The sequence below is a fragment of the Hemitrygon akajei genome, chromosome 16 (assembly GCF_048418815.1).
Source record: "Hemitrygon akajei chromosome 16, sHemAka1.3, whole genome shotgun sequence".
Taxonomy (NCBI): Eukaryota; Metazoa; Chordata; class Chondrichthyes; order Myliobatiformes; family Dasyatidae; genus Hemitrygon; species Hemitrygon akajei.
In genome coordinates this window covers 6071198-6215376 of record NC_133139.1, presented here as the reverse complement: position 1 = coordinate 6215376, position 144179 = coordinate 6071198, and the positions used below count along the sequence as shown (strand labels likewise).

The 144179-nt window shown below is 43.4% G+C and overlaps 2 protein-coding genes across 5 annotated transcripts; both read right to left on the bottom strand.

Annotated features, from left to right (window-relative positions):
• Positions 1-32173: 32173 nt before the first annotated feature.
• Positions 32174-59465, bottom strand: mob3a (MOB kinase activator 3A). Of its 3 annotated transcripts, none has more exons than XM_073068147.1 (4): positions 59334-59465; positions 39657-40199; positions 35700-35902; positions 32174-33166 (listed from the first exon to the last, which is right to left on the bottom strand). In XM_073068147.1, exons 2-4 carry the CDS (start codon positions 40072-40074, stop codon positions 33137-33139), a joined length of 651 nt encoding a protein of 216 aa, XP_072924248.1. In that variant the 5' UTR covers positions 40075-40199; positions 59334-59465; the 3' UTR covers positions 32174-33136. The 3 variants fall into 3 exon arrangements, with proteins under 3 accessions (XP_072924248.1, XP_072924249.1, XP_072924250.1); XM_073068148.1 differs by lacking the exon at positions 59334-59465 and adding an exon at positions 59218-59321; XM_073068149.1 differs by lacking the exon at positions 59334-59465 and adding an exon at positions 44641-44785.
• A 13811-nt stretch (positions 59466-73276) lies between these two features.
• On the bottom strand, positions 73277-134143 carry fzr1a (fizzy/cell division cycle 20 related 1a). 2 transcript variants are annotated; one of them, XM_073068146.1, is made up of 14 exons: positions 133992-134143; positions 127703-127815; positions 123882-124007; positions 119553-119616; positions 118110-118237; positions 117521-117603; positions 112545-112728; positions 110338-110403; positions 109762-109864; positions 104033-104217; positions 102960-103193; positions 98518-98622; positions 95073-95165; positions 73277-73755 (listed from the first exon to the last, which is right to left on the bottom strand). In XM_073068146.1, exons 2-14 carry the CDS (start codon positions 127769-127771, stop codon positions 73738-73740), a joined length of 1458 nt encoding a protein of 485 aa, XP_072924247.1. In that variant the 5' UTR covers positions 127772-127815; positions 133992-134143; the 3' UTR covers positions 73277-73737. The 2 variants fall into 2 exon arrangements, with proteins under 2 accessions (XP_072924247.1, XP_072924246.1); XM_073068145.1 differs by lacking the exon at positions 73277-73755 and adding an exon at positions 88092-89016 and having other exon boundaries at positions 133992-134141.
• Between the last annotated feature and the right edge of the window lie 10036 nt (positions 134144-144179).

Here is a 144179-nt window from a genome sequence, read left to right as displayed (position 1 = left end):
CTGGTATTAGGAGAAAGATATCAACTGTCAAGGTCTCTAATAATTTTATAAAATTATATCAGGATTTCTCTCAGCCTCTGACACTCCAGAGAAAACAACTCTGGTTTGTCCAAGCTCTGCTAATAGCTCACACTCTCGAATCCTGGCAGCATCCTGGTGAACCTCTTCTGCAAAGCTCCCATGCCCATCGTGTAATGTGTCAACCAGAACTGAATCCAATGCTCCAAATGAATTTCATCATTGTCATTTAAAACATCCTCCAAGACGACCACAACCTTGTCATTGGGTTTGGAGGCTTGTGTTCCTCAAAGGCCTGGAGATCTACGTTGGCTGGAGTCAGGGCTTTATGCTTTGGCTCTTGGTTGGGTCAGCCATGCCAAGTAGGTCAAAGGGTAGAGGTCAGACTAAGAGTAGTCCACCGGTCCTCTGGGTTTGGGGGTTCAGCTCAGGGCTAACAACCCAGACTGGTTAAACAAAGTGACTACAGAAACAGCAATGAAGAATCCTCAAATAAAAAAACACAAAATGCTGGCAGAACTCAGCAGGCCAGACAGCATCTATGGGAGGAGGTAGTGACAATGTTTCGGGCCGAAACCCTTCATCAGGAGTCATGAAGACCCTTTATGAAGAATCCTCCTATGTCAGAGTGTGATGGTATTCCTGAGTCTCCATCTGGAAGGTGAGCATCCTCCCTGAAGAAGCTGGCAGAGTTTGTCATCAAAATGTCAGTTACAATCAATGCTTGTATCTGGCTGGAAGCCCAAGAAGAGTTTATTCATCATACGTGCCGGGAAGGCACTAGATCTTGTTTCATTGTTGGTGATTGCTCATCGTGTCTATCAATGACAGGAAACCTGCGTGAGAGAGTTTTTAAAGTGAAAAGCCTTTGCACTGACGCAGTTTCACTGCCTCGATCTCAGATGTCCAGGTGCAGTGGTACAAATAAGCATCACAAACTGGGGTCTTCCTCAGTTGCTTTGAATAACCATGAAATTTTCTGTGCCTTGTCATATATAAGTTGATTGTATGTCCATAAAGTGACGTGAGGCTATGCATAGGTGACTGACGGGAAATAATAAAATACTGGGTGGAGGTGTTGATCAGCCAAACTGCTTGGGGAAAGTAACTGTTTTTGAGTCTGGTGGTCCTGGTGTGGATGCTACGTAGCCTCCTCCCTGATGGGAGTGGGACAAACAGTCTGTGAACAGGGTGGGTGGAATCCTTCATGATATACTGGCCCTTTTCCGGCACCTTTCTGTATATATAGTCTTACTGGCCTCAAAAATTTGCAAATGAAGTAGTGGAGTTTCACCTGCAGATACTAAAGGGTAGCGGAGCAATTAATGCATCGCTAGTACTGCTCAGGATTTTGGAGTTCAATTCCGGTGCCATTCTGTAAGGAGTCTCTGTACGTCCTCCCCGTGGAATGTGTAGGTTTTCTCCTGGTTCTCCGGTTTCCCCCCTCGATCCAAAGACACACTGGGTAGGTTATTGTAAATTGTCCTATGATTAGGTTAGGGTTAATCCGTTTTGTTGGGGGTTGCTGGGGTGACATGGCTCAAAGGGCCAGGAGAGCCTATTCCGCACTGTATCGCTAAATAAAGAAATAAATAAGTTGTTACGAGAGATGTTTTTAAACTTCTCTTTCTTTTCTCTTTTCCTTAATCCATTCATTTCCCTTCTCCCTTTACTCTTTCAAATGTGACTCATTCACTGTTTCAGTGTTCTTGCTTTACATTAACTGGCTGTGAGTTTCGACCAAGTGACTCATTGTTTGCAAAGTCCCAGAAGCCTCAGTGTTCAAGGATCAGCTGTTTCACTGTACACGGTTACACGTATCAGGGTTTTGCAGGTGGTGTACTGGTTAGGGCGGGGCATGTACAAAAAATAACACACAATTACAAAAAATAAATAATTACGTGTCAGAATCAGGGTCAGATCTAATGTCACTGGCATATGCCTTGAAGGGTCCCAGCTGACTGTTTATTTATTTCCAAAGATGCTGAGTTCCTCCAGCAACACAGTGTGCGATTGGCTCTGTGAGCCACACTGCCTCAGCAACCTTCGACAAACCTGATCACAGGACAATTTACAATGACCAATTAACCTAGCCGGTTAGTCTTTGGACAGTGGGAGAAAACCAGAGCACCTGGGGAAAAGCCATGCATTCCACGGGGAGGATGCACGGAGACTCCTTTCAGAATGGTGCCTGAGTTGAGATCTGAACGCTGGAATGCACCGGATCTGTAATAGCATCGCGCTAACTGCTGTGGCACCGGGGCACTCCATTTTGTGTGCGTGTTGTTGTGAAATTTGTTATTCTGCAACAGCAGTACATTGCAATGCATTGTAACTAAAAAACTACAAATTACTACAAGAAAATATGTATATACACTCCATATAAACATTTATGTTAAATGAGAAGTGTAAAAAGGGAGCATGAAAGAAGTTTTTTAAACATTGAGGCAGTGTACATGGGTTCATTGTCCATTCAGAAATCTGATGGTGGTGGGGAAGAAGCTGTTCCTAAAACATTGAGTGTGTGTCTCCAGGCTCCTGTACCTCCCTCCTGATGGTAGCAATGAGAAGAGGGCACGTCCTGGGTGATGGGAATAAAATTACGAGAATGGATATGGAATCAAATGTGCATCAATACACAAACACCGGCATATAAACACGCTTATAAAAAAGTGGTTGAAGTGTTTACCGATCAATAGTTACTGGTGTAATAGATGGAGGGAGTGGGGGCGGGGGGGGGCGTGGGGGGTGGCTAACTAGAATGGTTGGTCAGATTGACTGCCTGGGAGAAGAATTTTTTAAGATGACATGATTGTGCCAAGATGAGGCCACCCTCAGCATGGAGGAGCAACGTTTTATATTCCGTCTGCGTAGCCTCCAACCTGATGGCATGAATATCGATTTCTCCTTCCAGTAAAAAATGTTTCCCTTCCCCTCCCCTCTTCTTCTATTCCTCATTCTGGCCTCTTACCTTTTCTCACTTTCCTGCCTATCACTTCCCCCAGGTCCCCTTTCCTTCCCTTTCTCCTATGGTCCACTCGGATTCCTTCCTCCCGGCCCTTTACCTTTCCCTCCCACCTTGCTTCATCCATCACCTTCCAGCTATCCTCCTTCCCCTCCTCCCACCTTTTCATTCTGGCATCTTCCCCCTTCCTTTCCAGTCCTGAAAGAAAAGTCTCGGCCCAAAACGTTAATTGTTTAGTCATTTCCATGGATGCTGCCTAACCCGCTCAGTTCCTCCAGCATTTTGTGTGTGTTGCTCTGGATTTCCAGCAACCTCTCATGTTTACGATGGTGTGAAGTTTTTGTTTTAATAGCCCTACAACACTTTTCAGATGTGATCTACACTGGTCTCAATTTATACTTCCAGCAACTGGAAATTTTAAAAAAAACTATGGAATTAAAGGGTGGGGTGAAAACGAACCCCAGTTCACAGCACACACTGTGGGACACCACACACCAGCACGATCAATATCAGGTCTGACTCTTTGTCCTTTAGTTTATTGTCCAAAATGGTTCAGCCGCTTACAGATCCATTCTCCTTGCAAGTACTTTAAAACTTAAAAAGCAAAAATAAATAACGGCCAATATATATATGTCCATAATGAACTATGTCTGGATAGTTCCAAATAATGGGAAGTGTTTCATGATGACATTAGAAACAGGATGATCCAACTCACTTCTCTTGCTGTATCTTGGCACATCGTCTGTACTGACGAGACAGATGATGAAATATTGATTTAACCCTGCAGTGCAAACATTGCACATAGAAGGAACTTGAAAGGTTTATAAACAGAGAATTAAAGCAGACTCACTTTACTGGAATGATTGTTGGTGTCAGATGGGGTGGTTTGAGTATCTCTGAAACTGCTGATCTCCTGGGATTTTCATACACAACAGTCTCTAGAGTTTACAGCGAATGGTGCGAAAAACAAACAAAAAAATCCGGTGAGTGGCAGTTCTGTAGGTGAAAATGCCCTGTTAATGAACGAGAGCAGAGGGGAATGGTTCAAACGGGTGTGTAGAAGAGCATCTCTGGCAATAGGGCAGCAATGAAAGTCCTCCATCTCGGTCTGTCCATACCATCACACACAGATGTAGAAGGACTCTTCATTGCTGTTCCTGTAACAACTTTTTTTGACCAGTCAGGGTTGTTAGCCCTGAGCTGAAGCCCCGAACCGGGAGGACTGGTGGACCACTCTTGTTCTGAACTCTAACCTTTCACCTGTTTGGCATGGGTGAACCTACCAGGAGTCAAAGCATAAAGCCTTGACTTCAGCCAGCGTAGCTGTCTGGATCACTGAGGCACACAAGCCTCCAAACCCCACAACAAGGTTGTGGTCCTCTTGGAGGTACTGTGCACTCAGTGGCCACTTTATTAGGTACCTGCTGCAGCTAACAAAGTGGCCGCTCAGTGTGTGTCTGTGGTATTCTGTCGCTGTACCCCATCCACTTCAAGGTTCGATGTGTTGTGCATTCAGCGGAACTCGTTTCCACACCACTGTTTGACCCAGCCTGGCCATTTTCCTCTGACCACTCCCATTCACAAGGCGTTTTAGCTTACAGAAAGGCAGCTCACTGGAGGCTTTTTTTTTAATTTTTGCACCATTCGCTGTAAACTCTATAGACAGTTGTGTGTGAAAATCCCAGGCAATCAGCAATGTCTGAGATACTCAAACCACCCCATCTGGCACCAACAATCATTCCACAGTCAAAGTCACTGAGATCACATCTCTTCCCCATTCTGTTATTTGGTCTGAACCACAACTGTGCCTCTTGATCATGTCTGCATGCTTTTACATATTGAGTTGCTGGTTTGATATTTACATTAATGAGCAGGTGTACCTAATAAAGTGGCCACGGAGTTACAATCCAAAGTTCATGCACCTTCATTTTGATGTTGTCACTGGCTCACTGCACTGAATTCCGAACCCCCTCCTTCAAATCTACTGTTCTCAACCCCTAAGAAAATAAAACGTCACCCCTCCATCCTCAGAAACCAATGCCCCATCACCAACCTCCCTTTTCTCTTCTTTCCTTTGGTGTATTGTGGGCCCCAGATCTTAGAAAAGATTACCTAGCATTGTAGAGGGTCCAGAAGAGGTTTTCAAGAATGCTCCTGGAAAATGAGAGGGTTACTGTATTATGAGTGTGTTTTGGTTCTGGGCCTGTATTCATGGGAGTTTAGAAGAATGAGAGGAGATCTCACTGAAACCTACTAAATATTGAAAGGCCCAGATCGAGTGGACATGGAGAGGATGTTTCCTGTAGTGGGGCAGTCTAGGACCAGATGGCACAGACCCAGAAAACAAGATTAAACACAAGAGATTCTGCAGATGCTGGAAATCCAGAGCAACACACACAAAATGCTGGAGGAAGTCAGCAGATCAGGCACGTACAGTATGGAGAGCAATAAAGAGCTAACGTTTTGGTCTTAGACCCTTCATCAGGACCTTGGTCCAAAATATTGGCTTTTTAATTCCTCTCCATAGATGCTGCCTGACCTGCTGAATTCCTCCAGCATTTTGTGTGTTGCTCGGAACACAAGGACGTCCCTTTAGAACAGAGGTGGGGAATTTCTTTAGCCAGAGCGTGGAGAATCCGTGGAATTCATTGTCAGAAACAACTGTGGAGGCTGTGACTGCAGCAATGAGGGATTGAAGATGTCCTGAAACACTGCAGACAGCTGGTTGGCAAAGTTTCAGAGGCTTTCCAGAAACCCCGTTGGGGCCTAATGCCTTGTGAGGGCTTCCCCTCTTCAAAGATATTAGAAACTAAGTCAAATGTGCAACAGAAACATTTGCTACTCAACCTTTGTCGCTGTGTATGTTCATTTTTAATGGCTGGGCTGAGTTGTTCTCCGATCTTGGCAATCCATTTGCAAACGGTTCGTCACCATACGAGGAGACTTCATCGGTGAGCTGTTCGTTGCGGTGTGTCCTCTGAATGCTTATATACTTACCAACCAGCTGATTTGCTGTCGTTATGGAAACTCACCTGTGACGTAGGGAGGGGATCTCATCACTGATTGGCTGCCTGGTGAACTCTATCCACAAGGATCCATGAACATCAACTGGCCGTGATGCGACATGACCAACTCTCCCTGGTCACCACCCACGAAGATCAAGAGGGGCATCAGCAAATATGGAGAAGTCCTAGAAGCATGGTTTTCTGCAAACAATTCCATAAACAGACATCTAGACCTCGATACCATTTATAAGGAATTATGGGCAGAAGTTCCAGATCATAATGCTCAGAATTCACCCTGCAACCAGTGACGAGACTCATGAGGTTGGAGAAGAACTAAACCCAATCTTCAACCACCTGAGCTCCACACCTGCTGAGTTATTCATTTTTAAACCCCTGAAAAACGAGAAGTAACCGGCGTCACCAGGCAACACGCACACAAAGTGCTGGAGAAACTCAGCAGGTCAGTCAGCATCTATGGAGAGGAGTAAACGGTCGACGTTTTAGGCCCTCACCAGGCATTATGTATTTGCAGATTCTAACACTTAGTAGACCTCTGACTCATAGTAGGGAGTGTAGTGAAAGGGATTCAAATCCCAACATGCCTGAGAGTCAGGGAGACAGAAACCAATGTGCCACACTCACAAAACCAGAAAGACGAAAGGGGTGGTTCATTCAGTAACAGAGGTTCTGGAAATTTCCATCCAATTCCAGAACAAAAGGTAGCACATTGCTATCTTTGCTCACACATCAGATAATTTGCGGTTCATTTACTGTTTCACCTCTCTACACCATCATACTTGTTTCAGCTCATGGGAATTACAGAAACCAACCTACCTTCTTCACTTCCTCACAGGAAAACTCCCTGCCCACTCACTGGCTTAGTGTGCAAATCATTTCCTGGACCAGCGTAACCTTTAAGCAACTCATAGACCCACAAGCTAACTACTGTGCAGTGGCTTCCTGTAGCTTTTAGATTGAGTTGAAAGTTATCTTGCTTTTTTTTATATAAGCTCCTAATAGTCTAGGACCAGAGTACATCACAGAATCATTTTTGTTTTACAATCCTGCTCAAACTCTCAGGTCTTCTTCCTACAGTCTTTTAAATTTAAACAATCTCCTTCAAAAGACAATTAGCAGGTTAATTTTTTGGAACTGTGCTCTTAAACTGTGGAATTCAATACCTAAAACTACAAGGGATACAGACTCAGTTGATACTTTTAAACATCAGATCAAAACCTACTTATTTAACTTTGCTTTTAACTAACGTCTTTTTGTCTTTTATTTTCATGTCTGCACTTTATCCCATTATAAAGCACTTTGAACTGCATTGTCAGCTCGGGGTGTCGGAGTTCAGAGTTCAGTGCTGGCGTCCTCTGTAAGCAGGTTTGTACGTGTGTGTGTGTGTGTGTGTGTTTGTGTGTGTGTGTGTGTGTGTGTGTGTGTGTGTGTGTGTGTGTGTGTGTGTGTGTGTGTGTGTGTGTGTGTGTGTGTGTGTGTGGGTTTCCTCTCACAGTTCAAAGATGTACCAGCTGGTAGGTTAATTCTTCATTATAAATTTTCCTAGGTTTAAATTTGGGGGTTGCTGGCTGGTGTCGCTCAAAGGGCCGGAAGGGCTTGATCTGCGTAAATCTCTAAATTTTTAAAAATGTATTATTATTAATCTATAGAAGCATGTTCTTCTTACTGCAAACACTCACCAGGTCAGGCAGCATCTGTGGAAGGAGAAAAAGAGTTAACATTTTGCCAGAACTTAAAGATAACGAAGATTAAGTTCAAGTTTCTTGTAATGAGCACACAAACCCAGGGTGTCATGAAAAATAGCTTCTTGCAGCAGCAGCAGGACGGAGTATGACAACCCTACATTACATGAGCACAAACTAAGAGAAATTACTCATAATATACCTGGTAGAATGAACCAAATACACATAATGCCATTAGTGCAAGTTGTGGGAAACAGGGAGCACGGTAAAATTTGAGCTTATCAACCCAGTTCAGGAACGTGATGGCAGTGGGGGAGAAGCTGTTGTTGAACCTTGAGGTGAAGGTCTTCAGGCTCCTGTACCTCCTGCCTATTGAGCAGAGGGGATGGCCGGGATGGTGAGAATCCCTGGTGATAGATGGCACCTTCCAGGGTAATTCCTCTTGTAGATGCCCTCGATGGTGGGGGAGAGCTCTACCCGTGATGGAACTCATCCACTCCACCATTCTCTGCGGTCTCTTGCCGTCCTGTTCACTGGGATTTCCAGGTCATAATGTAAACGGTGAGAATGCTAAAAACCAGAACAGGTTTGCTCAAGTCTTCAATGACATGCCGAATCCCCTTAACCTTCTCTGAAAGTAGAAACACTGGTACATCATCTTCATGATGGCATCGTACCAATGACTTTATAAGGCATTGGTTAGGCCGCACTTGGAGTATTGTGAGCAGTTTTGGGCCCCTTATCTAAGAAAAGTTGTGCTGATATTGGGGAGGGTTCAGAGGAGGGTCATGAGAATGATGCCAGAAATGGAAGGTTAATTCATGAGAAGCGTTTGATAACTCTGAGCCTGTACTCGCTAGAGTTTAGAAGAACGAGGTGGAATCTCATTGAAATCTATCGATATTGAAAGTGGATGTGGAGAGAATGGGGGAAGTCTAAGGCCACAGAGCACAGCCACAGTAGAGGGATGCCCATTGATTACAGCCAACCCTAACCCTAACCCTAACCCTAAGCCATAGAAAGCTGCAGCATAGAAACAGGCTCGTTGGCCCATGTAATCCATGATGACCCATTGAATCTGCCAAGAACAGAGATGAGGAGGAATTTCTTTAGCCAGTGAGTAGTGACTTTGTGGAATTCATTGCCACAGACAACTGTGGAGGCCGGGTCATTGGGTAAATTTAAAGCGGAGGGTGATAGGTTCTTGATTAGTAAGCAGAAGAATGGGATTTGGAAGGATAATAAATCAGCCATGATGGAATGGCACATCAGACTTGATGGGCTGAATGGCCTAATTCTGTTTCTAAGTCCTGTGGTCTTATGGTCTTTAACATGTGCACATTCTGGGTTAGACCCTCCGAGATGCTGACCCATGGAAATTGGAGCTGCAGACCTGTACCACACAGACCCATCAACGTTGACTGGTGTGTGTGCCTCGATGCCTTTCCCTTCCTATTGTCCACAGTCTGTTCCTTGGAAGGCCTAGATAGAGTGGACGTGGAGCGGATGTTTCCTGTAGCGGGAGAGGTTAGAACCAGAGGCCACAGCCTCAAGATAGAGGGGTGTCCCTTCAGATCAGAGAAGAGGAGGAATGAGAGATGAGGTGGTGAATCACTCAGGCTGTGGAGGCCAAAGCAGAGGGGTGAGGATGTCAAAGGTTATGGAGAGATGGTCAGAGAATCGGGTTGAGATGGAAAAATAAACTTTCCATGATCAAAATGCAGAGCAAACTCGATGATTGAACTGCCTAATTCTGAAGCTATGTCAGTATCAGAGTCTAAATCAGGTTTTTATTACTGACATATGTCGTGAATCTTTTCATTTTGCAGCAGCAGTGTAGTGCAATACATTAAAATATGCTGTAAGTTACAATAAGTAATATTTAAAAAAAATAAATAGCCAGTGCAAAAAGAGCAAAATAAGGAGGTATGGTTCATGGGTGAGAAGTTCAGAAATCTGATGGCAGTGGGGAAAAATGTTGAGTGTTTGTTTTCAGGCTCCTGTACCTCCTCCTTGATAGTAGAAATGAGAAGAGGGCACGTTCTGGGGGATGAGGGGCCATAGTGATGGATGCTGCCTTCTTGAGGCATCTCATTTCAAAGAGATCTCTGATGGTTTGGAGCTGGTTGAGTCTTCAGTCCTCTGCAGTGAGAGTGTGACCAGTTAGTGAGAGTGTGGCTAGTTAGTGAGAGTGTGACCAGTTAGTGAGAGTGTGACTAGTTAGTGAGAGTGTGGCCAGTTAGTGAGAGTGTGGCTAGTTAGTGAGAGTGTGACCAGTTAGTGAGAGTGTGGCTAGTTAGTGAGAGTGTGACCAGTTAGTGAGAGTGTGACTAGTTAGTGAGAGTGTGGCCAGTTAGTGAGAGTGTGACTAGTTAGTGAGAGTGTGACCAGTTATTGAGAGTGTGGCCAGTTAGTGAGAGTGTGACTAGTTAGTGAGAGTGTGACCAGTTAGTGAGAGTGTGACTAGTTAGTGAGAGTGTGGCCAGTTAGTGAGAGTGTGACCAGTTAGTGAGAGTGTGGCCAGTTAGTGAGAGTGTGACTAGTTAGTGAGAGTGTGGCCAGTTAGTGAGAGTGTGACCAGTTATTGAGAGTGTGACTAGTTAGTGAGAGTGTGACCAGTTATTGAGAGTGTGGCTAGTTAGTGAGAGTGTGACCAGTTAGTGAGAGTGTGGCTAGTTAGTGAGAGTGTGACCAGTTAGTGAGAGTGTGACCAGTTAGTGAGAGTGTGGCCAGTTAGTGAGAGTGTGGCTAGTTAGTGAGAGTGTGACCAGTTAGTGAGAGTGTGACTAGTTAGTGAGAGTGTGGCCAGTTAGTGAGAGTGTGACTAGTTAGTGAGAGTGTGACCAGTTAGTGAGAGTGTGGCCAGTTAGTGAGAGTGTGACTAGTTAGTGAGAGTGTGGCCAGTTAGTGAGAGTGTGACTAGTTAGTGAGAGTGTGACCAGTTAGTGAGAGTGTGGCCAGTTAGTGAGAGTGTGACCAGTTAGTGAGAGTGTGACTAGTTAGTGAGAGTGTGGCCAGTTAGTGAGAGTGTGACCAGTTAGTGAGAGTGTGGCCAGTTAGTGAGAGTGTGACTAGTTAGTGAGAGTGTGACCAGTTATTGAGAGTGTGACTAGTTAGTGAGAGTGTGACCAGTTATTGAGAGTGTGGCTAGTTAGTGAGAGTGTGACCAGTTAGTGAGAGTGTGACTAGTTAGCAGCCAGTTGATCAGAAGTTGACTGAGGATAAATGATCAGATGGTCAACAGAAAAAAAAAAGAGACTTAAAGATCCTCTTCAAATGTTCCTGAAGCTTTTTAAAACTGACATTCCCAGCCTAGTGGGAACGAAGAGCATTGGATCATCCTGTTTGGCGCAGCCATGTGAAAAGCAGAACCTTCGTGTGTGAGGAAACTAAAACTGAGTAAGCAAAGAAGAAAAGAGAACGTTGAAGAAGCATTGACATTACAACATCCCCACAACTCTGTCCCCTGTGTGAAAGGCAGTCTGAGCAACGGCATCACTGTCTGGTACGGGAATTCCAAGGCGCCTGATCGCAAGTCCCTAAAAAGATTGTGAGAACTGCTGAGAGGATCATCGGGGTCTCTCTTTCACTCGTCCCAGATAACACCAGTGAGCACACCTATACGGAGCGTTGTCGCAGGAAAGCAGCATCCATCATCAGACCGCACCCCCCCCACCACCACCAATGTAATGCTTCCTTCTTGCTGCTGCACAGGAGCTTCAGGAATAGCTATTACACCTCAAATATCAGGCTTTCGAACCAGAGGGGATAGCTTTGCTCACTCCAATGCTGAATCGTTCCCATATCCTATGAGCTCATTTTCAAGGACTCTTTACCTCATGTTTTCGATAACTATTGCTTGTTTATATGCATAAATGTGTGTGTGTGTGTGTGTGTGTGTGTGTGTGTGTGTGTGTGTGTGTGTGTGTGTGTGTGTGTGTGTGTGTGTGTGTGCGTGTGCGTGTGTGTGCGTGCGTGTGCGTGCGTGTGTGTACTTTGATAATAAATTTACTTTGAACTTTGTGCTGTGATTTCTCAGGAGCATTGCGTACACAGGGCCCTTGGTGATGAAACACATCAACTCCTGCCCAGATGTAACTTGAATCCACTCCAATTTGCCTACCAGCTCAACAGGTCCACAGCAGATGCCACTTCATTGGTTCTTCACTCAACGCTGGAACATCTGGTTGGGTAAGATGCATACATCAGGATGCTCTTTATCGATTATAAATTGGCATTCAATACCATCATCCCCTCAAAACTAATCAAAAAGCTTCAAGCCCTTGATCTCAGTACTTCCTTGTACAACTGGATCCTCAATTTCCTCACTTGCTGGTCCCAGTCAGTTCGGATTAACAACAACATTTGCTCCATGATCTTCAGCACAGATGCAACGCAGTAGGGCCCTGCTCTGCTTGCTTTATACTTGTGACTGTGAGGCTAAGCACAGCTCAAATGTCATATTTAAGCTTCTGACAACACCACTATCGCTGGCCGAAAATCACAGGTGGTGACAAATAGGAGGGAGATTGAAAATCTGGCCTAGGGTGCAACAACAACATCTCTCTCAACGTCAGGAAGACCAGGGAGATGATTATTGACTTCAGGAGGAGGAAACTGAAGGTCTATGAGATACTCCTCATTGGGGGATCAAAGGCAGAGAGAGTCAGTAACTTCAAATTCCTCATTTATCCTTTCAGAGGATCTCTCCTGGGTCCAGCACTTAAGTACAATTACGAAGAAAGCCTTACCATCAGCATTCTCCTCCCTATATCACTGGTGCCAATGTATACCAAGACTCCTGACTGCTCACCTTCCCCTTTTAGAATGTCGTGGACCTGATCCAAGATGTCTCTGACCCTGGCACCTGGGAGGCAACACACCACCTGGGTATCTCTATAGCGTCAACAGGATCTCATGTCTACTCCTGTAACTATGGAATCCCCTATTGCTACTGTGGTCCTCTTCTCCCCACTTCCCTTCTGATCCACAGCACCAGACTTAGAGCCAGAGGCTTACCTTCTGCCACTGCCCCCTGGTAGGTCAACCCTTAAACAGTATGGAAAGCAGTATATTTATTATGAGCGGAAAAGCCACGGGGGTACTCTGCACTGGCTAGCTGTCCCCATTCCCTCTTGTGACAGTCACCCAGGTACCACAGGGGTGACTATCTTCCTGTAGCTCCTTTCTGTCACCTCCTCAGTTTCCTATATTAGCTGAAGGTCGGTGCACTGCAGCTCCAGTTCTTTAACACATTCTCCGAGGAGCTGCAGCTTGGTGTTTATCTGGGAGAATGGACGTCTCCCAGAATTCCCACATCGCACACAAAGAACAGAGCGTGGCCCCTGGAGCTGCTCTCTCTGCACTAACTGGCAAAGAACGAAGAAGAAACCTACCTCGCCTAAGCCTGTTGAGCCAAGCCCTCCCCACTCCAACAATGGTCACACTGCTTGACCCTACCTTATTTTTAATTTACCCTTTCTAATGTATCATGATTCGATTGGGCCACCGGAAAAAGCCGAAAGCCTGCGAATGGTCCTTTTTAAATTTCTCGCCTCGACCTGTGTTCAGCCTCCTCTCTTGATTTGATTGGGCAGCCAGAAAAAGACAAACCTTGGCATTAGGACAAGAACCGTTAGGATGGTAAACAGGCGGTGAGATTACTGAACTCCCTGTAAGCACCCGGGTCTCGAGGAATATTGTCTCATTTGGTGGTATACATGTGTATGGTTAAATGACAATAATCTTGAACTTCAGCTCTTGAGCCTAATTGTCCAGTTCTGGACATGTTGCAACATTATAAACTAGATGAACACCCACAAAATGCTGGAGAAACTCAGCAGGTCAGGTAGCATCTCTGGAGAGAAATAAATTCAGTCAAAATTTCAGGCTGAGACCCTTCATCGGTACTGGAAAGCAAGGGGGAAGGAGCCAGAGTAAGAAGGTGGGGGAAGTGAGGCAGGAGATGAGGTGAGAAGCTGGGAGGTGATAGGTGAGACCAGCTGAGGAGGAAGGTGGGTGGGGGAGGGGGATGAAGTGAGACACTGGGAGGTGAGAGGTGAGACCAGGTGAGGGAGGAGGTGGGTGGGTGGGGAGGGATATATTTTTATAAAATTTCAGGCTGAGACCCTTCATCGGTACTGGAAAGCAAGGGGGAAGGAGCCAGAGTAAGAAGGTGGGGGAAGTGAGGCAGGAGATGAGGTGAGAAGCTGGGAGGTGATAGGTGAGACCAGCTGAGGAGGAAGGTGGGTGGGGGAGGGGGATGAAGTGAGACACTGGGAGGTGAGAGGTGAGACCAGATGAGGGAGGAGGTGGGTGGGTGGGGAGGGATATACTTTTATAAAATTTCAGGCTGAGACCCTTCATCGGTACTGGAAAGGAAGGTGACAGAAGCCAGAGTAAGAAGTGGTGTGAGGATGAGGAGTACAAGGTGGAAAGTGATATGTGAGACTGGGTGAGGAGGAAGTTGGGTGCGGGGGGGAGGGTGATGTAAGAAGCTGGGAGGTGATAGGTGGAAGAGGTAAAGGGCTGAAGATGAAGGAATCTGATAGGAGAGGAACGTGGACCATGGGAGAAAGAGAATGTGGAGGGGCACCAGAGAAAGATGATAGGTAGATGAGGAGTAGAGAAGCAGTAAGAGGGGAGTCAGAAGAGGGAATGGAAAAAGAGAGAAGGTGGAGGGGAAACAAGTTGGAGAGATCATTGTTCATGCTGTCCTGTTTGAGGCTACCCAGATAGAATATGAGGTGCTGCTCTTCCAGCCTGCATGTGGCCTGATCATGGGAGCCTTGGGCCGACATGCTGGAGTGGGAACGGGGACCAGAATTGAAATAGGAGGTCACAGTGGGGAAACCTGCCTGTTGTGGCAGGTGGAGTGAAGGTGCTCCACCATAAACTAGATGCTGTGACAAACAGCAAGTCTGCCAAATGACAGCGCAGCTGATCCTTTCCTGCTGTTTAAAGTTTACACTTCAAATCCCATGTGCAAATACATCAGTAACCCTGAATCAATATTTTGCGGAGTCTGAATAGGATGCAAATGCATCAAAACGTCAAATGTCTACACGTCTCGACTTGTCCACAAAATCTATTTTGAAAAGTCTCGCAACTGGGAAGGAAAGTATGACAAGGTTAGGAAGAAAGTGGATCGGTTGAAAAACTGGTGTCAGTATACAATGGGAAGAACACTTGCACAATTCTGTACAGGTTAAAGGAAATTCACTGTTTGTCAAAGAACAGAGTTGCTTCCGAGGGTTGTGTGTGCCCATTTCCTTCACATGTCTGAACATGGGAGATCTGTAATTAATCTGGTGATTAGAAATATTATTATAGGAAATCGGGAGAGCACACACTAGTTCTCATCGAGGGGTCGTCAGTAGAAAGTGAGCAGCTTCAAGTTGCTGGGTGTCAACATCTCTGAAGATCTATCCTGGGCCTAATTAATGTTTTGGTGTGACATGGTAGCCTGGCAGTTAGTATAATGCGGTTCAGATTTCATTTGCGAGGAGTTAGTATGTTCTCCCTGCGATCGCATGGGTTTCCTCTGGGTGCTCCAAAGGTGTACAGGTTAGTAAGTTACTTGGCCACATGGGTGCAGTTGGGTGACGTGGGCTGATAGACCATTCACAGATGGAGGAGGGCAAGAAGCTGTTCCTAAACCATTGAGCATGCATTTTCAACTCCTGTACCTCCTCCCTCTTGGTGGCAATGAGAAGATACCATGTCCTGGACGGTGAGGGTCCTTCAAGATGGATGCTGCCTCCTTGAGATACTGCCTTTTGAAGATGTCCTCGATGGTTCAAATAGTTCCATTTAATATTAGAGAACGTAGACTATCTGAAATTCTTGCTCTTCACAGACATCCACAAAATCAGAAGAGTACCCCAAAGAATAATTTACAGTAAAAACATCGGAACCCCAAAGCCCCCTCCCCCACTTGTTTTGGCAAAAGGCATCAGCAGCCACCACCCACCCAGCAAGCCCCAAAGAGAGACCATGATCTGCAGTCCAACAAAAACTAATCATTCACCCCGACATGCCTCAGACTCTCTCTTTCTGCCACACAGAGGGCAGAGAGGTGGCACACAGCGAGAGGGGGACGAATAAGACAAAGAAACAGTTCGCTGATTGCAATGTTAAAGTCTGCTGTGTTGCTTGTTTTCCCAAGTTCTCCAACTCGAGATTCAGCAACAAACTCTCCCCCACCACTGAGAGAGAGCGATCTGAATACACAGGCCTCTGACAGCAAAGTTCTGTTTTCTCCCGCGATACTTCACTCAGCTTGGAATCAGCTCACCCACAGGGCCTCAGGGCCTCAGAACCTTGAAGGTGTGCACGTCCATGGGAATTGAAACAACGGCTGGCCGGTGAGCCCTGGGAGTGGGAACCATCGCCGTAAAGAACCACAGTTTGAGTGCAGCTGTGGATCAAGGACCCTGACAGAACCCCATCCACCTTGAAAAGGAAGAAAAGAGACATTAAAGGAAGAAATTAAACTGTTTTTGCAGATGAGATTGAAGAAGCTGCCCTCTGGTGCCATCTTAACTCCACCCACCAACGTTTCTAACGTTGTTAACAGAATGGGACATCTAGTTAAAGATCACTTGCTCCCGTATATTTCATCCACCCCAAAGTCGGATATCCGGGTTTTGTTTCTAAGTTCAAGTTGAAGTTTAATTGTCATTCAATCACACACATGAATACAGCCAAACGAAACAGCATTTCTTCGGGGCCAAGGTGCAAAACACAGAATCAACAGTCACACACAGCGCACAGCTCATAGAACAGCAGCAAAACATACGATTACAAAAAATATATAGCTCATGGCCTGTGGACTGACGGTCCTTGGACATTGGCCTGAAATCGTGTTTCAGAGGAACAAGTCGGCAGCAGTTCCTCAAGTGGTAAAATACAGCTGCAGATAAAAGCAACCCAGCTTGTCTTTCACTGGAGGGCAGCCCCCAACCCAGCACCGAATCCAACTCTGGCATCTCCTTCCCTGGCAGCTGCAACAGGTGAGCCCAAGGCATGAGGGCCTGTTCTATGCAACATCTTGAATTCTTAAATGATGTCCTTATCTCCAGCATTTCATCGGGACGTCACTGCTTATATTGATAACAGTATGTTAACAGAAACATTACGTGTGAAAGATAATTTCTTAATGTCAGTCCCACGGTTTTGAACCTGAATCTCTCTCTCCTGCTTGTGTGATTTGGAGTGTTACCGAGTCACCTCCTCCTCCTCACTGAACTCCCCAGTGTCAGCTCACTGTGCAAGGATTGAAAGCCTGTTTCAGTCTCTCCTCGTAAACTGGGCACCACAGAGTAAGCAGTTGGTGACGTAATTACAGCTTGAGGCACTGGAGTTCAGAGTCAATCCCGGCATCCCCTGTGAAGTTTGTATGTCCTCCCTGTGAAATGCATGGCTTTCCTCCAGGTCGTCTGGCTTCCTCCCACAGTCCAGAGACATGTTAACTGGTCATTGTAAATGATCCTGTGATTTGGTTAGGGTTAAATACTGATTGGTAAAGATCAAAGGGCCGGAGGGGCCTTTTCCGCACTGTATCTTTAAATAACTAACTCTGGCACGTTGAATATAAGAACCAGAAAGATCTTACGCTCAGGATATCAGAGGGTGGAAACGGCTGTTGGGATAGACTGAATAATTGTTATTTTTTCTGCTATTTAACAATTTATGCCTGGTTGTATTTTACATAACTACCTATATACTGTTTAGTATGTTTCCTAGTGGTCACAGTTTGTATTTGCAATGTTCAGTGTATCCCCTAGTGGTTACAATTTACAGTTCTGTCTCTTTCTGGAAGCTTCTTGGTACCATACTATTTGAATAAGGGCTATCTGGTCGGCTGACTCTTATCTACCAATTTGAATGGAATGCCCCTTATCTGTGGGGTATAAAAAGGGCAGAACTCGTCGGTACATCATCTTTGCTTCTTCTTTCCATTCCCTCTCTGCCTCGCCCCGTTTCCATTTCTCTTTGTTTTATTAACACTTAGTAAAACCACCATGAAACAACAAGTTTCATGCCTCTTTTCTGACTTGCAAAAAATAAAACTTGGATTAAAGAGATCAGAATCCAATAATGGCTAATAAAAGGTCATTGGGAGAAAGCCTATGTCAGTGGTAGGTTTATTTACACAGAGAATGATGGGTGCACGGAATATGCTGCCAGGGGTGGTGGTACAGGCAGATACCTAGCAAATTTCATGACATTTGCCAGTGATAATAAAACTAATTCTGTTTCTGAGATAGGGGCATTTAAGAGACTCTTAGGTAGACACATGAGGATAGAAAAATGGAGGTCTTTGAGGGAGAGAAGGGTTATATTGATCTTGGGATATGTTAAAAGATTAGCACAACATTGTGAGCCTGCCCTGTATTGAGACCAAGCACTCATTCATACCTTGGGGTTGCCTGTTGTGGGTGTCGAGGAAGGGGACCCCGGACAGAGCTGGCTATGTACCACTGGACTCTGTGCTGGCTTGGGGGCTGCCCCTCCCATTGGTGCTGCCCTCTAGTGTTCACTCGGTGGAAGAAAGCTGAATTGCTTTTGTCTGCTGCTGCACTGCATGATATGAAGAACTGCTATGGGCTTCTTCTTGCAGAAACGTGGCTTCAGGACAACATCCCATACACCATCAACCTACAAGCCATGACAATCAGGGACCTGGACTACTCATTACTTTTTAACTATATTCTTTGTAACTGTACGTTTTTCTGCTATTATAGCTATGTGTGCTGTGTGAGACTGTTTGTTCTGTGTTTTGCACCTTGGCCCCTGAGGAACAGTGTTTTATTTGGATGCATTCATGACTATGGGTGAATGACAATTAACTTGAATTTGAACTGTACTGTACTCAATGTTCCATCCAAAATTTTATACAGCTGTGCAGACCAACCATTGCTCTCAGCAACAAATCTTTACACACCCTGAAAAATGCATTGTACTTTAAATGTTTTTTTTGTAATATGCACATCAAACAAACAGAAACCACAACCCACTACACAAATAAACGTTGTCAGGCAGCTAAGACAACTGACAGGTACAATGGCAAAAGTAAAATGTTTTGACTAGAAGGCATTGGCATTCAGTGGGCCTGCAGTTTATTTACAATGAGCTACCAATTTCCACTCTGTGTTTATTGTTACAATTTATAACAGTGTGGTAACTTGAAGTTCTAAAATGTTCAAAGTAAAGGTAATGATACATCTATTATTTAGAAAAGTTATGTATTACATTTATTAACACATAATTAATTACAGGGATTATCACAATTACATTAACATAGATTTCAAAATTATATTAACCATATAACCATATAACAATCACAGCCTGGAAACAGGCCATTCCGGCCCTCCTAGTCCGTGCCGAACTCTTAATCTCACCTAGTCCCACCTACCCGCACTCAGCCCATAACCCTCCACTCCTTTCCTGTCCATATACCTATCAATTTTACCTTAAATGACACAACTGAACTGGCCTCTACTACTTCTACAGGAAGCTCATTCCACACAGCTATCACTCTCTGAGTAAAGAAATACCCCCTCGTGTTTACCTTAAACTTTTGCCCCCTAACTCTCAAATCATGTCCTCTCGTTTGAATCTCCCCTACTCTCAATGGAAACAGCCTATTCACGTCAACTCTATCTATCCCCTCAAAATTTTAAATACCTCGATCAAATCCCCCCTCAACCTTCTACGCTCCAATGAATAGAGACCTAACTTGTTCAACCTTTCTCTGTAACTTAAGTGCTGAAACCCAGGTAACATCCTAGTAAATCGTCTCTGCACTCTCTCTAATTTATTGATATCTTTCCTATAATTCGGTGACCAGTTAACATTGTATGAAAGAAAATGGCAGCAGCACAGCGACGATGACTATGTGCGTGTGAGTGTCTCAGTTACTGTGCGGCCACACACCCACACAATGGGAATGGTGACTGCAGTGTTCCATCTTTTCCTTACAGAATTCCTTCCATGATCTCAGACCTCCCATCACTGAAACGTCCTGAAAGCAGCGCTGGGCTGAATCAATGTGGCCTTTTTGCCAATACATTTAGTAGAGTGGTCTCTTCAGAAGTGCTGTGGATCGGTTGTGTCAACTGGGGAGTGAAGATGTGGCATTGGTGTAGTATTTTAGCTGAGAATCAATTATCTTTTGGCACCCCTGCTAAAAAAAAATCCGCAGATGCTGCAAATCTGAAATAAAGAAGAGAGTGCCTGGGATGCAGTATTGAATTCAACTATTTCAGCTAACCAGCTTGGTAACACATTTTACCACATGTTCGTGTGATAGGTAAATGAATTTGAAAACTGAACATAAATCTGCATCTCTGAAGATATGTTGTGGAGAGTAGACCCATGCAAGGAACTAGCTGGAGTGAGTTTTAGGGTATGTGCAGATTCATTTCTCCATCGTAGCAGAAACATCTCACAAAAATAAGCTCATATTTATAACACCTTTTTGTTTTATTTTGAGGCTGCTGCCATGGCATGGTAGACATGATAACTGCAGGAATATCCGTATAAATAAATGCACAGGTTCCGATCAGCAATGGATGACGTAAACTTGTTCAGCCATTAACACCTGACGACTTATCAGCTGTACTCCTGATACAAGAGGCAACTGTGTCTCGTCGAACACAAAGGAAACCCGTCGTGCTACTCACAGGGATTCTGTGTTAGAATCATAGGAAAGTACAGCACAGAAACAGACCATAACAAACGATTTAAACTGGCTACTGCCAATGACCTGCACCTGGACCGTAGCCCTCCATATCCCTACCATCCACATACCTGTCCAAACTTCTCTTAAGCGTTGAAATCAAGCTCACATGCACCACTTGCACTGGCAGCTCGTTCCACACTTTCATGGCTCTCTGACTGAAGTTTTCCCTCAATTTTCTCCTTAAGTTTTCAACATGTCACCCTTAACCCATGACCTCTAGTCCTAGTCTCACCCAACCTCATTGGAAAAAGCCTGCTTACATTTACCCTGTCTATACCTCTTATAATTTTATATACTGTACCTCTATCAAATCTCCTCTCAATCTTCTATGTTCTAAGGAATCAAGGCCTAACCCATTCAATCTTACCTTATAACTCAGCTCCTCCAGACCCGGCAACATCCTCGTAAATTTTCTCTGTGCTCTTTCAACCTTATTGACATCTTTCCTGTAGGTAGGAGACCGGAACTGCATACAACACTCCAAATTAGACTTCACCAATGTCTTATACAATTACAACATAACATCCCATGTCCTGTACTCAAAATTTCTGATTTCTGAAGGCCAATGTGCCAAAAGCTTTCCTTACACCCCCATCTACCTGTGATGCCACATTTTTACACCACAGTGAAGTCCTCTGCCTGTCTATCAGATGATCCACTTAAAGGCAATCCTAAGATTGTAACCTTAGCAAAGTTGACCTATTATTTATTTCACAGTCTCTAAAGACTAGACCCAAATGACTTGCACAATTTGTTCTCTTATTTTGTGCATTGGATATTTGATGTTCTCTCTGAACGGGCTCCATGGTGTTCCTTTGTTTCATGACTATCTGGTGATGGAGAATCTCAGGACTGTATACTGCATACATACTTTGATAATAAACGTACTTTGATTCTTTGAATCTCCTCAGCCATCTTGTGGCAATGAATTCCACGGATTCACTACCATCTGGCTCAAGAGATCCCTCCTCATCTCTGTTCTAAAGAGACACACTTCTATTCTGAGGTTGAACCCTCTGGTTCTAGACTCTTACATTACTGAAAACATCCTCTCTATGTTAACTCTACCCAGGACTTTCAATATTTAATGGTTTTAATAAGCTCCCTCCTCATTTTTCTAAACTCCAGCAGGCCCAGAGTCTGTAAGAATATTTACAGCACAGAAAAATCAGACCGTTCACTTAAAGGCAATATGGAAACTGTAAACTTAGCAAAACTGACCTACTATTCTCATCAGACAGACAGACATACTTTCAATCAGACCATAAGACACCAGTTCCATTAAAGATACCACTTATAATACCTCCATATCATGCTGTGATGCCACAGTAACAGTGAGGCTAACAATGTTCCCTACTGTTAGGTTGAAATGTGACAGAAACGACAATGCAGCTGAGATGACAGGTTGATCACAAAGTCACAGGAAATGTCGCCTTAGAACAGAGCACGTGGCCCTTCAGCTCATGATGTAGCGCCAATCTTTTAACTTACTATAAGATCAATTTAACTCTTCCCTCCTATATAGGTCTCTATTTTTCTTTTTTCCGTTGCTTATCTCTTAAAGGTTTCTAATGTATCCGCCTCTACCACCATCCCTGGTGCACAAACCCACCTGTACCTCCGACCACCTTAACAGTATGCCCTCTTGCAATAGCCATTTCCATCCTGGGAAAATGTCTCTGGCTGTCCAATTGATCCATGCCTCTTACCATCTTGTACACCTTTATCAAGTCACCTGTCATCCTCCTCCTCTCCAAAGAAAGACACCCTAACTCTCTCAACCAAACCTCGTAAATCATTCTCTCTAATCCAGGCAGCATCCTGGTAAATCCCCTGTGCAGCCCCTCTAAAGCTTCCACATTCTTCCCATAATGAGGTGATCAGCACTCAACACAATACACCAAGGATGGTCCGTTAGAGCTGCCTTATCTCTGCAATTGCAAAATCATCACAGGCTCTTGGGCGTTTCATTGCAATTAATTGAATTGTGCGAGGATTCTGATGTATGTGGGAACTGAGGACAGAAAATACAGGTCTCAGATCTTTTATGTGTATCGCTTACACATAACTTACATGTTTGTTGGACAAGTTTTTACACATTTACAGGAGGTGAGCACCAGTGACAGGCCAAGGTTGGTGAACTATCCCGGTTATCCCTGATCCCCCAATGTACTGGCTTTGCCTAACTCTGAAAGTCAACTATTACAGGAGCTTCAATCCCTTACATTTTAATTGTTTGTACTTGTTCTTTTGGTTCCTTAAAGTTGTCATAGCCGAGTGGGGGTGGGGCAGAGGTAGTAGGGATAAGCTCCATCTATCTATTAAATGCTCTCAATGGTTTAAATGGAAGCCATAGAAAGGGTGCAGAGGAGATTTACAAGGATGTTGCCTGGATTGGAGAGCATGCCTTATGAGAATAGGTTGAGTGAACTTGGCCTTTTCTCCTTGGAGCGAAGGAGAATGAGAGGTGACCTGATAGAGGTGTACAAGATGATGAGAGGCATTGATCGTGTGGATAGTCAGAGGCTTTTTCCCAGGGCTGAAATGGTTGCTACAAGAGGACACAGGTTTAAGGTGCTGGGGAGTAGGTACAGAGGAGATGTCAGGGGTAAATTTTTCACTCAGAGAGTGGTGAGTGCGTGGAATGGGCTGCAGGCAATGGTAGTGGAGGCGGATACGATAGGGTCTTTTAAGAGGCTTTTAGATAGGTACATGGAGCTTAGAAAAATAGAGGGCTATAGGTAAGCCTAGTAATTTCTGAAGTAGGGACATGGTCGGTACAGCTTTGTGGGCCGAAGGGCCTGTATTGTGCTGTAGGTTTTCTATGTTTCTATGGTTTTCATCTTAAATTGCCTCTGACAACCAAGTTCAGCTCCTGGCCTTCACGTGTGGCTTAGCTACTAAGTCCAGCAGAACCATTTCCACTGACAGGAGAAGGAGCAAAAGGGGATCTTAAAACCAGTCACTTCCGGCAGATGTGGATCATCAGTTGTGGTTGGCAGCTCACCTAGGAGAAGGAAAACTCTGATCTCAAACCTCCGCTGCCTTGTGGCTACGCCCACTCATGGGAAAGGCTTTGGGAGTAAACCCTGAGGGAAAATCCGGAGCTAGTGTCCCTACGGCAGTCTTACGTCGAGTTCATGCTAATTGGCAACTCCTACAATGCTGCGGGTGCCAAACTGTATCAGTCTCTGCTTTTCCTTTGGATTCATCAGCTACGTGTAGAGGGGGAGCTCGTTACATGGGTAACAGCTTGTTCTCCATATCCTACTGCTCTGGCTTGTGTATCACATAGACAGCTGGGACGTAACATCCCTGGACAACCCCGATCAACAGAGGGACTTATTAACTTGTTCTTTTATTTCTTGTAATTCATTCCCTCTTTCACTCTCTGCTTACAGGTTAACATAGAACACAGCACTGGGACAGGCCAGTCAGCCTACACAATGATAATATCCCTCTGTTCTCTGCACATTCATTTTCCCATCTAAGAGGCTTTTAAAAGCCTCTATCATATTTGCTTTGTTGAAACTCTCTGGTCTGGAATCCTGTGTTCCAGCAATTCTTATGGTCTGGTGTGGTTTTTTTCTCCAGTACAGATCTGTATTCATTAACTAATTCCAATTAAAATCTAAAATTAACTGTGATCTGCACTAATCTGTAAATAATTAAGCTATCAGTACAACTTTTGCTGCCTCAGCTAGCGGTGTTTCTGACTGATATAAACTTCAGGTCACAAACAGTCCTTGGAAAGTTTATGAAGGGAGTAACACTTCAAAGATCTGTCCGTAATCCAAAGTTTTTCTAAAAGGGAATAGATCTTCTTCTGGTAGGAAGATAATAAGAAGCTATTTCCATAGACATAAGACAGATGAGCAGAATTAGGCCATTCAGCCCATTGAGTTAACTCCACCATTCCATCATGGCTGATTTATTATCCCTCTCAATCCCATTCTGCCACTTCTCCCTGTAACCTCTGAAGCCCTGACCAATGAAGAACCTATCAACTTCCGCTTTAAATATACTCAATAACTTGGTTGCCACAGACGTCTGTGGCAATGAATTCCACAAGTTCACCACCCTCTGGCTAAAGAAATTCCTCCTCATCTCCGTTCTAAACGAACATCCCTCTATTCTGAACCTGTGCCCTCTGGTCACAGACTCTCCCACTAATGGGATTATGGGATGAATGGGATTAGTGTAGGATTAGGGAAAAAGGAGAGTTGATTTTTATTTATTTATTTAGAGATTCCCCACACTGCCCAGATTTAACCCTAACTAACCTAGTCACAGGACAATTGACAATGACCAATTAACCTACCCGATATATCTGTGGGCTGTGGGAGGAGACCAGAGGACCTGGAGTAAACCTGTGCAATTCCATGAGGAGGATGTACAGAAACCCCTTATAGAGGACGAGAAGATTGAACTCTGACAGCCGGAACTGTAACATCATTGCGCCCGATGGTTGGCATGGACTCGATGGACTGTGACCATCCTTGCACTCTTTTAAAAAAATAATACTCTTCATTGTTCGGTGAACAACTAACATTGGCCCGAATTGAAAAGTGGAGTCAGTAAACTCAGCTCTGTTTTTGTAACCTTGTGGGTGTTGAAATAGGTTAATACTGTGGTGAGCAAAATCAGGTCAGTTGTTGGGCTTTGGATCTTGCAACGCCTTCATCGAGCAGGCGTCATGTGCCACCTGCTGGGAGGAACTCCCGACACAAACACAAGAAATTCAGCAGACACTGGAAATCAAGAGAAACACGCATAAGATGCTGGAGGAACTCAGCAGTTCAGGTAATGTCTATGGAGAGGAATAAACAGTCGACATTTTGGGCCGAGACCCTTCATCAGGACTGGAGACCCCGGTGTAGTTTCATCAATCCTACTACTGCCATGGGCCAATGGTTTAAATTGAGGATTCCCATTATATCAATGCGGCTTCTCTCTGAGTGTGACCTACCAATGAGTTACAGAACCTCCATAACTCACAAGCTCCACTTGGGCTCCTGAGACCCATACAGGAATTAACCCCCTCCTCACTTACACTCATTCTGCTGAGGAGCACAGCATGTCCCCACCACTCCCTTCCAGTAATCTGCTTTCTGTTCCAGTCCTGGTGAAGGGTCTTGGCCCCTATTCTCCTCTATAGATGCTGAGCTCCTCCAGCATTTTGTGTGTGCTCCTCAAATGAACACCACATTTGCTAAGCTAGCAGAGGCTGGGGAGAGACCTGACTGAGGTTTGTAAGGTTATGAGAGGCATAGATAGAGTAGGCATGCAATATTTTTTCCCCAGGGTTGAAATGTCTAATACCTGAGAGCATGCATTAAAGGAGAGAGAGGGTAATTTCAAGGGAGATGTGAGGAGAGAGGTTTTTTTCTTAGACAGAGGGGCGGGTCCCTGGAATGTGTTGACTGGAGTGGTGGTGGAGGCAGAAACATTTGGGATTTTTAAGAGACAAGAAACAAAAGACATAGAACATAGAAATCTACAGCACATTACAGGTTCTTTGGCCATGGTTGTGCTCACTATGTAACCTACTCTAGAGACTGCCTAGAATTTCCCCAGTGCATAGTCCTCTATTTTTCTAAGTTCCATGTACCTATCTAAGAGGCTCTTAAAAGATCTTATTATATCCACTTCCACCATCGCCGCTGGCAGTCCATTCCACGCACCCACACTCTGTGTGAAAAACTTACCACTGATATCACCTTGATATCTATTTCTAAGCTGCTTAAAACTATGCCCCCTAGTGTTAGGCATTTCAGCCCTGGGAAAAAAACCTCTGTACTCTCATAAGGAAGGCCCTCCAATCCAGGCATCATCCTTGTAAATCTCCTCTGCTCTCTCTCTATAGTATCCACATCCATCCTGTAGTGAGGTGACCAGAACTGAGCACAGTACTCCAAGTGGGGTCTGACCAAGGTCTTATACAGCTGTAACATTACCTCACGGCTCTTGAACTCAATCGCATGGTTGATGAATGCTAACACATCATACGTTTTAACAAAACTGTCAACCTGTGCAGCAACTTTCAGTGTCCTATCGACACAGACCTCAAGATCTCTCAGATCCTCCACACTGCCAAGAGCTATCACTTATATTCTGTCTTCAAATTGGACCTACCAAAACAAACCACTTCACACTTACCTGGGTTGAACTCCAATGGCCATTTCTCAGCTCAGTTCTGCATCCTATCAATGTCCTGCTGTAACCTCTGACAACCCTCCAGACTAACCACAACACCCCCAACCTTTGTATCATCAGCAAACTTACTAACCCACCCTTCTACTTCCTCATCCAGGTCATTTATAAAAATCATAAAGAGATTTTTATCCAGAACAGATCCCTGCAGAACATCAGTGGTCATCGACCTCCCATGCAGAATATGAACCATCTACAACCACCCTTTGCCTTCTAAAGGCAGGCCAATTCTGGATCCACAAAGCAAGGTCTCCTTGGATCCCATGCCTCCTTACTTTCTGAAGGAGCCTTGCATAGGGAAACTTATCAAATGCCTTACTGAAATCCATATACACTACATCCACTGCTCTACCTTCATCAATGTGTTTTGTTACATCCTCAAAGAATTCAATCAGACTCGTAAGGCATGACCTGCCCTTGACAAAGCCATGCTGACTATCCCTAATCAGATTATATCTCTCCAAATGCTCATAAATCCTACCTCTTCTCCAACAACTTGCCCACCACTGAAGTCAGACTCACTGGTCTATAATTTCCTGGGTTATCCCTGCTTCCTGTCTTGTACAAGGGAACACCATTTGCAACCTTCCAATTCTCCGTTTCTTCTCCCGCCCTTATTGATCGCTTGAGGCTCAGCAATCTCCTTCCTCACTTCCCACAGTAACCTTGGGTACATCTTGTCCAGTCCCGGTCACTTATCTAACTTAATGCTTTTCAAAAGCTCCAGCACATCCTCTTTCTTAATGTCTATATGCTCAAGCATTTCAGTCACTGTAAATCATCCCCACAATTGCCAAGGTCTTTTTCCCTGGTGAATACTGAAGCAAAGTATTCGTTCAGTACCTCCACTACCTCCTCCGGCTCCATGCACACTTTGCCACTTTTGCACCTGATTGGTCCTAATCTCACACGGCTCATCCTCTTGCTGTTCACATACTTGTAGAATGCCTTGGGGTTTACCTTAATCCTGCTCACCAAAGCCTTGTCATGGCCCCTTCTGGATCTTCTAAATCCATTCTTAAACTCCTTCCTAGCAACCTTGTAATTTTCTAGAGCTCTAACAGTCCCTAGTTTCTTGAACCTTTCATAAGTTTTTCTTTTCTTCTTAACTAGATTTTCTACATACTTTGTACACCATGGTTCTTTAACTCTAGCATCCTTTCTCTGCCTAAATGGGACATACCTATGCAAAACTCTACCAAGGAACATTTCTGCCGTGCATTTCCCTGAGAACATCAGCTCCCAAATTCCTGCCTAATAGCATCCTATTTCCCCCTATCCCAATTAAATGTTTTCCCAAATTGTCTGTTCCTATCCCTCTCCAGTGCTGTGGTGAAGGAGAAAGAGTTGTGGTCACAACCTCCAAAATGCTCTCCCACCAACAAATCTGAAACCTGACCAGGTTCATTTCCCAATACCAGATCAAGTACAGCCTTTCCTCTAGTTGGCTTATCTACATATTGCGTCAGGAAACCTTCCTGAACACACCAAACTCTACCCCTTCTAAATCCCTTGCGCTAAGGAGATGCCAATCAATATAAGGAAAGTGAAAATCACCCATCACAATAACCCTATTATTATTGCACCCTTCCTGTTTCTAACTTCCAACCACACTGACTCAGTAGACAATCCCTCCACGACTTCCTCCTTTTCTGCAGCCATGATGCTATCTCTAATCAGCAATGCCACACCCCACCTCTTTTGTCTCGCTCTCTGTTCTTTTTGAAATATAGAACATGAAACTTAGGAGCAAAATTAGGCCATTCAGCCTATTGTATCTGCGTTATCATTCCATTATGGCTGATTTATTACCTCTCTAAACCTGGTAACCTTTAATGTCCTGACTAATCAAGAAACTTAAAGTATTACAAATAACTTGGCCTCCACAGGCTGATGGTTTAGATGGGCACGTGAATATGAATGATAATGGAAGAATGTGGACATTGTGCAAGCAGGCGAGATTACACTGTACACCTCAGACTTTCAGTACAAATCTGAGTCCTCTCACTTGCAAAAGTTCTCTGCGGTGGTTCGATGTATTGGAGACGGGCAGGAATCGGAGTACAGAGGACCGGTGGACAAGTTTGTGGACTGGTGCGGGAGGAATCACCTGCTCCTGAATGTAGCCAACACCAGGGAGATGGTGATTGATTTTAGGAGGAAGAGGACTGTGACAAGCTCTGTATACATTCTGGGTGAAGAAGTTGTGCTGGTAGAAGAGTACGAATACTTGGGTGTTCACCTCAACAACAGACTTGACTGGAAAACCAAAACAAAGGCTGTTTACAAGAAGGGGATGAGCAGACTCTATTTTCTAAGGAAGCTGAGATCCTTCAATGTGTGCGGCAGGATGTTGGAGATTTTTTACCAGTGTGTTGTAGCGAGTGCAGTCTTCTTTGCAGCTTTATGTTGGGGGAGCAGGGTCGGTGCTGGTGATGCAAAAAGACTAAATAGACTCATCAAAAGGGCCGGATCGTCCTTGGCTGCAATCCCGACTCTTGAGTTAGTGGTGGAGAGGAGGTCACTAAACAAACCGTTATCTATTATGGACAATCTGGCACATCCTGTTCATGACCTACTCAATAAGCAGTAGAGCACTCTTTCAAACAGCTCCACTGTCACAGGGATCATTACAGAAAATCTTTCTTACCAAATGCAATAAGCATATACAACAGTTCGTCTACGTGACAGGAGAACACACATCGGTGTACAATAGTCTGTTTTATTATTTTGTACATTATTGCTGCACGTTGGTAAATTCTGTACTTATTATTAGTTAACACTATATATATTATTGCTGTGTGTTTTTAAATGTTGCTACTGTAACAAAATAATTTCCCACTCAAGGTCGATAAAGTACTCATTATTAGTTTAGTTTGCCATTTGATTACTGATTTATTTGGATCTGGGTCTGTTCGTGTGCAGCATTATAATGTTCTATTAAATTTTAAACAATACTCTATGTAAATATTAATTGCTTTGGCCTTCAGTCTGCCTGATGAAAGCACATCGTTGACAATCCCCTCCAAGGGTCTAGAGAACAAAATGCATCCTTGTAGATCAAGAGTTCCCAACCTTTATGTCCTGGACCAATACCATTAAGCAAGGGCTCTGTGGACCTGGGTTGGGAAGCCCTGTGTAAACGAAAATACATACAGAAAGGTACTATGGTTGGCAGATAGTACAGCCCAGTACAGAGTGATACTGACAATTGAGTGAAATCTTGGAAACTGTGGTACACTGTTCTCTCTAAGTTGCATTGGTGCACCGCCACAGGGTAACTGAAATGCTCCCATGTTGTCACACAGCTGGAATAAAGACAGAACATTTATGAAATGTGAAAGATTTTCTTTGTTGCACTGTATTTCCCTACCTTCAATCTCTCTCGTCACCTTTTCATGTTGGTAAGGCATGACCGACCAGCCCTGCATGAAGCTATGCTGGCTCTCCCTAATTAGGCCATGGGTTTCCAAATGATTGTATATCCTATTGTATACCCGAAGAATTTTCTCCATCAGGTTTCCTACAATTGACACGAGACTCACCGGTCTATGGATTTTCCCTTGTTAAATAGAGGTACAACATTAACCACTTGCCAGTCCTCCGGGGCCTTGCCTGTGGCTAGAGAGGACATGAAAATACTGGTCAAGGTCCCAGCAATCTCATCTATTGCCTCCTTCAGTAATCTGAGGTAAATTGTGACTTATCAACCTTAATCCTCATTAGGAGGCCCAACATTTCCTCCTCCTCGACTCCTAAATGCCCTATCGTATTTATACACTCAGCACTGATCTCCTGGTCCTCCACACCCTTTTCCTTGGCAAGTACTGAAGTAAAATGTTCCTTAACTACCTCACTCACATTCCCCACATCCATGCAAATGTCCCTCTCTTTATCCTTGAGTGGTCCCACCCTCTCCCTTGCTCTTGATGTATATATAGAATGCCTTGGGATTCACCTTAATCCTTCTTGCCAAGTGCTTTTCATGGCCTCTCCTGGCTTTCCTTGTTCCCTTCTTTAGTTCTTTTCTGGCTTCTTTATAATGCTCATGTGCTCTGTTTGGTCTCAACTTCTGAAGCTTCACATACTTTTCCTTTTTCCCTCTTGATTAAATTCATCACCTCTCTGGACATACAGAGTTCTCTTAGCTTCCTTCTAACAGGAACATACCTTTCCTGTACTCTTTAACTACCCTCCACATGTTTGATGTGTATTTGCCAGAGGAAAGGAGTCCCAATTAACTCTTCTTAGTTCCTGCCTAATGTCCTCGTAATTTGCCCTACTCCAATTTAAAACTCCTGTGCAAGGACTGTAGCTATTCTGAAAGTTAAGACGTGGTCACTGTTCCCTAACGGCTCACCCACTGAAAGGTCAGTCACCTGGCCAGGCTCTTCACCCAACACCAGGTCCAATACAGCCCCTCCTCTTGTTGGACTGTCCCCATATGGATTTAAGAAACCATCCTGAATATACTGTCCCATCTAAATTCCTTGCACTACAGTGGTCTAAATTTATATTAGAGAAGTTGAAATCCCCGACAACAATCCTAGTACTTTTGCACATTCCTTAATCTGATTAAATACCTGTTCCTCAATGTTCTGGTGGCTACTGGGGGGTGTGCGTCTGTAGTACAATCCCATCAGTGTGATTGCACTCTTCCTATTCCAAATGGACTCAGTGTCTGACCCCTCCATTATGTCTCCTGGGTGCAGCTGTGATATCATTCCCCACCCCCACCTTTTACTTCTTTATCTTTTCTAAAACTTTGAAAACCTGCTACAGTCCATTAATCACCCATTCCTGTCCCTCTCTCAAACAAGTTTCAGTAATGGCTACAACATAGTAGTTCCACATACTGATCCATGCTCTTAAGTTCATCACCCTTACCCATAATATTCCTGGTATTAAAATAACACTTCAAATTACCCAAGCCATCATACCCATTATTTTGATTTTGCCTTTCAATACTGACATCTACACCTACCTTCTGGTCTGATCCTTCCAGGGAAGTGCAGTGCAGTTTCCTGCTCATAGCAATTGGTTAGTCTGCACAGAAATATATATAAAAAAGAGGGAAATGGTGTTGTAGACCTAAGTGACTTTCTCTGTCCAAGTCCATTTTACAATAAATATTAGGAGTTACACACAACCCTACAATCTCTTCTCTCCTCCCCCCTACAAAAGAACCATAGATTAACTTTATTTGTCATACGTACATTTAAACATACAGTGAAATGCTGCAATTGGATCAAATCAAATCAGTGAGGACTTTGCAGGGAGCCAGCAAGTGTCACCACACCTCCTGCACCAGCCCACAACTCACTAGCCCTAACTGTACATCTTTGGAATGTGGGTGGAAGCTGGAACACCCAGAGGAAACTGACTCAGTGACAGGGAGAACATACAAACTCCAGACAGGCAGTGACAGGAACCAAACCTTGATCTTGCAGCTGGCTGCTGTAGGGGACTGCACTAATAGTCACTGTGATTAGTAACTTTTCAACACATATGAAGCAGCAAAAAATAGAGAACAAAACTTATAATGTTTTAATAACATTATACTTTAATCTGAAGCAGAAATTTTCATCACAGAATCAAAAGCAAAAATAACAAATTTCAGACAGTCAGATATCAGAGCACATGATATAACAAAGAAAAATATGATATAAATTTTAAAAAGAACTTGTTTTTACCACAGATGTCCCCCTTGAACTGCAAAACTATACTGTATCATTCATTAACAGTAAGATTTTAAAGAAATATAGTAAAAAAGTATATCGTTCTTTTTTAAATATTTAAAAAAAGTCTGAAAACTTTTCTTTCCTTTGGAACAAATATTCTATGTACCGTTCAGGACAATTTATTTTCTAAAGACTGTGCCATATGGAGCACTGTACCATTACAGGAAATATATTTTGAAAAGAATGCTTGGTATTCCTGTTAAAGAAAGACAACTGAATTAAATATGACAGGAATGTTGCAATCTGTTTTTACAGAGGTTTTTGGCACCAGCCAAACCCTGTAGTATAGCTATAGTTACCGTGCAAGTAAACGAAATAGATGAACTATTCTGTTTTTCTGGTGGTTGAATGGTGCTTTATCAAATTTACCAGAAACATTCAGAAGCGCTTCACATACAATAAAATGCATAAAATTTCCACAGATTTTATATCAAGCAGGATATTTATCATCAAAATGCTTTGTTGTTTGCACCATTGTAGCTGCAGAATCGTGTTATTGTAATGAAACAATTAACTATCCCAGGAAGATGCTTCAGTGGCGAATAGAATTTTCTGTAATCATTGCAGTTGCCGACAGCAACAGAAAATTCCCCATCAGTTGTTTTAACCTTTCATGTTTCAATGTCAATGATCATTTGAAATAGGACCAACATTTTTCTTTCAAAATTTCTTTTCTGCTCAGATAATCCATTTCAATAATGATGTGGATGGTACAGCTTCTTGTGTGATTGATGAGTTGATGCTTTTCAATGGCACATTCTCATGGTCATCTCCTTCTGTGGAAGGAAAGGAAACTGTTACTAGCAGACGTAAAAGCCCTGAAAATGTTCTTGCAGACTGCTGGTGGCAAAGTGAAATGCTGAGGCAAATACTGCAGCTTTTAAGGGGGAGAAAAAAAGAGTTGAAAAGCAAGGAAAATATCAAAAAAGGAATTGTGAGAATACATAGTGGCCACTTTATTAGGTACACCTGCGCATTAATGCAAATATCTAATCAGCCAATCATATGGCAGCAACTCAATGCATAAAAGCATGCAGACAGGTTCAGTTGTTCTTTAGACCAAACATCAGAATGTGGAATAAATGTGATCTAAGTGTCTCAGAAGTACCATACAGGGTGGTTTAGGTATCTCAAAAGTTGCTGATCTCCTAGAAATTGTGGATGCATTGGTAATCATTTTTCAATGTTCCTTAGATTCAGGATCAGTTCCTGAGGATTGGAGAATGGCTAATGTTATCCCACTTTTTAAGAAAGGAGGGAGGGAGAAAACAGAGAACTATCAACCTGTCAGCCTGACATCGGTGGTGGGAAAGATACTAGAGTCCATTATTAAGGATGAAATAGTGGCATATCTAGATAGCAGTGATAGGATTGGGCCGAGCCAGCATGGATTTACCAAGGGTAAGTCATGCTTGACTAATCTGTTGGAGTTTTTCGAGGATGTAACCAGGAAGTTAGTTAGACGGGGGAGATCCAGTGGATGTAGTGTACCTCAATTTTCAGAAGGCATTTGATAAGGTCCCACATAGAAGATTGGTGGGTAAAATCAAAGCTCAGGGAATCGGGGGGAAGGCATCGACATGGATAGAAAACTGGTTGGCAGATAGAAAGCAAAGGGTAGCGGTGAATGGGTGTTTCTCGGAATGGCAGGTGGTGACTAGTGGGGTGCCACAGGGCTCGGTATTGGGACCACAGCTGTTTACCATTTACGTTAACGATTTGGATGAAGGCATAGAAAATAACATCAGCAAATTTGCTGATGATACTAAGCTGGGTGGCAGTGTGACATGTGATGAGGATGTTAGGAGAATTCAGGGTGACTTGGATAGGCTGGGTGAGTGGGCAGATACTTGGCAGATGGCGTTTAATGTGAATAAGTGTGAGGTTATCCACTTTGGGAGTAAGAACAGGAAGGCAGATTATTATCTGAACGGTGTAGAGTTGGGTAAGGGAGTAATACAAAGAGATCTCGGAGTCCTTGTTCATCAGTCACTGAAGGTGAATGAGCAAGTGCAGCAGGCAGTGAAGAAGGCTAATGGAATGTTGGCCTTTATTACAAAGGGAATTGAGTACAAGAGTAAGGAAATCCTCTTGCATTTGTACAGAGCCCTGGTGAGACCACACCTGGAGTACTGTGTACAATTTTGGTCTCCAGGGTTAAGGAAGGACATCCTGGCTGTAGAGGAAGTGCAGCGTAGATTCACGAGGTTAATTCCTGGGATGTCTGGACTGTCTTACGCAGAGAGGTTAGAGAGACTGGGCTTGTACACGCTGGAATTAAGGAGATTGAGAGGGGATCTGATTGCAACATATAAGATTATTAAGGGATTGGACAAGATAGAGGCAGGAAATATGTTCCAGATGCTGGGAGAGTCCAGTACCAGAGGGCATGGTTTGAGAATAAGGGGTAGGTCATTTAGGACAGAGTTAAGGAAAAACTTCTTCTCCCAGAGAGTTGTGGGGGTCTGGAATGCACTGCCTCGGAAGGTAGTGGAGGCCAATTCTCCGGATGCTTTCAAGAAGGAGCTAGATAGGTATCTTATGGATAGGGGAATCAAGGGATATGGGGACAAGGCAGGAACCGGGTATTGATAGGAATTGATCAGCCATGATCTCAAAATGGCGGTGCAGGCTCGAAGGGCCGAATGGTCTACTTCTGCACCTATTGTCTATTGTCTATAACAGTCTCAAGAGCTTACAGAGAATGGCAGTTCTGTGAATGAAAACGCTCTGTTAATGAGAAAGGTCAGAGAATGGCCAGACTGGTTGAAGCTGACAGGAAGATGACAGTAACTCAAATAACCTCACATTATAACAATGAGCAGAAGAGCATCTCTGAACGTTGAATCTTCAAAATGGATGGGCTACATCAACAGACCACAGCGCGTTCCACTCCTGTACCTAATAAAGATTTAAACACCCTGTGGCCCTATCAGGGGGAGAACATACAAACTCCTTACAGGGGATGCCGGAATTGAACTCAAATGTCCAGAACTGCAATAGCGTCATGCAGGGTATGAAAGGGACCTCAATGTGTATTGAGGGGTAATGTGTGAACGGACCCCAACATGTTTAAAACTTAGAAACAGACCACTGATGGCAAATCACCAGGATTTCACATCAACAGGGTAGTGGAGTATCAGGTTTACAGTACATTGAAAAAGATCCTCCCTAACACACTGTATTAATCTCCACTTTCTCTGCACGTCACTAAGTTATTATTGTGCCTTTTAAAAAAATATTACAGACCATTCACTAAAGGTATTAAAATCTACCAAGTTTCCTTATGGTAAACTTAAAGTTACATACCAGGGGTACTAATTCTTTGTCGTCTATAAGATTGAATTCCTTAACAAAGTAGTAAAAATGTTTGTAACAAGTATTAACGTGGGCCTCTGCTCCCATGAAGCCAATTCGATCGAAGTGGTGGATGTACACATGGACAAAAACACGGAAAAGCCGAGAAAGGATCTTCTTGCAAACTTGCTGGAAGTTCTTGGGGAACGGGGTTCCTGAGGAGGAATGAAAAATACACGGTTTAATTATCTAAACACAAGAGATTCTGCAATGCTGGAAATCCAGAGCAACACACACAAAGTGCTGGAGGAACTCAGCAGGTCAAGCAGCATCTATGGAGAGGAATTAACAGTCAAAGTTTCAAGCTGAGTTCTGATAAGGGTTTCAGCCCAAAATGTTGACTGTTTATTCCTCACCATAGATGCTGCCTAACCTGCTGAATTCTACCAGTGCTGTGTGTGTGTTGTTCTGGTTTAATTCACTTGCTGATCTGAATGTTGACAACCATTCAATATTTCTATGCAGTGGAGATAGCAGTAACTCAAAGTTCTGGAGGAATTCAGCAGGTCAGGCAGCATCTATGGAAAGGAATAAAGAGCCAAACTTTTGGGCTGAGAGACTTCATCAGGACTTGTAAGGAAGTGGGAGAAAGCCAGAATAAAGTAGGTGGAGGTGAAGGAGTACAGTCGGAAAACTGAAAGCTGCTGAGGGGCAAGGCGGGTGTGTGGGGGAGGTGGTAATGAAGTGAAAGGCTGGGAAGTGATAGGTGGAAAAGGTAACGGGCCACAGGAGGCAAGTGATGGACAGGTGAGGAGAAGCGAAGGGATGAGAGGAGAGTCATAATGAGAAATGGAGAAAGACAGGAGAAGGAAGGGGCAAGAAGTTACATAAATCGATGTTTATGCCTTCAGGTTGGAGGCTATCCACATGGAATATGAGGTGTTGCTCCTCCGACCTGAGAGTGGCCTCATCGTGGCAGTGGAGTAGTGGGGATCAAAGCTTTCCTTTCGATCTGAAACCATCTCCTTGATAAATAATGACTGAAGTAAAATATGAAGGGTGCACAGGGCAAGTGAATAACGTTGAATGACAATAGAAATCGGTTGAGTGTACTGAAACTGTCAAACTGAATTAAGTTTTTATGGATAATTTCTTTACAGGTTAGTAGATCGATATGTTAATCAATACTTTTAAAATATCTTCTATTTCTGAGGGATTTGGTGTCTACAAATAAAATTAATTCAAGATTCAGCTTATTTATCACATGTACAGTGAACATACAGTGAAATTCGTTAATAACCAAAACACCCAAGGGTGTCCTGGGGACATGCAAGGACCACCACATATTTTGGCGCCAGTGTGACATCCCTCAATACTTGGCAGAACAACACAGAACACAACATGCAATGAGACAACACCAGCAAAACAAGCCCCATTCCTCCTCCCGCATCCCTGTGCTTACACACAGACACACACACACAGTTCCCGAACCCCAGGGCAGAGTCTTTGGCAGCGGACTTGGACACATAGATATCAGGCCTTCAACTACTACAGTGGATTTACTGAGATTGACACACCTGGGTTTAAATTAGATTTTCAGCCAGCAGTGGTTATGTCATTAAAAATCAGTTATAGCTCTTTTAGCATGTTCCAACACCTCAGTAATTTTGAGAGAGAAAATAGCGTGAAATTACTGAGTGATCATGCATAAGTCTCAGTGTGTAGACTGTGGAAGGGCAGGACATCACTGGAAACAACTGCTAGTCACCTAAACTTTCAGTGTGGGTGCCAGAAGCTAAGTCTAAGCCATAAGATACAAGAGCAGAATTAGGCAATTCGGCCCATCGAATCTGCTCTGCCATTCAATCATGGCTTTTTTTTCCAGCCTTATACTCCTATTTTCTTCCCAGTAACCCTTTATCAAGCAAGAACCTATCTCTAGCTTAAATACACCCAATGACATTACCTCCACATCGATCTGTGGTAACAAATTCCAGAAATTCATCAACAGTGGTTGAAGAGATTCTCTGGGTACCACAGTAGTATAGCAGTTAGCAAGACACTATTACAGCTTGGGGAATTGGAGGTTGGAGTTCAATTCCGTTGGGAGTCTCTGTAGGTCCTCCCTGTGGAATGCCTGTCTGCACCACCCTCCCCGCCCCCCCCCCCCCGGTTTCCTCATGCAGTCCAAAGACGCATTGGGTAGGTTAATTGGTCATTGTAAATTGTCCCATGATTAGGTTAGGATTAAATCGGGGTTGCTGGGGCAGTGTGGATCGATGAGCCAGAAGGACCTATTGTATCCTTAAATAAATAAACAGTTTATTTAGAGATACAGTGCAGAACAGAATGTTCCAGCCTAACAAGCTGCACTAGCCAGCAACACACCTATTTAACCCTAGCCTAGGATAGTTTATACTGACCAATTAACCTGTCTCTCTGGTGCTTCCCACTCTCAGTCCACAATAGAGACCCATATCGGAATCAGATTTATCATCACTCCCGTCATGAAATTCGTTGGGGTTTTTTTGCAGCAGTTCAGAGCAATACATGAAATTACTACAATACTGTGCAATATATCCTAGCTACATATATGTGCCTAAGACTGGTATTGCAGATGACTCTCTATTCTGAGGCTATGCCCTCTGAACCTAGACTTCCCCACTATTGAAAACATCTCCACATCCACTGTAGACCTATGAATATCTGATAGGTTTCATTGAGATCCCTCCTCATTCTCTAAACTCCAGCAAACACATCGTAGGTGCGTAGTCGGTAACTTAGACAGCCCCTCCTTTACCTGAACGTCCATTTATATTTGAATAAAGACACTAACTAGCATGAAGTCACATTGGCAGCTCTTCAGTCATTCAGAAAGTTTACACAAACATTTTTATTTGCTGTTTTTGTTTAAACTGGATGTGAATGACATTGAGATTCACAGTGAAAAAGTTATCAGAGCTGCCGCCTCTCAGCGTCAGAAACCACGTGCAATTGTAACCTCGGTTACTGACTGTGGAATGTGCACATTTTCCCTGCGACCACAAGGGATTTCCCACCCCACCCGGGGGCTTTGGTTTTCCCCCAGGTTGCAAAGACATGTAGGTTGGTGAATGAACGGGCCTCTTTGGACCATGGCCTGTGTGTAGGTGAGTGACAGGATCCGATGAGGGAAGTTGATGGGAGTGTGGAGAGAATACATTGCAGCAGGATTAGTGTAAACAGGTGTTTGTGGTCAGCAGACACAACTGACCAAAGGCCCAGTTGCTGTATCTATCAATGAGTACAACATTTTCTCAGAGAAAATAGGGAACTTACAGGAAAAGACATAAGACAGAGGAGGAGAATTAGGCCATCATTGTTTTGAAAAATAAATCAGCCATGACTGAATGTGTTTCGCCATTCCATCATGGCCGATTTATTCTCCCTCTCAACTCCATTCTCCTGGCTTCTCCCCGTAACCTTCAATGACCTGACTAATCAAGAACTTATCAATCTCCACTTTAAATATACTCAATGACTTGGCCTCCACAGGCATCTGTGGCAATGAATTGCACAGATTCAATGCCCTCTGATCCTAGACTCCCCCAATATAGGAAACATCCTCTCCATATCCACTCTATTTAGGCCTTTCAATATTCCATAGGTTTCAATGAGATCTCCCCTGATTCTTCTAAACCTCAGCGAGTACAGATCCAGAGCCATCAAACACTCCTCATACATCAACCCATTCATTCCCAAGATCATTCTTGTGAAACTCCTCTGTACACTCTCCAACACTAGGACATCCTTTTTGGATCTGGAACCCAAAACTTCACACAATACTACAGATATTGTCTGACCAGTACCTTATAAAGCCTCAGCATTACATCCTTGGCTTTATATTCTAGTCCTCTCAAAATGAATGCTAACATTGCATGTACCTTCCTTACTACCTGCAAAGACAAGACGACAATTGTTCTAACTCACCAACATTGGTTGGGAATATGCTCTCATTGTTGACTTGGGTTTCAATCCAGTCCATAAGCAGACTCATGTATTGTGGTGCTGAGAGGGCAGTGGGCTTCCTGTACTTATTTTCATCTTGCCACCTGTATTCATACCGAGGTCCTCCAGACATGACAGGGCAGGTGGCGTCAGTGCAGAACTCCGATACAGTTCCATAAATCAGATTGATACGGTTGAAGAAATCCACCACGTGGACAGCTACCCAGTCATTGAGATCCTCGTTTGAGGGAAGCTGAACTGCCACTTTCAGATCCAGACCAGCATTCAGCGATGCTTGTGCCCTCTTGTGCAATTCGAACCTCTGCGTACCTGGCTCAAACTTGCGCTTGGGACGAAAAGTCTTATCCTTATTAAACACTTGTTTCAAGGCCACGGCCATGTTAAACTCTTGGTGGCAGTCTGCAAAGAGGTGGACTGGGAATTCTTTGAGATAAAGAGGGCTACTTGAGACAAGCTACTCTGCTTGTGCACCTCAAAAAGTTCCTTTTACTCAATTCTTCAGTTCTGTGAAAAACAGAAAACAAAAATTAAATCATATTGTACTTCATAACTATATCATACTTCTGGTTGTTCTTTAGAAATTACACCTGTCCCAGTCATAAACTTAAGAGGATAAATGTAGAATTATGCAAAGTAAATTTTCATGTAATAATTAGTGCCAAAATTACTCCTAAGCACATAGATTGCTTTTTATTTCACTCAGGTCTAAATTGAATAAAAGCAGTCAGTTGGAAAACAAACACAAGATTCTGCAGATGTTGGAAATGCAGAAAGACAAAAACACACATAAAATGCTGGAGAACTCAGCAGATCAGGCAGCAACAATGGAGAGGAATAAATAGTTGACATTTTGGGCCGAGACCCTTCATTAGATCTGTTCATCCAATGGCGACAGTTTATTTATTTCCATAGATGCTGCCTGACCTGTTGAATTCTTCCAGCACGTGTGTGTGTCGATTTGGAAAACAATATGGCTTCTTCACTGGTGGTGTAGTGGCATCAGCGCTGGACTTCGGAGCGAAGGGTCCCGAGTTTGAATCCAGCCGGCTCCCTTGCTAGCAACTAAGCCTCGTAAAAACAAGAAAGCCTGCTAAAAAAACACCGTCACGACGGCGTCCCGATGACTCCACTCAGAGTTAAGGGCTCTCTTCTCTTTGTCTTCAGAAGGAATTAAATAGCATTCTTGCACCTTACACCCTACGTAAATACCGGTGATTGAAGAAGTACATTACTGCAATGAAGTTTATTATATCAGTGGTTAATTCCCCTCCTACTTCCTCTGGTTAATGAATCACACAGGGTTAGAGCACCACAGGCAAGTAGAGGCAGTGGTTTGGATAGAGTATGAGTTTGCACACAGTCCTGAGCGAACAGGTAGACCAATTCTGTAACACACGCCATGGCTCTGTAGAAAGCTAGTGGTTTAGTTGCTTTAGTCAGAAAACAGATGATTCACATCATGCATCAAGGAACTTCTAAAGCCATTTGTTTTAAGTTTTGAAATAATTTTTAAAAAGTACTATTTGAGCCATTTCTCTGAGATGGGGTAGTTTGTGCTATGTAGATATTAAGCCTCTGACCTGGATTAAGTTATTTTAAATGCTTTCTTGAGATGCCACATTCAGGCTTAAATGTAGACACGGTACTTCACTCCTACAGCTTCATGCTCCAACATGATAGTTTCTTCGTGTTAAAGAAATTACGTACAGCAACTTTTCTTATAACTCTGCCATGAACGGTTTCAAGCTTGGTTGTGAAAGAAGGGTTGGGCATGGGTCTAGCAATCCCATCCTGTTAAAAACCCAGAAAGAGAAAGAGCAACTAAAGCTCAAAAGACCTTATCTCTGAAACATACCCTATACCCCAGCAGGAATGATAGGCTTAACTATATTTCTACATGTGAATGGAGCCTCTGATGGACCAACAGATTTATTTACAATCAGACAGAATTGGAATACAAGAGAGATTCTTCTATCTGACCTGTGCCAATTACTACAGGCATTTTGATTCTAACCAGTTATCCTCTGGTTGGATCAATCCTGCTCCCGATTCCACACAACACAGATATTTCCCCTGCATCACAGTGAAAACAAGCTAGCACAAAAGCAGTCACAGTCATGAACCTTCCATTTATTCTGTTACAGTGTGTTGTGGCAGTGCCACAGCAACTGACTCATATGAACATTAATCATATAAGAGGAGATTCTTCAGGAACTTGCATTTCTCAGCTGTGCAAAAGCACACGTAAACTTTGACCATAAGACATGGGAGCAGAATTAGACCATTCAGTCCATTACAGCTGATTTATTATTGTTCTCAACCCCATTCTTCTGCCTTCTACCTGTAACTTTTGATGCCCTTACCAATCAGGAGCCTATCTACCTCCTTTTTAAATATACCCAATGACTTGGCCTCCACAGTCACCTGTGACAACAAATTCCCCAGATTCAGTACCCTCTGGTTAAAGAAATTCCTCCTCATCTGTCTTAAATGGATGTCCCTTGACATAAAGTAATAAATGTGTATGTGTAGATCCATAAACTGTTATTTGATGAAGACTGAATATTTGACACAAACGCAGGCTGACTTAAAGTACACTTATTATCAAAGTATGTGTAATAGTTTCTTTGTAATGTTTCACTGCTAATGTAATGGCTTCTCTGTAATGTTCACTGCTGAGATAGCGGTTTCTCTGTAGCAGCAATGTTTGGGTTATGGCTTGGAGATAACGGGGTTGGTAGGCAGGGGTTAGCCAATGAGAACATGTTGTTCATTCTTGTGTGTCTGGGAGCTGGGTTTTCACGGTCTTTTGTCGAGGAGAGATGAAGAGGGAAGACGCGAGTGGAGGGAGCTGGTAGAACGCCAGACGGAGTGGACTGGGATCTTGAGGGTACAAAGGTCGGCGACGTTCGGAGGAGATCGATGGTGAAAGCATGACTACTGAGTGAACTCGAACTTGGGCCCACTTTTTTGTTTTGTTTATTTTCATTACTAACCCTATATTCAGATTAAGATTCATAAAGTCTATCATTTAATTGCATATGGTGTACTGTCTGCTATTTTGCGTTGTGGGTTTGTAACTGGGGGTACATTACACAGCATCCACACAAACGTGATTACTCAGTTTGGCAGGGCCGAAGGTTGATTTTTCTAGACGAACGCCTGAGGGTTACACATGTATACAGTATATAACCCTGAGATTCATCTCCCCAGACAGGCGCGAAACAAAGAAACACCATGGAACCTCTTCAAAGAAAAACATCAACCCCTTTTTCCCAAGTGAAGAAAAAGCAAATTGCACAAAAGGGTAACAAAAAAAAACAAGCGAAAAACAGAATATATAACAAAATCGAAGGAGTCCAGACGTATTCAGTCAGTGTTCAGTCAGTGTTCGTTATCCGCAGATTGCCTCAATTCAAAGTCACCCAAAATAGCAACCAAAAAAAAGCACCTAAAAATCAGAAATGCATCATAACATGAACTGTACAGTCCAATCCTCCATGACAACAGTAATTGACAGAACACAGAACATGAAATACATAATGTTATAAATTCAATATAAAATCAGAAAATAATAAATATGGACTTAATGATCCCAAATTAACAAGATTCAAAAAGAGAAGCCAGAATGGTCTTTCAACTTCTTGCCTATTGAAAATTCAACATCTCAGGACAAGACCAGCCTGACACACATCAAATCTCAGATGCTCTTGGTTTGTACACTGGAAAACTCAATGAGTGTTTCATCCTCTCGAAATATCTTACATAAATGTATGGAAAATGAACAAATATGGGCAATTGGAAATGTACAAATTGCATAATTGCTCAAATTATTGAATTTAGGTACTTATTGATATGTTGATCCTCATTATTTCAGAACACTCCCTTCCTATAACAACCACAATATACTGTTTAAATACAGAGCAATTGCATACATCAGCTATATTAAAGATGAATAAAAATGCGCAAAAATACAGTACTCTGAAAGTAGAGCTAGGGTGCCTCAGACTACTGCATACTACTGTATTTGTCAATGTGGAACAGTGAGTGAATTTGTAAATCTGGCAGGAGCAAAGGATATTGGGAATGGTGAGGGTGTCACACACAGTGCAGGAGGGGTCTGGGATAGGTGGCTGAGAAGGAGTGCCAGGGGCAGGGGGTGGTGTGGTGCAGACACACCCAGATCTGAGACTTCAGGCAAGGTCATTTGATTCCAAACAACTGGACTATTGACCATTACAGAATGTCTCTCTTGTGTTTCCTGCTCCCTCCCCCTTTCCACTCTCAATCCACAATAGAGACTCATATCAGAATCAGGTTTATCATCACTCACATATGCCATTAAATTTGTTTTTTTTGGGGAAGCAGGACAGTGCAATACATAAACTTACTACAGTACTGTGCAAAAGGACATTAGCTATTTATATGTGCCTAAGACTTTTGCATAGTACGGTACTACAATTATAATAAGGACCTTACTCTTATTCTGGCTTCTGCCCCCTTCCTTTCCAGTCCCAAAACTGTTTATTCCCATCCTTTAGATACTGACTGACCTGCTGAATTCCTCCAGCATTTGTGTGTTGCTGAAGATTTCCAGCATCTGTAGAATCTCATGTTTATATTAAGGGCTTTTTCTATAATGTTCTTTTACCTTTTACATAAGGAACTCTTCCGAGTGTGATTCATTCAGCAGCAATTTGCATGCATCTGGTTCTTCCACTTTCAGAGCATTAATCTCCAAATCAATTTTTTAAAAATAGCAAACCTTAGAGACTGATGAGAATTATGAAATTTGAAAGCCAAAATACACCCCAAACATTACAGTATTTAAAAAAAAATTCATGTTGCCTCTCTGTAAAAGAATGCTTTGTTTTACTGGTACGTTCAAGTCTTTTTGCAGGCAACAAAATGTTTCCCCTACCTTCAAAATGATGCATTCACTTACCTTTCTACACAAATAAATCTCTGACCATCGCTGGATTAAGAGTATAGGTTTAAACACGAAAATAACTTATCCTTGGTCACTATTTTCCTGAAAATGTGATTTTACAGTTTGAATATAAACATTAAACCAACAACAACTGAGCAAAATGTCTATGCACTACATGACTGGCTTCGTTCATTTATAATGCTCAGATTCTCTCAAGCAACTCTACTGGAATGTACCATGGCAGATAAAGGCACGGGGAAATCCAGCAACAATATAATACTTGGGGAACTTCCCAGGAGAGTCATTTCCTGTGTGCTTTTTTAAATTATTACATGAAATGCCCAACCACTAACAAGAAATCTGGAGATGTGTGGGGTGTGCAGGGCGGGTAGCACTGGTGAAGGAGCTTATTGTGTCCATTCCCGGGCAGCTCACTCAGCTTTAGGCCCCACTGGACATTCACTCTCACCTGTGGCTCCAGTAGCTGTTTGCATGTGACAGCGGCCTCACCCCAGTAGACTGCTTTGACAGGTGGGCTAAACCAGGTGAGGGTAGCAAGCGGGATTCATACCCCAGTGATGTCTGTCCTAGCACGTGAAGTCCGTTCCAGCATACTGGACAGATGAGATCTACAGTGAGATCCAATGGCCAGGAAGGTGGTTCTAAAATGCTCCATGAAGAGTGAAGGGCACAACAAGGCATAGAAGTAGTCATGGTCCTCTACTGCAACCAAGGAAGAGCCCAGTTTGTGATGAATACTGGACTCAGATCTCTGAGGTCAAGAGAGTGGAACTGCCCCAGTGCAAGGGCTTTTCCACTTTGAAAACTCTCCCACAGAGGTTTCCTGTCATCATTGGATATGGCATGGAAACCACCAAAAAGCAATTCATTCAAATAACTGACTGTTCAGATTCTGTGAATAGTTCTGGAGTCGAGTTTCCCAAAAGAATTACGTAAAAGCTTAGGCAAATAACATTTTTTGTCATCTTGCAAAAAAAAAGTGGCTTGGGTACACAACTGACCTGTCCTAGAACCTCAGATGTTTGCTTGGACTAGCTTGAGGAGAAACAAGACCATAAGATATAGGAGCAAAATTAGGCCATTTGGTCCATCATTTCATCATGGCTTATCAATTTTCCTCCCAGCCCCAATCTTCTGCCTTCTCCCAGTATCCCTAATCAAGAACCTATCAACCTTTGCCTTAAATATACATAAAGATGGCCTCCACAGCTACCAGTGGCAAAGAATTCCACATATTCACCTCTGTCTGGCTAAAGAAATTCCTCATCTTTGTTCCAAAATGATGTCCCTCTATTCTAATGCTGTATCATCTGGTCTTACACCCCCCCCCCCCCCCACCAAACATAGAAACCACCCTTTCCACATCCATTCTATCAAGGCCTTTCACCCCTCATTCTTCTGAATTCCAGTGAATCAGGCCCACGGCTATCAAATGCTCTTCATATGTTAAGTGGTTCCAACCTAGAATTATTTTCATGAATCTCCTTTGAACCCTCTCCAATATCAACACATCCTTTCAGAGATATGGTGCCCAAAACTGCTTGCAATATTCCAAGTGAGGCCTCCCCAGTGCTTTATAAAGTCTCAGCATTACATCCTTGCTTTTATATTCCAGTCCTCTTGAAATGAATGCTAACATCGCATTTGCCTTCCTCACCACAGACTCAACCTGCAAAGTAACCTTTAGGGAATCCTGCTCACAGACTCCCAAGTCCCTTTGTGCCTCAGTTTTTTTTTGTATTTTCTCTCCATTTAGAAAGTATTAAACCCTTTCATTTTTTAAATTAAGTGCATGACCATACACTTCTCGACACTATATTCCATCTGCCACTTTATCACCCATTCTCCAAATCTAAATTTTATAGCCTCTCTACTTCCTCAAACTACCTGTTCCTCTATATTGTCTGCAAACTTTACAACAAAGCCATCAATTCCGTCATCCAAATCATTGACATTTAAAATAAAAATAATTAGTTCCAACATTGACACTTGTGGAATACCACGAGTCACCGGCAGTCAGGCAGAAAAGGCTCCATTTATTCCCACTCTTTGCCTCCTGCCAATCTGCCACTGGTTTATCCATGCTAGAATCTTTCCTTTAATACCATGGGTTCGTAGCTTGTTAAGTAGCCTCATGTATGGCACCTTGTCAAAGACCTTCTGAAAATCCGAGTACGTATCAACCAATTATTTGTCTATCTTGCTTGTTATTTCTTCAAAAAGGTCCAACAGATTTGTTAGGCAAGATTTTATCATGAGGAAACTATGCTGATTACAAGCTATTTTATCATGTGCCTCCAAGTACCCGAAGGTCTCATCTTTAATAATCAACTCTCAACATCTTCCCAGCCACTGAGGTCACATTAATTGGCCTCTAGTTTCCTTTCTTCTGCCTCTCTCCCTCTTGAAGAGTGGAGTGACATTTGCAATTTTCCTGACTTCCAAAACCATTCTAGAATCTAGTATTTCTTGAAAGATCATTACTAATGCTTCTACAATCTCTTCAGCCACCTGTTTCAGACCCTGATGTGTACACCATCTGGTCCAGGTGACTTTATCTACCTTCAGACCTCTCAGTTTCCTTTTTGTTTTTTTTTGTAATTTTTTTTTTATTGAAGTTCATCATCAAACATTTCCATAAGATGTATTTCAGACATTGTACATATATATCATATAAATCACAAATCTACACAAAGTATTTATCTGAGGTACACACTCATAGAAAAGAGTGGGAAGAAAAAAACAAGCAAAAGGAAAGAACTATGTACAAGTAGGGAGTGATCTTTTTTTTTACAACAGATTCATTGATTTGTGAGAATAAAATCAGGCCTATGAGGCATTATGTAGTTAAACCATTTTTCCCAGTATGAATCAAATTGTTCCAAATTGGATAAAATTCTCCTACGTTTGATTGGATTTAATAGCCCATTGACATTAAAAGAAATGAATTTTACCTTGTCCTTAGCCATCTGTATTTATCTGTCAATGTACCATTGAAATTAGAATGAAATTGATCTACTCCCCGAACAAATAAGAACCAAGAAACGCAAATAACAACAAAAATGGCAATGAACGTGTGATCCCAAGGCTGAGGTCTCTAGTAGATGACCCTGCGTTGAGCTAGAGGAAATGTCTAGTTGTAGGGGATAACCCCTCCTACTTGTGAGTTGAGGGCCCCCAATGCAGTATTCATAAAGGTCAGTGAACAAATCCATTACACAGAAAAGATTTCCCTGTGTACTACTCCTATATATATTATGCACACATACTTATATAGACACATTACATACACATATATATTCTCATTTTGGTGGGGAAAAAGGAGTAAGTGAGAGAATAAAAAATAACAACGAAGTAATTATAAAATCCACATTATAATGTATTTCTCGAGATAGGTATATCACCGTGTACTTTTGCTTCCATTTAGCTTCTCAACATTTTTAAAGTTAGCCAAACCTTATGGCTCTTCTGAAGGGGGTGAGGACTGTCTTTGGGAAACTCCCGGTCTCTTCCTGATATATTTCTCTCGGCCTCCTCCCGTCTCCTGCCTTCTCGATTCTCGCACTATTTCCCAAGCGGAGCCGGATAATTCCTCAGTCAGGCTTTCCCTCGTTTTGGTGACGCTAACGGGCAACCCTCTGGCCTTCATGTCTGTAGTCGCCTCTTCCACCGTCTGGTATGGTACAACCACGTCCCGTTGTCATAAAACACTCGAAGTTTAGCAAGGTATGGAGTTTGAAATCTAATCTTGTTTTGCTTTAGTACTCGCTTTACTTCAGAGTATTCTTTGCGTTTCTGCAGGATCACGGGGGGGGGGGGGGTAATCTTGGTCGAAATATATTAATTTATCGTTGTAAAACACTCTCTTCTTTCCCCAGGCCCTTTGTAGAATCTGCGCCTTGGTGCTGTACTGCAGGAATTTAATTATAATTGAGCGTGGCTTTCTATCCTGGGTAGGTTTCGGAACGAACATGCAGTGGGCTCTCTCGACTTCCAACTCCATAACCGAGGGAAGATCCAGCTCGTCCCGCAGTAACTTTTCGACAAACTCCGTCATAGACGAGCCCTCTGCTCCTTCGGGAACGTTGTAGATTCTGATATTTTTCTGCTGTGATCTTCGCTCCAGGTCAAACAGTTTACCTTCTTGGTGATGTATTATTTTTATTGTCTTGCTCAGTATCTGTTCCACGTTTTGAACGCAATCTTCCACCTTCTCAATTCGAGTCTCTGCCACCGCTATTTTTTGATTAACGCTGGCGAGCTCTGCCTTAATATCACGGAGCTGCTGCTTTATATCTTTCTGGACCTCCATTATTTCTTTTAGGATTTTGAAGATATTCGCCACTTCGCCTGAACGAGGCCCAGCAGCCGCCTCACTCACACGCGGTCAGGTAGGAGAGCCGCTCGCTGCACTCCTCTCGGACGCAGGCTCCGCAGTGTTGCTTTTTTTTATTTCCATTTCTTCTCCCCACTCTTGCCCCTCTTTTCAGTTCAAATATTTTTCAAAAAATATTATGTTTGATGGGCTAACGGGGCTTAATACGCGTTTTTCCGGAGGAGCTTGTGACTTAAGCTGCTATTCTCGACGATGACGTCACCGGAACCTCAGACCTTTCAGAACCTTCTTCCCAGTAACAGTAACTTTATACACCTCATGACCCCCGACACTTGGAATTTCCACCATATAGTTCGTGTCTTCCATAGTGAAGAGTGATGCAAAATACTTATTCAGTTATCTGCCATTTCCTTGTCCCCCATTACCTCTCCAGTAATGCTTTCCAGTGGTCCGATATCCACTCTCGCCTCTCTTTTATACACATGTATCTTAAGAAACTTTTGGTATCCTCTTTAATATTATTGGCTAGCTTACTTTTGTATCCCATCTTTACCTTCTTAATGACTTTTTATTTGCCTTCTGTTTAGTTACTACTGTCTGGCATCAAGGGGCTACTGCATAGGACTGAAAGAAGCTGCAGAAGGTTATAAATCTAGTCAGCTCCATCTTGGGTACTAGCCTACAAAGTACCCAGGACATCATCAGGGAGTGGAGTCTCAGAAAGGTTGTGTCCATTCTTGAGGACCTCCAGCACCCAGGGCATGCCCTTTTCTCACTGTTACCATCAGGTAGGAGGTACAGAAGCCTGAAGGCACACACTCAGTGATTCAGGAACAGCTTCTTCCCCTCTGCCATCTGATTCCTAAAGGGACATTGAATCTTTGGACACTACCCCACTTTTTTAAAAAAACAGTATTTTTGTTTTTGCACATTTCAAAAAAATCTATTCAATATATGTAATTGATTTACTTGTTAATTGATTATTATTTTTATTTTATTTATTTTTTTTCTCTCTGCTAGATTATGTATAGCTGCTAAGTTAACAAATTTCACGTCACATGCTGGTGATAATAAACCTGACTCTGATTCTGTTGGTTGTTAAAATCTTCCCAATCCTCTAACTTCCCAGTAATCTTTGCTCTATTATATGCCCTCCCTCTGGCTTTGCCTTCTCTTTTTAGCCACAGGTGAGTGTTCTTGACTTTGGTATACTTCTCTTTGGGATGTACACAACCTGTGCCTTCCAAATTGCTTCCAGAAATTCCAGCCATTGCTGCTCTGCCATCATCCCTGCCAGTGTTCTTTTCCAGTCAATTCTGACCAACTCCCCTCTCATGCTTCTGTAATTCCCTTTACTCCACTGTAATACTAATACAATAGACTTTAACACCTTCTCAAATTTTAGGGTGAATTCAATGATATTATAATCACATCATAAGTTATTGTACTGTGGTTTGGAGAAACATCGTGTTTCTATATGCATTATATGGTTATATACATGTTTATAGTTAAATGACAATAAACTGGCCTTGACTTGCCTCTTAAGCTTTATCTTAAGCTTTCTAATCAAATCTGGTTCATTGCACAACACCAAATCCAGAATAGCTGAACCCCTAGTGGGCTCAACCACAAACTGTTCCAAAAAGCCATCTCATAGACAGACGAGAAATTCCCTCTCTTGGAATGCAGCATCAACCTGATTTTCTTAATCTACCTACATATTGAAATCCCCATGACTATTGAACATTGCCCTTTGGGCATGCATTTTCTATTCCCCATTGTAATTGGTAGACCACATCCTCACTACTGTTTGGGGGTTTGTATACAACTCCCATCAGGGTCTTTTTACCTTTGCACTTACTTAGCTCTAACCTCAATGATCCAACACCTTCCAATCATGTCACCTTTTTCTAATGATTTAATTTACTTTTTTTAACCAAAACAATGCCACCCCCTCTGCCTTCCTGGCTATTCTTTCAATACAATGTGTATCCTTTGACATTAAGCTCCCAGCTATAATCATCTTTCAGCCGTGATTCAGAATTGCCTACAACGTCATACATGCCAATCTGTAACTGTGCTACAAGTTCATCTACCTTATTCTATATAGTGCACACATTCAAATATAGCACCGTCAGTCCTGTATTCACCCTTCTGATTTTGTCCACCTTTTACGGTGCAACAATTATGCCCTATCAGCCTCTTCTTGCTAGGAGTCTCATTACACACTGTCCTCCTTTAGGGAATAATTCCTGCACAATTCCACATGGAACTACGGAATTACATGGAGCATTGTTGCAGCAAAATAGCATCCATCATCAGGGGCCTCCAGCACCCAGCTCATGCTCTCTTCCTGCTGCTGCCATCAGGAAGGAGGTACAAAAGCATTGCGCCTCTCACCACCAGGTTCAGGAACAGTTATTACCCCTCAACCATCAGGCTCCTAAACCAGAGGGGATAACCTCACTCAGCCATCACTGAAAAGTCCCCACAACCCCTGGGCTCACTTTGGAGGACTCTTCATTCCATGTTCTCAATATTTATTTATTTATTTTCTTTTTTGCACACTGGTTGTCCACCGCACTGGGTGTGGTATTTTATTGATTCTATTACGGTTATTGGATTTACTGAATATGCCTGTAAGAAAATGAGTCACAGGGTTGTATATGGTGACATATACACACTTTGACAATCAATTTACTTTGAACTTTAAACTGTAAAAAAAAATCAGCTTGCCAGGAACTAGACTGGAGAAACAGTACAAATCATGTGTACTTTACAATAAATCGATCTACACCCAAGAGCACAGTAACATTTTCAGTTCTACAATTCTAGTACCTTTTGGGAATTCACGGGCAATTTCTTCAACCACTTACTTGTACATTGTATTCTGACGAATTGCTACTCTACCAAATGGGTCAAGTGGCCTAATTCGGCAACATCTTATGATCTAACAATCTCTTTGAACCCCGACCATCAGACGGGGTACCACAGCATTAGGACAAGAACTATTAAGATGGGAAACAGCTTCCTCCCCCAGGCTGTGAGACTACTGAACGCCCTGCCACCAGCTAGGTCTTATCACATATGAAGCACCAGTAGTGATATACTGTATACAATCTCATTCCAGGTAGTCCCCAATTTACGGACAACTCGGACTTACAAACCGAGGAAGGAGAACGCCGTCTGCCATTTTAAGTCATTGCCGTTGACACTGTGTTCAGTGTGTAACTTTGTATTTCGCTTAAATCTTTCTTAGCAAGAGTCACCCTGAACCTCCACCCCACCGTTCCGGTCAGCTGGTGGCGCAGTGAAATCAGCACCGGGCTCGAGACAGACAGCTCCCACCTTAGTGTGCCGGGTTGATGTCGAGCTCACTACTCGACCGCGTAAAAAAAAAGCACTGCCATCTCCAGTTTAAATTCCCACACGGAATATTGTGGAGGATCAAATACCCAAACCCAGCACAGCCCCCACTTGTCCCATTTAACCTGAGTCAGAACAATGGTCCTTAGGACCCGGGGAATTCAGTGCAGTGGTCCTTAGAACCCAGCGGACCTTGGGAGCCGGCGCAGGTCGGGACCCACTCCCCGCAGTGTTTCTGTTCCATTGATGGGAAGTGATCGCGATTGAAAATAAAGTGGAAATAATAAAGAGTTTGGAAAGAGGTGAAACGCCATCAGTCACTGGAAAAGCATTAGGCTACAGTCGGTCAACGATTAGAACAATTTTAAAGGATAAAAGATAAAGTGAGAGTAATGGAGCATGTGAAAGGCCCTCCCCCGATGAAAGCTACAATTATTACTAAGCAATGCAGTGGTTTAATTATTGGAATACATACATTTCTGAAGTGCTTTATATACATAGAAAGGTCAAATATATACTATATACCCAAGACAAACGTTTGACTAAATGACGCTAAATAATACCGGCTGTACTTGTTCCGACTTACGTACAAATCTGACTTAAAGACGGACTCAGGAACGGAACTCGTATGTAACCCAGGGACTGCCTGTATATTTTTTTTCTTTTTTGCTTTACTTATTTTATATGTTTATATGTATACATGTTTATATTTATTATTGTAATTTATATTATTTATTTCATTATTGCAATTTTTGCTGCCCCAAAAATATTTTGTGGAATATGCCAGAGCTATTAACCCCGATTCTGAAATCTGTGTATATTAAATAACACTGGGAACTGTGGTGCCTGGACAGTCGCATATTGGGGTTTTCTTCAAATACTAAGAAACTTTGTGTGACTCAGAAATGACCTGAGAATTCCCCACCACTCGTATGTCAATTCATTACAGCACTGTAGGATCACATTGGTTGCATTTCTCTCCACGATCAGCTCAAACAGATACTAGAAAAAAAAACAAAGTTTGTTTTGTTTTTGTGGCTGTAGCATAGCAACCAGTCGTTAAAAATGCAGCTATTGCAGGAAGAAGATATTTTAAGATTTAAGGTGGGGAGAAATGAACAATACTGCACCTACAAGATCTACAGTCAGTGGCCACTTTATTTGGTACAACTGCTCATTAATCTAAATGTCTAATCAGCCAATAGTGTGGCAGCAACTCAATGAATAAAAGCATGAAGACACAATCAAGGGGTTCAGTTTTTGTTCCAACCACGGTATAATTGTTGGTTTCAGACGGGGTGGCTTGAGTACCAGCATCTCAAACTGCTCATTTCCTGGGCTTTTCACACACAACTGCCTCATTACAGAGAATGGTACAAAAAACAAACAAAAAAAATCATCCAGTATGCGTCAGTTCTGTCAGCTAAAATGCAATGTTAATGAGAGAGGCCATACAGGTTCAACTGACAGGGAATCAGAATCAGGTTTATTATTACCAGCATGTGTCTGAAATTTGTTAACTTAGCAGCAGCAGTTCAATGCAGTACAAAATGTAGAACAAAATAAACAAATAATAAATCAATTATAGCATATGTATATTGAATAGATTAAAAATCGTGCAAAAACAGTAATAATATATCTTTAAAACGTGAGGTAGTGCTTAAGCATTCAATGTCCATTTAGGAATCAGATGGCAGAAGGGAAGAAGCTGTTCCTGTGTGCGTTCAGGCTTCTGTACCTCCTACCTGATGGTAACAGTCAGAAAAGGGCATGTCCTGGGTGCTGGAGGTCCTTAATAGTGGACGCTGCCTTTCAGAGACACCACTCCTTCATGGAGTGCAGAAGAGTGTCTCTGAATGCACAACACATTGAACCTTGAAATTGATAGGCCACAGCAGAAGATCACACAGGGTTCCACTCCTGTATCTAATAAAGTGGCCACTGAGCAAATAACTATTGTAAAAACTTAAACATTGATTTGCTCAGCATTTTCAAATAGGTTAAATAGGGGAAATAAATATATACTTGGGTTATATTTTTAGCTCTTCCTTTTAGTAAACCAGTGTCATGAGAGAAAGCAGATATAACCGAAAATGTACCTCTCCAGTGTTTTAAAGTTTAAAGTAAGATTTACTATCCAAGTATGCAAATATTACCACATACAACCCTGAGATTCTTTTTCCTGCAGGTATACTTAGCTAATCCATAGAATAATAACTGTAACCAGGATCAATGAAAACCAAACTGTGCAAATGCAAATATAAATAGCTACAAATAAAAAGCATGATACTACATTGATGGAAACATTTGCAGTATTCTGGGCCGTATTTGAGTATTGTGCGCAGTTCTTTACAAGGAAGTTTACAAAGATATTGCTAGGACTTGAGGACCTGAGTTATAGGGATAGCTGAAGAGGTTACGACTTTATTCCCGGAGCATAAGAGATTGAGAGGAGATTTGATAGAGGTATACAAAATTATAAGGCTTTTTTCCACTGAAATTGAGTGAGACTAGAGCTAGAGGTCGGGGTTAAGAATGGAAGGTGAAATATTTAAGGGGAATATGAGAGGGAACTTCTCCACTCAGAGGGTGGTGAGAATATGGAATGAGCTACTAATGCTGGATGTGGGTTTAATTTCAATATTTAACAGAACTTTTACAGGTTCATAGATGGGAGGGGTATGGTCCAGGTGCAGGTTGATGAGAAAAGGCAGAATGAAAATTCTGCAATGAATAGATGGGCCAAAGGGATTCATTAGTACTATCCTGGCTTGCATATCGACTTAAACGGCTAGGATGCAACATCCGTGGCCTCCATTAGTTGGGGTTTGACAAAGATGAAATGATGAAGGAGAGGATTTTCACAGCGACAAACTGCTATACCTACCCATTGACCTCCTCCCTCACCTCCAGTCAGGGCCCCAAACAGTCCTTCCACTTGTGAATCTGTTGGGGTTGTCTATTTTATCCAGTGCTCCCAATATGGCCTCCACTAGATTGGTGAAACCTGTCATAAACTGGGGGACAACTTTGTCCCCCATTTCATTCCATCCACCAAGAGTGAATTTCCCAGTGGCCAGCCACTTTAATTCCTATCCCCATTCTAACATGTTGGCACATGGCCACCTCTTATACCACGATAAGGCCACTCTCAAGGTGGAGGAGCAACACCTCATATTCCATCTAGACAGCCTCCAACCTCAATTTCCCCAACTTTTCTCCTCCCCACTCTGGCCTCTTACCTCTTCTCCTCACCTGCCTACCTCTTCCTCCTTCCCTTTCTCCCATGGTTCACTCTTCTCACCTATCAGACTCCTTCTCCAGCCCTTTACCTTTCCCAACCACCTTCTAGTTTCTCCTCCTTCCCTTCCCCCCACCTGTTTATACTGACTTCTTCTCCCTTCCTTTCCAGTCCTGATGAAAGGTCTTGGCCCAAGACATCAACTGCTTATTCATTTTCATAGATGCTGCATGACCTGCTGAGTTCCTCCAGTATGTTATGCATGTTGCCCTAGATTTCCAGCATCTGCAGAATTGTTTGTGTTTACCCTTTGTCAAAACTCAGAGGATCTGACCTTAAGATAGGAGGCATCTAGTAAACAAACTGCTTTGTACAAAGATACTGATAATACTGAAATGCAACAGCCTTAATGGACCATAGTGAGCAAGTTTGGACACAGTGAACAATCTACAGCAGATATGAATGGAGTGGAAGAGTACAGTAGCCTAATGGCTTACTGTGCCACAGTTTGTACATATTCCCAGTGATTGCATGTGTTTCTGGGTGCTCTGGTTTCCTCCCACATTCCAAGGTGATGTACGGGTTGGGGGTGAGTAAGTTGTGTGCACGCTGTGTTGGCGCTGGAAGCATGGCAACACTTGGCAGGCTGTCCCCCAGCTCGGGCTGTGTTGGTCATTGATGCAAACTAAGTTTTGATTTTTCGATATTCATGTGACAAATAAAGCTTATCTTTAGAAAATGGATGACAAATGAAAAACAGAGCCCAAATTACAGAAGGTTGGAAGTAACTATAAAATAGGATGCATTATACAACAGTCAGGAGATAATAGTCTAAAGCTGGTTTACTAAATAACCAGCATATTAGATGGGGTGTTGTGAATCAGCTCTGTTTTAGCAGATCATCTGTGATTTTCATGAGGCCCAATCTGTACAGCTGTCTCCTGTTTACTTGTTAATCCGAGGATGAGGAGAACAGACGGTAATGCCTGCTTCATCTCTACACTGCTCTTAACTTGTCCAGCTGGTCACAGTCAGGGAGGATGTGGTCCTGAGACAGAATGAACCTGCGTTCTAGTCTGAGCATAGAAACAGAACCGATCTTCAATATAAACATTCCTGCAACAGTGCAGGAAATAGGTCGCAAAGGTAGTCAAATAACTCCTTACATACTTCATGGCATTTGGATACACTGGGCAATTCCCCAAATAAATACAAACACTTCCGTATAAAATGTATAAACAATATGTAAAAAGAATAAAACATATTTAATGTCCGAAAATAGCTTATAAATCTAATTATCTGTTTACCTTCCTTCAATACAAGACCATAAGAGATAGGAACAGAATTAAGACTTTCAGCCCATTGAGCCCATCCTGTCATTCCATCATGGCTGATTTATTATCCCCCTCAACTGCATTCTCCTGCTTTCTCCCTGTAACTTTGATGCCCAGACTAATCAAGAACATATCAACCTCTGCTTTAAATATACCCAATAACTTGGCCTCCACAGCTGTCTGTGGTAATGAATTCCACAGATTCACTACCCTCTGGCTAAAGAAATTCCTCCTGTTTGATTCTCTATTCTGAGGCTGTGCCCTCTGATCCAAGACTCGCCAAATATAGGAAACATCCTTTCCACATCCATTCTATCTAAGCCTTTCAATATTTAATAGGCTTTAATGAGATTCCTCCCTCACTCCTCCCACCCCCACTCTTCTAAACACCAGCAAGTACAGACCCAGAGCCATCAAAAGCTCCCCATACATTAACCCTTTCATTCCTGGAATCTTTCTTGTGAACCTCCTCTGGACCCCCTCCAATTCCATCACAAACAAAGAGAAAATCTGCAGATGCTGGAAATCCAAGCAACACACAAAATGCTGGAGATACTTAGCAGACCAGGAAGCATATATGGAAAAAAGTACAGTCGATGCTTCAGGCCAAAACCCTTCTGCAGGACTGGAGAAAAAAAAGCTGAGGAGTAGATTTAAAAGGTGGGAGGAGGAGAGAGAACCACCAGGTGATGGGTGAAACTTGGAGGGGTGGGGGATGAAGTAAAGAGCTGGGAAGTTGATTGGTGAAAGAGACAGAAGGCCATGGAAGGAAGCAAAGGGGGGGGGGGGAGAGAGAAGGAGCACCAGAGGGAAGCCATGGGTGGGCAAGGAAGTGAGGTGAGAGAGGGAAAAGGGGATGGGAAATGGTGAAGGAGAGGGGGGTTGGGGGCCCCGGAAGTTTGAGAAATCAATGTCCATGCCATCAGGTTGGAGGCTACCCAAACAGAATATGAGGTGTTGTTCCTCCAACCCAAGTGTGGCCTCACCACGACAGTGGAGGCCATGGATGTAGATATTCTTGAAGTGGTCTCCCAATCTACGTCGGGATTCACCAATAAACAGGAGGCCACACCGGGAGCACTGAACACAGTAAATGACTCCAAAAGACTCACAGGCGAAGTGTCACTAGTGTGGCCTCCTGTATATTGGTGAGACCCGACATAGACTGGCTGGAAGAATGCTTCGCCGAGCACCTGCACTCCACCCGCCAGAACAAGCAGGATTCCCCCAGCGGCCACCCATTTTAATTCCACTTCCCATTGTGACATGTCCATCCGTGGCCTCCTCCACTGTCGTGACGTGGCCACACTCAGGCTGCAGTAACAACATCTTACATTCTGTTTGGGTAGCCTCCAAGCTGATTTCTCAAACTTCTGGTAATGTCCCCCAACCCCTCCCCCTCCATCCTTCTCCAGTTCCCATCCCCTTTTCCCTCTCACCTCATCGCCTGCCCATGGCCTTCCCTCCGTGATCCTTACCCCCTTTTTCTTTCTTCCATGGCCTTCTGTCTCTTCCACCAATCAATTTCCTAGCTCTTCATCCCTCCCTCTCCCCTCACTCCACATTTAAAATTTACTCAACTTTTTTTCTCTCCAGTCCAGCCGAAGGGTTTTGGCCGAAAACATCAACTGCACTTTTTCCCCCCATAGATGCTGCCTGGGCTTCTGAGTTCCTCCCAGCATTTTGTGTTGCTCAGCATGACGTCCTGGCTTTTATTCTCTAGTCATCTGGAAATGAACGCTTACATTGCATTTGACTCCCTCACTACCAGCTCAACCTACCTTTGGAGAATCCTGCACGAGGACTCCCAACTCACTGACACTGGCCATTAAGCGCGACTAAACCGCTCATTTGCAAAGCACCAGCCTCCTTCCAGCCTGTGGTTTCAGATTATTTGCAACATCTCTCAGCTCACTGTTGCGGAGGGGAAATTACCACCGTTTTATCTAAAAAGTGAGCTGACCATATTTCGCCATTTTTCAACACAGCATCAAAGCAAGCACATGGCTCACAATAAGCACAAGAAATGCTGGAAATCCGGAGCAACACACACAAAATGCTGAAGGAACTCAGCAATTCTGGGTGAGAGGGAGAGGAGGGGTGGGGACGGGACTGGACAGTATGGGAGTGAGTGGGTGGGTGGGGACGGGAGGGTAGAGGTGGGGTGAATGGGGAGGGGAGGGGTTGGGTAGGGAAGGAGGGAGAGGGTGAGGATAGTGAGCCCAGGGTCCGCGACAGCTCAGCCCGGCCGTGAAAGGATTAAACTCCCGCTTCATTCCCCAACTCCAGCTCACCAGCTGAGTGGAGTGTCCGGGGCCGGCCCACCCGGTGCAGCCACCACACCTGAACGTCTTTCCTTCTTCTCTGCCCGGACTGGAACGACCCACCCACCCCGACATCGATAACTTACCGCCAGCCGCCGCCTCCTCCTCCACCGGCCGCGCTCACTCTCCGGCTACGGCCCCCTTTGCGCAGGCGCCGGGACCGCCGTGCATGCCGGGAATCGTAGTTCGACTCCGCAATCCGTCTCGGTCTGCGGCTGCTGCCTGCACTGTGCGTGTGCGTGTGCGTGTACCGCCATGCATTCCGGGAACAGTAGTTCCGTTCGGTTGTCCTGACGCGCAGGCGCCTAGACCACCAAGCAGGCCGGGAACCGTAGTTCCATTACGTCTGTCCGGCCGCAGGGCGTTGGCAGGGCAACGGGGTAGGCGGGATCATCTCAACATTCAAAATTGTTTAATGTCATTTCCTGTACACAAGTGTAAAGGAGAATAAAGTATTTGTCACTCCGGGTCTGATGCAGCACAAAAACACATCAAGATAAAGAACGCAATAATGAAAACATTATAAATAAACGATTGTATATCCATAAAGTGATACTAGGCACATAAGACGTCTGACAGGATAGACAAATACAATACTGTGGAAAAGTCTCAGGGACCCTAGCTATATGTATGTACCTAAGACAGCCTTTCTCAACCTTTTTGCCCTGGAGGAACCCTTGAATCATTTCAGGACCAAGGGAATCCCTGTGTAAAAATTATTATATCTACAGCTCACGGTGTGTTAGAGTGATCAGTAAGTTGTATGATAAGGTAGTGGTGGTTGGGAGTGTGAAGGGGAGAGTTAGTGGGTGGGTGCAGGCGTTGATCAGCCTTATTGCTTGGGGAAAGTGATTGTTCCCAAAGTGCAGTAGCAATCTATTGCCCCAATTTAAAGGATAAAACTGCAAAAACGAAACATCTTATCTGCAATAATCCCTCAAAGATCTGGGACCGGAGTACATCAGAGAACTGCTTTTGTTTTATAATCCTGCTTGAGCTCTCAGGTCTTCTTCTGCCAGTCTTTTAAATTTAAACAATTTTCCTCGAGAGATAATTGGCAAGTCAGCTTTTTTGAACTATGCTCCTAAACTGTGAAATTCAATACCTAAAACTATAAGGGATACAGACTCAGTTGACACTTTTAAACATTATTTATTTAACCTTGTTTTAAACAAACATCTTTTTGTCTTTTATTTCACATTTTCACTTCATTCCTTTGTAAAGCACTTCGAACTACATCGTCTGTATGGAAAGCATACAATAAATAAGTTGTTGTTATTATTACTACAAGCTGGTGATAATAAACCTGATTCTGATTCTGAAAAGAAGGCAAGGCAGTGACTATACTTCATTAGGAGTTTGAAGAGATTTGGCATGACAATAAATACACTCCAAAACTTCTATAGATGTACCGTGGAGAGCATTCTGACAGGCTGCATCACTGTCTGGTATGGAGGGGCTACTGCACAGGACCGAAAGAAGCTGCAGAGGGTTGTAAATTTAGTCAGTTCCATCTTGGGTAGTAGCCTACAAAGTACCCAGGACATCATCAGGGAATGGTGTCTCAGAAAGGCAGCGTCCATTACTAAGGCCCTCCAGCACCCAGGGTGTGGTGAACTAGATATACCTGTCTGACTGCTCCTGTGGCTCCTCCCACAGACCCTGCTGACTGCTCCTGTGGCTCCTCCCACAGACCCCTGTATAAAGGCGACTGTGGGCTGCTGCTCTCCCTCATTTTCCCCAGGATGTAGTGCTGTTTATTCTTCCAGTCAATAAAAGCCGATATCTCGCTTCCTAAGTCTCAGCGTGAGTTATTGATGGTGCATCACAGGGTATGCCCTTTTCTCACTGTCACCATCAGATAGGAGGTACAGAAGCCTAAAGGCACACACTCAGCGATTCAGGAACAGCTTCTTCCCATCTGCCATCCGATTCCTAAATGACATTGAACGTGAAAACACTAACTCACTTTTAAAATATATATTATTTCTGCTTTTTGCACGATTTTTAATCTACAGTATGCTGTAATTGATTTACTTATTTATTGTTATTGTTTTCTCTCTCTGCATTGATGTATTGCATTGAACTGCTGCTGCTAACAAATTTCACGACGTATGCTAGTGATAATAAACCTGATCCTGATTCTGAGATTCTGCAGATGCTGGGAATCTAGAGCAACACACACGCAAAATCTTGGAGGAACTCAGCAGGTCAGACGACATATATGGAAAGGTTGACGTATTAGAACATATAGAACATAGAATAGTACAGCATAGTACTGGACAGCGCAGTGCATTCCACGCACCAGCCACTCTGAGTGAAAAACTCAGAGTGTACAAGAGGACATGGCTTTAAGGTAAGGGGAGGGAAGTTCAAGGGGAAATTAGAGGAAGGTTTTTCACTCAGAGAGTGGTTGGTGTGTGGAATGCACTGCCTGAGTCAGTGGTGGAGGCAAATACACTCGTGAAATTTAAGAGACTACTAGACAGGTATATGGAGGAATTTAAGGTGGGGGGGATATATGGGAGGCAGGGTTTGAGGGTCGGCACAACATTGTGGGCCAAAGGGCCTGTAATGTGCTGTACTATTCTATGTTCTATGTTCTAACCTTCCTCTAATATCCCCCTTGAACTTCCCATCCCTTACCTTAAAGCCATGTCCTCTTGTATTGAGCAGTGGTACCCTGGGGAAGAGGCGTTGGTTGTCCACTCTGTCTATTCCTCTTAATATCTTGTACACCTCGATCATGTCTCCTCTCATCCTCCTTCTGTCCAAAGAGTAAAATGCTAGCTTCCTTAATCTCTGATCATAATGCATACTCTTTAAACCAGGCAGCATCCTGGTAAATCTCCTCTGTACCCTTTCCAATGCTTCCACATCCTTCCTATTTTTGGGCTGAGGCACTTTATTCACCTCCAGCCTTTTGTCTATTGCTTTGGATTTCCAGTATAGAAGCTCTTGAGTTTCTGGACGGTCATTGAAATGTTTTCTCTTTTTCTTGTACACAGCTTCTTACTTTATAATGGTGGGATTCTGCCTACATCAGATTGCATGGATGTATTCCACAGGTGATCTTTGAGGAAAAGCACATGTAAAACATTAAGGGTGGAACGACAGCGAAACAGTCAGCTTATGAGTTCATAGGTTAATTGGTCATGTGGGTATAACTGGGTGGCACGGGTTCATTGGGCCAGAATGACCTATTACCGTGTTGTAACTGTAAAGAAACAAAATAAAAATAAATTAAAACAAATTGATTATCAGCCCTCTTAGTTGAGTGAGTTGGTTGGTAACGTTGGCTGCTGCAGACTACTGAAGCTGGAACCTCATCTGTGACAATTGACCATAGAGTCATAGAGCACTAGAGCAGAGATGCAGGCCCTTCAGCCCATCTAGTCCATGCTGAACTGTTATTCCGCATACTTCCATTGACCTGCACCTGACCATAGCTCTCATCCATGTACTTAAACAAACTTCTCTTAAGTGTTGCAGTTGATCCTACATCCATCACTTATACTGCCAGCTTGTACCACACTCCGACTGAATAAGCTCCCCCTCATATTCCCCTTAGTATTTCATCTTTGCACCGTAACCCATGACCTCTAGTTTTAGTCTGCATCAGCCTCAGTGGAAAGACTGCTTCCATTTACACTATGAAGGTCTTCATGAAACACTGTCATAGAAAAGCAGCATCTGTCATCAGAGACCCCTCACCACCCAGGCCGTGCTCTCTTCTCGCTGCCGCCATCAGGTAGAAAGTACAGAAGCCTCAGGACTCACACCACCAGGTTCAAGAACAGTTACTAAGCCTCAACCATCAAGCTCCCGAACAAAAGGGGATAGCTGTACTCACTTGCCTCATCATTGAAATCTTTCTGCAATCAATGATCTCACTTTTAGGAATATTTATCTTATTGCCTCACGTTCTTGTTATTTATTGCTATTTATTTACATTTTCATTTGCACAGTTTGTTGTCTTCTGCACTCTGGTTGAATTTTCATTGATCCTGCTATAGTTCCTATTCTATAGATTTGCTGAGTATGCCTGCCCGGGTTGTATAGGGTGACATCTATGTACTTTAAAAATATAATCTCCTTTGAACTTTAGATATTTAACTGTCTTTATGCTGAATGTTTTTTGGTGAATTCCATTGTGTTTCTTTGTTTTGTGGCTTCCTGCAAGAAAATGAATCTCTGGGTTGTATATGGTGACATATATATACTTTGATAATAAATTTACTTTGAACTTTGATAATTCTGTATACATCTATGAAATCTCCCCTGATTCTCCTATACGCCAGGGAATAAGGTCCCAACTCATTCAATCCTTCCCTATAACTTGGGTTTTTTAGTCCAGGCTTCCCTGTACTCTTTCAATCTCAGTGATGTAGTTAACAAAAGTGGTTAAAGATAACATTAAATTTTCAACTGGACATTATCTTGACCTCCTTTTGTTAACTACAGATTGTGCCCATTTCTCATGGAATTACTCATTCTCGTTTGGGGCCTCTGTTGGTTGGGGTTGGCCATGTATGTTGTGTTGTGGCTGTCCATGTTGTTGCTGTCAATCGACATGCAAGCCAGGGTAATCAATCTGTCTAATTGGGGTAATTCCCTGCTGATTGGTATGGAACTATAGCCCCTACTCGAACAAACCATCCCCACAGAGTCAAAGCACAGGGGTGGGGGGGGGGGTAATCCTGTATTACACTTCTTCCATTCAAATCCAGTAACAAGGCTCCAAAGTCGAAGAATATATTTGAAACTAGCAAAACTAACAATCTTAAAGTGATAAAGACTATTGACACTAAAATTAGCGATATAACAAAATATATAAATATATAACAGTCTCAGAGTATTAAAGAAACACGATTTCTTCAATGTAATTAAGCTAACTAAGCACTTTTATATGTTATTTAGTGGCTTTAAGCAGTCAACAAAAAAGATATCACCCTAGCTCTAGACTCTAGCTGAACTTCCAAAGACAAAATTACTAAAACTAAAGCTCTTCATTTCTACCATGCCCCCACCCATGTGACTAACTACCACAATAAATGGGTAAGACAAAATACGATGCAGAGGGAAAACAAGCACGAGGTTCCTTCAGGAACTCTCTGTTCATTCACCGAGCTGTTGGTAAACTCATTTCCCCAGTCCACCTGAGACAACTGCACCCTTCCTATCACTATCGTTACTCTGATTCAAAGTCTGTGGTTTTGGTCCTCTGACGTTCAACTCCCAGGCAGCATTCAGAATTTTACCATATTGTGGTCACCAACGCCTAGGGGTTCTTCAACCACAAGGTCTCTTCCTCTTTACTCATGAGCAAATCTAAAGCTGCTCATTTCCGAGACATTTCCAGAACAATCTCTGGCACTTTGCACAAATGAGTATGGTTTGTCCTCAGTTCTGCAGCTGCTGGTGTAATGGTTTACAGAGCCGGTGACTGGGGATGCATTCCTGACATAGTCTGTGAGGGATTGTACCTTCTCCCCATGACCACATGCGTTCCCTCCAGAACTCCCATGTTCTAAAGACGTTTGGATTAGGGTTACCGAGTTGTGGACGTGCTATGCTGGCTGCCTGCAATGCATGCTTGGACTATGTTTGTCACTGACACATTTCCCTGAATGATTTCATATATGTACATGTGACAAATAAAGCTAATATTTATCTTTAATGGGGCCCATCAACTCTTCCACCCTGACCCCTCACTGTCCTGTACCATGGCTAATATCCTGTACCCAGTCACTATCCTGTACCACTGCTCTGACATGTCTTCTTGATTGATGAAACCTGACTTTTTTGGAGTCCTGTCCCCTCCAAATTAGCTTAAAGTCACAATCTCTTCTCACTGCTGCCATCAGGAAGGAAGTACAGGAGCCTCAGGACTCACACCACCAGTTTCAGGAACAATTATTATCCTTCAACCATCAGCCTCCTGAACCAGAGGGGTAACTTCACTCAACTTCACTCACCCCATCATTGAAATGTTCCCACAACCTATGGACTTACTTTCAAGGGTTCTTCATCGCATGTTCTCAATATTCATTGACTATTTATTTATTTGTTGTTATTATTATTATTATTTTGCTTTTTCTCTTTTTGCATTTGCATGGTTTTTTTGTCTTCTACAAATGGGTTATTTGTTCATCCTGTTGGATGTGGTCTATTGTATTTCTTTGCATCCACTGTGAATGCTCACAAGAAAATGAATCACAGGGTTGTATACAGTGATGTATATGTACTTTGATAATAAATTTACTTTGAAGATATATCAAAACTTCCCAGATTCTGGAGAGGCCCCAGGGGATTGAAAATTACCAGCACAATACAGCTTTTCATAAAGTGGAGAGGGGGGAGAGAGGGAGGGGGAGAGAGAGACAGAGAGAGAGATATGGAGGGAGGGAGGGAGAGAGAGAGAAAGAGGGAGGGAGGGAGAGAAAGAGAGAGGGAGGGAGAGAGAGAGAGAAAGAGAGAGAGAGAGAGAGAGAGAGAGAGAGAGAGAGAGAGAGAGAGAGAGAGAGAGAGAGAGAGAGAGATGGAGGGAGGGAGGGAGGGAGAGAGAGAGAAAGAGGGAGGGAGGGAGAGAAAGAGAGAGGGAGAGAGAGAGAGAAAGAGGGAGGGAGGGAGAGAGAGAGAGAGAGAGAGAGAGAGAGAGAGAGAGAAAGAGAAAGAGGGAGGGAGGGGGGAGAGAGAGAGAGCGAATGAGAATGTATGGATCATCCCACCAACACACCCAGAATGACTGTTTATTGCTGTGGTCACAATAGGGTGTTGATTGCTTTCATGCATAAGACCATACGATATAGGAGCAGAATTAGGCCATTTGGCCTGTCGAGTCTGCTCTGCCATTTCATCATGGCTGATCCGATTTTCCTCTCAGTCCCAATCTCCTGCCTTTACCCATATCCCTTCATGTCCTGAGCAATCAAGAATCTATCAACCTCTGCCTTACATAAAGACCTGGCCTCACAGCTCCTGTGGCAAAGGATTCCACAGATTCACCACTCTCTGGCTAAAGAAATTCCTTTTCATCTCCATTGCAAAATGATGCCCTTCTATTCTGAGGCTGCGTCCTCTAGTCTTTTACTCTCCTACCATAGAAAGCATCCTCTTCACATCCACCCTATCAAGGCCTTTCACCACTCGACACACTTCAGCAAGGTCATACCTCATTCTTCTGAATTCTAGTGAATACAGGTCCAGAGCCAACATGCGCTCTTCATATGACAAGCCATTCAATACTGGAATCATTTTCATGAATCCCCTTTGAACCCTCTCCAGTTTCAGCACAATACTCCAAGTGAGGCTGTCGTTAGTTCTGACACTGTAAAGGATTCAGCATTTTCTTGAGGGAGGTAATGGCAGTGTCAGTACTGATTATCTGAAAACTCACACTCATTCTTCAACTGTACTTTATTTTACTTGTGCACAGGGAGAACAGCATGGACCCTGTAACCCCACTGTCTGGAATCTGAATAGAGAAATGCCATTTTTATGAAGACTTGACAAGCAGTTACGATATTAACCATTTAGAAAACAGTATGGTTGAGTTCCTTACTTGGGAGAACAATCACCATTCACAATAGAGGTGTTAAAGTCAATAGAAACCACAAGCTGACAACCAATGATACTTTGAAGTTAGTAAAGTAATTGTTGGTGTTTGTGTTTCACATCCTTTGGTTAAATTCTTCTCATCTCCAGTAAGTGAGAATGGCCCTGTAAAGGGGAGCACTTCCTCCCCGGGCTGTCTGCACTCCATTTGCAATCTGTCATTGTGTTAACCCTTGCCTCTCCACAGCTTCCACAGAAGGATATTTAGAAAATCACAAGACAATCATGCTGTCAACACAGACTTACAAAGGAGAATGTGTTTGCTAGAATTATTTGAGATTGCAATGAAAAGCACGGATAAAGGGAACAAACATTTGTATTTCCCAAAGGCATTTGGTGAGTAATTGCTGCGGATTGTTCTTGCAGAAACATGGCTCTGGGGCAACATCCCATGCACCATCAGGCTACAGGCCGTGACAATCAGGGACTTGGGCTATGTTATTTTTTGTGACAGTATATATTTCTGTTATTATAATTATATTCTCTTTGTGCTGTGTGTGACTGTTGGTTCTGTACTTGGCGCCGTAGCCTGGAGGAACGCAGTTCTGTTTAACTGTATTCATGGGTGAGGTTCAATGATAAATGAACTTGAACTTGAGGTACCTCATTAAAAAGGTCATCGAAATGCAAAGCATGGAAGGGGAACTGGATGGCTAAAGAGAAAACAAGGGTTATGATAAATGGCTCATTTTTCAACTGGCTCCTGAGCCAGTATGGATAACTTCACACAACACAACACCCAACTGATCACTGAACACAATCTGTGAACTTTCTTTCAAGAACGCTGCAACTCATGCTCCCAGTTTTATCTATTTATCTATTTATTTATTTACTTACTTAATTGTTTTTGCACAGTTTGTCTTCTGAATATTGGTTGCTTGTCAGTCTTTGTAGTTTTCATTGATGCTATTGTATTTCTTTGTTCTAATGTGAATGCTCAAAACGAAATGTATTTCAAGGGAGTATATAGTGACATATATGTACTTTGATAATAAATTTAGTTTGAACTTTGACCTTTGTACGTGGAACTATGACTATCAATGCTTGGGTCTCAGTGACACTAATGATTCTGATAAAAGGACAACTGTAACTGTAACTAAATTCGCATATGGTACAAAGGAGACATAGGCTGTAAAGAGATCCAGATGGCTGAGGTGACACTATGACCGTAATGAGGGAAAGTGCAAGATTATCCACTCTGAAAGCAAAAGGAATATAAATAGAGGCTATTACAGCATTGTTGGACTGGGGTGTGGAGTAATGATTACAGCATTGTTGGGACTGGGGTGTGGAGTAATGATTACAACATTGTTGGGACTGGGGTGTGGAGTAATGATTACAGCATTGTTGGGACTGGGGTGTAGAGTAATGATTACAGCATTGTTGGGACTGGGGTGTGGAGTAATGATTACAGCATTGTTGGGACTGGGGTGTGGAGTAATGATTACAGCATTGTTGGGACTGGGGTGTAGAGTAATGATTACAGCATTGTTGGGACTGGGGTGTGGAGTAATGATTACAGCATTGTTGGACTGGGGTGTAGAGTAATGATTACAGCATTGTTGGGACTAGGGTGTGGAGTAATGATTACAGCATTGTTGGGACTGGGGTGTGGAGTAATGATTACAGCATTGTTGGGACTGGGGTGTGGAGTAATGATTACAGCATTGTTGGACTGGGGTGTAGAGTAATGATTACAGCATTGTTGGGACTAGGGTGTAGAGTAATGATTACAGCATTGTTGGGACTGGGGTGTGGAGTAATGATTACAGCATTGTTGGGACTGGGGTGTGGAGTAATGATTACAGCATTGTTGGGACTGGGGTGTAGAGTAATGATTACAGCATTGTTGGGACTGGGGTGTGGAGTAATGATTACAGCATTGTTGGGACTGGGGTGTAGAGTAATGATTACAGCATTGTTGGGACTAGGGTGTGGAGTAATGATTACAGCATTGTTGGGACTGGGGTGTGGAGTAATGATTACAGCATTGTTGGGACTGGGGTGTAGAGTTATGATTACAGCATTGTTGGGACTAGGGTGTGGAGTAATGATTACAGCATTGTTGGGACTGGGGTGTGGAGTAATGATTACAGCATTGTTGGGACTGGGGTGTAGAGTAATGATTACAGCATTGTTGGACTGGGGTGTGGAGTAATGATTTTCCTTGTAGTTTAACTTTCCTGCGCTTGCTTGTATTTTTATATAAATATGTATATGTATTTGTTTAAATGTTCATTAATTATCAAAGTATACAACTTGGAATTTCTTCTTCTCCTGTTAGCCTCGAAACCAAAAAAGAAAAGAACGACAGTACAATAATCAACCCCCAAATCCCTCCTCCCCACACAAAAAAAAAATGAAAATGGAACAGGCACATCAGCCCACAAATCTTCCTCTCCCCTGCACACACAAAAAACCCAGGAAGATTGGTCAAATAGCAGAATATTTAAAATAAAACTATGAGAGTGAAAAAGAGCCTGTAGTCCAAGTCCATATCCAAAACGCAGGAAACATGGGTAGCATTCTATGGCACAGCGGTAGGCCTTTCCGTCTCTGTAGCAGAGCGATCCCACCAACAGTCTCCTCTCTCCGTAGCAGAGCGATCCCACCAACAGTCTCCCCTCTCCGTAGCAGAGCGATCCCACCAACAGTCTCCTCTCTCCGTAGCAGAGCGATCCCACCAACAGTCTCCCCTCTCCGTAGCAGAGCGATCTCAACACTGATAAAAAGGCAGTCTCCCCTCTCCGTAGCAGAGCGATCCCACCAACAGTCTCCCCTCTCCGTAGCAGAGCGATCCCACCAACAGTCTCCCCTCTCTGTAGCAGAGCGATCCCACCAACAGTCTCCCCTCTCTGTAGCAGAGCGATCCCACCAACACTCCCCTCTCCGTAGCAGAGCGATCCCACCAACAGTCTCCTCTCTCCGTAGCAGAGCGATCCCACCAACAGTCTCCTCTCTCCGTAGCAGAGCGATCCCACCAACAGTCTCCCCTCTCCGTAGCAGAGAGATCCCACCAACAGTCTCCCCTCTCCGTAGCAGAGAGATCCCACCAACAGTCTCCCCTCTCCGTAGCAGAGCGATCCCACCAACAGTCTCCTCTCTCTAGCAGCAGAGAGATCCCACCAACAGTCTCCTCTCTCCGTAGCAGAGCGATCCCACCAACAGTCTCCCCTCTCCGTAGCAGAGAGATCCCACCAACAGTCTCCCCTCTCCGTAGCAGAGAGATCCCACCAACAGTCTCCCCTCTCCGTAGCAGAGCGATCCCACCAACAGTCTCCTCTCTCTAGCAGCAGAGTGATCCCACCAACAGTCTCCTCTCTCTAGCAGCAGAGCGATCCCACCAACAGTCTCCTCTCTCCGTAGCAGAGCGATCCCACCAACAGTCTCCCCTCTCCGTAGCAGAGAGATCCCACCAACAGTCTCCCCTCTCCGTAGCAGAGAGATCCCACCAACAGTCTCCTCTCTCTAGCAGCAGAGAGATCTCAACACTGATAAAAAGGCAGTCTCCCCTCTCTGTAGCAGAGCAATCCCCAGCGATAAAAAAGCAGGCAGCTGGTGCTCTCCTTCCGCATTCATCTCGATGTTTCAATCTCCCTTATTGCTTTAATTAGCCAACTATAGAAGCTTTAACTGGCCAAACATCGTCTCACAGCCTTCTCCCCATGAGGTACGTCTGTCTGCCAGAATCCTCTTGGGGACAGCAGACTGCAGAAACACCCAAACGATCTCCAGACTGCCAATCACAGGCTCCAGCAGTTCCAGCATCACAGTCAAGGTGATGGCAGACATAGAAGGAGTGAAATACAGTGTGTGGTTTCATGATCTAGATAGATAGATAGATAGATAGATAGATAGATAGATACTTTATTCATCCCCATGGGGAAATTCAACTTTTTTTCCAATGTCCCATACACTTGTTGTAGCAAAACTAATTACATACGATACTTAACTCAGTAAAAAATATGATATGCATCTAAATCACTATCTCAAAAAGCATTAATAATAGCTTTTAAAAAGTTCTTAAGTCCTGGCGGTTGAATTGTAAAGCCTAATGGCATTGGGGAGTATTGACCTCTTCATCCTGTCTGAGGAGCATTGCATCGATAGTAACCTGTCGCTGAAACTGCTTCTCTGTCTCTGGATGGTGCTATGTAGAGGATGTTCAGAGTTTTCCATAATTGACCGTAGCCTACTCAGCGCCCTTCGCTCAGCTACCGATGTTAAACTCTCCAGTACTTTGCCCACGACAGAGCCCGCCTTCCTTACCAGCTTATTAAGACGTGAGGCGTCCCTCTTCTTAATGCTTCCTCCCCAACACGCCACCACAAAGAAGAGGGCGCTCTCCACAACTGACCTATAGAACATCTTCAGCATCTCACTACAGACATTGAATGACGCCAACCTTCTAAGGAAGTACAGTCGACTCTGTGCCTTCCTGCACAAGGCATCTGTGTTGGCAGTCCAGTCTAGCTTCTCGTCTAACTGTACTCCCAGATATTTGTAGGTCTTAACCTGCTCCACACATTCTCCATTAATGATCACTGGCTCCATATGAGGCCTAGATCTCCTAAAGTCCACCACCATCTCCTTGGTCTTGGTGATATTGAGACGCAGGTAGTTTGAGTTGCACCATATCACAAAGTCCTGTATCAGTTTCCTATACTCCTCCTCCTGTCCATTCCTGACACACCCCACTATGACCGTGTCATCAGCGAACTTCTGCACATGGCAGGACTCCGATGTTGACACATTGGAAGTCTGATGTGTACAGGGTGAACAGGACCGGAGAGAGTACGGAAGATATCCAGAAGATATTGACTGAAGGACCGGAGAGAGTACGGAAGATATCCAGAAGATATTGACTGAAGGAGCGAGGTCAGGGTCAAAGCTTACAGTTCAGTGGATTTTCCAGTAATTGTGACGCAGTTGCTTCTATGTCTTTGTCAGTCAGTGGCAGGTGTCACGTTATTTGAATCTGGCTGTTTTATTGGTTAATTGTTTATCAACGCCATTTATTTATTTAGCGATACATTGCGCAACGGGCCCTTCCAGTCCAACGAGCCACACCACCCAGCAACCCACCTATTTAACCCTAGTCTAATCACAGGACAATTTATAATGATCAATTAATTTACTAATTGGACAGTGGGAGGAAACCGGAGCACCCAGAGGAAACCCACACAGTCGCAGAGAAAGCCGGGAGTGATCTCTGAACTCTGACACCCCGCACTGTTAATAGATCACGGTGACTGCTACTCTACCGTGGTGCCCAGTATTGGTGGATGGGGGTGTAGAATTCTAACTTTTCTTGCATTGTTTTCTTGTAGTTTAATTTTCCTATGCTTGCTTGGATTTTTACATAGTCAAAGTTCAAATTAAAATTGTTATCAAACTACAAACATATATGTCACCATATACAACCTTGATCATTTGTTTTCTTGTGAGCTTTCACAGTAAATCACAAGTAACGTAATAAAATCAATGAAAGATCACACCCAACGGGATGGACAAACAACGTGTAAAGACAAACTGTGCAAATACAAAAGAGAAAAATAATATATAAGCAATAAATATTGAGAACAGAGGCATTCCTTATTGTAATAAAGCAGTAGTCGAGTATGCTGGGACTCCTGGTGCCACAGGATATATGCTGACGATAACTGGGCAGAGATTTCTTCAAACAAGCCTGATTGAAGACTCCTTATTGAAGGATGTTAACATGCAGCCTCTCTGGACTATCACCAAGAACAGGCAAGTTGTTTTTGAAGAAAGAATGGACAGGTCAGGCCTGCATCTGCTGTAGTGTAGAAGAGCAAAGCCCACCTTATCCTGAGGGGAGCTAACAAGCTGGCGATAATAACTCTTATCAATTGAGGAATAAACACTTCAAATATAAACAGCCTCCTGCTTTCGACCAGAAGAGAGGACAACTTTTGTTGAGGCTCTACCCAAAGAAGAACATCTTTGGAATATTTTTAAGGCAGAGGTAAGATATCCAAGAGAGAGCAAGATTACTGGGGGGGGGGGGGGTAAATAGGAATGTGGGGTTAATGTAACCCTGATCTCATTAAATGACAGTGTAGGTGTGTGTGCCTAGTCTTGCATCACATGTTCATATAATACCATCTGTCATTCCCTCACCTAGTCAGTCAGCCCATCTCTATTCCCCCACAGACTCTGTTTCCAGCTTATACTGTCACCTATTTTTGTATCACCCCCTTTAACTAGTGTTCTTAAATGTAATAACTTCTAAACAGCCCTGCCTACAAGACATTTATTAGTAGCACAAAGGACTTTGACACTTTTCAAAGTTCAAAGTAAATTTTATTATCAAAGTATGTTTGTTACCTTATGCAGTACTACTTTGAAATTAATTTTCTTGCAGGGATTTAAAGAAAGAAATACAATATCATTTGTGAAAGACTATTTATTAACAAAGACTGAAAAACAGAAAGTTTGCATGACAAATAGTGGAAATAAAATATAAAACTGAGAACATGCTCTGTAGAGTCTTTGATAGTGAGTGTGTAGGTTGTGGAATCAGTTCAGAGTCGAGGTGAGAAGCTGTCCATGCTCGTTCAGGAGACTGACGACTGTAGGTTAACTATTGTTCCTGCAACAGCTGGTGTGAGAAATAAGGCTTCGGTACCTCCTGCCTGAAGGGAGTAGTGAGAAGAGATCATGGTTTGGATGGTGGGGGTCCTTGATGGTAGATGCTGCTTTCCTGTGGCAGTGCTCTTTGTAGCTGTGCTCTGTGGTGCAGAAGGCTTTGCCTGCGATAGGCTGTGCCATATGTACCACTTTCTGCTGCCCTTTTCTGTTCCTAAGCATCGGTGTTTTCATACCAGGCTGTGATGCAGCCAGTTAGGATCATCTCCATTGTGCATCCTGTAGAAGTTAATCAAAGCTTTTTAGTGCTATACCAAATCTGTCAGGCATCTTGTATTCAGTACTTTTTAATTTGGACAATTTGTTTTTGTTTGCACTTAGTCAGACTTTATGAATTTTTTTTGTAAATTCTATTATTTTTCTGTAAATGCTTGCAAGAAAATGAATCCCAAGGCAGTATATGGTAACATATGCATTTTTTGATAATCAGTTTACTTGGACTTTGAGGCTTCAGGGTAAAATGCTCAAGGCCTCATAACCTCACCCTTGTCCTCAAAATGCTGGACAACTCCAGCCAGGCTGACTGCTGGAGCAGGAAAACGCCGCTCCTCACCACCAAATCTGTGTCATCAGCCTCAAACCTGGTTAGTAGGAAGCAAGGCCAAGTACTTCTTGGAGTGCACGCTGCAATTGTGTACCCTTGAAATACAAGCACTTGCACACTTGTTTTGAAATTCCTGTTTAAAAATATTAAAAAGCGTGAAGCACTGACTCGCCCCATTCGGCTCCACCTGGTGGACAGTTAAAGAAAAGCATGTGGTTGTGGGTGGGACGGTAGGGTAGCTGTTAGCATATTACGTGCCAGGGATCCGTGTTCGCTTCGGCTGCTGTCTGCAAGGAGTTTGTATGTTCTCCCTGATACTGCTTGGATTTCCTCTGGGTGCTCTGGACAAAAATGTTCAGTTTAGGGTTAGTAAGTTGTGGCATGCCGTGGGCACGCTGGCTGTGTGGCAACTCTTTCAGGCTGCCCCCAACACATCTTTAGCCATTGACACAAATGTTTCATCTCACTGTATGTTGCAATACACATGACAAATAAAGCTAATGTTTAAGATCTTTATCTTTGACAATTTTACAGTCAGAAATATAGCATAGAGACAGAGTCCGAACATCAAGCAAACATTTACACCAATCCTATATTAATCCCAGTTTTTATTCTCCACATTCTTTATAACATGTAAACCTTTGACAAACTTCTATAGATGGGTGGTGGAGAGTATATTGACTGGCCAAATCATAGCCTGATATGGAAACACAAATACCCTTTAATGGAAAACCCTACAAAAAGTAGTGGACACGGCCCAGTCCATCACAGGTGAAGCCCTCCCTCCATTTCGCTCATCTACAAGGAGTGCTGTCGCAGGAAAGCAGGGACCCCCACCACCCAAGCCAGGCTCTCTTCTCGCTGCTGCCATCAGGAAGAAGGTACAGGAGCCTCAGGCCACCAGATTCAGGAACAGTTATTACCCCTCAACCATCAGGCTCTTGGACCAGTGGGGATAACTTCACTCAACTGTTCCCACAACCTATGGACTCACTTTCAAGAACTCTTCATCTCATGTTCTCAATAGTCATTGCTTCTTACTTTCTTTCTTTCTTTTTTCCCTTTCTTTTTGCATTTGCACAGTTTGCTGACTTTTGCACACTGGTTGTTGTGTGGTTTTTCGTTGAATCCATTATGCTCATTGGCTTTATTGAGTATGCCTGCAGGGTTGTATGTGGTGACATCTAAATACTTTGAATAAACTCCCGTATTCTACACAGTGATTACATTGATCTGTTAACCTATGGAAAATCCATGCTTATGGCATGAAGCACATGGAGGAACCCATGTACTCACAAAGAGAATGTGCAAATTCCACAAAGACAGTCTCAGAGATCAGAATTGAATCTGAATCTATTGTGTTTCACCAGACCGGCAGCTCTATTAATCATAGCGCCAGGCTGCCCACTTTCTTCAATTACCCTCAAAATGGTTGCCCTGGACATATTTATCTTTCCCCATCATTTTTCCTCAGGGTAATTGTTTCCCAGTGCAACTGTCAAGATTCTGCCTTGCTTAGCTTGGAATCGGTTTGATCCTGATCAACGTTCCCTCTATTTTTTTTTTAACAGCTGCACAGAGTAAGTGTTGCTCTGATCTCAGCAGGATATTTTGACATGGCCTGAAACGTCCAGCTGAGCAGCACATGAATTAAGAGAAAATTCCCGTTGCGTGGCAACAAAGGCCACGTGCACGGAAGCTTTTCAGATACTGTGCGGCCGTGCAGGTTAGATGGAACAGTGATTGATAAAGCAGCCAGCATTATCAAAGATGCTTCTCACTCTGGACATTTTCTCCCCCACAACATAGCACAGAAGAAAGCCTGAACATACGTACCACCAGGATCAAGGATGTTTTCTGTCTCAATGTCCCCTATTATGATAAGATGGACTCTTAACCTCACAGTCTACCTCATTATGGCCTTGTAGATTATTGTCTGCCTGCACTGCACTTCCTCTGGAATTGTAACACTTTATTTTGCATTCTGTTATTGTTTTCCCTTGCACTATCTCAATGCGCTGTTAGAACAAAGTAATCTGTATGGATGACTTGTAATTTTGTTGTACAGTTTACCAGCTTTATCAAGTCAAAATTGAGAAATGAAAAAAAAACTGACTAAAAACAAAATCCAGTTTCTATCCGGAGCTTTGAAACTACAGCCTTCCCAGGGCGATTTCCTGATATAAGACCATAGGACCATAAGATATAGGAGTAGGGTTAGGACATTTGGCCCATTGATTTTGCGCCGCCATTTCATCATGGCTGATCCAAATATCCTCTTGGCCTCAATCTCCTGCCTTTACCCATATCCCTTCATGCCCTGACCAATCAAGTATCTATCAACCTCTGCCTTAAATATACTAAATACTTGGCCTCCATGGCTGCCTGTGGCAAAGAATTCCACAGATCCACAAACCTCTGGCTAAAGAAATTCCTCCTCATCATTCTAAAAGGACACCCCTCTACTCTGAGGCTGTGTCCTCTGGTCTTAGACTCTCCCACCATCCTCTCTATTGAGGCCTTTCACCATTCAATAGCTTTCAATGAAGTCACCCCTCATTCTTATGAATTCCAGTGAATACAGGCCCCAAGCCAACAAATACTCATCATATGATAAATCTTTCAATCCTGGAATCTTTTTTGTGAACTTACTTTGAACCCTCTCCAGTTTCAACACATCTTTTTTAAGATAAGGGGCCCAAAACTGCTTGCAATACTCCAAGTGAGGCCCAAAACTGCTCACAATACTCCAAGTGAGGCTTCACCAGTGCTTTATAAAGTCTCAACATTACATCCTTGCTTTTTTATTTTAGTCCTCTTGAAATGAATGCTAACACTGCATTTGCCTTCCTCACCACAGATTCAACCTGCAAATTAACGTTTAGAGAATCTGGCACAAGGACTCCCAAGTCCCCTTGCACTTCAGTTTTTCGTATTTTCTCTCCATTTAGAAAATAGTCAACCTTTTCTTTTCTTCTACCAAAGTGCATGCCATACATTCCCCAACACTGTATTCCATCTGCCATTTCTTTGCCCATTCTCCTAATCTGTCTAAGCCCTGATGTAACCTCTCTACTTCTTTAAACCCACTTGCACCTCCACATATCTCCGTATCATCTGCAAACTTTGCAACAAAGCCATCAATTCCATCATACAAAATCATTGATAAGTTACAAGAATCGATCCCAACACAGACCCCTGTGGAACAAAACTAGTCACCAGCAGCCAACAAGAAAAGGTTCTCTTGATTCCTACTCTTTCCTTCCTGTCAATCAGCCACTGCTTTATCCGTGCTAGAAAATTTCCTGTAGTACCATGGGCTCATAGCTTGTTAAGCAGCCTCATGTGTGGCACTTTGTCAAACGTCTTCTGAAAATCCAAGTACACAACATCTTCTGATCCTCCTTTGTCTGTCCTGCTTGTTGTTTCTTCAAAAAATTCCGATAGATTTGTCAGACAAGATTTTCCCTTGAGGAAACCATGCTGATCATGGCCTATTTTATCACATACCTCCAAGTACCCTGAGACATCATCCTTGATAATCATCTCCAACATCTTCCCAACCACTAAGGTCAGACTAACTGGCCAATACATTTCTTTCTTCTGCCTCTCTCCCTTCTTGAAGAGTGGAGTGACATTTGCAATTTTCCAGTCTTCTGGAACCATTCCAGAATCTAGTGATTCTTAAAAGATCATTACTAATGGCTTTACAATTTCTTCAGCCTCCTCTTTCAGAACTCTGGGGTGTACACCATCTGGTCCAGGTGACTAATCTATCTTCAGACCCTTCAGTTTCCCAAGAACCTTCTGTCTAGTAATAGTAACTTCACACACTTCATGGCCCCTGACACCTGGAACTTACACCACACCACTAGTGTCTTTCGCAGTGAAGACTGATGCAAAATACTATTCAATTCATCTGTCATTTTGTTTTCTCCCATTGCTACCTCTCCAGCATTGTTTTCCAGCTGTCTCATATCCACTCTCGCCTCTCTTTTACACTTTATGTATCTGAAGAAACTTTTGATACCCTCTTTATTATTGGCCAGCTTACTTTTGTATTCCATCTTTACCTTCTTAATGACTTTTTATTTGCCTTCTATTGGTTTTTAAAAGCTTCCAAATCATCTAACTCCATACTAATTTTTACTCCATTATATGGCCTGACACCTGGCTTTGACTTCTCCTGTTAGCCATAGTTGTGTCATCTTTCCTTTGGAATACTTCTTCCTCTTTGGGATGTATACATCCTGTGCATCCCGAACTGCTTCCAGAAATTCCAGTCATTGCTGCTTTGCCGTCATCCCTGCCAGTGTTTCTTCCAATCAATTCTGGCAATCAGCTCTTCTTTCATGCCTCTGTAATTCCCTTTACTCCACTGTAATTCTGATTCATCTGACTTTAGCTTCTGGGTGAATTTTACCCAAAGGGTTCTTTTACCTTAAGCTCTCTAATCAATTTTGGTTAATTGCACAACACTCAGTCCAGAATGTCTGATCCTCTAATGGGCTCAACCACGAGTTTTTCCAAAAAAAAAACATTCCGTAGGTGCTCTTGAAATTCCCCTTCCTGGAATCCAGCACCAACCCGATTTTCCCAAGCCACCTGCATATTAAAATGCCCCATGATATTATAATATTGCCCTTTTGCCATGCATTTTTGATCTCCTGTTGTAATTTGTAGTCTACATTCTTTCTACTGTTCGGGGGTGTGTACTCAACTCCCACCAGGGACTTAGGACCGTAAGATATAGGAGCAGAAGTAGGCCATTCAACCCATTGAGACTGCTCCACCTTTCAGTCATGAGCTGATCCAATTCTTCCAGTCATCCCCACACCCCTGCCTTCTCCCCATACACTTTGATGCCCTGGCTAATTAAGAACCTATCTATCTCTTCTTTAAATACACCCAATGACTTGGCCTCCACAACCGCTCATGGCAACAAATTCCATAGATTTACCACCCTTTGACTGAAGTAATTTCTCCACATCTCAACTCTAAATGCACGTCCTTCAATCCTGAATTCGTGTTCTCTTGTCCTAGACTCCCCTACCATGGAAAATAACATATTTGGAATGTTTCTGAGATCCCCCTTCATTCCCTTGAACTCCAGGGAATATAGCCCATGAGCTGCCAGACTTTCCTCATACAGTAACCCTTTCATTCCTAGAATCATTCTTGTGAATCTTCTCTGAACCCTCTCCAATGTCAGTGTATCCTTTCTAAAATAAGGAGCCCAAAACTGCACACAATACTCCAAGTGTGGTCTTACGAGTGCCTTATAGAGCCTCAACACCCAATAGGTAAAGCCTACAAGACTTTTTACCCTAGTGGTTTCTTAGCTCTATTCACAATGATTCAACACCTATGTCATCTCATTTTACATTGTGACTTATCCAGTTGACTGCATTTTTGCCCCATCAACAGCCTCTTGTCTTCAAATGCAGTATCTAAACACAAATCAGTTTGTAAGATTGTAGGCAGTTTGGATAGGTACATGGTTGGGAAAGGTATGGAGTCCTAGGGACCAGATGCAAGTAGATGGAATTGGGCAGAAGACCATGCTGGAATGGACTGGATGGGTCAAAGGGACTCATGACTCATGTAGTGCTCTATGACTCTATTATGTGTCATACATGGATGTGGCTATATTTTCATAGTGTAGCACAGAAACTTGGCCAAATTAGCCCATGGCGAACTAAGATTCTTCCAGGAATCCATTGACCATTGTCCTCCATCTCTCCCATCCATGTACCTAGATAGATAGATAGATAGATAGATAGATAGATACTTTATTCATCCCCATGGGGAAATTCAACTTTTTTTCCAATGTCCCATACACTTGTTGTAGCAAAACTAATTACATACAATACTTAACTCAGTAAGAAATATGATATGCATCTAAATCACTATCTCACAAAGCATTAATAATAGCTTTTAAAAAAGTTCTTAAGTCCTGGCGGTAGAATTGTAAAGCCTAATGGCATTGGGGAGTATTGACCTCTTCATCCTGTCTGAGGAGCATTGCATCGATAGTAACCTGTCGCTGAAACTGCTTCTCTGTCTCTGGATCCAAACTTCTCTTAGATGTTGAATCGGACCTTTACACACCACTTTCGCTGGCAGCTAGTTTCACACTGTTGCTACCCTAGTTTCCCCCATTCATTGATTCTTCAAAAATGAGGACACCATTGCTGCATTGTACCCCATTCACTTATTGCAATAATACAAGTTTCAAAAAGAATTAAGAGAAAAAAACATGGATTTAGTGAATTCAGTGCCTTTACTCTACAAATGTTTAGTCTCCATTCAGAACAATTCATTAAAATAAAAATAAAGCAATATCTTCCTTGTGTTAATTCTTGTGTAAATAACAGCTGTTATTTTTTATTACAAGACATATTATCATAAAAATATGCCACTTTCTTGTGTATTCATATCTAAGACCTCAAAGGTGAGTACAGGAGTCCCCCACTTTACGAATGTTCGCTTTACGCCACTTCGCTCTTACAAAAGACCTACATTAGTAACCTGCTTTTGCATTACAAAGAGGATTTTCACTTTTACGAAAATTTTTTCCATATAAATTACTGGTTTTTCACTTTACGCTTTTTGGCTTAAGAAAGGTTTCATAGGAATGCTCTACCTTTGTAAAGGGGGGGGGGGGGACACCTGTACATGGTATTTGCATTTGAAGTCAGAAATTTGTAGATTATCTCCAAGGTATTAACTGCTATTAACCAGGCAGATGCTGGAATTCTAGTTAATTAGTTAGGATATTATCATATCTTTTATAAATAGCACCTGAAAAGTGTCCATTATAGACAAAACATCTACAGCAATCTTACACATCTTTGGAAACCCAGTATTCCAGTGGAAAGGCAAATCATACAGTGAAAACTAATACTGTAAGAGCTGAACATCACCAACCATGTTATGTGATCACATTTCAAGTAGCATTTCTCACTCTCAGTTCTGGCTCCCCAGCAACCGCTTTCTCCTTTCACCTGCTTATCATCTCTCCCTGGTACCTTTCTACCTTCCCTTTCTCACATGGTCATCTCTTCTCTCTTACCAGATTCCTTCATCTTCAGCCCTTTACCTTTTCCAGCTATCATCTCTCACCTGGTCTCACCTATCACCAGCCAGTTTACACTCCTCCCCCTCCCCCAACCTTTCCCGTTTGAAGAAGGGTCTTGGCCCAAAATGTTTACTTTTTATTCCCCTCCATTGATGCTGCCTGACCTGCTGAGTTCCTCCAGTACTGTGTGCATATTGCTCTGGATTTCCAGCATCTGCAGAATCTCGTGTTAAAATTGCACTTCAATAACAACTTCAGCAACTTATAAAATCAGAACAAAATTGAAAACTAAAAGCTTTGTAGCTGAGAAGTTGAAGATCACTAGATAGGTACGTTTGTCGAAAAGAGAATATTGTGAGGCGCCTACTTCAAAGATCCCAAGGTTAGACTTTGTTTCCTGCTCCAATCAATACTGTTTAAACTAAACTCAAAGCATTCCCCCAATCCAACAAAATTTCCATATATCTTCTATAATTATGGTCACTGTCAACTTGTATTATCGTTATCAATGACATTTTCTATCAAGCAGGAGGTTCCGTAGCATTAGGACAAGGACTGTTAGGATGGGAAACAGCTTCTTTCTCCATGTCGTGAGTCTACTGAACTCACTGCCACCAGCCAGGTCTCATATCACACAGTAGTGTTATACTGTTTACTTGTTAATTTGTGTCATAAATTCACTTTATGCTAAATATAAATCTTCTGGAATATATTTAAATATCGGTAATTTATTTGTGTTTTTGTACTGTGTTGTCTTGAGGATTGTTGTTTTGTTTCGCTATATACATTTGTACAGTTGAATGACAATAAACTTGTGTAGTTGTGAGCACAGGAAACATAGCGTTGGTATCACATACAGAATGGTAAAGGAACTCAGCAGGTCTATGGAAATGAATAAACAGTCAACATTTACGACTGAGATGCTTCATCTTTGGTACAAGTTCTCAATAGATTTTTACTTTCTGGATCTCATCACAGAATAACAAGCATCACATACTGTATTAGACTGAATTTAAATTAACTCAAGGTGTGCAAGTCTTTCTCCCTCACCCCCCCCCCCCCCTCCCCATCCCCATTTGTTTTCAATCTACCTTCTCTGTTAGGGGGAGTACAGTCTGGTTGCTCTGGGATCCTGTTGATCATCCGTGCAAGAATTTGACTCTTTCCTTGAACTGCCATTGCTGCAGTGAGATAAGTGATTGAAAGTCAGAGACAGAAAACACTCAGTGGCCACTTTATTAGGGACACCTGCTTGTTGATGCAAATATCTAACCAGCCAATCATGTGCCAGCAGCTCAATGCATAAAATCATGCAAACATGATCAAGAGGTTCAGTTTTTGTTCTGACCAAGTGTCATAATGGGGAAGAAATGTGATCTAAATGACTTTGACCGTGGAATAATTGTTGGTGCCAGACAGGGTGTTTTGAGTATCTCATCAAATGCTGATCTGGAATTTACAAGCACAACAGCCTCTAGAGTTTACAGAGAATGGAGCAAGAAAGCAAACAAAAAAATCCAGTGAATGCCAGCTCCATGGGCAAAAATGCCTTCTTAATGAGTGAGGTCAGAGGAGAGGTTGGCAGGTATGATGTTATGGGCATCACTGAGTAGTGGCTAAAAGAAGATTATAGTTGAGAGCTTAAAATCCAAGGATACACATTGTATCAAAGGACAGGCAGAGTGGTGGTGTGGCTCTGTTGGTAAAAAAAAATGAAATCAAATCTTTAGAGAGAGGTGACATAGGATTGGAAGATGTAGAACTGCTGTGGATTAAGGAACCAAAGGGTGCTATATACAGGCTTCTGAACAGTAGGTAGGATATGGGCTACACATTTCAACAGGAGATAGAAAACACTTGTCAATGTTACAATAGTCGTGGGGGACTTCGATATGCAGGCAGATTGGGAAAATCAGGTTGGGGCTGACATTGGATACCAAGAGAGAATTTGTAGAATGCCTGAGATGGCATTTTATAGAGTAGCTAGTGGTTGGTTCAGCCCACTAGAGGATCAGTTATTCTGGACTGGGTATTGTGTAATAAACTGGATTTGATTAGGGAGCTTAAGGTAAAGGAGCCCTTCGGAGATAGTGATCATATGATAGAATTCTCCTTGCAATTTGAGAGGGGGAAGTTAAAGTCAAATGTGTATTACAATGGAGTATAGGGAATTACAAAAGCAGAGGAACTGGCAAAAGTTGATTGGAACAAGACGCCAGCAGAGCATCAATGGCTGGAGTTTCTGGGACCAATATGTAAGGTGTATGATAGGTGCATCCCAAAGAAGTATTCTAAAGGTAGGATGACGAAACTGTGGCAGACAAGGGAAGTGAAAGCCAACATAAAAACCAAAGAAAGGGCACACAATGGAACAAAAATTAGTGGAAGAAGTTAAAGGATTGGGAAGCTCTTAAAAACCAACAGAAGGCAACTGAAAAAGATACAAGGAGTGAAAAGATGAAATCTAGCCAATAATATCAGAGGATACTAAAAGAGTTTTCAGATTTTTATAAAGTGTAAAAGAAACGGGAGTAGAATCAGACCAGTGGAAAATGATGTTGGAGATTTAGTAATGGGGGACAAGGAAATAGTGGTTAAACTGAGTAAGTATTTTGTACCAGTCATGACTGTGGAAGACACTAGTGCCATACTGAAAGTTCAAAGGTGTCAGGGGGCAGAAGTGAGTGCAGTTACCATTACTGGGGAGAAGGTGCTTGGGAAGCTGAAAGGTTTGAAGGTAGACAAGTCACCTTGATCAGATGGACTACATCGGAGGGTTCTGAAAGAAGTAGCAGAAGAGATAGTGGAGGCATTAATAATGATCTTTCAAGAATCAATATTTTCTGGCATGGCTCTGGAGGAATGGAAAATTGCAAATGCCACTCCACTCAAGAAGGGAGCGGGGCAAAAAAAAAAGGAATTTATAAGCCAGTTAGACTGACCTTGGTGGTTGGGAAGATGTTGAGAGTCAATTGATAAGGATCTTGGGAGCACTTTTTACGTTGTATGCCAATGATTTGGATGACGGAATTGATGGCCTTGTGGTCAGTAAAAAGATAGGTGAAGAGGCAGGTAGTGTTGGGGGAGCAGGGAGGCTTCAAAGGGACTTAGATGAGGAAAATGGGCAAAGTAGTGGCAGATGGAATACAGTGTCAGGAAGTGGATAGTCTTGCGTGTTGATAGAAGGAATAAAAGGCTAGACTATTTTCCAAACAGGCATAACATTCAAAATCCGAGGTGCAATGGTGTTTGGGAGTCCTCGTGCAGGAGTTGAGCTGGTGGTGAGAAACGTAAATGCATTGTTCTGATTAATTTCAAGAGGACTAGAATATAAAAACAAGCATGTAATGCTGTTGCTTTATAAGGAACTGGTGAGGCCTCAGTTGGAGCACCATAAGCAGTATTGGGCCCCTTAACCAAGGGATATACTGACAGTGGAGGGGTTCAAAGGAGGTTCATGGGAGTTATTCCAGGAATGAAAGGCTTATCATATGAGGAGCGTTTGATGGCTCTGGGCCTGTCCTTGGTGGAATTAAGGAGAAAGGGGGGAGGGGGAATATCATTGAAACCTATGGAATGGTGGAAGACCTAGAGACAGTGCATGTGGCGAGGTGGTTTCCTATAGTGAGGGCATCTTGGATCAGAGGATACAACCACAGAATAGAGTGATGTCCTTTCAGAACACAGATGAAAAGGAGTTTCTTTCGTCAGAGGGTGCTGAATCTGTGGATTTCATTGCCACAGGCAGCTGTGGAGGCCAGGTCATTGAGTGTACTGTATTTAAGTCAGTGTTGATAGATTCTCGATAAGTCAGAGCATGAAAGTTACAGGGAAATGGCAGGAGAATGGGGTTGAAGGAAATGGATCTGCCATGATCAAATGGCCTAATTCTGCTCCGATGTCTTATGGAGAATGGTCCCACAGGCTCAAAGTGACAGGAAGTAACCATGCATTACACCAGTGATTTGCAGAAGAGCACATCACTGTTTAACAATTTTTATTTCTGAGTTCTATTGGGTTGTATATAGTACATATACTTCAATAATAAATGTACTTTGAAGTGATGTGTTACAGCAGCAGAAGACCACAGTGGCTTCCACTCCTGTAGTTAACAGCACCAATAAGTGCTATTTCTGGACATTTGAAGTTAATATTTTGGAAGACTTGGAAAAGCATTAACATGGGAAACTGTTGGTGTGTGGAAGGCTTGGAGTTTCCTTGTGCATGAACTAAAGTTAACATGCAAATAGAACAAGACATCACGAAAGGAAAATACTAAGTATGTTGGCTTTTACTGTAACTATGTGGCAGTCTTGTACATCTCTTGATCAAGTAACACGAAATAGTGTGAGCAGTTTCAGCCTCTGGAGCTCAGAAAGGCTGCATTTGCCTTTGAGAGGAGACAAAGGGAAGCATTTGGAGGCGAGGATTGATTCACAAAGTGATGCTGAACAAATAAAAAATGGGCCTATACCTGAAGTTCAAAAGAATCAGAGATAACTGCACTATGACAAAACAAAAGCTTAAACGTAAGAGAATCTGCGGATGTTGGAAACCCAGAGCAACAAACAATATTCAGGAGGAACTCAGCAGGACAAGCTGCATAAATGGAGAGTAATAAACAGTTGATGTTTCGGGCTGAGACTCTTCATCAGGACTAGAAAGGAAGACAATAGACAATAGGTGCAGAAGTAGACCATTCAGCCCTTCGAGCCTGCACCGCCATTCTGAGATCATGGCTGATCATCTACTATCAATACCCAGTTCCTGCCTTGTCCCCATATCCCTTGATTCCCCTATCCATAAGATACCTATCTAGCTCCTTCTTGAAAGCATCCAGAGGATTGGCCTCCACTGCCTTCTGAGGCAGTGCATTCCAGACCCCCACAACTCTCTGGGAGAAGTTTTTCCTTAACTCTGTCCTAAATGACCTACCCCTTATTGTCAAACCATGCCCTCTGGTACTGGACTCTCCCAGCATCTGGAACATATTTCCTGCCTCTATCTTGTCCAATCCCTTAATAATCTTATATGTTGCAATCAGATCCCCTCTCAATCTCCTTAATTCCAGCGCATACAAGCCCAGTCTCTCTAACCTCTCTGTGTAGGACAGTCCGGACATCCCAGGAATTAACCTCGTGAATCTACGCTGCACTTCCTCTACAGCCAGGATGTCCTTCCTTAACCCTGGAGACCAAAACTGTACACAATACTCCAGGTGTGGTCTCACCAGGGCCCTGTACAAATGCAAAAGGATTTCCTTGCTCTTGTACTCAATTCCCTTTGTAATAAAGGCCAACATTCCATTAGCCTTCTTCACTGCTTGCTGCACTTGCTCATTCACCTTCAGTGACTGATGAACAAGGACTCCTAGATCTCTTTGTATTTCTCCCTTACCCAACTCTATACCGTTCAGATAATAATCTGCCTTTCTGTTCTTACTCCCAAAGTGGATAACCTCACACTTATTCACATTAAACATCATCTGCCAAGTATCTACCCACTCACTCAGCCTATCCAAGTCACCCTGAATTCTCCTAACATCCTCATCACGTCACACTGCCACCCAGCTTAGTATCGTCTGCAAACTTGCTGATGTTATTGTCAATGCCTTCATCTAAATCGTTGATGTAAATCGTAAACAGCTGTGGTCCCAATACTGAGCCCTGTGGCACCCCACTAGTCACCACCTGCCATTCTGAGAAACACCCATTCACCATTACCCTTTGCTTTCTATCTGCCTACCAGTTTTCTATCCATGTCAATATCTTCCCCCCTAATGCCATGAGCTCTGATTTTACCCACCAATCTCCTATGTGGGACCTTATCAAATGCCTTCTTAAAATCGAGGTACACTACATCCACTGGATCTCCCTTGTCTAACTTCCTGGTTACATCCTCGAAAAACTCCAATAGATTAGTCAAGCATGATTTGCCCTTGATAAATCCATGCTGGCTCGGCCCAATCCTATCACTGCTATCTAGATATGCCACTATTTCATCTTTAATAATGGACTCTAGCGTCTTCCCCACTACTGATGTTAGGCTGACAGGATGATAGTTCTCTGTTTTCTCCCTGCCTCCTTTCTTAAAAAGTGGGATAACATTAGCCATTCTCTAATCCTCAGGAACTGATCCTGAATCTAAGGAACATTGGAAAATGATTACCAATGCATCCGCAATTTCCAGGGCCACTTCCTTTAGTACCCTAGGATGCAGACCATCTGGAAGGGGACAGATGCCAGAATAAAATAGGTAGATGATACGGGGAGGAGAGGGAAATGAAGAAAGCAGCTGAGAGGTGATAGCTGGAAAAGGTAAAGGGCTGGAGAAGAAGGAATCATCTTCTGGGAGAGGAGACTAGATCATGATTGTCCCGGGACTAAGAAGCTTGATAGATGGAGCCCAAGTTCTTTTGCTGAATTGTTTACAATTATGGCAAATGGTCACAGGATAAGGGATTCCATGGAAGACCTTTTATTTTGTGTTACACTAATGGTGTTGAGCACCGATCATTACAATAGCCTCTTTTACACTCAGCACACAAGCACTGAGTATGTTGCGGACAGAGAGAATCAAAAAATGTGGGGACTGTGCTGGAGAGTAGACTGCTGGACAGCTGATTAGAGGGCTAGTGTGGTCGACAGTTTTCATTTCCCAATTGTTTTTAAAAACAGGACCCATTCAAATATCTAACCCTCAGATACACAAAATCCACAAATATTGTTTAAAAAAATCACTGAATGGAATAAAAATAATCAGCAAAACAATCCTTATCATTCCAAGACATGTTTGCAATTTTCTGATTTCTATTAACTTTCTGCAAGTCCAGTTCTGAAATGTGTCAAAGACGTATACACTGCTAAACTTCAAAACCTGTCATGTCTCCCTGGCCATATTACAATTTGCAGTCATATTGGCTAACAACAATTTTCAGTTTAAACAACTTTACTCATATTCATTGAGTCAGAAGGTTCATTTACAATTACAATGAGAGCAATTTACAGAGTAAAATATCACAGATGGTTTAAAATTACAGGAGTGAGTGTATAAACATTAACAGCCTTGCTAATGGACACCACTAAGATTTTAACTAACAAAATTCAAGTGCTTTCCCATCCGTATTTGTATACTTTTGAGACAAGATCATTTTCAACATTACAAGCAGCAAGACTTTAATCTACCCACAAATTGTAGGGCTTATACTTCAAAGGATGCTTATAATCAGAATTTCTGCCAAATTATTACTAAAATACTATACTATTGTGCAGTCCAACATGATGTTAATCTATAGTAGTCAATTTATAATAACAAAATACTTACTAGTAATCTTCCTGCTTAGTAATTTGAAAATTTTGGTAATGCTGTGTGTGTAGGCACACTGGAAGCCACAATCAAGCCTTGGGATGCATTTTCACTGCATTTTTACACAACATTATATTTAATGTACCTTTCCTACATCAAAAATATTTACAGTTAACACTAAATAAAATGTATCAATATCACATTTCATCTGACAATGAAAAGTAGCTGACTCTTTATATAACTGTACAAAGAAAATTAGAATATAGCACTGTAGCTACACCTAATTCAAAACTTTGGCAGTCTTTTCAAACAGTTCTTTGTAAACAGACATAATTGCAAACAGTTTTTTTTTAAAGTTCGAGCTGTTTGGAATGAGCAGCAAGTTTCTTCAAAAAGTCCTTTAAGATCCATCCACATGAAAATAATCAGCACTGGCATGATGAAACAATTCCTTGTATAGTTATGGGATTGTTGCCAGTTTCCCTATTTAACATTATTTCCTCTATTTTCATCGTATCCTCGTAAAGAGATTTAGCACAGATATGGATTCCTGTAAATCAACACAAAAAATATTTCATCTTCAGAAAAATAATCCTCTCCCCCCCCACCCCCAGAGTTCACCTATTTATATATACTCTAATAGTCTCATGTTTGTGAGCTCAAGGTGCACTGTTCTTTTATAAATCAGACATTAAACAGCATTCAAATTATGTTTTCGCATTTTGCAAGTACTTTATCATTGAAATATGCAGAAGGCACAGCCTCAGAATACAAGGACATCCCTTCAGAACAGACATGAGGAGGAATTTCTTCAGACAGAAAGTGGTGTATCTGTGGAATTCACTGAAAGGCCCATTTAGAGTGGATGTGGAGAGCATGCTTCCTATCGTGAGGGAGTTTAGGACCAGAGGGCACAGCCTCAGAATAGAGAGATGTCCCTTTAGAAAAGAGGTGAGGAGGAATTTCCTGAGCCACAGGGTGGTGAAGATGTGGAACTCATTACCACAGCTGGCTGCAGAGGCCAAGTGAATTTGAATTGAATTGACTTTCTTACATCCTTTACATACAGGAGTAAAAATCTTTACGTTACGTCTCCATCTAAATGTGAATAAATAGAACAGCCAATGTAATATAGAGTACACTCAAATCAGCATGAGTTCCACCAGCCCATCAAACTGATGGAGAAGTTGTCCTGGAGCCTGTTGGTTCTGGGTTTTATGCTGTGGTACTGCTTCCCGGATGGTAGCAGCTGGAATAGATTGTGGTTGGGATGACTTGGGTCCCCAATGATCCTTCAGGCCCTTTTTACACATCTGTCCTTGTAAATGTCCCGAATCGTGCGAAGCTCCCAACTATAGATATGCTGAGCTGTCCGCACCACTCTCTGCAGAATCCTGTGATTAAGGGAGGTACAGTTCCCATACCAGGCAGTGATGCAGCCAGTTAGGATGCTCTCAATGGTGCCCCTGTAGAAAGTTCTTAGGATCTGGGGGCCCATACCAAACTTCAAACTTCTGAGGTGAAAGAGGTGCTGGTGAGGTGGATGCTGAAGAACTTGAAGCTGTTTACCCTCTCAGCCCCAATCCATTGATGTCAATAGCGGTTAGCTTGTCTCCATTCCTCCTGTAATCCATAACCAGCTCCTTTGCGACATTGAGGGAGAGGTTGTTTTCTTGACACCACTGTGTCAGAGAGATATACCCAAGTCATTGGGTGTATTTAAAGGTTGATAGCGTCTTGATTAGTAAGGGTCTCAAAGGTTACAGAGTGAAGGCAGGAGAATGGGATTGAACGGGTTAATTAATCAGCCGTGATCAAATTGGAAAAAAGACGTGACAGGCTGAATGGCCTAATTCTTCTCCTACTATGTCTTATGATGTTTTTAACTCCTGTTAGTTTTGAGCATCATGAGCATAAGACCTAAAGACATAGGAAAAGAATTAGGCCAATTGAGAATTACTGATCAAGACTCTTGAACGTACACTTCAAAAATACCAAATGACTTGGTAACCATTGCGTCTGTGGCAATGAATTCCATAGATTCACCACCCTGTGGCTGAAAAAATTCCCCCTTTCTGTTCTAAACGGACACCTCACTATTCTGAGGCTGTGCCCTGTCCTGGACTCCCCCACTGTAGGAAACATCCTCTCCTATTACCATTAGCATGCAAAACATTTTCCAACCAGTACAGTACATACGCTTGATTCACCAATTCTAGATGTGGCTTGTGCTCCCCCACTAGGCCATTTGTAATTCTTCCACACCCATTTGCAAAATGTCAAGTCCCCATCCTCCTGTTCAGTTGCAAACTTGTTTACAAGTACCCAGCTACAAAGTGGCTGTAATAAATAGTTTGGGTGAAGCTGAACCATCAGAAATAATATGACATTATACACTCAGTGGTCACTTAATTAGTTCAAAGTAAAATTATCTAAGTACACATGCCACCATGTAGAACCCGGAATTTCATTTTCTAGCAGGCATTCACAGCAAGTCCAAGAAACAAAAGAATTAATGAAAGAGTGCACCCAACAGGATACACAACCAATATACAAAAGACAACAAACTGCGCAAATGCAAAGTAAATAAGCAATACATAACTAGAAAATGAAATGGGGTGCTTGAAAGTTAGTCCATAGGTTGTGGGAACAGTTCAGTGATGGGGTGAGTGAAGATATCCCCTCTGACTCAAGAGCTTGTTGGTTGACAGGTAACAAATGTTTCTGAAGCTGGTGCGCCCTGAGGCTCCTGGACCTTCTTCCTGATGAAAGAAAGAAGAGAACATGGCCTGGATGGCAAGGGTCCTTGATGGCAGATGCTGGTTTCAATGGTGAGGAGGACAATATTCACTACTTTTTGTAGGATTTTCAGTTCAAGAGAATTGTTATTTCCATATCAGGCTGTGATGCAACCAGACAATATATTCTCCACCACACATCTATTTATTTAGAGATATAACTCTGAATAGGTCCCTCAGGCCCTTCATACCATGCTGCCGTGCAACACTTGAGAACTCCAACTCAATCATGGGACAATTTACAATGACCGATTAACCTACCTGGTACATCTTTGGATTGTAGGGAGAAATCAGAGCACTTGATAAAAACCCATACATTCTACTGGGAGGAAGAACAAACTCCTTACAAAAGATGCCAGGATTGAACACTGATGCTCTTACCTGTAATAGGGCCATGTTAACCGCTATGCTACTGTGGCGCCCATCTATACAAGTTTATCAGTTTTAGATGTCATGCCAAACTTCCAAAGAATTTAAAGTTGCAGATCCTCTCATTATGACTGATTCACAGACCTCTGGTTTCCTCCTCCTGAAGTCAATAACATCTCCTTGTTCTTGCTGACATTGTGTAAGAGGTTGTTGTTGTGGCACCACTCAGCCAGATTTTCAGTCTCCCTACTGTATGCTGATTCTTCACCACCAGCAACAGTAGTGTCATCAGCACACTTAAATACAGCACAGTCATAAGTATAAAGTATGCAGAGCAGGGGGCTAAGCAAAGCCTTGTGGTGCATCTGTTTTGAGGGAGATTGTGGAGATGTTTTTGCCAATCTAAACTGACTGGTGTCTGCAAGTGAAGAAATCAAGGATCCAGTTGCACAAGGAGGTATTGAGGCCAAAGTCTTGAAGCTTAATGATTAGTTTTGAGGGGATGATAGTATTGAATGCCATCCTGCAGTTGATAAAGAGCATCCTGATGTATACATCTTTGTTGTCCAGATGTTCCAGCATTGAGTAAAGAACTAAAGATATCTGCTATGGACCTGTTGTGCTGGCAGGCAAATTGGAGTGGATCCAAGTCGCTTCTCAGGCAAGAGTTGATATGCTTCATCATCTCTCAAATCACTTCATCAACATTTCAAAAATAAATCATCGAAGTACATATATGTCACCATATGCAACCCTGAGATTCATTTTCTGGCAGGTATATTCAATAAATTCACAGAATAATCATAACAGAATCATTGAAAGACTGCATCAACTTGGGCATTCAACCAGTGCACAAAGGACAACTGTGCAAATACAAAAAGAAAGAAATAATAATAAATAAGCAATAAATATTGAGAACAAGAGATCCTTGAAAGTGAGTCTGTAAGTTGTGGGAACTTTTCAATGTTGTGGCAAGTTATCCCCAGTAGATGTACGTTATTACAGTAGATAAGTGCTACTGGATGATGGTCATTGAGGCAGGTTAGTACCACAGACTCCTGATGCGAGAGATATCGGCAAACACTTCAGCAAGTTGATCAGCACGGGTCTTGAGTACCCAGCTTGGTACCCCATCTGGGCCAGATGCTTTCCATGGATTCACCCTCCTGAAGGATGCTCTCACATCGGCCTCAGGGACTGAAATTACAGGGTCACTGTGGGCTGTGGGAATAAAGGTTCCTTCATGTCTTGATGGTCAAAGTGAGCACAGAAGGCATTCAGATCTTCTGGGAGTGAAGCCTTGTTGTCACCTATATTACTTGGTTTCAGTTTATAGGAGGTTAATAGAATTCAATCCCTACCACAGCATCCTTCAATGATTCAAGTTTGGTCTGGAATTGCCACTTCATAGATGAGATGACTTTATGGAGATCCTACCTGGACCTCTTGTATCTTACTTGGTCACCAGGCATGAAGGCCAATGATCTGGCCCTCAGCAGATTGCAGATCTCAGGATTTATCCTGGATAGGGAAGATTGAATTGTTTTGTGCAGACACTTGTCTACGACTATTTTTATAAAGACTGTGACAACCACGGTGTATTCATTCAGATCCGTTGAGTCCTTGAACAGAGCCCAGTCCACTGGCTTGAAACAATCCTGTAGCCGCTCCTCTGCCTCCACACGACCAGCTGTATTCTCATCTCTGGAGCCTTCTCTTTAGCCTCTACCTGTGTGGGGGTAGGATAGCCAAGTGATCAGACTTCCTGAAATCCAGACAAGGCATGGAGTAGTAGGCCAATCACAAACAAGGGAAAATCTGCAAATGCTGGAAAAGCAAGCAACACACACAAAATGTTGAGTTCCTCCAGCATTTTGTGTATGGAACAGTAGGCATTCCTAATAGTAGTATAGCAGCTGGCAAATATGTTGGGACCCCTGGTGCTGTAGATTATGTTGTTGATAATTGGGCAAAGATTTCTTCAAACAAGCCTGACAAAAGTTTCCACTATGATTTGAAAGCAGTTGGGGTAAGCTTTTTCTCGTTTGGTGATGGCAGCATTCAATATCTTGAGTGCCTGGTTAACAATGGCTTTTGGTCGTGTGCAAACTGCAATCAGGATCACGGAGGAAAACTCTTGATAAGTAGAACAGCTAGCACTTAATCATCAGATGTTCCAGGTCAGGGGAACGGTGTGACAAGATCACTGTGTACAAGCACCACTAAGAGCTTATCATGAAACATAGACCCCCACCTTGTGCCTTGTCCAAATCAGCAGTCCTGAGTGAACCATGTCTCCATGAAATAGAGAACACAGCAATTCCTCAATTCCCTCTGATACAGCAATCTTGTCCTTAGGTTCACAATCTTGTTCTCCAGCGACTGTATATTTGCTAAAAAGATGGTTGGCATTTCCGCCTGGTTTCGATCCTCCCTCACCTCCCTTAAGGACATGATGATGTAACTTCGTCCGCTGTTCATCCTTGAGAGTTAAGTATGCCAAGTCCTTCAAAAGACTGTGAAATCACTAGTTTCTTAAGACGGTTCAAAACTACATGGCTTAAAGGGAAAATACAGGCTGCAGACTGCAGTGAGAATAATTCATAAGAGATATATTTAAAAGTTTTATATGCAGCCTACAATATGTCACTGTGGTTCACTGGCACCATCTTGACCAATAGGAAATTAGGTACACCTACTCATTAATACAAATGTCAAATCAGCCAATCATGTGGTAGCAACCCAATGCATAAAACCATGAAGACATTTTCAACAACAAAAGACCACAACCTTATTACATACCTGATAAAGTGACGACTGAGTGTATGGAGGCATCTAATCATTAGCTTCAATACTAACATTAATAAGGAACTATTAATGTAATCAAGAGATTACTTCATTGGGCACAGGAATAGGATCGCTGTGAGTGGAGAGGGAGCAAACATCACCTGGTGAATAGTCGGAGTTGTTAAAAAGGATGGCGACTCCATCTGGAAGGTCTGTGTTGAGTATAGCCACAGTGGGATATCAGGCGCATGGCATCTAACCTCCAGCAGGCTCCACACTACGGTACAATATCATGCAGGTACAGAGGTCCTGAACCCACTGACACACACACACACAACAGACAGCTGGTTATTTAGGGAACTCCCACATCATCATTGGCATAAGAAGAAGAAAGCCCGTAACTCCGAGTGGAGTCATTGGGACGCCATCGTGACAGCGTTTTTTAAAGCAGGCTTTCTGCTTTTATGAGTTTGAGTTGCTAGCTCGATGCTCAACCCAACACGGATGGATGGAAAGCGTGCAGGGAGCTGGCTGGACTTGAACTCAGGAGCCTTCGCTCCAAAGTCCGGCGCTGATGCCACTATGCCACCCGCCAGAATCATTGGCATAAACTGGCCCAATATCACCACGGCTACCCATTAACATCTCATACCTTAGTTGAACGAGTTTTACTAAAAACGTTCCAGAATCTGAGTGTTTCATCTCCAGCACCAGTGACAATGGCTTCTCCATCTGGGGACATTGCCTACAGATTAAAGAGAAAATGTACGATTTAAACACAAGAGATTCTCCTGATGAAGGGTTTCAGCTTGAAACATCAACCGTTTATTCCTCTCCATAGATGCTGCCTGACTTGCTGAGTTCATCCACCATTCATTTTCTAAATACAAGAGAACAGTTACTTAACGCTTTTCTAAAAAATATACAAAATCTACGTTTATCAACTACCGTAGATGTCGGATTATAAGCCGCTACTTTTTTCCCACATTTTGAACAGCTTTGAACACTGCGGCCTTTACTACGGTGCGGCTAATGCATGATTTTTTTCATGCCGCCAAAAACATTTTGCCTCGTAACAGTAGACCAATAAAATTGATGAGTAGTTCACAGAGGTCCAATGAAATTGTACGATAAATCAAGCGCACTTTCACAATTAAATTATTGTAAATCAGTCATTTGTACTCACCCTCATCAACATGGAAAACACTCGAAGAAAAGCATTGTGCTGCCTTTATGGCAGTTATTTAGTTTATAATATTTTCGCTTAGTAATTCATTTGTTAGTTAAAGTTAGAAGAGTTTTAACTATATTTGTTTTCTGTACTACATCGCGGGATGCTATGACGTCACACCCGGTTTCGCCGCGTCTTGTGGGAAAAATGCCGTTTGCGATAAACGGGAAGGAGGGGGCGAGCACATTACGCGAGCGGCATTAGATCTGAGCGAACGCTACTTTTAAGTTAAAGGCGATCAATAACTTTTCCTGGTAGGCTGCAGTATATATATTTTTTACCAGTCGTTAGGAGATATTGGAATGTTGTTCAGTAAAAAAGTATACACAACGTATATTTAAAAGTAGCCGCGTTACAGGCACGGTTCGAAAAAAAGCATTTGCAATATGTATTTGTTTATGTTACCATATGGATTTAATTAAAAGTTAAAAAATCCTCACGTGTAATATCTTTCTGTGTAAATATCTCATATTACAACGTGGGACACCTGCGGCCGAAAATCCGGTGCGGCCTGTACAAGTACAAAATTGATTTTCTTTCTAAAATTAGAGCCAGCGGCTTTTAATCAGGTGCGCTCTGTAGTCCGGAATCTACGGTACCTTTCTTTTGTCCATCTTAAATCTTTCCTAACTGGGAAGCACTGATGGGAGTCTCACATAACCAATGATGCTGGAGAATGGGCTAACACAATACTTAAATCCACCTTTACTCTCCTCTTTGGAATTCAATATTCATAATTTCATTTACAAATCTTGATTTTTTTAAAATTTAGAGTAACAGGCCCTTCCAGCCCAAATAGTCCACTCCCCCATTTGCAACCATGTGACAAAGTAACGTATTGACCCATACCTCCTTGGAATGTGGGAGGAAATCAGAATATCCAGAGGAAACCCATGTGGTCATGGGGGAGAACATATAAACTCCTCACAGACAGCAACAGGAATTGAACTCGGGTGTTGGCATTGTGAAGCATTGCGCTAACTACAATACTATCTTGTCACCCCTAACCATCCAAATTAATTGCATGATATGTTAGAGAAACACCAGATAACATCCAAACTTTTGCATTACAATGTAGGTCAGCTGGAGGCAGACTGACTGAATTTGAACTGGGTTTGGGGGCGGGTGGAGGTGGTTAGGGCCAACATTGAATTACACCTACTTATACATACTCATGAGAAGTATGCTAGATTATTTCCTCCCAGTATCCTAGTACAGATGCACAATTGCTTTACAGTGTCAGTGACGTGGGCTCAATTTCCACTATTGTCTGCAAGGAGAATGTTCTTCCCATGATTGTGTGGGGTTCCTCCCACATTTCAAAGATATGAGTTAGGGTTAGTAAATTACAGGCCTGGTGCTGGAAGCCTGGCGACACGTGGACAGCCCCTAGCACATCCACGAGCTGTGTTGGTCATTGACACTGTTTCCATGTACGGGTGACAAATAAAGCTAATCTTTAAACCTTCAGGGAACCTGTTTCTGTGAGCATATCTTGTTACAAAATATAACATAACCCAGATGATGCAGTGGGCAGCTATCTATAGGACTGCTTTATTGATGTTCTGGAATCTAAACCCAATGTTAAACTGATCGCTGTGGACTAAACTGACAGGTGTGGATTGGCATCCTCAAGGTGCAAAGGCATCCAGAATGTGCAAAATTAGAAACTGATCGTTCATCACTCAGACTCTTAAAAAAGATGAAGGCTGCCAAGGCATAATTTAACTTCAGCAAAACAATCAACTCCACCAAAGCCCAGCTGTGAAAGGAGGAGGCTAGGCATGGGATTAGCAACCTCATCCTGTAAAAACCCAGAGCTATAGAAACGCCTGGAAAGGAAGGATCGGGAAATCTCCAGGAAGACCTTCTTTGTTGCTGCTGCTGCTGTGAGGTCTGGGACTCTGCTGGGAAGAAGAGGCCCCCAGTCCTTCGGGTCTCATTGCCGATGGCCATTGGCGGGGGCCGTCTTAATATGCTCGGCAGAGGATGGTGCTCGGAGAAGCTGTGCCGGAGGGGATGGTCGTCGGCTCGGAGGTTCGATGGACTCGGAGTCTGCTGCGGTCAGGTCGCTTTCGGTGTATGCTGCGTCTACCAGGCTGGGTTTGACGGAGCTTTCATTGTGTGCTGCGTCTGCGAGGCCGTGGAAGTCCACAGCGGGGGTACTCCCTTCTGCCGCTGGCGTGGAATGGCGAGTCTGTCGGGACCCTGGGGGACTTGTGGAAACTGTGTGGTGATTTCTTTTGAACTTATAGTCCTTTAACATCTTTGGACTATTTTTACTGTGCTCATGGTCTGTTTTTTAAAAAATCAATTATGCTATTGTTTGCACTGTTGTAACTATATGTTGTAACTATGTGGTTTTGTGAAGGTCTTGTAGCTTTAGTTTTTGGTCTTGTTTGTCTGGTGGATTTGGAGCTCCTTTCTGGGGAACGCACTAAGACGGTAGCGTGATATTTATACGCAGCAGCCTCTCCGGACTCTGGATTGGGGATTGTCAAGCGTTATGTGGATTTTCTAGTGTAGCCTGTTTTGTCATATGTTTTTGTGATATCATTCTGGAGGAACGTTGTCTCATTTTTTAAACTGCATTGCATTTGTGGTTTCTAAATGACAATAAACTGAATCTGAATCTTTGATGGGCTATACCTGGAGGGAACTTGAAAGGCTGGCCCAAGACAAGATGATGTCGGTGGCCTCTGCCCCCGTAGGAGATGGGCTTAAGTAGAACAGAATTATCAGTTATTCAGAAAGTCTAATCAGCTGAGCAGCTTTACAAGGCTGGATACATGGAGTTTATTACAAAGCCAAAGCAGATTCCAGTTCCAGTGTTATATAACTATGTAAAAATAATTAATCAACTCACCAAGTACAGCACTCTGTACGAATGCCCAGTCAATTTGGCTACTTGCGTCAATGAAGGATACTTCCACACCAGGATTTGATTTTGTGAATAACCATGAGTACTCACCTAAGGGTATGAAAATAACTGCTTTACAAAAAAAATGCAAACATTAACAATAAAATATGTAGATAAATTATCAATTGTTGTTCAGTCAATACTACAAGTATACCAGGGTAGTTTCTGGATTGCTATCTGTGCCACTCGCCAGTGAGGGTAAAAACAGGATGATCTGGCAGATTAATACAAGGCTGAGAAGCTGGTGCAGGGGTCTGAGCTTCAGGTTCTTGGATCATTGGGATCTCTTCTGGGGAAGGTATGACCTGTTCAAAAGGGACGGGTTGTACCTGAGCCCGATGGGGACCAATATTCTTGTGGACAACTTTGTTAGGGATGTTGGGGAGGTTTTAAACTAATTCGGCAGCGGGGTGGGAACCAGAGTGAAGGGACTCAGGACAGGACAGATGGTTAAAAAAGCAAAGGTAGAATCAGTCAGACTGACAGGAAGAGGAGGTAGATGACGGGACAAAATTGTGGCCAATTTGATGAATATCAGTGCATTAGGAATGCAGAATCAAAAAAGGGTAGCAAATATAATACCCAAAGTGTTATATCTCAATGCACAGAGTATAAGAAATAAGGTGTGTGATCTTGTTGCACTTTTACAGATTGTCGGGTACGATGTTGTGGCAACCACTGAATCGTGGCTGAAGGATGGCTGTAGTTGGGAGCTGAATGTCTAACATTACACATAGTATCAGAGGGATGGAAAAGTAGGCAGAGGGGATGGCGTGGTTCTGCTGGTAAAGAATGGCATCAAATCATTAACGATGTGACATAGGATTGGAACATGTTGAATCCTTGTGGGTTGAATTAAGAAACTGCAAGGGTAAAAGGATCCTGACGGCAGTTTTATACAGGCCCCCAGACAGTAACTGGGATATGGAAATAGAAAAGACATGTCAAATGGGCAATGTTATGATAGTCATGAGATATTTTAACATGTAGGTAGATTGGGAAAATCAGGTTGGTAATGGATTTTAGGAAAGTGAATTTGTTGAATGCCTGAGATGGCTTTATAGAGCAGCTCGTCGTTGAGCATACTAGGGGACCAGCTATACTGGATTTGGTGTTATGTACTGAACTGGAGGTGATTAGGAAGCTTAAGGTAAGGAGCCTAGGAGGCGTGATCACAAACCTAAAAGACCTATAGGTACACAAGTCACCTGGACCAGATGAACTGCATCCTAGGGTTCTGAAAGACGTAGTGTTAGAGATTGCAGTGGCAGTAGAAATGATCTTTCAAAAATCATTGGACTCTGGCATGGTGCCAGAGGACTGGAAAACTGCAAATGTCACTCCACTCTTTAAGAAAGGAGGGAGGCAGCAGAACGGAAATTATAGACCAGTTAGCCTGACCTCAGTATTTGCGAAGATGTTAGAAACAATTGTTAAGGATGAGGTGATGGAATACTTGGTGACACAGGACAAGATAGTACTAAGTCAGCATGGCTTCCTTCAGGGAAAATCCTACCTGACAAACCCATTGGAATTCTTTGAGTAGATTACAAGTAGGACAGATAAAGGGGATGCAGTGGATATTGTATATTTGGACTTTCAGAAGGCCTTTGACAAGGTGCCACATGAGGCTGCTTACCAAGTTAAGAGCCCATGGTATTACAGGAAAGTTACTGACATGGTTAGAGCATTGGCTGACTGGAAGGAGGCAGTGAGTGGGAACAGAAGGACCCTTCTCTGGTTGGCTGCAAGTGATGAGTGGTGTTCTGCAGGGGTCAGTGTTGGGACCACTTCTTTTTATGCTGTATATAAATGATTTTGATGATGGCTTTGTTGCCAAGTTTGCAGATGATATGAAGATTGGTGGAGGGGCAAGTAGTGTTGAGGACACAGGTAGGATGCAGCAGGACTTCGATTACGAGAATGGGCAAGAAAGTGGCAAATGAAATACAATGTTGGAAAATGCACGGACATGCACTTTGGTAGTAGAAATAAATGTGCAGACTGTTTTCTAAATGAGGAGAAAATCCAAAAATCTGGATGCAGAGGAACTTGAAGTCCATGTGCAGAACACCATAAATGTTAACTAGCAAATAGTCAGTGGTGAGGAAGGCAAATGTCATGTTAGCATTCATTTCAAGAGGTCTAGAATACAAGAGCAAGGATGTGATGCTGAGGTTTTATAAGGCACTGGTGAGGGCTCACTTTGAGTATTGTCAACAGTTTTGGGCTCCTTACTCAAGAAAAAACGTGGGTTCAGAGGAGGTTCACAAGGATGATTCCGGGAATGAAAGGGTTATCATATGAGGAATTTTGATGGTTCTGGCCCTGTACTCGTTGGAATTTAGAAGGATTGGGGAGGAGGGGAGAGATCTTATGGAAACCTTTCAAATGTTGAAAGACCTAAATAGAGCAGATGTGGAAAGGATGTTTCCCATGGTGTGGGAGTCTAAGACAAGAGAGCACAGCCTCAGGAAAGAGGAACAACCATTTGAAATGTGGAGAAGTTTCTTTAGCTAGAGGATGGTGAATTTGTGGAATTTGTTACCACAGGCAGCTGTGGAGGCCAGGTCATAAGACCATAAGATATAGGAGCAGAAGTAGGCCATTCGGCACATTAAGTCTGCTCCGCCATTCAATCATGGGCTGATCTAATTCTTCCAGCCATCCCCACACCCCTGCCTTCACCCCATACCCTTTGATGCCATGGCTAATCAAGAACCTATCTATCTCTGCCTTAAATACACCCAATGACTTGGCCTCCACAGCCGCTTGTGGCAACAAATTCCACAGATTTACCACCCTCAGACTAAAGTAATTTCTACGCCTCTCAGTTCTAAATGGACGTCCTTCAATCCTGAAGTCGTGCCCTCTTGTCCTAGACTCCCCTACCATAGGAAATAACTTTGCCATATCTTATCTGTTCAGGCATTTTAACATTCGGAATGTTTCTATGAGATTCCCCACCCCGCATTCTCCTGAATTCCAGGGAATACAGCCCAAGAGCTGCCAGACGTTCCTCATATGGTAACCCTTTCATTCCTGGAATTATTCTTGTGAATCTTCTCTGAACCCTCTCCAATGTCAGTATATCCTTTCTAAAATAAAGAGCCCAAAATTGCATACAATAGTCCAAGTGTGGTCTCATGAGTGCCTTATAGAGCCTCAACATCACATCCCTGCTCTTATATTCTATACCTCTAGAAATGAACGCCAATATTGCATTTGCCTTCCTCACATCTGACTCAACCTGGAGGTTAACCTTTATGGTATCTTGCACAACAAGTCCCTTTGCATCTCTGCATTTTGAATTCAATCCCCATCTAAATAATAGTCTGCGCGTTCATTTCTTTCACCGAAGTGCATGACCATACACTTTCCAACACTGTATTTCATTTGCCACTTCTTTGCCCATTCCCTTACACTATTTAAGTCTCTCTCCAGGCTCTTTCCTCACCACTACCCGCTCCTCCACCTATCTTTGTATTGGAATATTTAGCCACAAATCCATTAATACCGTAGTCCAAATTATTGACAAGCATCGTAAAAAGCAGTGGTCCCAATACCGAGCCCTGTGGAACTCCACTGGTAACCGGCAGCCAGCCAGAATAGGATCCCTTTATTCCCACTCTCTGTCTTCTGCTGACCAGCCAATGCTCCGCCCATGCTAGTAACTTCCTTGTAATTCCATGAGCTCTTATCTTGCTAAGCAGCCTCATGTGCGGCACCTTGTCTTCGGGTGTATTTAAGGCAGAGGTTGATAGGTTCTTGATTGGCCATGGCATCAAAGGTTAGGGGGGGGGAGAAGGCCAAGGAGTGGGGCGGGGAGGGGGAGTGGTGAAGAAAGGATCAGCCATGAGTAAATGACAGAGCTGACTCGATGGGTCAAATGTCCCATGTCTTATGGTCTTATACACAATAGCTCCAAAAGTACAAGCATAATCTACAGCATATTTGCTAACCAGTCCGAAAACATCCACTCCTTGATAGAATAAAATCCAAAAAACAATGTGTTCTCAGTAAATACACATTCCTCCCATAGTTAATTGTTCACGAAGCCCTAGTGGCCTAGGCATGAGATTTTTAAATCAGTCAAAACCTAAAATCTGTTGAAGCAGTAAGAGGTAATAAAAGTTAAATTTAAGCAGCACATCAAATCCAATTAGAAGTTTAATTTTATACTTTTTATGAAGATGCAATCGATCAACATTAATCACTACTTCAGGCCTTGGTAGGCCAGGACATAGATTAAAAAAGTCTACATGTGGGTGCAGAAGAAACAATCCAAATCAGATTTTCTAAAAATAATGATATTTTGTAGGGGTCTAACAGTTTCACTATTCCCAATACCATAGCGTAAAAATCCAAGTAAAATACTCTGTACTTACCAGCTCATTTGCATGCTTGGACCAGGCGAGGTTACACACTTGGGAACCTGTATCTATGCATTGTAAAGGCTGAGAGGTGAGGGTGTTCCAGAATCGAATACATCGGTCTGCAGTTCCACCACCTGACGCAAGGAGACCATGTTGATGGGGAGACCAGGCAATGGCTTTCACGGCCGCAAGATGCTCTGTATATTGCTGCACTGGTCCTGAAGTGGAGCTATTCCATACCAGAAGCTAAACAAAAAGGTAACATTTATCAAAAAAAAATTATGTTTTCAACACAAAATGAAGCTCACTGTTATTAAACATTCCTTGATTATGAAAGCAAATCATACTAAAACTGATTTCCCAAAATCAGTTATACAAAGTGCCAGTTATTTAGTTGGGAGCAGGAGGTTTAACTGAAATGACTTAAGCCAACACACCTTACATGTAAAACAGAGAACATTGACAAGTATGATCTTATCAACAATGTTCTTTGTGGCAATTTTAATTCAAAATCTAATGCTATTTTCACAATGCTTAACCTATGCATATTCCCACAAGCACGCGGCAGAATTGAATGCAGTGGGTTATTTATCAGCGACAGGAACACACAAGGTGGATTCTGTTCATATGCAACACACACAAAATGCTGGAGGACCTCAGCAAGTCGTCTATAGAAATGAAAATACAATCAATGTTTCGGGTTGTGACCCTTTATCAGGATCGGGAGGGAAGAAAGGTGGGGGAAAGGGATTGAGGACAAGCTAGGACGTGAGAGGTGAAGCCAGATGGGCAGAGGAGGGGGAGCGGAGTAAGAAGCTGGGAGGTGAGGGATGGAAAAGGTGAAGGATTAAAGATGAAGGAATCTGATAGGACAGGTGAAGAGGTAAATGTGGGGTGGGGGGGGCGGGGGCAGAGTAAAAGTTCCCTCTTCTGTTCCAATTATTGGATAGGGATCAGTAGCTGACAACCCATTTTGACTTTCCAAATATATGGATGCTGAGCTAACCAAGATTTCACAGTCAGACCAAGTTAGATGAATTAAAACCAGCCCATGGCCATGTATTTTATGTCATTAATTTTATTACCTTGTTGTCGTTTCCTCCAGAAGCCAGAAGCTGGTGATCAGTCGACCACTTCAAACCACAAACTTCCTGCCGGTGACCCTGAAGCCTCCGCTCAGACTGCAATGGTGGGGTGCGAATATCTCTTTGGAGAATCAGACGGTCCCTACTTCCTGACGACAACTGATCTGCATTCCACGCCAGGGCTCCTGCAATACAATCCACTTGAGATGTACTGTAGTAGTGCTGAACATGTGCAGCTACTGACCCCATGTTATAAACAGAAAGTTGTGTCATTTAAATTGGAAAGTAATTAAGTCTGTTGAGACTAGTAAAAATCATTTAATTCTGTGCAGCATATATATAACATCTACAATTTCTTCACATGCCTATTTTTGCGCTAAATATTTTTCCAATTGAAGGAATCCATTTCATAAATTACTTGACTAAAACTTCAAACCAGAAGTTATCATTTTGAATTTTTTAAAAAAAAATTAACTATTTGTCATGTGCTTTGAAACATAGTGAAATATGCTATTTGCATCAATGACCAACACAGTGTGAATATGTGCTAGGAGCATCCCACAAGACAGAAGATTAGTTTTCTTTGTTACATGTACATTGAAATATACGTCATTTGTCAAATCAAATCAGCAAGGATGTGCTGGGTAGCCCACAAGTGTCACCATGCTTCCAGCATCAACAGCGCATGCCCACAACTCACTAACTCTAACTCGTACACGTTTGGAATACAGAAGGAAACCAGAGCATCTGGAGGAAACTCACATGGTCATGGGGAAAATGCATGAACTCCTTTAGACAGTGGGAGGAACTGAATCCTGATTGGTGACTCAGTCATTCACAGATATGGGCATCCCGGTAAGACCATTTATTACCCATTATAATAATTTTGATAAGGATGTTGGTGCTATATACCCCTAGGGTTAATTTTTTCTGTGGACTGTCACTTTAAAACGCCAAGAGAATGAGACTGACTTTTGGACACTGTTGGGGGAAGGGGGGGGAGAGAGAGGTGGAGTTATTTGATGGACAATGAATGTTTATGGTTTCTTGCAGCTTGTTTTGAATATACAAGGACACAGTCACACACAGCTCAGAGTCAAGATGGATTCAGTCAATGGAAGACACCAGATAAGCTACTGTTGGTGATAATTCATACATAGATTCTGTTTAAGGATATTCATTGAAGATCACTGTCGGTGATGCTTCGTGTGTGGAGTGGAACAACTTCGGAGATAAAACCTACTGCTATTGTTGTGTTGTATTGCTGTCATGGAATCTGTGGAATAGCTATGTAATTGGCTTCTCACAACATTCGCCTTTGGATTACAAATATCTCGCAGTAATTAACCTGTGCATTTGAACTGAACTTTTCTTATCACACCTTTGTTAAGACTGTATCACTTAACCCCTAAGCTTGTAGTAGTTTAGGGATTTATACATTTACACCTATATATGCATAACACCGTTAACTCTTGATTTATCTGGTTTAATTACTATATGACAGAGTTCTAATTAAATAGTGTTTTATTAACAGCAAAACCAGACTCCGGGTATGTTCTATTGTTGCTGATACTTTTACAGGGTTGTGTGTACGTAACAGTTGGTGAGACACCCCTTGAACCATTGTGATGCTCCACAACAATTACATAGTTATTCTTTGATTTGGACCTAGCTTTACTTCAGTACTTCAACCTCAATATCATAACATGCCAGTAAGAGAATTTGCAGAATTCTTTCCCATGCACGTCATTCCTGGCCTTGAGGTGATAGAGGTCCGAGCTTTAGATGAGCCTTGGTAAATCGACACAGTACACCATTGACCAGAGTGAATGTTTAAGACAGTGAAATGAGGCTGTCAATTCAGTGGGCTTTTATTTGGACAGCACTAAGGTTCTAGATATTGCTGGAGCTACACTTGTCTAAATTAGTAGAGCGCATTCCATCTGACTTGCAGACGGTAGGAAGACAATGAAGAGCAAGGAATTTCTTTATAGATGACAGAAGCAGCTTTGAAGATTCAGGAGATCCCCTGTAGATGTCAGAATGCCTCTGGACGTGGAAGTCATTCATTCATCACAGAAAACTCAACATCAATAATGAAGCTTAAGAGCAGTGAAGTTCCTCCTCTCAAATGCAATACGGTTTCTGATCAATAGTGACCCCTAAGAAAGTCTTCACGAGGAATCTGATTAAGGCAAAATGAGTTGTTAGATTTCCAGCAAAGCAACATTTAAAATGGGTTAGAATTCTTCAGGTAGGAGATATCTTGTGTGACATATCTTGCATCACTTAATAGCTCAACATAAAACAGCACCCAGATTGTCTGGTTTTATTGATATGTGTCAGTATGATAACTGAAGGAACAGGTTGGTTGGAGCTATGGTAAGTCTTGGAGCACATTTGGATATTAGAATCTGATCACCATAGCAAGCGTAGCCATTGCTGTAGACTGCAGACACCATTGTTTCTTGATATCTTGATATGTGACTGACATCTTTGATGATGACAAGAAGATGTCACGGTGAATCACTTAGTCCACAATTCTTGATGATCCCAGCAATTTCAGTATCATCATTCTGCACCGTGCCAACAACGAGAGTGGGAATATTTATAAAATTGTCATTCATTAGTTATTTACTTAGGGTTTGTCACCAATTTGTTTCATGTGGCAGCAACTTCAGAACTGATGCAATCTGTTGGTGTTGAAATGCTTTTGGTCTGGCACTTCCCCTGTCTACCATGAATATAATCAGTCTTGGATTTATGAGAATGAAGAACATATGCCACCCTGATGTGACTCTTGATGGTAGAATATAACTCTGCTGTTTCTAATGCCACATATAGCCCCGAGTTTGATCACCTACATCATATGCGGCAACAGCAGTACAGTCACGCCCCACTGGGTGATAAAAAAGTTCAAAGGTAAATTTATTATCAAAGCACATAGGTTATGTACCATCCTGAGATTCATTTTCTTCTGGGCATTCATGGTAAATACAAGGGAAAAAATAAAAACAAATAAGCAGTAAATATGGAGAATGTGAGATGAAGAATCCTTGAAAGCGAGTCCATGGGCTGTGGGAACAGTTCAGTGATGGGTGAGCGAAGTTATCCCCTCTTGTTCAACAGCCTGATGGTTGAGGGATAATAACTATTCCTGAACCTAGTGATATGGGATCAAAGGATCGCACAAGAGAACTTGACCTGGATGATGCCAATCCTTGATGATGGATGCTGCTTTCCTGCTTCGGTACTCCAATGTAGATATGCTCAATGGTGGGAGATTTATACCTACGATGAACTAGGCTGTACACACTATTTTTCTTAGGATTTTCCATTCAAGGCATTGGTGTTTCCATTACCAGGCCATGATACAACCAGTTGGTATACTCTCCTGATGTTCCTAGAATTGATTGTGTAGCCTTGCTTTTCCAAGTGATGCTCCAATTGGAAGAATACCAATACATCAGCTGAGGGAGGACAAAGAGCCGGTGGTTTCTTACTACGGTCCACTGCCAATCTTGAGGACTTGAGGACCACTCCTTCTCGACAATTTATCCCTGTGCCACCACTTCTGCAAACAGGATAAGATATACCCAAGGGATGGTGATGGAAGAGTCTGAGATATTGGGTAGAAGATACAAATCTGTTTGTATGCATAAACCAGGCTGTTAATTAACAAGTTTCTGGGACAGCTCTTAATTTAGCACATTCCTAGATTGTCACCATGACTTTTGCATGACTGGGGTGCCTTTGACATCTACAAATCTGCCAATGAAAACAATGCTGCATATCCATCTGGTCTTATTACTTTTGATTGACCTATTCTGGTGTAGTGAGGAATCAATTGTTGTGGCTCCAGGATCATATACATACACACAGAGCCAAGGGCAGTTTTCACTAAAGTGAACTAGATAGGATCAACAACTCATTAGTTTCACTCCCTAAGATTTTAATGCATATTTACTGAATTTAAATTGTTTTGCTGCTCTTCATTTTTAAGCATGTATATGAACTCTTGCCATATTGACCTGTGAATGGTAATTTGTGTCAGCAGACTATTAAACAGCTAAGTTTTAGTTTCATTTTTGGTGAATCTGTATGAGCTGAGGGTCTGCTGAGCTCTTTTTAAAAACTTGAGATTCCATAGAGGTACCAATACTCAGATGATTAGGTCCAAATTCATACATAACTGTAGATGATTCATCTAGAGGCCATCCCCAGGGTATCAGCACCTGTATGGTTACAGCACATTAAACCAAAATTGCTGTGGCTGCTTGACTCAATATGAACTACACCATGGTGCAACCATAGTTTTCCCAGCTTCCATCCCCAAACATCACAGAATATTACAGCACACTGAAGGTCCTTCAGCCCATGGTGTCATCTTGACCTTTTAACCTACTTTAAGATTAATCTAACTCTTCACTTCAACAGAGCCCTCCATTTTTCTTTCATCCATATGCCTACTGAAGAGTCTCTTAAATGTCTCTAATACATCTGCCTATACCACCACTCCTGACAGTGCATTCGACGCACCTACTACTCTGTACAAAACCTACCTCTCACATCGCCCCATCTCCAATCACCTGAAGCCAATTCCCTCATTTACCTGACCAAGGCTTGTAAATATTTACTTAGACAAAACACAGATCAAAGAAATTACTGTGCAAAATGCTGAGTTGTACACTGAAAATATGAGGAAAGTACATCACATAGAGAGTGAAAAAAGGGAAAGAAACACTGCTGATCAAGTCAAGTCACTTTTATTGTCATTTCGAACATAACTGCTGGCACAGTACATAGTAAAAATGAGACGTTTTTCAGGACCATGGTGTTAGATGACACAGTACAAAAACTAGACTGAACTATGTAAAAAACACTGAAAAAAAACAACTACACTAGACTACAGACCTACCCAGGACTGCATATAGTGCACAAAACAGTGCAGGCATTACAATAAATAATAAACAGGACAATAGGGCAGTAAGGTGTCAGTCCAGGCTTCGGGTATTGAGGAGTCTGATAGCTTGGGGGAAGAAACTGTTACATAGTCTGGTCGTGAAAGCCCGAATGCTTTGGTGCCTTTTCCCAGACGGCAGGAGGGAGAAGAGTTTGAATGAGGGGTGTGGGGGTCCTTCATAATGCTGTTTGCTTTGCGGATGCAGCATGCAGTGTAAATGTCCGTGATGGCGGGAAGAGAGACCGTGGTAATCTTCTCAGCTGACCTCACTATCTACTGCAGGGTCTTGCAATCCGAGATGGTGCAATTTCCGAATCAGGCAGTGATGCAGCTGCTCAGGATGCTCTCAATACAACCCCTGTAGAATGTGATGAGGATGGGGGGGTGAGAGATGGACTTTCCTCAGCCTTCGCAGAAAGTAGAGACGCTGCTGGGCTTTCTTTGCTATAGAACTGGTGTTGAGGTGATACAGTATATAACTCAATTTTAATAATTCCTAATGGAAGGTCATGAAAATTACTATGGCTCCATTTTAAAGTTGGGTCTTATATAGCCATTGACACAACTTACAGGGGATTATGACAACTTAAAGAAGATACCAATTGAAATTAGTTGCTCTAAAGTTTATTTCCCTTGCTTCATACCTTCATTGTGATTTGTTCCATTCCAAGTGCTGTGGCAGATTTGAGAGCTGTTTACAAATGCTCCTGACCAAGTATAGGATTAGTCATTAAAGTTTTCAATAAAATTAAATGCAACAACTTACCCACTCTAGCTGAGTGACCTTCCAGTGTAGATAATTTCTTCCCTGCAGCTGCATCCCAAATTTGAACGTATCCTTTGTGCGTTCCAACAGCTACCAAATTTCCCTAGATTAAGTAAAATAATTCACATTCTAAATTCCTCTTCCACTTTTACCTGGAAGACAATTACTGCTATCTCATTGTTTGAATATTAAATCAGTGCATTATACAATTGTTTGTCATTATCTAAAATAAAAAGTAACCAAAATTTCTGGGTGTATTTTAAATTTACTTTGGTTTTCTTTTAGATAAATTCTCAGTATTTAGTTAAAGAATTTACTAGTTGCAGACACCAGATATTGAAATGAAGTCATAATGAATATATAATTCACAGATGTAAAGGCCTACACACATCCTTTTATATTTTCTATATTACAAAATTGCCAGTTGTATACAAATACATTTCAAATCCATATAAAAGAAAAACCTCCTTCTTTGATGTCTGTTTTCACAAATTAAATGATTTAGATATTACATGAAAGTTCACTTTTAAAACTTGTACATAGTTATATTTTTAAAATCAAAAAACTGATACTTACTCTCTCTGACCAGCCGACTGATGTCACAGAATCACCATCTATAGAAAGATCACACAGTCTGGTCACCTAGAAGGCAGAATGACAGTCTATAATTTGCGCAAACATCAATTTTACAAAAATATGTACTCTGGTAAGACATCAACATTTTAAGATTTGCATTAAAAAGCCAAAATTCATTGCTACTGCATGAACTTTCTAATATTCACAACAAATTAAACTTTTAAAATAATGCATTTCACAATAACATTAATTTAGTACACCAAATTGTATTTGCTTTTTATCCTCTCATTAACATTTAGATTTTATGAGCTGTCTCTAAAGCATGTGCTAATAACAAAATAGAAGGATGAATGCAGATTGTCCAATCTGAATGCAAACAGCACAGACCTGACCTGACTGCCAATCACATACTTTTTTCACAGTAGAACCCCAAAAAAAACAGGGAAAATTGTAAAGCGTGAAAAATTGAAAATTCAAATACTGGTACGACAGCAGTCAAAAATATTCATCCTTGTTTGTTCCGTACTTAGTTGAACCACCTATTGCAACAATAACAGCCAGTAGTTTTTATGGACAAGTTTCTCTTAACTTTGCACAATGTGATGGAGCAAGATTTGTCCATTTCTCCTTGCAAACTTGCTCAAGCTGTGCCATGTTAGCTGGGGAGTGGTGGCGGACAATCAAGGTCTTGCCAGAGATGTTCAACTGGGATAAGGTCAGGACATTGAATGGGCCATTCATGGACATAATTTTGTTTTCCATTTAAAGCCTCTCCATGGTTGCTCTGGCAGTGTACTTCGTGTCGTCTTGCTGAAAAATGAACTTCCTCCACAGTTTCAGCTATCTGGTAAAGTCTAGCAGGTTTTTACACAGGATTTTTCTGCATTTAACAGCCGTCATCATCCCATCAATCCTGACCAGATTTCCCATCCTTGCTGCTGAAAAGCATTCCCATAGAATGATGCTACTTCCACTATACTTTACGGCAGAGATGGTTTTACCTGGCTGATGTGTAGTACTAGATTTATGCCACATGTACCACTACAAAACAACATCCTTGCCCATAAAGATGTAAAGCATCACACAGAAGATACTATAAATATGTGGAAGAAGGTCTTGTGGTCAGATGAGTCTAAAGTGGAACTTTTTGGCCTCAACACTTCAAAACAAAGCTCCATGACTGATGCTGTGTGTGGATTTTGAACCTTTTCCCTGTGATTGCACGAGTTTTACAAACAGAATCAGGTTGATTATCATTGACATATGTTATGAAATTTGTTTTGTGGCAGCAGTGTAGCACAAGAGATAACTTACAATAAGTTACAAAAATGATATAAATATGAATCTTTCCCAAGTGCTCCCACCCATGTCTCAAGGACATACTGGCTGGGAGGTTAGTTGGGTACTGTACATTAGATTAATAGTGGGTGAATTAGGGCAGAACTGATAAGCATGTGAGAGAACAGTTCATAGGGATAAAGTATGGGATGAACGGGATTAGTTTGATATGATACTTTTTTCTATTGCCCATCAATACTAAATGTAGGATCTTCCAATGATGTATTTTGGTTCTTTCCCCTCACTCATCTTGTTAGAAAATTCAGCTATAGCAGCCAATCTATTCATTTGAGGTGTTAAAACTGTATTTAACAAGTTCACATATTCAATTATCGTTGATGCATCTTCCAAATGGACCAAAAGGCCTCCTTTTCTATTGTAAGAAAATACAAGAACCTTGGTCTCCACCCTACCCCAAACATTTATGTTATTCTCTCTAGCCTTCCCTCTGTTTCCAACCTTCCCATCCCACCACCCTACAACTTTAAGCACACCTGTTCATTTCTGAGAAAGCAACATTGACTTGAAACGTTAGGTGTTTCTCTACCTACTGTCTGAGCTGCTCTCCTCTATTATCAGATTCCTTCTTCAGTCTTTCATCTTTCCCACCCACATGGCTTCACCTATCACCTGTGGCTTGTCATTCTTCCCCTCACCCCACCTTTTTACTCTCATATCTTCCTTCTTCCTTTCCAGTCCTGATAAAGAGTCTCAGCCCGAAACGTTGACTAATTATTCCTCTCCATAGATCTGCTGAGTTCCTCCAGTATTCCGTATGTGATACCCTAAATATTCTCATGTGCTGGAAGTGAATGCTGAAGTGGAAGACTGAAATGTGAACAAGGAGGAAGGGGAAGCTGGAGGCTCACCTGGCTCGTACAGGCACTCCAGAGGTATACACAAGTGCCAAGTCCAACACTTAATACATTTAAGGAAGACCAGTCCACCAGGTTTAAGTAAAAGTCATCCTGCAGTTCTGGCGCATCAAGAACTTTGAAAGGAATCTTTGAGATTTTTCTTGTAGGCTTTCTTGGTGACCGCAACAATTTTTGGCTTTTTGAGAAACAAAAATAAAAATTAAGAGACCAGTCACTTTTGTTAAATCCTACAATAGTTCCCGTACATACCCTGTGATACCAGGATTAAAGTCTACTCATTTTAGGAAAAAGCTACTACATTACTCATGTTATTTGTGCTTAACTGATAAATAAAAGAAAAACACAGAAATCAACTTTATCATGGAGCAGATATTATAGACAATAGGTGCAGAAGTAGACCATTCGGCCCTTCCAGACTGCACTGCCATTCTGAGATCATGGCTGATCATCTACTATCAATACCCGGTTCCTGCCTTGTCCCCATATCCCTTGATTCCCCTATCCATAAGATACCTATCTAGCTCCTTCTTGAAAGCATCCAGAGAATTGGCCTCCACTGCCTTCTGAAGCAGTGCATTCCACACCCCCACAACTCTCTGGGAGAAGAAGTTTTTCCTTAACTCTGTCCTAAATGACCTACCCCTCATTCTTAAACCATGCCCCCTGGTTCTGGACTCTCCCAGCATCTGGAACATATTTCCTGCCTCTATCTTGTCCAATCCCTTAATAATCTTATATGTTGCAATCAGAACCCCTCTCAATCTCCTTAATTCCAACGTGTACACGCCCAGTCTCTCTAACCTCTCTTTGTAGGACAGTCCGGACATCCCAGGAATTAACCTCGTGAATCTACGCTGCACTTCCTCTACAGCCAGGATGCCCTTCCTTAACCCTGGAGACCAAAACTGTACACAATACTCCAGGTGTGGTCTCACCAGGGCCCTGTACAAATGCAAAAGGATTTCCTTGCTCTTGTACTCAATTCCCTTTGTAATAAAGGCCAACATTCCATTAGCCTTCTTCACTGCCTGCTGCACTTGCTCATTCACCTTCAGTGACTGATGAACAAGGACTTCTAGATCTCTTTGTATTTCTCCCTTACCTAACTCTACACCGTTCAGATAATAATCTGCCTTCCTGTTCTTACTCCCAAAGTGGATAACCTCACACTTATTCACATTAAATGCCATCTGCCAAGTATCTGCCCACTCACTCAGCTTATCCAAGTCACCCTGAATTCTCCTAACATCCTCATCACATGTCACACTGCCACCCAGCTTAGTATCATCAGCAAACTTGCTGATGTTATTCTCAATGCCTTCATCTAAATCATTGATGTAAATCGTAAACAGCTGTGGTCCCAATACCGAGCCCTGTGGCACCCCACTAGTCACCACCTGCCATTCCGAGAAACACCCATTCACCGCTGCCCTTTGCTTTCTATCTGCCAACCAGTTTTCTATCCATGTCAATGCCTTCCCCCCAATGCCATGAGCTCTGATTTTACCCACCAATCTCCTATGTGGGACCTTATCAAATGCCTTCTGAAAATCGAGGTACAATACATCCACTGGATCTCCCCCGTCTAACTTCCTGGTTACATCCTCGAAAAACTCCAATAGATTAGTCAAGCATGATTTGCCCTTGGTAAGTCCATGCTGACTCGGCCCAATCCTATCACTGCTATCTAGATATGCCACTATTTCATCTTTAATAATGGACTCTAGCATCTTCCCCACTACTGATGTTAGGCTGACAGGACGATAGTTCTCTGTTTTCTCCCTCCCTCCTTTCTTAAAAAGTGGGATAACATTAGCCATTCTCCAATCCTCAGGAACTGATCCTGAATCTAAGGAACATTGGAAAATGATTACCAATGCATCCGCAATTTCCAGAGCCACTTCCTTTAGTACCCTAGGATGCAGACCATCTGGACCTGGGGATTTGTTAGCCTTCAGTCCCATCAGTCTACTCATCACTGTTTCATTCCTAATGTCAATCTGTTTCATTTCCTCTGTTACCCTATGTCCTTGGCCCATCCATACATCTGGGAGATTGCTTGTGTCTTCCCTAGTGAAGACAGATCTAAAGTACTTATTAAATTCTTCTGCCATTTCTCTGTTTCCCATAACAATTTCACCCAATTCATTCTTCAAGGGCCCAACATTGTTCTTAACTATCTTCTTTCTCTTCACATACCTAAAAAAGCTTTTGCTATCCTCTTTTATATTCCTGGCTAGCTTGCGTTCGTACCTCATTTTTTCCCCCTGTATTGCCTTTTTAGTTAAGTTCTGTTGTTCCTTAAAAATTTCCCAATCACCTGTCTTCCCACTCACCTTAGCTCTGTCATACTTTTTTTTATATAATGGTTTGCAATCTCTGACTTCCTTTGTCAACCACTGTGGTCCCTTTCCCCCCTTTGAATTCTTCCTTCTCCGGGGGATGAACTGATTTTGCACCTTGTGCATTATTCCCAAGAATACCTGCCATTGCTGTTCCACTGTCTTTTCTGCTAGGATATCCGTCCATTTAACTTTGGCCGGCTCCTCTCTCATGGCTCCATAGTCTCCTTTGTTCAACTGCAACACTGACACCTCCGATCTGCCCTTATCCTTCTCAAATTGCAGATAAAAACTTATCATATTATGGTCACTACCTCCTAATGGCTCCTTTACTTCAAGATCGCTTATCAAATTCTGTTCATTATACATATTGTACATTATACATATCATTATAATACATATTCATTATACATATTTTACATAATATATAACCTCAGTAATTTAAAACATACTTTTTTCTAATGATAAAAACATCTTCAACATATAATTGCTTAATTTTGTAAGTAAAAGTGAATCCTAAAAACCTACCTAATAGAACTTAGATTTTAAAGCCACCTGGTGTTTCCATTACCAGGAATGATGTCTTATAGAAGAATATGACAAGAATACATCCCAGGGCAAAGGAAGAACAGTATTGTTGCCCCATTTTTCTGCTGTTAATTTTCAGTCTAATGATTGCAACCATTGCTGCAAATGCAGAAACATTATGATCTGTTGCCTGGACTGGAGATGACCAAATTGGCATTGTTTCTTATTTATTGAGATACGGTGTAGAATAGGCCCTTCTAGCCATTCGAGCCGCATTACCCAGTAATCCCTGATTTTAACTCTAGCCTAATCACAGGATCATTTACAATGATCAATTAACCTACCACTGTAGGAGGAAGCCGGAGGAAACCCACACGGTCAAAGGAAAAATGTATGAACTTTTTACAAACAGCAGAGCAGCGTAGAGGTCTCAAGAAATCCATACAATGTCGCCAATGCCACAGATAAATTGAGGTGTAATTTTCTGAATCTTTGCATCGGGAAATAAACCCACAGTGATTGCTGCATCATTCAAACAAGGAATGAATTTGGGAGCAATAGCCACAGCTCTACACACCATCCTTACACACCTGGCGAAGGAGGATGCTTATGTGAGAATGCTGTTCTTGGACTACAGTTCAGCATTCAACACCATAATTCCCTGCATGCTTTACAAGAAGCTCAGAGACCTTGGCCTTCACCCTGCCTTGTGTAGCTGGATCCTGGACTTCCTGTCAGATCGCCAGCAGGTGGTAAGAGTGGGCTCCCTCACTCCTGCCCTCAATACAGGTGTTTCTCAGGGCTGTGCCCTAAGCCCCCTCCTTTACTCTGCACACCCATGTCTGTATCGCCGCCCACAGCTCCAATCTGCTAATTAAATTTGCCAATGATACTAATTGGCCTAATCTCAAATAATAATGAGGCAGCCTACAGAGAAGAAGTCATCACCCTGACACATTGGTGTCAAGAAAACAACCTCTCCCTCAAGGTTGCAAAAACAAAGGAGCTGGTTGTGGACTACAGGAGGAATGGAGACAGGCTAACCCCTTTTGACATCAATGGATTTGGGGTTGAGAGGGCGAACAGCTTTAAATTCCTTGGCATACATATCACCGAAGATCTCACGTTGTCTGTACATACCAGCTGTGTGGTGAACAAAGCACAACAGATGGTTGAAGTTTGGCATGAGTTCCCAAATCATAAGGACTTCCTACAGGGGCACAATTGAGAGCATCCTGACTGATTGCATCACTGTCTGGTATAGGAACTGTATTTCCCTCAATCGCAGGACTCTTGCAGAGAGTGGTGTGGACAGCCCAGCACATCTATAGATGTGAACTTCTCACTATTCATGATATTTACAGACAGGTGCGTAAAAAGGGCCCGAAAGATAATTGGGGACCCGAGTCACCCCAACCACAAACTGTTCCAGCTGCTACTATCCAGGAAACAGAACCACAGCATTAAAGCCAGGACCAACTGGCTCTGGGACAGCTTCTTCTACCAAGCCATCAGATTGAGTAATTCACGCTGATACAATTGTATTTCTATGCTATACTGACTGTCCTGTTGTACATAGTATTTATTACAAATTACTATAAATTGCACATTCAGACGATGTAACAAAGATTTTTACTTATGTATGCAAAGGATGTAAGAAATAAAGTGAATTCAATTCAGTACACCATGTTCAGTAACTTATCAGCATATTTAATGAGAGCTCACGCAAGTGGTTTCAAATTCCAAACAACTGGGTGGATTTCAAGTATTCATTAATATCTGTTGGCAGACCCTTCCAGATCCCAGACTGAAGGAGAATCAATAGAACAGTAAAAAAAACTAGTACAAAGCACAGATACAGTTTGCTGTTTAATTCGCTAATTTTTCATACTTAGCTATAATTGAACTAGGATTAAAATAAAGGTGTCTAGAATTGTTTTATCACTACTGCTCCATTGTAAAAACTGAAAAATTAAGGATTTCTGCAAATTTTCTGTAAAAGCAATTAAAACAGATATCTTCAATATAACGGTCATTTAAACAGAGAATCATTGCTATGTCAGAGTTCTCACTACAGAACAGCAAAATCTAGGTTACCTTTTATTGCTAACAGGAGATAAGGAATAAGGAGAAATGTCATTTCCATCATCAGGATTCGCACGCTTTGTGCTAAGAGAATACTGGAAAATAAAAGAATCATAATAATTTGAGTTTAGCCAATAAAATGTGCTTGAATTCTGTGTGAAATCTTATTTCAATTCTTTTAAAATAATTCCCAATGGAGCATACAAAAGCAGTTTAATGGTTACTTGAGAGATGAAAAATACAATATTCAAAAGAAATAATTGGTCTGTACAACTTCAGATTTGGTAGCTGTTACCTGGAATTCCATGGCTAGAAGAATAATGGAAGCAGATTTACTTCAGTTTCAAAACACTCATCCAGTGTCAGCACATAAATGAGAAAAAAAAGATGAACGACGCCTCATGGGATCCAAGGGTAATATCAGGACAGGACACTAATTCAATTCCTATTGGCTGTCCGTGTCTCTGTCCATCTGCCCATTTGTGGCCATGAAATTACTTCAAGAATATGTACGTGGGAGTGAACAGACTCTGCCCAACCTACTGAATTTCTTGAGCATTTTGTTAATAGACCTGTGTTTTGTGGGAGGAGGAGATCATACCTTAAATAAGCTTTTCTTCTCAGGGGTTGAAGGCTGTAACCGCCTATCTTCAGTCTGAGGGTCCTGCACCTTTTCAATGCCTGCTCCAAGCAGCTCATTTCTAAGTAATGCAGAATAAGCAAGTCCATCTATAACAAACCATATTCACAGGAAATGTTAAATTTAAAAGATAGCATAATGTGAATACAAAATTTTTTACTTACTGAATCTTACTAAAATGTTTACCACATCACTTATAAAGCTTTTATCCTGGACTATTTAGGATGAAGAATGTAAAGGATATTAAAATGCAAAAGAAAAGATGCATGATTTACCAATAATAAATCCTGTACAATAAATTCAAAATGCAGGTCATAGTGTTGCACTGCAGTAACATTATTTGTTACACAGTTCATTTGTTTATTGTTGGTGGCAACTCAGCGGATTCTCTGTTATCAAACTTAAAGTTTGTTTATTCATTGAGATTTAGCGCAGAGAAGGGCCTTCGGCCATGCCTCCCAGCAATCCCCCAATTTAATCACTGAACATGCAGAGAACATAGAACACTACAGTACAGTATAGGTCCTCTTTGGAGCTTTAACCATAAAGGCAGGGTAGTAATACATTCCTCTTCGAGTTCATGTATTTTCAAACCAAATTTCATGTTCATAGATTTCAACATTTCATTTCTACGGTCAAGTTCTTTGAATTGAACACAGTATATTGGGATGGTCATAACGCAGATGTGTAATACATTTGCTATTGATTACACATTGTAGTACTGAGGACCTGAGTATAATCTCCCCATAAATGTGCAAAAAATTAAAATCAGTTTTATTTATTAGATTAAAATGCCATAGTCAGTGTGGACAGAGGACTAACGATGTAACAGTTTGCTTACAAAATCTGGGAAAGTTAAGATTATGTTTAGTACCAAATGAAGCAATTGTTTTTTTTTACAACTAGAGAGTAGTGAGATATTTTCACAGGAACCCTCACATCAGCTTGGCCAATGATTTGGGTTGCACGGCTTGAAGGACAAGAAGGTCCTATTCTGCACTGTAAATCAATAAATAAAATCTTTGTTATTCTAGAAGTGGTTACTGTACATGAAATGTCTAATGAAAATTTATATAGCATCAAAAGTTCAATCTACCTTTCAGCTACAGCTTGGTTCCTAGAGACAAGTACTCTGCACCAGGGCTTGCATATCAAACCTGAGACACAACATACAGGTGTTGGACCCTGTATGGTGTTGTCAGATTATTCTGTGCCTGCTAAGAAGAGGCTCACAACCCATTAATATAAGAAGAAAATGCGCAAAACAAATCAATTCCCCTGCACTCTTATACTTTATTGGTTTTTTAAAGTCCGTATACAATCTGGAAACATGCCTATTCCAAATGTGTAAATACTGCAGAACCACATACGTGAAAAATTAAAACATCTAAATCGGTACTAAACCTTTGCCAGTGTCAGACGTTACATCTTTTGCTTTTCTGTTTTGGCTAGGTGACTTTTCATTTTCCTAAAAGAGACAAGAAACAATCTATAGTGTCATAGAAAAATGGCCGAATCATTTAAAGTGCCTTGTCCCATCAACCTACACCCGAACCATAACCCTCCATACACCTACCAATTCATGCACCTATCCAAATTTCCGTTAACAGTTGAAATTGAGCTCGTATGCATCAATTGCACTGGAACTCTCACCACCATGGCTTTCCCTCAAGTTCCTCTTAAACTTTACACCTTTTACATTTAACCCATGACCTCTAGTTGTAGTCGTCAGCTGGTGGCGTAGTGGCATCAGCGCTGGACTTTGGGGTGGAAGGTCCCGAGTTCGAATCCAGCTGGCTCCTGTGCACGCTTTCCATCCGTGTGGGGTTGACCATCAAGCTAGCAACTTGACCTCATAAAAAAGGAATTGCCTGCTACAGAAACATCAACAGCAAAAAAGCTGATGGCCAATGCTTTCTCGTGAGTTAAAAGGCAATTTCTCTTTCTTCTAGTTGTAGTGTCACCTCAGTGATAAAAAGCCTGGTCTCATTTGCCCCATCTCTACCACTGTATCAAATCGCTCAATCTTCTACAGTAGTGCTAGCCAGCTTGTGAACCCTGTAAAATTTTCCCTATTTCTGCATATGATCTAAAATATGATCAGATCTTCACACATCCTAAAACTGGGTAAAGATAACCCAATTATATAAATCACACAACTGTCCACAAAACTGCTTCAACTCTGTGATGTTGGTGGGCTTCCTTGCATAAACTGCCTGCTTCAGGACTTCCATAATCATTTCTATAGCATTAATGTCAGGATATTGACCCAGTCATTCCAAAACATGAATTTTCTTTTTAAACCATTCTATCAAGTTCAAGTTGCTTTTATTGTCATTTCAACCATAACCGCTGGTACAGTACACAGTAAAAATGAAACAACGTTCCTCCAGGACTATGGTGCTACATGAAACAACACAAAACGATACTAGACTACCTGAAACAACACAAAACTACATTAGACTTCAGACCTACACGGGACTACATAAAGTGCACAAAACAGTGCAAGTACAATACAGTACAACAGTACAGTACAATAATTAAAAAACAAGACAATAGGCACAGTAAAGGGCAAATTACAATACAACAAATAATGTAAGTGTAAACAATGTTTACACAGGAATTGAGAACGAAATGAACAAATTTGCAAAAGGAATGGAGTGGTGATCAGTTGAGTGAGCGAGTGCGAGAGTGAGTGAGTAAGTTGGTGTCAGACTAGACTCTGAGAATTGAGGAGTCTAATGGCTTGGGGGGAAGAAACTGTTACAGTCTGGTCGTGAGAGCCCAAATGCTTTGGTACCTTTTGCCAGATAGCAGGAGGGAGAAGAGCTTGTATAAGGGGTGCGTGGGGTCTTTCACAATGCTGTTAGCTTTGCAGATGCAGCATATGGTGTAAATGTCTGTAATGGCAGAAGGAGAGACTCCGATGATCCCTTTAGCTGACTTCACTATCCGCTGCAAGGTCTTACGATCCGAGATGGTGCAATTTCCGAACCAGGCAGTGATGCAGCTGCTGAGGATTCTCTCGATACAACCTCTGTAGAATGTGGTGAGGATGGTGGGTGGGAGATGGACTTTCCTCAGCCTTCGCAGAAAGTAGGGACGCTGCTGGGCTTTCTTGGTCATGGAGCTGGTGTTGAGGAACCAGGTGAGATTCTCCGCTAGATGAACACCAAGAAATTTGGTGCTCTTAACGATCTCAGCTGAGGAGCTGTCGATGTTCAGCGGAGAGTGGTCATTGTGCCCTCCTCAAGTCAACAACCATCTCTTTTGTATTGTTCACATTCAGAGACAGGTTGTTGGCTCTGCACCAGTCTGTTAGCCACTGAACATCTTCTCTGTATGTTGACTCAGCGTTCTTGCAGATGAGACCCATCACGGTTGTGTCATTGGCAAACTTGATGATGTAATTCGAGCTGTGTATTGCTGCATAGTCGTGGGTCAGCAGAGTGAACAGCAGTGGACTGAGCACACAGCCCTGGGGGGCCCCCATGCTCAGTGTGATGGTGTTGGAGATGCTGCTCCCGATCTGGACTGACTGAGGTCTCCCAGTCAGGAAGTCTAGAATCCAGTTGCAGAGGGAGGTGTTCAGGTCCAGTAGGCTCAGCTTTCCAATCAGTCTCTGAGGAATGACTGTGTTGAATGCTGAACTGAAATCTATGAAAAGCATTCGAACGCATGTGTCTTTTATGTCCAGGTGGAGATTGGTGGCAATGGTGTCGTCTGTTGAGTGGTTCGGACGCTACGCGAACTGCAGAGGGTCCAGTGAGGGGGGCAGCAAGGTCTTGATGTGCCTCATGACGAGCCTCTCAAAACACTTCATGATAATGGATGTGAGCGCAACGTTGATTTACTCATGCGTTTCGGATCATAGCCTTTTGCATATTCCAACTTCTATTAAGCTTTAGGCTTACCTTGACATACCTTTGCAACATGTCTAAATTTTGATTTCATTGTTCCCTGAATGATTGCAAGCTGTCCAGGCCCTGAGGCAGCAAAGCAGCTCCAAGCCATGATGCTTCTTTCACCATGCTTCACAGTTGGGATGTGGTTTTGGTGTTGGTGTACAGTGCCCTTTTTCCTCCAAACACAGCAATGTGCATTTCTGCAAGAAAGTTAAACTTCTGAATAATCTGTCCACAGAATGTTGTCCCAGAAGCATTGCAGAACATCGGAGTGGTCTTTTGCAAACTTAAGACGTGTAGCAATGTTTTTTTTGGAGAGCAGTGGTTTCTTCCGTGGTGTCCCTCCATGAACACCATTCTTGTTCAGTGTTTTTCTTATCGTGGACACATGAACAGAGACTTTAGCAAGTTCTAGAAATTTCTGCAGGTCTTTTGCTGCTACCCTTGGGTTCTTTTTCACCTCCTCCAGTATTGCATGTTGTGCTCTTGGTGTGATCTTTGCACGTCACCCATATAGAGATTAGCAACAGTACTGGACTTCCTCCATTTGTAGACAATTTTGGTTGCTGTGGACTGATGAATACTCATTTCTTTAGAAATGCTCTTGTAGCCTTTTCCAGCCTCATGCACCTCTACAATTCTCCTTTTAAGGTCCTGTGAAAGTTGCTTTGATTGACGCATGGTGCACATAAACAGATCTTTTTTGTGAAGAGCAGTCTCTGTCAGTAACCTGACTTCGTGCAATTTTTAATATATAGGGCAGGATACGTCTACAATCCACATCTCCAATCTCACTTCATTGATTGGAACACCTGACTCCAAATAACTTCACATATTCTTTCCAACAAATACATGTAATATTGGATCACTTTTCTCAATAAATAAAGGAACAAGTATAATGTTTTGTATTATTTATTTAATTTAAAAAATCTAGTTTAAGGACTTATTTGAAGACCTGATCACATTTCAGGTTATATTTATGCAGAAATGGAGAAAATTCTACAGGGTTCACTAACTTTCTAGTACTACCTTATGTTAGGTTATATATATTCAGTGCTGAGATCTTTAAATAGCATTGTCCTAGAAATAGCCTGCAGATCTAATGATGAATTATGATATCCAATATACACTTATTGCATACACAAGGAAATCTGCAGATGCTGGAAATTCAAGCAACACACACAAAATGCTGGTTGAACACAGCAGGCCAGGCAGCACCTATAAGGAGAAGCACTGTTGACGCTTCGGGCCGAGACCCTTCGTCAGGATTGTTGTGTTCCACCAGCATTTTGTGAATACTGCCTCAGTACATTTTTGCACTACTTATTTAACTATATACGAGGGGTGATTGATAGGTTCGTGGCCCAAGGTAGAAGGAGTCAATTTTAGAAACTTATTGCATGGGTGTTTTCTTTTGCCATAGACTGCCCATTGCTTTTCAGGTTACTAGTAAACGTACAATTCAAAATTGTTCACCACTGATAGGCAGGCCAGAATGTACAAACCACATGTGTTGTGTGTAGCCATGTACTTTTACTGTCCAGAAAAATGGGGTTTTATTGAAATGAAACTTGGTTAATCAATTATGACAATGGTTTCTACTTATTCCATTCGGAAAAAGAACCTGGTAAATTAATCAAAATTAGAATGAGGAATCACATATCCAGGCTATATTTTCATCAAATGGATTCAGGTGTAGTTGGTTGAGAATTCTGAAGCCAATTATTACAGTAGCCTCTTGACTAGAGGGCTCATTCACCTCAGTCTACTCCTTAATGCACATTTACCACCATTATATCTGCAAAACCAAATGATCATAAAAACTTACATTTATTCTGTGGAAGTTTATACTCCAGTTAGCTGCTGCTCTTGATGGAATAAAGCGGTCACCACTTTTACTTGGTGATGATACTGGTGAATTGGAAGGTGTTAATGTTCTTCTAACTTCTGGTATCTGCAAAAAATTCAAAAAAAGGAAAATGACATTAAGTTCAAGCCAAACTGTTTCAAAACGTGTTTTTGTAATAAGGCTGTAGAATAATTAGATTTAATAGCTTCACACTGCCTTATATTAACTACTACAGTTGGCCCTCCTTATCCACGGGTTCCGTATACGTGGATTCAACCAACCACAGATCGGGAAAACACAGTTCTCGCTCCAAAATGTTGTTTGAGCATGTACGGACATTTTTTTCTTGTCATTATTCCCTAAATAATAGTATTAACAACTATTTACATAGCATTTACATTGTATAAGGTATTATAAGTAATCTAGAGATGATTTAAAGTATACGGGAGGATGTGCATAGGTTACCGTGGATTGGGAATTGAAAAATAAAACGGAAGTTCTCTAAATCAGAACTGGTACATCCGGTATTATTCAGTGTCAGTTAAGCATTTGTCTTAGTACATAGTATATATTTTACCTTTCTATGCATATAAAACTCTTAAGAAACGTATGTATTTCAATAATTAAACCACTGTGTTGCTTAGTAATAATCGTTGTTTTCATCGGGGCAGAGCCTTCACATGCTCCATTATTCTCACTTTATCCTTTAAAATTGTTCCGATTGTTGACTGACTGTAGCCTAACACTTTTCCAATGACCTTTCACCTCTTTCCAATCACTTTATTATTTCCACTTTATCTTCAATCGTGATTGTTTTCCAGAACAGAAACACTGCGGATGGCGGGTCCCAAGCTCCGTCAGGTCCTAAAGTTCACTGCACTGAGACAGGTTAAATAAGGTCCAGAACTCCGCTGGGTCCTAAAGTCCACTGTCTTCAGCATCCGCATTTTTTGGTATCCGCTGGGGGTCCCGGAACCAATCCCCCGTAGATAAGGAGGGCCGACTGTACTTGATTTTTAAAATTAGATTCGCGTTCAAAAAACCTGAACATTTAATTACTGCAATTCAATAAATTCTGGAAAAACCAATAATCAAACTTCTGTTCAGAGAAAGCAGTTAATATTCTAGTCATTTTCCAAATGGGATATAACCAATACACATTTTCCCTTATATCAGGAATTGTTTAAAATTAGCAAAAAAGATGTGATATTGATTGAAATGGGCAAAAAGTCCTATTTGGAAAAGGATGATAATTTCTGATTCAGGTTCTTGACCTGAAATGCCAATCCTTCCTTTGCATCCACAGAGATCCTCCAGAAAATTATCTTTCTGCACAAGTTTGCAAGCATTTCCAGTCTTTGATCTTGAAAAGTTTGACCCAAGTTTTAAAACCATTCCCTCTAACCCTCACTCACCACCACAAAGACATTTGGCTTTCTTTCAACAATTCTTCCTGATTAACATTTTAATAAAGAAAGATTACACTAACTATACTTATAGAGCTAAGTATGATTCAGGTAATTCTATGCTAGACCAGGTGAATGCACAATATCCAAAAAGTGACACTTATATATTGACAATATTCCAGTAATGGTATGAGTGGTGTGTGTAGAGTATCTGTTGCACATTTACTTTCTAATATTCCTGTCTTTTAAATACAAAGGCAAGAATTTGGTTATTGCTTTAGACTTTTCAAATGCTTTCACCATTTTAGCAGTATTTTCTTCCATTAACTTTCAGTCAAAATGGACAAGCAAACAGCAGCAAGAAACAATCCCCCTCCCCACCCCACCGGGTAAGAAAAGCATCAGCACCCGTCACTGAGTACTCAAGCGTGACACAGACTTGCAGTTACTCCAAAGACTTCATGTTTCACTGAGTATACGACATGCATTCGTCATGATCTTTCACTTGATTCTGGCATGGTCCCAGAGGACTGGAAGATAGCAAATGTCACACTCTTTAAGAATACAGGAAGGCAAAAGAAAAAGAAATTACAGGCCAGTTAGCCTAACCTCAGTGGCTGGGAAACTGATGGAGTCTATTATTACGGATAAGGTTTGGGGGTACTTGGAGACTAATGATAAAATAAGTCAAAGTCAACATGGGTTCTGTAAAGGGAAATCTTGCCTGACAAATCTGTCAGAGTTCTTCAAGAAAGTAACACGCAGGGTGGACAAAGGATAGGCAGTGGATGTCATTTACTTGGATTTTCAGAAGGTGTTTGATAAGGTGTTACACAGGAGGCTGCTTAACAAGATAAAATCCTATGACATTACAGGGAAGACACTGGCATGGACAGAGGAATGGCTGACAAGCAGGAGGCAGTGAGTGGGAATAAAGGGGACTTTTCTGGTTGACTGCCAGTGACTAGTGGTATTCCTCAGGGGTCAGTATCAGGACTGCTACTTTTCACATTGTTTGTCAAGGGTTTGGATAATGGAATTAATGGCTTTGTGGTAAAGTTTGCAGATGATATGAAGTTTGGCAGTGCTGAGGAAGCAATGCAACTGGAGCAGGACTTCGACAAATTGGAAGAATGGGCAAAAAAATGGCAGATGGAATGTAGTGTTGGGAAATGTATGACGATGCATTTTGTTAAAAGGAACAATTGTGAGGACTATTATCTAAATGGAGAGAAGGTTCAAACATCAGAGGTGCAGAGGGAATTGGGAGACCTCATGCAAGATCCCCAGATGCTCTTTATATGACAAGCCAATTAATCCTAGAATCATTTTCGTGAATCTCCTTTGAACCTTCTCCAGTTCAGCACACTGTAAGATAAGGTGTCCAAACCTACTCAATGAGGCCTCACCAGTGCTTTATAAAGTCCTTGCTTTTATATTCTAGTCCTCCTGAAATGAATGCTAATCAAAGTTTTTTTTAACGATTCCTGATCCGCGGTAACCTATGCACATCCTCCCGTATACTTTAAATCATCTCTAGATTACTTATAATACCTAATACAATGTAAATGCTATGTAAGCCCGCAGAAAAGGAGGGCTGCCTGTAGTAGTCTGCCCGTTTATTTCTTCCAAAGTGCATGATGATACACTTTCCAACATTGTATTTCATTTGCCACTTCTTTGCCCATTCCCCTACACTATTTAAGTCTCTGTTTCCACAACACTACCCGCTCCTCCACCTATCTTTGCACCATTGGCAAATTTAGCCAAAAATCTATTAATCCCATAGTCCAAATTACTGACATACATGATTAACAATCATTGAACGCCAAGGATGTGGGATCATCAACAGATTGTGTGTGTGTGTGTGTGCGTGTGCGTGTGCGTGTGCGTGCGCGTGTGTGTGTGTGTGTGTGTGTGTGTCCCTGTCCGTCCGTGTCCTGGTGGAGTCATCGGGGCACTATCATGACAAGCTTTTTGCACCAATCTTTTTGGTGATTGCTCATCGTATGGCATGTCTTCGGCATCTGAAACTTGGCGGAGCCCATCTCTCTCCAGGTTTTTTTTACAAGGTCGAGTTGCTAGCTCTCCACTCAACCCAGGCATGGATGAAGAGCGTGCAAGGGAGCCAGCTGGATTTGAACTGGGGACCTCTCACCCTGAAGTCCAGCGCTGATGCCACTATGCCACCAGCCGGCAAACACCAACAGATTATAAAGTATCAAAAGATCGTATTAGGGTGCTCTAATGCTGCAGGAACCCAAATTGTCAGTCATTGGGAAAGGATTACATCCCAGAAGTTTCAAAGGTATGAAATAATTTTGAGTAATTCACCGTGCCAATAAAAAAAAATGGATTACATTGAACATTACTTTTAACACAAATGGTACTTACACAAGGAACTGTATTTTCATTCTGAACATTAATTTGTCGTAAAAGACGCCTTTCATAGTCTTGATCCATAATTAGAGGAGAAAAATGACAGTAGTTTTCCAAAGATATCAGCTCTGAAATCAGGGAAGAGAAGTCATTTCTAAAAAGCAAATACAAGCTTTTGGCCATGTTGTGTGATTTCTGCACCAACAGCACTGAGGATAAATCTGGACAATTCTACAGCAACAGCAATGAGGATAAACCAGTGGATATTCTGATAAATCATTCTATGGATATTTTCTAACAAAACAGGGTTAAACTGAAATGCCTTCTCTCCATAGATATTGCCACATCTACACACTTGCAATATTTTCATTTCAAATTTCCAACTGTTACTCAGTATGTAATGCGTTGCCTTGCTTACATAGCCATCTTCGGCAGGAGCGATGTAAACACGATCCCAGTTATCAACTACCTGCCAGCACCAGTGACACACATCGCAACACTGAGTTCCCACCCTGATGGCCCTCAACACCTTGTATTCACCAATTCCAACCCAACCAAACACACAGAGCCAAGCATTGTGACTCACCCCGGGACAGTAACCTAGACATCAGGTACCTGCCAGAACCAGGCACACCCTCACCTTTCAGCATTATCACCGCCCCAGGGGCCGTACAGCATACACCAACTACTCACCAGCACCAAGCAGTCAGAACCTCTGGCATAGGGCATCCCCCGAGACTCAGTGGTAACTCAGACACCAAGTACCTGCTGAAATCAGATTCACCATTGTCCCCAACACCAGGTACACATCAAACCTACAGAGCCCAACACAGTGACCCAACATCAGGGACTAGCCACACATGGAGAGAGATCCATTCTGGGGCTATATCCCCAACACCAGGTACCCACCACACACACAGCCCAACATGACCCACACTGGAACTATAGCCCGGACACTGGGTACAAGTCCAAGTTTGGGTTCTATTATCATTCAGCAGGACATGAATACAGCCAAACAAAACAGCATCACTCTCAGGGGCAAGCTACAAAACACTTAGTGCTTTGGTCCATATTTTTACAGTGTTGTTGTATGTACTTCATTTAGCAATTCTGTAAGAGCTGTCTCTTCTGTTTTCAGTTTGTTTGGGCTATTGTTGAAGATAAGAGAGAGGAGAAATGTGTGTCATCCAATTAGGATGGTCAGATTAATGGGGAGGTTTCTCTGGTGAGGGACACTAAGGTTGGGCTTGGAGCTTATGTTCCAGAGGAGATGGAGAGGTCGTAGAATTCGACCTGAAGCAGGACGAAGCAGGGACGCGATTGATTGAGGATTGGTGACCATGGAGAAACTTTGAGTACTAATACACATCTGACTGTTTCATTAAAACGGGCCTTTTTCTTTATTAATCCTTTAGTCAAATTAAGATTCATAAATATAATCTCTTAATTGTATGCAGTGGACTGCCTATTATTTTGTGGCACTAATTTGTAACGGGGTAGCAAATCACACAGCATCCACACAAAACGGGCTTTGGGGTGGGAGAGCGCGTCAGTTTCACAAGTTTGGCGGGGGGGGGGGGGGGGGCGGCAGAGGTTGTCTTCCCTAGATTTACACAGCCAAGCAAACTGGGTTTTACACAATACCATCAGTCACACACAGCAAATATAGTTATGATCAACACACACACTGGCACAATGACTCACCTGGGAGCATACCCTGTACAACAGCTAGCCATGACACACATAGCCACCACGTTACCTGCCACAGACCAAACCTTTTCCTCTCCCCTGGTTACTGGTCCAAATAATACAACCCTGCTGACCGGACCCACACACACTCCCCTCCCCTGCTGACCGGACCCGGACCCACACACATTCCCCTGCTGACCGGACCCACACACACTCCCCTCCCCTGCTGACTGGACCCGGACCCACACACATTCCCCTGCTGACCGGACCTGGACCCACTCCTCTAGTTACAGGACCCACACACACTCCCCTCCCCTGCTGACCGGACCCGGACCCACACACATTCCCCTGCTGACCGGACCTGGACCCACTCCTCTAGTTACAGGACCCACACACACTCCCCACCCATGCTGACCGGTCCCACACACACTCCCCTCTCCTGGTTGCAGGACCCACACACACTCTCCTCCCCTGCTGACCGGACCCGGACCCACACACACTCCCCTCTCCTGCTGACCGGTCCCACACACACTCTCCTCCCCTGCTGACCGGACCCGGACCCACACACACTCTCCTCTCCTGCTGACCGGTCCCACACACACTCTCCTCCCCTGCTGACCGGACCCGGACCCACACACACTCACTTCTCCTGCTGACCGGTCCCACACACACTCTCCTCCCCTGCTGACCGGTCCCACACACACTCTCCTCCCCTGCTGACTGGACCCGGACCCACACACACTCTCCTCCCCTGCTGACTGGACCCGGACCCACACACACTCTCCTCCCCTGCTGACTGGACCCGGACCCACACACACTCTCCTCTCCTGCTGACCGGTCCCACACACACTCTCCTCCCCTGCTGACCGGTCCCACACACACTCTCCTCCCCTGCTGACCGGACCCGGACCCACACACACTCCCCTCTCCTGGTTGCAGGACCCACACACACTCTCCTCCCCTGCTGACCGGACCCGGACCCACACACACTCCCCTCTCCTACTGACCGGTCCCACACACACTCTCCTCCCCTGCTGACCGGACCCGGACCCACACACACTCCCCTCTCCTGGTTGCAGGACCCACACACACTCTCCTCCCCTGCTGACCGGACCCGGACCCACACACACTCCCCTCTCCTACTGACCGGTCCCACACACACTCTCCTCCCCTGCTGACCAGACCCGGACCCACACACACTCTCCTCCCCTGCTGACCGGACCCGGACCCACACACACTCTCCTCTCCTGCTGACCGGTCCCACACACACTCTCCTCCCCTGCTGACCGGTCCCACACACACTCTCCTCCCCTGCTGACCGGACCCAGACCCACACACACTCCCCTCTCCTGGTTGCAGGACCCACACACACTCTCCTCCCCTGCTGACCGGACCCGGACCCACACACACTCCCCTCTCCTACTGACCGGTCCCACACACACTCTCCTCCCCTGCTGACCGGACCCGGACCCACACACACTCCCCTCTCCTGGTTGCAGGACCCACACACACTCTCCTCCCCTGCTGACCGGACCCGGACCCACACACACTCCCCTCTCCTACTGACCGGTCCCACACACACTCTCCTCCCCTGCTGACCAGACCCGGACCCACACACACTCTCCTCCCCTGCTGACCGGACCCGGACCCACACACACTCCCCTCTCCTGCTGACCGGACCCACACACACTCCCCTCCCCTGCTGACCGGACCCGGACCCACACACATTCCCCTGCTGACCGGACCCACACCCACTCCTCTATACAGGACCCACACACACTCCCCTCCCATGCTGACCGGACCCACACACACTCCCCTCTCCTGGTTGCAGGACCCACACCCACTCCCCTCTCCTGCTGACCGGACCCACACCCACTCCCCTCTCCTGCTGACCGGACCCACACCCACTCCTCTAGTTACAGGACCCACACACACTCCCCTCCCATGCTGACCGGACCCACACACACTCCCCTCTCCTGGTTGCAGGACCCACACCCACTCCCCTCTCCTGGTTACCGCACACACACTCACCTCCCCTACTGACCGGTTCCACACCCACTCTCCTCCCCTACTGACCGGTTCCACACCCATTCTCCTCCCCTGGTTACAGGACCCAGACGCACAGCCACTCCCCTCCCATGCTGACCGGTCCCACACACACTCCCCTCTCCTGGTTGCAGGACCCACACACACTCTCCTCCCCTGCTGACCGGACCCGGACCCACACACACTCCCCTCTCCTGGTTGCAGGACCCACACACACTCTCCTCCCCTGCTGACCGGACCCGGACCCACACACACTCCCCTCTCCTACTGACCGGTCCCACACACACTCTCCTCCCCTGCTGACCGGACCCGGACCCACACACACTCCCCTCTCCTGGTTGCAGGACCCACACACACTCTCCTCCCCTGCTGACCGGACCCGGACCCACACACACTCCCCTCTCCTACTGACCGGTCCCACACACACTCTCCTCCCCTGCTGACCAGACCCGGACCCACACACACTCTCCTCCCCTGCTGACCGGACCCGGACCCACACACACTCCCCTCTCCTGCTGACCGGACCCACACACACTCCCCTCCCCTGCTGACCGGACCCGGACCCACACACATTCCCCTGCTGACCGGACCCACACCCACTCCTCTATACAGGACCCACACACACTCCCCTCCCATGCTGACCGGACCCACACACACTCCCCTCTCCTGGTTGCAGGACCCACACCCACTCCCCTCTCCTGCTGACCGGACCCACACCCACTCCCCTCTCCTGCTGACCGGACCCACACCCACTCCTCTAGTTACAGGACCCACACACATTCCCCTGCTGACCGGACCCACACCCACTCCTCTATACAGGACCCACACACACTCCCCTCCCATGCTGACCGGACCCACACACACTCCCCTCTCCTGGTTGCAGGACCCACACCCACTCCCCTCTCCTGCTGACCGGACCCACACCCACTCCCCTCTCCTGCTGACCGGACCCACACCCACTCCTCTAGTTACAGGACCCACACACACTCCCCTCCCATGCTGACCGGACCCACACACACTCCCCTCTCCTGGTTGCAGGACCCACACCCACTCCCCTCTCCTGGTTACCGCACACACACTCCCCTCTCCTGCTGACCGGACCCACACACACTCCCCTCCCCTGCTGACCGGACCCGGACCCACACACATTCCCCTGCTGACCGGACCCACACCCACTCCTCTATACAGGACCCACACACACTCCCCTCCCATGCTGACCGGACCCACACACACTCCCCTCTCCTGGTTGCAGGACCCACACCCACTCCCCTCTCCTGCTGACCGGACCCACACCCACTCCCCTCTCCTGCTGACCGGACCCACACCCACTCCTCTAGTTACAGGACCCACACACATTCCCCTGCTGACCGGACCCACACCCACTCCTCTATACAGGACCCACACACACTCCCCTCCCATGCTGACCGGACCCACACACACTCCCCTCTCCTGGTTGCAGGACCCACACCCACTCCCCTCTCCTGCTGACCGGACCCACACCCACTCCCCTCTCCTGCTGACCGGACCCACACCCACTCCTCTAGTTACAGGACCCACACACACTCCCCTCCCATGCTGACCGGACCCACACACACTCCCCTCTCCTGGTTGCAGGACCCACACCCACTCCCCTCTCCTGGTTACCGCACACACACTCTCCTCCCCTACTGACCGGTTCCACACCCATTCTCCTCCCCTGGTTACAGGACCCAGACGCACAGCCACTCCCCTCCCATGCTGACCGGTCCCACACACACTCCCCTCTCCTGGTTGCAAGACTCACACACACTCCCCTCTCCTGGTTGCAAGACTCACACACACTCCCCTCCCCTGCTGACCGGTCCCACACACACTCCCCTCTCCTGGTTGCAAGACCCACACCCACTCCTCTAGTTACAGGACCCACACACACTCCCCTCCCATGCTGACCGGACCCACACACACTCCCCTCCCATGCTGACCGGACCCACACACACTCCCCTCCCCTGCTGACCGGTCCCACACACACTCTCCTCCCCTGCTGACCGGACCCGGACCCACACACACTCCCCTCTCCTGGTTGCAGGACCCACACACACTCTCCGCCCCTGCTGACCGGACCCGGACCCACACACACTCTCCTCCCCTACTGACCGGTTCCACACCCATTCTCCTCCCCTGGTTACAGGACCCGGACCCACACACACTCCCCTCTCCTGGTTGCAGGACTCACACACACTCCCCTCTCCTGGTTGCAAGACTCACACACACTCCCCTCCCCTGCTGACCGGTCCCACACACACTCCCCTCTCCTGGTTGCAAGACCCACACCCACTCCTCTAGTTACAGGACCCACACACACTCCCCTCCCATGCTGACCGGACCCACACACACTCCCCTCCCATGCTGACCGGTCCCACACACACTCCCCTCTCCTGGTTGCAAGACCCACACCCACTCCCCTCCCCTGCGGACCAGACACGGCCCCACGCCCCTCTCCTGGTTACCGGACTCGGTCCCACACACACCCCGCTCCCCTGGTTACCGTTACCGGACCCAGTCCCACCCCCTTCCCCTACCCCCGAGTTACCTGCGGCCCGGCTCCGAGGCTCAGCCCAGCCTTCCGCACAACATGGCTTCCCTCCTTCCGGCGGCCCGACCGTTACCTTTGTGACGTCATTAGAATTCAAACCGGGGCAGGAAATGCGCCGTTGCCATGGAGACAAACGGGACTCCGCCGATCAGCCGGATGACGGCGGGTTCCCTTGGCAACGCGACGCCTGTCGTTCTTGCCTGCTGAGGCCTCTCCCATGCAGTGAGTCCGGCTCCGATCGCTCGGTTGGCGGCAGGCGCAGGGATGTTAGGAGGGCCATTTCCGGGTCAGCGGACGGCGAGGATTTCCGGCCCCGACCATGGCGGAGGCGGCGGTGCCGTTGCTCTTCTGGTTGCTGTCGCTGCTCGCCAGGCGCCGGGCCGTGCGGGTTGCTGCGGGCACCGGCAGGAGGAGCGACGCGAGGCGCAGGCTGCGCATCAGGCGCTACTTCCAGCGGCGACAGAGGAAGATGACTTTGGTAAGGGGAGGGGTGGTGACGGTCCAACTCCCCTACCCGCCGTTACCGGGGCGACGGTCCAACTCCCCTACCCGCCGTTACCGGGGCGACGGCCCGACTCCCCTACCGGCCGTTACTGGGGCGACGGCCCAACTCCCCTACCCGCTGTTACCGGGGCGACGGCCCAACTCCCCTACCCGCCGTTACCGGGGCGACGGCCCAACTCCCCTACCCGCCGTTACCGGGGCGACGGCCCGACTCCCCTACCCGCCGTTACCGGGGCGACGGCCCGGCTCCCCTACCCGCCGTTACCGGGGCGACGGCCCGGCTCCCCTACCCGCCGTTACCGGGGCGACGGCCCGGCTCCCCTACCCGCCGTTACCGGGGCGACGGCCCGGCTCCCCTACCCGCCGTTACCGGGACAACTCCCCGCACACAGGAACAAACGTCTCCAGACCATGGATTTGCCGGCTGCAGTCACCTTGTGCTGGGTCTTTTTCCACATCACCCCTCACCCCCGAAGCACGACACCCTGGTGTCGGGTCAAATAGAGCAGGGAGGGCCGAACAGTCAGGGAGCCAGCAGACTGTGCCCTTTCACTCTCCCATCACAGCAGCTTTGTGGTATCCTCTCCTTGTCCAGCGTTAACCAACTCGGCTGACGAACGTATGTGGACACACAGAGAGAGATACACATAGACTCAAGGAATTATCAGCTCAGTACACACAAAGCACTGGAGGAGCTATGGAACTCGATGGACAGTCAAAATTTAGGGCTGAGACCCTGCATCAGGTCCTGCTGAGTTCCTCCAGCATTCTGTGTGTGTTGCTCTGGATTTCCAGCATTTGCAGAATCTCTTGTGTTTATGACTCTGCAATTTGGGCAGTTCCCGCCACTGATATTGCTTGATCTGTGGAGTTCCTCCCACAATTTTGTTTGTCTTGCTCCAGATTTCAGTGTGAAACAAGCTGCCAGATTGTTGGATTCGGATTTACTTTTACCATTTAAGAATAAATTGGATAAGTACATGGATGGAGGGCTATGGTCCAGGTGTGGGATGATGGGACTAGGCAGAATAACATTTTGGCACAGAATAGATGGGCTGAAGGGCCTGTTTCTGTGTTGTTGTGCTCTATGACTCTAGCAGCTGCAGGCTCTCTTGTGGTTTCAAAACAGAAACCTGCCACAACTTGTGCGCTCAGCGTTCAAGGCACTGGGGGAACTACGGATCATGCAGCTTCTGTTAGAGGGAAATGACCAGTCAGCATTTCAGGGTGAAACCCTTCACCTGATCTGAAAGATAGAGGGGAAATAGTTATGCTCATCACCCCTGCTGGGTTATAGGCCACTGGCAGATGCCAGAGTCCTCTTTCAAGTTGTCCCCAGCTGTAGCCCATCTTCTTGTTGTCAGCCTCAAGGTTGCATTGCCAGATGTTCTTTGGCCGGCCTCTCTTCCGCGTTCTCTGGGGATTCCATGTTAATTCTTGCCCGGTGATGTTGGTACTTGGCTTACGCAGCATGTCCTTTCCATTCCCATCTTCTTTTCCTTAATTCTTCTTCTATGTCCCAGTGGTGGTGGTTTGGGATGATAGAACGGTGATCAGCGCTGCAGTTTCCACAGAATTGCACGACTTTATAACTATTCTAGGCAAAAATCCTTCCTCTCCCAGGGATGAGGTCTTCGGAGCTTCTGTTGGCATTTAGCTCTGGATTTTTAATGGATGGAGTTGTGCAACCCTCCTTTCACAGCTGGGTTTGGGACCATCCGTGTCTGAGTTCAGAAGGGAGTTAGCCAGTGTAAAAAGCTGGAGCAAGAACTGGCAGTTGATAGGTGTAGATCAAGGTGAGATGGGGTTGATAGGGTGAGAAGATGTGGGAATGGAGTCAGAAGCTGGGAGGTGGTAGGGCTGAAGATGATGTAACCTTACCCAAAATGTCACCTGTCCATCTTCCTCCATAGGTGCTGCCTTGCCAGCTGATTTTCTCCAGCGCTTTTTGTGTTGCTCCGGATTCCAGCAGCTGCAGTCGCTTGTGTCTCCACTGTAAATTGGGGACTGCCTGCCAGACTGTCGGAACAGACAGGCAGCAGCACTTGCCTTCCCAGGCAGATCCACGTTGTCAGAATGAATGATAACCTTGGTAATTCCTGTGCCTAATGTCATACTTTGCTTGGATCTATTTCAGTCAAAACCTCAAATCTACTAGAAAGAGAAAAAAGCAAATGCACTGATACCCTTTGAAATACTCCAACACTACAAATGGGATTAAGATTTACAATTGTAATCCTGTTAGAATTATTAGGACTATTGAATGTTACTGCAAATAGAAGCTGCAATGTTTTGGGGTAATAAGACAAGTGTTTCAGATGAGGTGTATTGATCCACCTCAATTGTACCATGATTGTACTTATCCCTCAAAGACCTCAACATCAATCCCAGTAGCTGGGAATCGCTTGCTCTGGACCGCCCAACCTGGTGGAGCAGGATCACTAAAGGAGCGTATGCAGCAGAAATCAGACGCACCGCAGAGGCTCAGAGGAAATGCGCCGTGTGCAAGGCTTGAGTTACCTCCACTTCCACTGCAGCACCTACCCTCATGTGTCCCACATGTGGGCGAGCTTTCAGGGCCTGGATTGGCCTCACCAGTCACCCATAGTCACAAACCCTCCACCTGACAGAAGTCGTGGTCGTCTTCGACTCCGAAGGACGAACAACAACACCATTGATCCAAGTACTTGCACCTAGAGCTGATGGGCAAAATAGGCTGTGTTTAACAATCTGGAACTGGGTTTGTCTTGATCAACTGATGAATCGGAATCAGGTTTAATATCACTGGCATATCTTGTGACATTTGTTGCTTTGTGGCAGCCATACAGTGCAATACGTAATAATAAAAAACTATCAATTACAAAAAGAAATATATATTAAGATATAAATTAAGTAGTAGAAAATGAGGGCAACAAAAAAAAAAGTAGTGTACGTGGGTTCATTGTCCATTCAGAAATCTGATGGCGGAGGGGAAAAGCCCATTCCTGAAGTGTTAGAGTGTGTTTCTTCAGGCTCCTGTATCTCCTTCCTGATGGTAGTAATGAGAAGAGGCCATGTCCTGGGTGATGGGGGTCCTTAATGCTGGATGTAGCCTTTTTGAGACATCGCTTTTTGAAGATGTCCTCGATGGTGGGGAGGTAGTGCCCACGATGGAGCTGGCTGAGTTTACAACTTTCTGCAGCTTTTTCCAGTCCATGAGGAGAGGCCCCTTTGCTCCTTTGCTGTCTATTACCAGTATATCTCCTCTGTTTTAGCATTTGTCTTTATTATCTAAGAATTATGCAGCGTGAGATTTACTTGCTACTCTCATTTAGGATAGATTCAGATTCATTTATTTATCAGATGTACATCAAAACATAAAAGGAAATGCGTTTTTTACCTTACCCCAAGAACATGCTGGGGGCAGTCCGAAGTCACCACACATTCTGGTGGCAACAAAGCATGTCCATGATATTCAGCAGAACACAGAACACAGCTATGATCATCCCAGTTATGCATGTACACAGTTCTCTGAACCCGGGATAGGCTATCTTAGGCTTCCAGCCTCCAGTGGACTTGAGGATTTGCAGATATTGGGCTGATTTCCCCAGTGGACCTGCAGAGATTTGCAGACTCAGGGCTTCAGCATAGGATCCATGATGATAATGATCAGTAGATAAAAAGGGCAGAGCGATGATAGGGATATTGGGTAGATCAGTTCTGTGTGCTAGTTGTCTGTCATATCCAATGGTGACAGGGAACCTGTGTGGGAGAGTTTTTAAAGTGGAAAAGCCATTGCAGTGGGGCAGATCCACTCTTTTGACCTCATGAGTCCAGATCCGGTGAGACGTGTAGTTGTCACAAGTGGGGTTTTCCTTGGTTGTAGTGGATGACCATGACAACTTCTGTGCCTCGAAATACTCTTTGCTCTCCATGGAGCACTGCAGAACAGTCTTACTGGTTATTGGATCTCACTGTAGGTCTATTTATTTTAACAGTTAAATAAATTGGTTTCATGGAGGTTTTCTTCTGAAATTGGATGTAACCCGGATTTTTTCTTTCCCTGTAAGATAGCATTAGCACAACAGGAGAGATCTTTGTTGCAGTTTGCTGCACAATCTATGACCCAGAAGTAATTAATTCTGATACTGAGTGCCTGAAATGGAAAAGTTCAACATTGAATGCAATCATTACCAATGTTTTCTTTTGCATGCTAAGCTCAGATTTGAAGGACACCCCTTCAAAATAGAGATGTGGAGGAATTTCTTTAGCTAGAGGATGTTGAATCTGCGGAATTCATTACCACAAATGATTGTGGGGGCCAAGTCATTGGGTGTATCTAAAGCAGAGATTGACAGGTTCATGATTAGTAAGGGTATCAAAGGTTATGGGGTGAAGCCTTTCCTCCTCCTTTCTGTGAAAAAAGTCATTGAGTGTATCTAAAGTGAAGGTTGATAGGTTCATGATTAGGGTGTCAAAGGTTGTGGGAGAAGGCAGGAGAATGGGATTGAGAGGGATGATAAATCAGCCATGATCGAATGGCACAGCAGACTTGATGGGCTTATGGTCTAATGATACCTTAAGACAGGAACTAACTGTAATAACAGCTCCCTTCAAAATATAGTTTTATACAAAAATGTCAAATCCTGTGGTATTTTTGTTTGTTTAAGGTTAGCGTGACCATAGTGGTCAGCGCGATGCCATTACAGCTTGGGGCATTCCGGAGTTCAAATTCCAGCACCGTCTCGAAGGAATTTTGTACTTTCTCCCCAGGACTGTGTGGGCTTCCACCCACAGTCCAAAGATGTACTGATTAATTGGTCAGTGTAAATTGTTATGTGATTAGGCTTGGGTTAGGTAGGTGGGTTGCTGGGTGGTACGGCTCATTTGACACTGTATCTCTAAATACATATACTTGTAAAGATTCTACTCTTTGTTTGCAGATGGTGCTGGCACGTGGAGGTAGTATCTGTAACTGCTGCACAAGAACCTGGTGTAAACCGAGAGACTCAGAATGGTGGGAATGTGTGGTTTTGAAGGAATTTCAACCTAGCGATTGGTTGGAAAATTTCAGAATGTCTACGGAAACAGTTTTTCACATCTGCAACAAACTGAAGCCCAGGGTTTCTTGCTGAAGCACTCACATCTCGTGCTGCCTCCGAAAAGAGGGTTGTGGTGGTACTTTGGCAAGATGCTACGAATGTGGAATATAGACATTTGTTTGGGTTAGGCCATTCAACAGTGTGTAAATGTGTAGGGGAGGTATGTCATGCCATTGTCTCTCTTCTCAAACCCTTGTACCTCAGGCTGTCTTCTGATGGAGAATTTGAAACTGGGGCTCAGATGTTTGGCAGCAAGTGTTGGTGCTACTGATCATTGCCACATCCCCATCATAGCTCCTGCCCAGTATCACAAAAATTATTTGAATACAATGTGTTGTTGATGACTCAGTTCAGGGTTGTGTGTACTGGGTTTTCCAGTAGTTCTCTTGATACAAAATTTCTGAGGAATTCTGTTCTGTGGAGAAAGGCTACTAAAAAAATTGTTCCCTGACTGTTCAAAAACCATTATAGGCTATTCTGCATATCCACTACATCAATAGTTTCTGAAGCCATATTCAGAAACTGAAACGTTAACACCCCATCAGCTTGTGTTTAAGTCAAACTCAGACTGTAATAGATGATGCATTTAGACAGCTGAAAGCACGTTGGCAGTGTCTTCTGAAGAGGAATGATTGTAGCCTTGAGCTGGTACCAACAATGATCACTGCCTGTTGCATACTTCACAATGTCTGTGAGAAACATTATGACAGTTTTAACAGTGAATGGCTGGGTGTTCTTGGGCAGGAGGAATTTCCTCAACCAAACCAAATTATGTCAGATAGAACAGTTGACAGTCAAGCTGAAGAAATCAGTGAGGTATGTCTGTTTACTTCATAGGTCTACAGAACAGAAAGTTATATTTTAGTTGTAGAACTTTTAGAAATTGTAAATAATATTTTTCAATACAGATATTGGATACAGGAACGTCATGATATTGTGTTATGACGTAATTACAATAAAACTCCAATTAACAGTGCACTGATGATGTTTCCTCGTATGGTGATGAAACATTTGTAAGTAAATTGTTAGGATTGGAGAACAACTCAACCCAATAATAAAACTCCATTTTCCTCAATTATTGCAGTTAAAACGTGTTGTATTTGTTGTGTACAAATGACATTTTGCAATAATTTGGTTAAACAATCATTGATAGATTTTTATATTTGATTCAGTGAAAAAATGTTCACCAGAACCAGGTTTATCAGTGTTACTGTGAAATCTATTGTTTTGTGGTAGCAGTTGAGTGCACGCACAAAATACTATAAGTTACAATAACAAATATAATAAATAGTGGAAAAAGAGAGCAAAATAGTGAGGTAGTGATCATTGACCATTCAGAATTCTGACAGCAGAGGGGAAGACGCTGTGCCTAAAACACTGAGGTTATGTCTTCAGGCTCCTGTAGCTCCTCCTTGAGGGTAGCAATGAGGGTAACAATGAGAAGTGGGCATGTCCTGGGTAATGATGGTTCTTTATCATGCCTGGGGTGATGGGAGTCTTTTGTCATGTCTGGGGTGATGGGAGTCTTTTGTCATGTCTGGGGTGATGATGGTAGCAATGAGAAGACGGCATGTCCTGGGTAATGAGGGTCCTTTGTCATGACCTGGGTGATGGGGGTCCTTTATCATGGATATGCTTTCATATAAAAAGGAGAAGGTTGCATTAGTTGAGACCTAACTATGGTAGAAATGCATGACAATAAATTGCTTTTGTCTAAGGTCTGATGAGTGTCTGAGGCGATGAAAGCCTTGGAGGAAAGGACAGGTCCTTCCAGGTGAGCCAACACTTCACCTGCAAATCTGGGGTCATCTATTGTGTCTGGTCCTCCCAATGTGGCCTCCTCTACATTGGTGAAACCCATCAGGTGCTTTTGTGTGCACCTCCGCTCCATCTGCCAAAAACAGAACTTCCCAGTGAACAAACATCTTAATTCCAATTCCCATTCCTGGTCTTACATGTTGGTCCACGGTCTCCTCTTGTGCCACAATGAGGTAACCCTCAGGATGGAGGAGCAACACCTTATATTTCATGGAGGCTGCCTTCATCGTCGCCAGTGACTTTAAAAGAGTGTCGCAGACTAAAGTCTCTCCGAAGCTTTGTCAGCATATCCAGGTGAACGGATGGGGAGACAGCATATTTGACCACTGCTACTCTCCCTTCCGCAACACTTACAAAGCGCTCCACTGTCTGCCATTTAGAAAATCGGATCATTTCTCCATCTTGCTGCTGCCAAGGTACAGGCAGAAACTGAAACAAGAAATGGCCATAGTTAATACCATCCACTGTTGGTCTGACCAGTCGGCCTCCGTGCTACAAGACTGCTTTGATGACGTCAACTGGAATGTCTTCCATGATGAGGATGTCTCCAAGTGCATCGAGGATGTTGTCCCACTCGGTCGGGGTCTATTCAAACCAGAAACCCTGGATAAACAATTCCGTACGAGTAGCACTCACTGCTTACATTGCCGGTGACCAACAGGAGCTCAAGAAATGCAGCTACAATCTGCACAAAGTTATTCAGGCAGTGAAACAACAATACAGGGACAAGATCCAGACACAACTCTCCACCAACAACACACGCAACTTATGGTAAGGTCTGTACACCATCGCAGACTTCATAGCTAAACACAGTGGAGTTTCTAACATCGCCACCACTCTCCCAGATGAGCTAAATCTTTCTTACGCTCAGTTCGATGTTGCCAACACTGAGCCCGAGGACAGCCCCTGAAGAGACCTGTAGGTTGGTCATCTCTGAGGCCAAAGTACGCAGGTGTTTCCAAACGGGTGGACAGTCGCAAGGCTGTGGGACCGGACGGCATCCCAGGGCAGTTACTCAGGGTGTACACAGCACAACTAGCAGATATGTTTACAGACATTTTTAATCTCTCCCTTTCCCAGTGTAGAGTGCCCTCCTGCTTCAAAACATCCATCATTGCCCCTGTACCAAAAATGACTAAGGTAACATGTCTCGACGACTGCTGTCCTGTCGCACTCACCTCAATAATAAGCAAATGCTTTGAGAGGCTGGTCAAGAACTACATCTGCAGCTTGCTACCACCCACACTGAATCCCCTGCAATTCGCCTACTGATACAACCAATTGACAGATGATGCAATAGCCAGAGCTCTACACGCCGTCCTTACACATCTGGAGAAGAAAGATGCTTATGTGAGAATGCTGTTCTTGGACTACAGTTCAGCACTTAACATCATAATTCTCTCCAGGCCCGACAAGCAGCACAGAGACCTCGGCCTTCACCCTGCCTTGCGTAGTTGGATCCTGGACTTCCTGTCAGATTGCTGGCAGGTGATAAGAGTGCACTCCCTCACCTCTGTCCCTCAACACAGTTGCCCCTTGGGTCTGTGTCCTAAACCCTCTCCTTTACGCCCATGACTGTATCGCCACCCACAGCTCCAATCTGCTAATTAAATTTGCAGATGGTACTACACTAATTGGCCTAATCTCAAAAAATAATGAGGCAGCCTATAGAGAAGTCATCATCTTAACACAGTGGTGTCGAGAAAACAATCTCTTCCTCAATGTTGCAAAAACTAAGGAGCCGGTTTTGGACTACAGGAGGAATGGAGACAGGCTAGCCCCTATTGACATCAATGGATCTGGGGTTGAGAGGGTGAACAGCTTTAAGTTTCTTGGAAAACACATCACTGAGGATCTCACGTGGTCTGTACATACCGGCTGTGTGGTGAAAAAGACACAACAGCACCTCTTTCACCTCAGACGGTTGAAGATGAAATCCTTTCTACAGGGGAACAATTGAGAGCATCCTGACTGGCTGCATCACTGCCTGGTATGGGAACTATACTCCTCTCAATCGCAGGACCCTGCAGAGAGTGGTGTGGACAGCCCAGCACATCTGTAGATGTGAACTTCCCACTATTCTGGACACTTATAAAGACAGGTGTGTAAAAAGGGCCTGAAGGATCATTGGGGACCCGAGTAACCCCAACATCAAACTGTTCCAGCTTCTACCATGCGGGAAACGGTACATCAACATAAAAGCCAGGACCAACAGGCTCTGGGACAGCTTCTTCCACCAGGCCATCAGACTGATTAATTCATGCTGACGTTACTGTATTTCTATGTTATATCGACTGTCCTGTGTTTGCCTATTATTGGGACTTTGAGGATCAGGCCACATTTAATAATTAATGCAGAAAACCAGGTAATTGAAAAGGGTCAACAAACTTGTAACTATAAAATGACTATAAATTACAAAATAAATAGTATACAGTATATGAGGGAATAGCCGTCTGGTGGAGTAGTGGTATCAGCGGTGGACTTCAGGGCAAGAGTCCCGAGCTTGAATCCGGCCGGCTCCCTCCATCAGTGCCTGGGTTGAGTGACGAGCTGGCAACTCGACATCGTAAAAAAAACCTGGAGCGGGATGGGCTCCGCTAGGTTTCAGAGGCCCAAGCCGTACGATGAGCAATCACCAAAAAGATCGGTGCAAAAAGCTTGTCATGACGGCGCCCCGACGTCTCCACCGGGATTAACCGGGCGCGCACACGCAAACACACATAAAGGAAAAACAGGGTAGAGTTCATGGACCACTCAAGAAATCTGATGGTGGAAGGGAGGA

What these genes read in the sequence shown, in the direction of transcription:
- mob3a (XM_073068147.1), bottom strand. Translation starts at nt 40,074, where the DNA reads ATGGCCGTGGCCTTGAAACAAGTGTTTAATAAGGATAAGACTTTTCGT. An exon ending in CATATTCCCAACCAATGTTG is followed by an intron (nt 35,903 to 39,656) that starts GTGAGTTAGAAC and finishes ATTCCTCCTCAG; the next exon opens with GAACCCCGTTCCCCAAGAAC. An exon ending in ACAAAGAATTAGTACCCCTG is followed by an intron (nt 33,167 to 35,699) that starts GTATGTAACTTT and finishes TTCCTTCCACAG; the next exon opens with AAGGAGATGACCATGAGAAT.
- fzr1a (XM_073068145.1), bottom strand. Translation starts at nt 127,771, where the DNA reads ATGGATCAAGACTATGAAAGGCGTCTTTTACGACAAATTAATGTTCAG. An exon ending in TCTCCTGTTAGCAATAAAAG is followed by an intron (nt 112,729 to 117,520) that starts GTAACCTAGATT and finishes TTTCTCAAAAAG; the next exon opens with CCAAAAATTGTTGCGGTCAC. An exon ending in CGTACAGAGTGCTGTACTTG is followed by an intron (nt 95,166 to 98,517) that starts GTGAGTTGATTA and finishes TTTAATCTGTAG; the next exon opens with GCAATGTCCCCAGATGGAGA.